Raw genomic sequence first — 121,896 nt, forward strand, 5'->3', positions numbered from 1 at the left:
GATTCCTTCTCCAACTGTAGAGATATAAGCAAACCCTCTTCTCCAAGCAGTAAACCTATCTGGTCCCTTCCATTCACCACTTTCTGGGTCTCTCCACATCACCTGGCGATTATCTAAAGACAGTGGAGCTGCTCGCACTGGACACTGTCCTTTCGGTGGGTTATAAAACCTGTCTGCCGGAGCCAGTGCATCTTTGTCAAAAATTTAAAAATTAATTGTATAGAGAACTAAATTTAGAAATTCTCTATGGTTACCCGTGGCTCCCCCTTTCTTTTGTTTTTGGAGGAGTGTCTTAATATTTCTGTTTCTTCTCTCTACTATTGCCTTTCCTTGAGGATTAAAGGGTATGCCAGTAGTATGTAAAATCTTATACTGTGCACAAAAGTGTGCAAAATATTTAGAGGTATATGCAGGTCCATTGTCTGTTTTTATTGCTTGTGGCACACCCATAATTGCAAATGCTTGTATAAGGAATTCAGTGACCACTCGGCTGTTTCTTTTGATGCTGGTATTGCAAAAGTGAAACCTGAAAAGGTGTCTACCACAACATGGATAAAATATAGCCCACCCAAAGATTTATAATGGGTTACATCCATTTGCCAAATTTAATTAGGTCTCAAACCACAAGGGTTCTTCCCTGGAGGGAGTATAGGAGCATGGAAAGGAAGGCAAGCTGGCATTTACTATGTTCCTAGCTTCCGCTCTTGTTATCCCAAATTGTAAATGTAAAGCTCAAGCAGGCTGATAATATTTAAAATAAGATTCTTGGACTTCCTGAAATAAAGGAGTGTTGGCCAACATGGGGAGAAGGTTATTGTTAGGATCAAAAGACAAAGATCACATTCAGTGCAACAGGAGGTTGAACTTGAGAGTCCTGGAAGTAACTTGTGTGCCAGAAGAGACCGCATCATAGGTGGGACCCTAGCCATATTGAGGTAGTTTCATAATGGGTGACATTTCCTTCTGATTTGCTGTGCATGTGACCTCACTGACCCTATATATCTCTATGAAAGAGGAGGTTTGTCTCTTTAATCCTGGAGTAGTCAAGTGGTTGGAGGCAGGTAGTGAACATGTGGGTCTCTTACAGTCCTGGTGTTCATGTGGGAGTCAACAAGAGGCCAGGGCAGAATGAGCAAGTGAATAAAAGACTTTAAGCTTATATGTGGCTTTTCTTGAATGCTGGTTTTTATACTACAGTTTGTGAAACTGAGGCCAGAGACCTCTGAAGATCTCAGAAGAAGGTAAACTGGGTAAAATTAATTTATGCATTGCAAAACTCAGTAGCCAGAGGATTCCCTGAGGGCCTGGGTAGTGTAAAAAATTCAGAGTAGTACTAGGGAATTCACAAATGAAGTGTCTGCCCAGGCTTAAGCTTTTTTTTTTTTTTTTTTTTTTTTTAAATAGGAGAGTCTGCCTTTGAGTTTCCATCAAAAATAGGACCTGGAAGTTCACTATGAGAGTGGACATGCAAGATTACCTGGATGCTTTCTCACTTGCCCTAAAGTTCCTTAAAGAGCTGATATATATTGGAGGGTACAATTTTATTTGGGCTGTAGCAATTCTTTGTACCACACCTACTGAATAGGCCAAATCAGATATTATATTTACATATCCTGGATAATAAGTAAGAGCTAGACTGATTGCATACAATTCATTCTGCTGAGTGGACTGAAAAGGAATTCTGACTACTCTTTTTATAGTTAAGTCAAGAGAGTATACAGCACAAATGTTATGTTTGCATAGATCTGTAAAGATAGTTGGTCCTTTAAGAGGAACTTTAGAAACTTTTTCTTTAAGAATCTATCACCAATTATGTAATAGTCTGGTTATCTTTAATGGTGACCCATGTGTAAAATTTGGAGCCATGACCAATAAAATTTGTTACTCTGGTATGGTTTCACAGCAAACATTAATTTGTACATTGGTATAAAAGGCATATATCTTGTCAGGTCTTATCCCAGATAATTGTACTGCTCACTTAATGGCCTTAATAAAATCCTAGTTGCTATATAAACTATTTGAAAAAATAGGTATTGAAGGAGTCCTACCAAATTCCTTTTATGACACAGACATGGTACTGATACCTAAACCAGGTAGGTTGAGAACAGAGAAAGAAAATTATAGACCAATCTCCCTAATGAATATTGATGCTAAAATCTTAAATAAAATATTAGCAAAAAAAATTACAGAAAATCATTCCCAGGATAATAGACTATGACCAAGTAGAATTTATACCAGGAATGCAGGCTGGTTCAACATTAGGAAAACTATTAGCATAATTGACTATATCAATAACCAAATTAGCAAAAAACATATGATCATCTCAATAAATGCAGAAAAAGCATTTGATAAAATCCAACATCCATTCCTAATAAAAACACATGAGAGTATAGGAATAAATGGACTTTTACTTAAAATAATCAGGAGCATATATTTAAAACCGTCAGTAAGCATCATATGTAATGGGGATAAAAACTGGAACCATTCCCATAATATCAGGAGTGAAACAAGGTTGCCCACTATCACCATTATCATTCAATATCATATTAGAAATGTTAGCCTCGGCAATAAAGAGTTGAGAAAGAGATTAAAGGAATCAGAGTAGGTAATGAGGAAACCAAATTATCACTCATTGCAGATGATATGATGGTATAGTTAGAGAACCCCAGAGATTCTACTAAAAAGCTATTAGAAATAATTCACAACTTTAGCAAAGTTCCTGGATACAAAATAAATCCACATAAATCCTCAGCATTTTTATACATCACCAATAAAATGCAACAGCAAGAGATACAAAGAGAAATTCCATTCAAAACAAATCTCGAGAGTATAAAATATTTGGGAATCCATCTACCAAAGAAAAGTCAGGAATTATATGAGCAAAATTACAAAACACTTGCCACAAAAATAAAGTCAGATTTAAATAATTGGAAAGACATTCAGTGCTCTTGGATAGGCCGAGCAATATAATAAAGATGATAATACTCCCTAAACGAATCTATTTATTTAGTGCTATACCAATCAGACTCCCAAGAAACCATTTTAATGACCTAGGGCGAAAAAAACAACAAAATTCATATGGAAGAACAAAAGGTAGAGAATTTCAAGGGAATTAATGGGGAAAAAAAAATCAAATGAAGGTGGCCTAGCTGTACCTGATCTAAAACTATATTATAAAGCAGCAGTCACCAAAGCCATTTGGTATTGGCTAAAAAATAGATTAATTGATCAGTGAAATAGGTTAGGTTCACAAGACAAAAATAGTCAATAACTATAGCAATCTAGTGCTTGACAAACCCAAAGATCCCAACTTTTGGGATAAGAATTCATTGTTTGACAAAAACTGCTGGGAAAACTGGAAATTAGTATGACATAAATTAGATATGGACCCACACTTAACACGATATACCAAGATAAGATCAAAATGAGGCCATGATTTATGCATAAAAATGAGATTATAGATAACTTAGAGGAACATAGGATAGTTTAACTCTCAGACTTGTGGAGGAGGAAGGAATTTGTGACCAAAGAAGAACTAGAGATCATTATTGGTCACAAAATAGAAATTTTGATTCTATCAAATTAAAAAGCCTTTTCACAAACAAAACTAATGCAAACAAGATTAGAAGGAAAGCAATAAACTGGAAAACATTTTTACAGTCAAAGGTTCTGATAAAAGCCTCATTTCCAAAATATAGAGAATTGACTCTAATTTATAGGAAATCAAGCCATTCTCCAATTGATAAATGGTCAAAGGATATGAGCAGACATTTTTCAGATGATGAAACTGAAACTATTTCTACTCATATGAAAGGGTGTTCCAAATCACTATTGACCAAAGAAATGCAAATTAAGAAAATTCTAAGATACTACTACACACCTGTCAGATTGGCTAAGATGACAGGAACAAATAATGATGAATGTTGGAGGGGATGTGGGAAAACTGGGACACTGATGCATTGTTGATGGAGTTGTGAATAAATTCAACCATTCTGGAGAGCAATTTGGAACTATGCTCAAAAAGTTATCAAACTGTGCGTACCCTTTGATCCAGCAGTGCTACAACTGGGCTTATATCCTGAAGAGGTACTAAAGAAGGGAAAGGGACCTGTATGCACAAGAATGTTTGTGGCAGCCCTCTTTGTAGTGGCCAGAAACTGGAAACTGAGTGGATGCCCATCAATTGGAGAATGGCAGAATAAATTGTGATATATAAATGTTATGGAATATTATTGTTCTGTAAGAAATGACCAGCAGGATGAGTACAGAGAGGCTTGTAGAGACTTACATCAACTGATGCTGAGTGAAATGAGCAGAACCAGGAGATCATTATACACTTCAACAATGATACTGTATGAGGATGTATTCTGATGTAATTGGATATCTTCAACAAAGAGAAGATCTAATTCAGTTCCAATTGATCAATGACGGACAGAATCAACTATACCCAGAGAAGGAACACTGGGAAATTAGTGTAAACTGTTTGCATTTTTGTTCTCCTTCTCAGGTTATTTTTATCTTCTGAATCCAATTCTTCCTGTGCAACGAGAGAACTATTAGGTTCTGCAAACATATATTGTATCTAGGATATACTATAATATAATTAACGTGTATAAGACTGCTTGCCATCTAGGAGAGGGAGTAGAGGAAGGGAAAGAAAAAGTCGGAACAGAAGTGAGTGCAAGGGATAATATTGTAAAAAATTACCCATGCATATGTAATGCCAATAAAAAGTTATCAAAAAAAAAAAAAAATCCTAGCCACAAGCACTGGGAAAGGAATAAGGCTTTGTTCTGGTTGTGCTGGGAGGTTCACCCACTCTATCACACTGTCTGTCTCCTTGATGAAGGACTGCTGTGGGTGCCTCCTGTGTAGCAAATATTAATATTTCCAAGCATTTTTGAGTGACTCTTTCAACCACATTGGATAAAGCCAGTTCAACTTGTCTCAAAGTCTTGAGCTTCTTTTGTTAGCTGGTGTGGTGAGTTTAAAGCACTGTCTCCCCTTAAAATGTCACATAATGCTTGTAATTGATAGGTAGTCAAGCCTAACACTGGACACATCCATTGGATATCTCCTATCAATTTCTGAAAGTATTTTAGGTATTTAGCTTCTCTATTCTTAACGAAAGCTTTTGTACTGTAAGCACCTTAGGATATATTTCATATCCTAAATATTGAAAAGGAGCATGTCTGTAATGGACCTGGAACTGAGCCCCCTGTGCGGAAGGGAGCCGCCCTAATGTCAGTCATCTCCAGGATGTGGTTCCGGGTTGACTAATAGAGCTACTTGTCAGTAGATGCGTGGAACTATGAGTCGCCTGGCCATATAAGGAGAAAAACGGCTAGGCATTGCTAAAGGAGCTGGCCCCGCCCACAAAGGGAGGAATTGGGGAGGGTCCAAGAAGATTCTGTATAAAAGTAGGGAACAGCAACGGCTCAGGGAGACATTTTGGTGAGTGGACAATAAAGAACAGCTCTGCTACATGTTGGCTCTCTGTTTGCTTATTCCCCGCTCCTGTCTCCGGAGCGGGGCCGGAGACGTCCGAAGGCTGGTGGAAGCTAGAAGCGCACAATAAGAAACTTTTGGTTTCCAGTGAGACTGCAACAAGTGGTGTGGCAAAAACCCCCAACAAAGTAGTATTGTCATTTTTATTGTATTAGCTCGGCCTACCCGTGAGCACTTGATATTTTCTCAATTGATTAGATCTGACTTTATTTATGTAGAAAGTGTTTTGTAATTGTGTTCTTATAGTTCTTGACTTTGCCTTGATGTAGACTCACAAATATTTTATATTACATACAGTTATTTTAAATGGAAGTTCTCTTTGTATCTCTTGTTGTTGGACTTTGTTGGTAACACATAAAAATGCTGATAATTTATATGGATTTATTTTATATCCTGAAACTTTGCTAAAGTTGTGAATTGTTTCTAGTAGTTTTTCAGTTGATTCTCTGGGATTCTGTAAATACACAAATGTGCAAAGAATGATAATTTAATTTCCTCATTAAACATTGAACATCAGCTCTGCTTAGTTGATGCTAGAGGCCACACTGCAAGTGGGGTGCCTAGTTGTGGACAAGATGGCATTCCTTAGCGAACAGCACTATAGCTATTGAGGAGTGCCATAGTTACAATGCCCGTCTGCGCCAAGCACCACCAGTGCCTGCCCTTCCTGGACTCTCAGACTGGCGTGGCCCAGTTCCATCTGGATGGAAAAGCATCACTGGGGCCCAGGACTGGCGTCAGGACAATGGTATTCCTACCCTTCCCGGCGCTGGCAGAAAAAACGCCAGGTCTACCTTTTGGAAGACCCCCCTGCTCTCCTTCCCAGCCGCCCAATTGGACACCAAGGAGACGCCAAAGAAGGAAGCAGCACTTGCGCAGGCCAGGAGCAGCTCCAAGCGCCCGGTGCATGCCCACCACCCAAGAAAGCGGGCTGTCCAGGACCCCAAGGCTGAAGATGAGGCTGCGCCTCAGGTTACCAAAGGCCGCCCAAGGAAAAGCCTAAAGCTCCAGCAGGAAGATGAGGACTGGGTGGAAGACCTCGTGGAAGAAAAACCCAAAGCCAAGGCCAACCAAAGCAGGGGCAAAGCCAAGGCTAAAGGCCCGAGAGGTGGCGCCCAGTAAGTGGGAGAAAAATCATCCAAGAAGAGTGTGCTTCTGAAGGGGATGTCAAATAATGAGCCTCCAAGTCAAACTCCAAAATCCCTCTTATGTTTTTACTCTTCCTGATCTAGGCATTTTAATCCAAAGGTGAATTCGAATCCAGAAGGTCCTAATCCAATGTCCTAAAGTTCCTGGGTCAGAGGAGTCACTCAGACATCCCTCTTTTTCTCAGAGACTTGCTAGTAGCTGATAAGGACTTATCTTCTGATTCTTCAGGAGGCTGACAGTGAAGAGTTTTGAGGCTTGGAAGCAGGATCTGACAATGCTGCTTTCTGGGAAACCCTACCTACTTGACCCTAACGAAGGACTTATTTCACTGTTGCATTGGAGTTGAGGTGTATTATTATTATTATTTTTTAAGTTCTTGTATTCTATAGGCTATTACAATAAATAATTTATGTGGGGGATAAAACTTCAGAGCTGCCTTCTTCAGTCATTGACTGATGTTTAAAGATAATGACAGATGTTTAAGGGTGACATTTAATATCATGTCAGCATTACACTGGACCTTCTTCCATTACATGTGGCATTCTATCTCCTATCTCTGGTTTTGAAGTTTACCCCCAGTTCCACTTGTTAGGATCCCTGATGGCATTCCCTCAAAGCTCAGCTCAAACACGTATCTGGCTCATCCTGATCCTGACTTTATATCAATTTTGTATATACTTCTGTATTTTTGTCTCCTTTATAAAAGTAAACTATTTTGGAATACTATTGGCTCCAAAAAATGATGAAAAGAATAGTTTCAGGAAAAAAACTTGGAAGATTGATATCAACTGATGCAAAGTAAAATGAACAGAACTAGAACATTGTACACAATAATAGCAATATTGTAAAGGGAAACATCTGTGGAAAACTTAGTAACTCTGATCAATACAATAATCCACTACAGCTCCAAAGGACAAGGACTCATGATGAAAAATGTGATCTCCTTCCAAATAGAGAATTGAGGAACACAGGGTACAAAATGAAGGTTTCTTTTTTCTTTTAATTTCTTTTTCACATTCCTGAACATGGCTAATGCTAAAAAAAATTTTTTATGTGACTTTGTATGTATAACAAGTATCATATTTCTTGTATTCTTAATGGGTGGGGGAGAGGATGCATAGAGAGAGAGAACTTGGAACTGAAAATAAAAGTAAAATTTTAAAAATTAAATAAAAAAAGAATATAAACTCCTTGGAAAAAAAAATAAACATTAAACATCTTTAGCTAAGTTACCAGAGAACTTTGTTTTATTATGAAAAATTTTTTTTTTACTTACAATCAAATCAAATACAGATTTAAATTTCTAGTGTAATACTTCAATATCAAGGCACACTTTTTTTTTTTTTTTTTTTTTTTTTTTTTTGCTTAGGCAATTGGGGTTAAGTGACTTGCCCAGGGTCACACAGTTAGGATATAAGTGTTAAGTGTCTGAGACTAGATTTGAACTCAGGTCCTCCTGACTTCAGGACTGGTGCTCTATCCACTGTGCCACATAGCTGCACCAATGCACACATATTTCTAAAATCTTATTCCCAAATGTATCATTTGAAAATAATTCTAATCATATACAATTTAAATTTAAACACACAAATTTAGATCACATTTTTGGAAGAAAACTACTCTTCCCCCTTAAAAATTTCACTATCCAATTTTTTTTTCTTTTAATTAAAAAAAAATTCACCATCCTAGATTCCCAAAATCTTTACAAAAGCTCCTATCTCTTGCCCAACATTGTACTCTTCTCTAAACTCATGTGAACTGTTTATGTAGGAAAGGGGCAAAGATTTTATTTCTCTAGAATTCTCAAGCCATGTAGGGATAGACCATACTTTTTTTTTTGTCCCTGGAGAAAAATTTAGGATTCTAGGTATCAGGATGCAGGGACCCATCTAGAGAGAAACTGAGGTTGACTGCAGAGCATAGAGAGAAGGTTTTGGGGAGCCTACCATTCTATGGAGAAGCTTGTTTGGACATATTATTCCCACACACAGTGCCCCTGGCCATTCCCCAGTCCCTTCTAGGGAGAGATGCTTGAAAACTTAATTTAAGAAAAATTCAGGTTAGTTTGAATCAAGATGCTTAATAGGCAAACAGACATAAAACAAAGATATAAGGCAAGCACTTTTAAATCCCAAGTGAGCAGATCTTTTTCTTTGTAATTCAGCTGATGAGAGAAACATAGAAAACAAAACAGGTTCACACACACAAATGCACATTGCTTTTAAATTTTTCTCTTGATCTTTTAATATTTGCTTAAACTCTTTTCAAAAAAGGGCCATGAGGAGATACTGATTCTAAATCAATCAAACTTTCATTCTCAGCCCTTCCTTAGGGTGGAGGCAAGGAAAGGAGTTCCAGAGCCACAGCCAAAAGAGCAGTGGCCAGCTGGGAGTCATAGGGAGGAAGCGGTGTCAATAGGGGGTCCCAAAGAAGGGGCTTCTCTGGCTCCTTTTCCTTCATAAATACAAATTGTTCCACAGTCAGTGGGACCTTTTGTTCCACTGCATATTCACTTTCCTCAATATTAAAAAAATTTAATATTGAATTTACATATAGATCCAATTGCTGAGACACCTTGACCTCAGGAGATCTGTTCTTTGGTTAGAAATTTCCTCCAAATAGATAATAAATAGATTAGAGGAACAGAGGATAATCTACCTCTCAGACTTGTGGAGGAGGAAGGAATTTATGACCAGAGGAGAACTAGAGATCATTATTGATCACAAAATAGAAGATTTTGATTACATCAAACTAAAAAGTTTCTGTACAAATAATACTAATGCAAACAAGATTAGAAGGGAAGTAACAAATTGGGAAAATATTTTTAAAAACAAAGGTTCTGACAAAGGTCTCATTTCCAAAATATATAGAGAACTGACCCAAATTTATAAGAAACCGAACCATTCTCCAATTGATAAATGGTCAAAGGATATGAACAGACAATTCTCAGAGGAAGAAATTGAAACTATATCCACTCACATGAAAGAGTGTTCCAAATCACTACTGATCAGAGAAATGCAAATTAAGACCACTCTGAGATACCACTACACACCTGTCAGATTGGCTAAGATGACAGGAACAAATAATGACAAATGTTGGAGGGGATGTGGGGAAACTGGGACACTAATACATTGCTGGTGGAGTTGTGAAAGAATCCAGCCATTCTGGAGAGCAATCTGGAATTATGCCCAAAAAGTTATCAAACTGTGCATACCCTTTGACCCAGCAGCGCTACTACTGGGATTATATCCCAAAGAAATACTAAAGAGCGGAAAGAGACATATATGTGCCAAAATGTTTGTGGCAGCTCTTTTTGTTGTAGCTAGAAACTGGAAGATGAATGGATGTCCATCGGTTGGAGAATGGTTGGGTAAATTGTGGTATATGAAGGTTATGGAATATTATTGCTCGGTAAGAAATGACCAGCAGGAGGAATATAGAGAGGCCTGGAGAGACTTAAATCAACTGATGCTGAGTGAAATGAGCAGAACCAGAAGATCACTGTACACTTCAACAACAATACGGTATGAGGATGTATTCTGATGGAAGTGGAAATCTTCAACATAAAGAAGATCCAACTCACTTCCAGTTGATCAATGATGGACAGAGGTAGCTGCACCCAGAGAAGAAACACTGGGAGGGGAATGAAAATTGTTAGCACTAATATCTGTCTGCCCAGGTTGCATGTACCTTCGGATTCTAATGTTTATTGTGCAAAAAGAAAGTGATATTCGCACACATGTATTGTACCTAGACTATATTGTAACACATGTAAAATGTATGGTATTGCCTGTCGTCGGGGGGAGGGAATAGAGGGAGGGGGGGTAAATTGGAAAAATGAATACAAGGGATAATATTATAAAATATATATATATATAATAAAAAAAAATAATAAAAAAAAAATAAAAAAAAAAAAAAAAAAAAAAAAAAAAAAAAAAAAAAAAAGAAAAGAAATTTCCTCCAAATGGGGCACCTACCCAAACAAAACAACAGTATTTAATCATTTTCTTTTTGTCCTTTCCTATAAATTTGGTACTTCATACCAATTCTTAAGGCTATTTCCTAAAGGGCTATCTTCTAGGACACAAGATAGGTTTTTAGAATGAAATACCTTAGATTGTTCCTTTCCCTGTTTCATAGTATCTTGTCCCCTTTGATGGAGACGTCACCCAATTTTACCAAAGAGAAATAGGACTACTCTTATGACTGAAACTGCTTAGAGTTTCCCAACCCCAAAAGGGAAATAAGAGCACTTTTATGGACTAAAACCACTTATAGGCTATAACTTAATTCCAGTCACCCAGGCAACTCACCAGTTCTTGCCAAAGGGATAGCACTCTTATAGACTCAGAATGCTCGCGTTCTTTGGCTCACCATTTCTTACCTGGTTTGTGTGCACAACTTACATGACTGATTCCAAACTTTTCTTCCAGGCTTATCTCCCAAGCTGAATTATTTGCTTTCTCTGAATATTTCTTTTTGGGAATTTACCCAATAGGAGCAGGAGTGCCCAAGCTGAGTCCAAGTTCCACTGAAGAACTTTTCAGAGGGCACCTTCCCAAGGATTCAGTATGGGAGAGACCCTCCTTCACAGGAAATATCCAGAACAAGCCCCCAAAACTGTGAGGGACAATGACCCTTATTCTAAATTAAAATCAGAGATGCTCAAGGTAAAAAGCAAAAAAAAGATTTATTACAATTTTGTGAGAAAGGGCAGCTCTCAACAACAGCAGTGTCAGTACAGGCGTGCAAAGTGTATACTGCAGAGCAGATTATATTTTGCCCTAGTGCAAAATTTCCCTATCCCCTTCTGATCTTTTCTCCCATTGACTGGAAGTCTAGGCTTACACGCTAAGACAGGGAAATATATCCAAAGATTGAAAATCTGTCCACAGACTAACTAAAAAACTATCCAGAGACAAAGAATGCTAGTCAATGACACGCTCTTTACCATTTTAGGAAGTTAATGCTGTTTATCTAAGATAAGTGAACACCAACCGCTTTTGGCTATAACACAATTGTTATTGAAAAGTTTCAAGTTATAATTAAGTCGAAGCCACATTCTTATGAGAGATCTTCATTCAGTTTATTCCATTCAATTAGGAACTTAGTCTGCCTTATGGCAGCTGAATTCATTAGGAATTTAACCCACCTTATGGTGTCTTCCCCCTTGTTAAATGTGAGTTCTGCTAAGGAATTTAGCCTGATGAAAAAATAGAGTAGTTGATCAGAGGAATAAGTTAGGTTCACAAGACACAATAGTCAGTGACTATAGCAATCTAGGATTTGATAAATCTAAAAACCCCAGCTCCTGGAATAAGAACTCACTATTTGACAAAAATTGGTAGGAAAATTGGAAAATAGTATGTTAGAAACTAGGCGTTGACCAACACCTAATGCCTTATACCAAGATAAAGTCTAAATGGTTTAATGATTTAGACATAAAGGGTGATACTATAAGCAAATTAGGAGAACAAGTCTACTTCTCAGATATATAGAGAAGGAAGGAATTTTTGGCCAAAAAACTAGAGTGCATTATGAATACAAAATGCATAATTTTGATTATATTAAATTGATGCGTGATATTCCTAGTGGCTGTTAAAATATGGTTGCTTCTGAACAATATTGGTATCCATACATTTCCATATCACCATGATTTCTTCCTCTTTCTGTCTTCTCCTAGAAGTCTGAATTGCAAGATCAAAAGGAATAAAGAAAAATTTTTTTTCAGGGTTTAGCAACATACAAATCACTTCTCTTTTTATTTTATATCATGCCCAGAGGACAAGCAAGACAATCTATATTTTAATATTATCTGTCTGTCCTAGAAACAGTTGGGACAGGATCATTTCTGGGAGTGTCTCATAAAAATTTTTGTCCATTTCTCTTCCTCCTGTGGAAGATTTCATAGGCCCTGGAGTCTCCACAAAGATTTTATTTAAAAAGCAGTGCAGATGAACTGTTTTTTTCTTGATGCATAACATTGCAATCCTCACATGCAGTTGCATCCCAATCATTGCATGCAATGAAACCTGAAAAAAAAAAAAAAGTGTATATTTAATGAGAAAATTTTTTACACCACATTTCTTGATTGATTGATTGATGTGCTGAATTTGAGAAGCCTACAGAAGCTGACATACTAAAGAAGGTGCTGGCTCTTCTAAATGTTGATTTCTTCCCAGAGTCTTTTTCTCCCTTCAGAGATCTCTCCTGGAAGCATATAAATGTCAACTATTACTAAGATTGGAAAAGTAGATTGGAGCAAGAGTGTACTATGACCCACAGAGTCACAAAAAGTCAAACACAACTTTTGTTCAACAAAAATAAAGCCAGAGAAAGACAATTTATAATTTATAATCAAATCTGTGCAACTTAAGGAGAAGAGAAAGCAATTGGTGTAACTAATCCAGGGTTAGAGTATTTTAAGCCATGGTCATTGATAGTACAAGGATTCAAGAGCAGAAAATAGTACAGAATTTAACTGATTCACCAAGAAGGGGTCAACATATGGAAGGGAGGAGAGTGTAATCAGTACAGGGGCAGTAACCTAAGAAAGCACTGAGGGATGGAGGAATTGGAAGTCATGTTATTCTTGTTCGGTCATTTTTTAAGTTGTATTCAACCCGTGAGGCCATTTGGGGTTCTCTTGGCAAACATAATTTGTCATTTCCTTCCCCGGTTTATTTTACAGATGAGCAAAATGAGGCAAATAGGGTTTAGTGACTTTCCCTGTGTCACACAGCTAGTTCAGTGTTGAGTTTGAACTCAGTAAAATAAGTCTTCTTGACTCCAGGCCCAGCACTTTATCCAAAAAGCATGGTTAAGTATCATGAGGAAAGATGATAAAAGAATATGGTCAAATAAATGAATCTCAGAATTCATGAATATTGAAGTAGAATATGGAAGTAGAATATGCATTCCACCTCATTTTGATAGCAAGACCAAGTTTATGACCATCTCTGAGAAGTTTAAATGAAATGGGAACTGAGAGCATTAAGGAACTGAAAAATTACAGTATTTGAGAGAACAAAAACATAAATGTTGAACTCCCTTCCTATGAGGGCAGAATTTAGGCTGGAGAGAAAGACTGTGATCCAAGTATTGAATTCATCAAGAAAGAAGAATGCTCTGAGGGATCAGAAGTGCTGGAGGGAGAAGGAGAATGTTTAAGAGGCAATGGGAAGAAAGGAGTATATATATTTATATATATATATAATTTATATTTATATACATAAATATAATTTATATATAATTTTATATATAGTATATATTATAAATAAATAATTTATAAATTATATAATTTGTATATAATTTATAAATATATTTAATATATTATATATACTTTATATATTATAATTTATAAATAACCAAATATAGTTTATAAATTATGAAGTTGTGAATAAATTTATAAATAAGTAAATATTAATGTTGGGCCAGCTAGATGGCCCAATAATAGAGAATAAAATAATAATTAAAAAAATAATAATAGAGAATAAAATGGCAAACCACCCCAGTATCTTTGCCAAGAAAACTTCAAATGGGTTCACGGAGTCAGATATGACTGAAAAATAAAAATAAAATATAGAGCATGTATGCTCAAAAAAAATGTTAGTGGAATATGTAATTTTAAAAGTTTGAAGATCCTTGTTCTATGGAGTCAGGCCAGTAACAGCCAAAATGGAAACGCTAGAAGACTTTTTTTTCATATTGCCTGTGTGTCATCACTTAACAATTTCCTTGGTGTCTGTTTCTAGACATAAGCTGAAACCCTATCTTTCTAACCTAGTTTCATAAAGTGCTTGGAGTTGAATCTTAAGGTGGGTTAGACAATTGAGATGGGCAGGAATGTGTTTTTAGATGCAGACTAATGGAAAGAAAAAGTCTGGGTGTTTCCACTTAGCAAAGCCCTAGGAAGTGACTATATTTGAGATGACATCTGATGACTCAAGTGACATCCTAATCACCAGATGTTAACTCTCAATCAAACACACCCTGAACACACCTCTTTGTCACTTCAAGGGTGACTCAGTCCTGGCTAGAAACTATAATTAATTGTTTACAGGGCTCTTCTGCTTCACCTTTTATCTTAAATATGTTAGGTTTCTATCAGTTCAATTTATTTAAGAAAAGTATGATGTGGCAAAAGTTCTACAGACCCTGGTATAAGATGGTGGCCTGTCTTCCCAGGTGCTTAATATGTAAGCACTTAAAAAGAAACCTAAATAATTCTGTGGGGTTCAGTGAATTAGAACTTTATGGAATTCACAATCATTCAAAACATATGGATTGCCTGTCCTCTAAGTCCCAATTAAAATTCTGCTTTCTACAGAAAGCTTTCCCCAAATCCCTCTTAATTCCAGGGTCTTAGCTCTTTTAATTATTTCCTATTTCTCCTATAAATTGCTTGTTTTATATAGTCTTGTCTGCATTTTGTCTCTTCCACTAGACTGTAAGCTTCTTGAGGGAAGGGACAAGGATTATCTTTTTTTTGTTGTTTTTTTTTTTTTTTTTTTTTTTTTTTTTTTGGTCTTTTTTGTATCCCCAGAACTTAGCATTGTGACTAATAAGCAGTAGGTACTTTATAAATGTTTATTTATTGATTGTTAACATATTCAAATATAAGAACTATTTTAACAAACTGGTCTCTCTGTGCCTTTATAAGTTGCCCCCACTCTTCTCAGATTGGAAGAGGCTGATACATTCATCAGAGCTACTGGAAACATTGGCTGTTTTTCTTCTACATATCAATTGCTCTAGTTGATTGATTATAGCAATTATCAAAATCATTCTAACAGGACTATTCTCCTCTTTTATATTTATGCTTGGCTACAAACCCTGCTTTGTACATGTCCTTTTAAAATCCAATTTTATCAAAGAGGTCAGGACAGCAACATTGATTTCTTTGCCTCCCATTTTTTTCCTCCTCAATGAAATACATTGAGAAATGGTTATTAGAATTTCATTTTTTTAAAAATCTCCTATGTTTCTTGATCTTTTTAGAGACTCAAATTATGAGGTTATCTCAAATCATGAAATGGTATTGATGGGGTGAATAAGATCCCAACAAAAAGTTCTCAGGTTCCTAGTAGCTAGGTAATTCAAAGGGAGAAGCATTAATAGGAGAGGGCCTGAATTACTGTATACCATCAAGAGATCAAACTACTCCATCAGAGAGGGGCATTAACAGGATTATCTTGTCCTTAGGTGGGCCTTTGTTGAATTCCTTGTCAAATTTCTTGCATTGACAAAATTATCATGACCCCAGTTACTGTATCCAATCAGAGGGCGAGGTTATAGATGTCAACCTGCAAGGTTATTTTTCTCCAATAAAAGAATCTGTTGGTACCCCACTTCTTTGCTAACTCATTTTAGGAACTTAGCCCACTTACCTCTGAGTTCATTAGGAACTACCTGCCTTGTGGCAGCAAGTTTACTTTAGGAATTTTTCCTGCCTCTTGGCATCTTTCTCCTTGTTTTGGCTAATTAATCAGAAATTTAACCTGCCTTAAGGCATCTTCTGGCTTCTTAGTGGTGAGTTCCACTAAGGAACTTAGCCTGAGCCTTTCTCACTGTGAATCACTAATTCTCTTTTGGAACCTAGCCCACCAGTCAATGGCATAATCCCCCACTTCTTCACCAAATTCCCTTTTGGAATTTAGCCCACTGCTAATAGCATAATAAAATTTTTTATTCTTGATGTGGAGATGGTCTAAGCTTACAAATTCTTTTGAGACATCTTGTGACCCTGGCCCCAAACCCCAATTTATTTTGGGAGTTTAAGCCCTGCACTTCATCATTAGTGTCTCATGACTTAAGACTATAGAAAAGTCTGAGGTAAGGTGAGGGGATCTGAACCCAAGTTTCTGATTCTGTCTCCTATGCCATGTTTCCATTTTGGCCACACTGATTCTTATTCCCCAAGAGGAACAATTTCCAAACAATAGAGTTACCAATATGGCAAGCCCAGTCTGACTCACCCTATCCCTCCATAGTGTCATGAGAAATTATGATGAAAATGCCAATTACTCTCTGGGTTAATCTCTGACTATCTGTGTGTTTATATAAATTATTTATATGCAGTCTATCTTTAATCACTTCTAGCACTGTAAGTTAGATGCCAAGTTGAAGAAGTATACTTTTTTTTTTTTTTTTTTTTTTTTGAGAAGTATACTTTTTGACCTAGCATGGACAGGATTCCTACAATCTAAAATCTTTGACATTGATACTAAGAAGTAAAATGGAATACCTGGAAGTCCAGGTATTTTAGTTTGGGCTTTGTCACTAATTTACCAAAGAACCTTGGGAAAAATACTTATCCTTTCTAGACTTCAGTGTCCACCAGAATTCAACCAGATGCTCTCTAATGACTTTTCCAACTCTAACATTCTAGGAGACTCTGAAATAAGTCAACAGTAAGCATTTATCACACACCTACTCTGTGCTAGACAGTGTCCTAAGCACTAAGGATACAGAAAAAGACAAAAAACAGTTCCCGCTGTCAAGAAGCTCATAGTCTAATGGGGAAACAATCTAATGGGAGACAACTATATACAAAATCTATGAGCCTGTGTGTGTGTATGTGTATACATATGCTATATGTGTATTTAATTGCAAACAAATATAGACAAACTATATGTATATATGTGTAGTTGTTTGGAGTTTAGTCATGTGGCATATATACATTTATGTATGTATGTTTATATGAGTGTATATATATATATGTGTGTGTGTGTGTGTGTGTGTGTGTGTGTGTGTGTGTGTGTGTACATAATATGAAGAAAATCAATAGAAAGGTCCAGTATTGAGGGGGATCATGAAAGGTTTCTTCTAGAAGATGGCATTTTAGCTGGGACTGGAAGGAAGTAAAAATAGAGATGAGGAGGGAGAGTTCAAGGCATGGGAAACAGCCAAACTTGGTAGGTGGCGTGTTGTGTTTTAGGATAAGCAAGATATTTCTGGGTCACAGAGAATACAGGAGTGAATAAGGTGCAAAAAGAATGGAAAGGTGGGAAAGGAAACAGGTTACAAAGAGCTCCAAATGCCAAACACAGAATTTTATATTTTATTCTGGAGGTGTTAGACCGAAGGAAAACATGGTCCTAAACTGGTGATTACTCATAAATCCCAAGAGCTTTCTGATGCTGTGGGTGATGGTATCCAAGATGAAGCTAAATAGATCTATCAACATCACCAAAGAAACTAAGCTGCACCTCGGGGAGGGTAATGGGGCAAGAAAGAAGGAAAAGAATAAGGGGCATATGCAAGGGTGGCAGAAGACTAGCAAGATGGCCTCCTGTTTCATGGGTCCCTTATTTTTGATTTAATATCAGATAGTTGTTAATACTGGATTCTGTCTTCATGCTCTATAGCTTATCAACAGAAGTCCTCAGGAGTCAATGATACAACAGTCACTGTGGTCACCTCCCTTTCCTTATTATCATCTTATTTTTTTAAAGACAGGAAATTATTATTAAATATTGACTTTAAACAGATAGTCATTAAAATGATAAAGATTAGTAGTTAACTCTTCGAGCTGGGACAAGGATTGGCCCATTCCACAGGCCTGGGATTTTCATAAAAAGAGTTAATCCTTTAGCATTGAAGACTGATTTTTAAAATAATATCTTATTTTTCAAAATACATGCAAAGATAGTTTCCAACATTCACCCTTGTGTTTCACATTTTTCCCTCCCTCTCCATCTTCTCCCTTCCTACAAGTAATCTAATATAGATTAAACATATGTAATTCTACTAAACATATTTGTACATTTATCATGCTGCACAAGAAAAATCAAAGACTTATTTTTTCTCTATGGGTAATATACTATATTCAAGGTTTGTGGCAAAGATACTAGTTTGCCATTTCTCTCTCCTGCTCATTTTACAGATGAGAAAACTGAGGCAAATAAGGTTAAGTGATTTGCCCAGGGTCACACAAACAGTAAGTGCCTGAGTTCAGATTTGAACTAAAAAGATAAGTCTTTATTCCAGGCCTAGTACCCTTGACACTGAACTATTTGGCTTCCTCCAGTGAGCTACCTAGTTCTTTTGTCACTACCATTGCCAAGAGGATGACATTTGGAGATATTCATTCAATACTTAGACATCTAAGTGGCACAGTGGATAGAACACTAGGCCTGGAGTCAGAAAACACTGGGTTTAAATCTGTGTCACCCTTAAATCTGTGTCACTTCACTTCTGTTTGCCTTAGTTTCCTCATCTGTAAAATGGGAACAATAGCAGCACCTACCTGATTGTGATGATCAAATGAGATAATATTTGTAAAGTTCAGTCATATAATCTCTGTATCTCAGTTTCCCTCAACTGTAAAATGAGCATCATAATAGCTCCCCTCCCCCAGAGTTGTTATGAGAATCAAATAAGATGTTCCTAAAAGCACTACTTAGCACAGTGCTTGACACATAGAGAATGCTATAAAAGTAAAATATTATAAATATTTACAAATCACCTACTCTATTCAAGATGCTTTAGAAGAGACCCACAGTATCTGCCCTTAAGTTGCTCCTAAGATTGTAACAAAGAACTAAAATATAAGACAGCCTATGGTTATTGTTCTGAGAGGTACAAAGTACCTCAAGGTTTCAAAGGGAGGAAATTCCATTCTTCCAGGACAGTTTGGATTGCCTTATAATAATTCTTATTCTTTCTTAAATTTTATACTTTCCAAAGATCTTTCACACCCCCATTTAATATTCATTCAAAACAATCCTGTAGAGAAGTAGAGAGCTGTTTATATTATTCTCCTGGCTCTGTTTTTTTTTTTTTTTTTTGCATCAGTTCATGTAAATACCCCCATGTTTATCTGAATTTTCCTTTTTTTTTTTTTTTTTTTTTTACTATTTCTTATTCCTTAAAATATTCCATAACAATCATATCTTATAATTTTATGAAAATAAAAGTTAAAAACAGATAAACAGCTGAGCTTAGATGAAATACAATGACAAAACTTGGCTCCAAAATAAGATGGTTAAACAAAAACACATCTCAGTAGACAGAGGGAAGACTATGGTGCAGGATGTTGTATACACTGTTGGATATGATTGTTGCACTTAGTTTTGCTTAATTGTTTTTCTTTGTTAGAAGGGTAGATGATATAAGAGATTACCAAAAAAAAATCCCTTAATAAAACCTCTTTCAAAGAGAGGATAGTATAGATGTGGCTATTCTTAATGTATTGATAAAATCTTCCCCAAGATCACAAAGCAAGTTAGTGACTTAAATGGAATTAGAAGCTACAAAGACAGGGCAATTAGGTGGTATAATGGATAGAGCACAATCCTGGCATCAGGAGGATCTGAGTTCAAGTGCAGTGTGACCCTGGGCAATTTAACCCTAATAATAATAATAAGAAGAAGAAGAAGAAGAAGGAGAAAGAAAGAAGAAAGAAGAAGAAGAGTAAAGAAGGAAGACGTAGAAGAAGAAAGAAGGAAGAAGAAAAAGAAGATAGAAGAAGAAAGAAAGAAGGAAGAAGAAAGAAAGAAGGAAGAAGAAAGAAAGAAGGAAGAAGAAAAAGAAGATGGAAGAAGAAAGAAAGAAGGAAGAAGAAAGAAGGAAGGAAGAAGAAAAAGAAGAGGAAAGAAGGAAGAAGAAAAAAAGGCACTATTGTTCTGGTAAACTGGTAAATGTTTAACAATCAATTTTCTGAAAAGAGGATATACTTTTCAGTTGAATCTATATAATTAACATTTTTTTCCATCATTTCCTTACATATAGATAATCAACAAAACAGTAAATCAAATCTTGATTTGTAGTGTCTGCAGATTTCTGAGGTGCAAATGTTCACATTAAAAATATTACAATGGGTTCTCTCTGATTAAAAAAAAAAGGCTTCCTAGCAACTCTTCATTTAACCTTCCTCCCTCACTTTCTCTACCTTCTAGCCAGGCCATAAAAGGCTAATGCCAAGGGCTCTATCTCTTTCTCTCAGATCTGTCTTACTCTGCTGGGTAACTTGAAGAAAGGAATTCATCTCTAAAAGGAAACCCATGAACTAACCCTAACTCCAGGGATCATGTGAATCTAATGAAGGACATCTGTGAGATCAAGAAAGACGATACCAAAAGATGATATATCATTCTGAGTATCCTACATTGCTAGCTAGAAAGGGATTGAGTCAGATGGAGCAGTCCTAAAAATGTCCTTTTAAAAATTATTTTTAATACACATTGCTTTATGAATCATATTGGGGGAGAAAAATCAGAACAAAAGGGAAAAATCATGGGAGTGAAAAAAATAGAAAAAAAAAGGTGAATATATATGTATTGATTTACATTTAATCCCCATAGTTCTTTTTCTGGATGCAGATAGCATTTTCCAAAGTCTATTGGGAAAAAAAATTTTCATTCACCAGGAAATAGAGGAGTTAATTGTTTAGCGAATACCATATCTTAGATATTGCATTTCACAGCTGACTGTGATAATGTATGTGATAGATAAGAGGGACTAGCATGGAGTATAAATAGGAATCAGGATATAATGCCAGAGTAACTTTCTCCACCACCATCACTTCCCAACTCCAGACATCACAACCCCAGGGCTGAGTACAACATGAAGGTCACAGTGTGTATGCTCATCTTGTCTCTGATTGCTATCACTGGTGCATGGGGTAAGCTGGGACCAAATTAGGACAGTATCTTGTGCTGTTTGTTGAATTTAACTGGGATCTGGCAGGCTGAAATCTTTTTTTAAAAAAGAATGGGATGAAGGAACAAGGGCAGAAACAAGGATTGGAATAAGCAAGAGAGTCCATTTTAGCACTCTTCCTCTACTTTAAACCCCCTCATGATATATAAAGATCAGACTATCAGGAAGGAAAATATTATCCTAATTTTACTGTTGAGGCAAACAGGTTAAAGATTTGCCCAGGATTAGTGGCTGATTTGAATTTATATATTCCTGACTCTAGGCGTGGCACTCTATCAACTGCACCACCTGGTTGACAACTAGTTACCTTCTACCCCAAGCAGCAAAAGCATTCTAAGTGAATAAGACTGACTTCTAGGATTCAGATTTTTAGCATAGGAAAAAGACTTTAGAAATTACCTTGTTCAAACTGTTTGGATATGTATACATATCTTGTATTTAATTTATACTTTAACATATTTAATATGTATTGGTCAACCTGCCATCTGGGGGGGAGGGGAGGAGGGGAAAAAATGGATCAAAAGGTTTGGAAATTGTTAAGGCTGTAAAATTACCCATGCATATATCTGGTAAATAAAAACTATAATTAATTAAAAAAAAAAAAAAGAAAAGAAATTACCTTGTTCAACCCCTGTCTTAAGCATGAATTCTCTCTAAACCAGTTTTAACAAGATCATGTAGTCTTTCCTCCCCATCTCTACTTTGTGAGGCAACTCATTACATTTTTAGATATTTCAAACTGCTCAGAAGTTCTCCTTTAAAATAAGCCAAATCTGCCCTCTATAAATCCTGGATAGAGTTGAGTTATAATTGTAGCAAAGTGTTCTTGCATTTTTAGGTTAAATAGTTTGATTAAGACATTGTTTAAAAAAAAAAAGAATATAGAATAAGTTTTACATGAGTCTTTCCAACAATGAAATGATTCAGGCCAGTTCCAATGATCTTGTGATGAAGAGAGCCATCTACACCCAGAGAGAGACAGGGCTGTGGGACCACAACATAGCATTCTCACTATTTCTGATGATGCTTGCATTTTGTTTTATTATTCATTTTCTTTCCTTTTTAATCTGATTTTTCTTGTGCAGCAAGATAATTGTATAAAATGTTCACACATATTAGATTTAACACATATTTTAACATGTATAACATATATTGGATTATTTGCCATCTAGGGAAGGGATTGAGGGAAAGGAGGAGAAAGTCTGAACACAAGACTATGCAAGTTTCAATGTTGAAAAATTATCCGTACATATATTTTGAAAATAAAAAAGCTTTAAAAATAAGAAAATAAAAGAATAAGTTTTGGAAAATGGAGAGGATGGAAAATGTATGAAATAAAGAATAAAGGATAAAGATGATTACATGGGAAGGAGAGCTCACAATTCCTCATTATCCCATTTTGTGTTCTCTGATGCCAGATACACTTCTAGTAAAGAGAAAAGTAGTTTTGAAGGTACAAAAATATAGATAAGGCCTGCATCCACTACAAGGAACATTATTATTACCAGGCACAAAAATAATTGAGATAAGGGATGAGAGTGAGAAAGGATGAGGAAGAAGAGAACATAACCCAATCACAGGTACAACTGTATCAGCCTAAGGTAAAAACTGACTCTTATGTCCATGGGAGCTGGCAAGAATGTAAGCCCCATAATGATATGGGAATAAGATCCTGGGACATGATAATGTTAATGCTGTTTGTCTTCCATTCTCAAAGAGGGCCGTGATGACACAATATGCAAGTGAACTGGATTTAAGTGGGGAAGGAAACTGCCTCAGTTTCCCCTCCAGAGCCATCTGGATCCAGTGGCCAGACATAGATCAGGATGACTGGAGATGGCCCTGGATGCAATGGGAGAGTTTGGTCTATTTGACTGAAGCCCCACTCATTCAGTGATTAAGGCAGGTATCAGGAGCTGGTGGCAGACCACGGAGGAGGTATGAGTAATCACAGGAAGGAAGTTATAAGCTCTGAAGTATATGCACCTTGAGACAAAGACCTAGTTGCCTGAGCTTATGGCTTTGAACCCCATATAGTAAGTAGATACCAAATGAGCCCAGCTAATAGCATGGGGCAATTAGGTGGTGCAGTGGATAGAGCAGCAGGCTTGGAGACAAGATTTGAATTCAAATTCACCTTCAGACCCTAGTAGTGTGACCTTGAGTAAATCACAACCTCTATTTGCCTCTGTTTCTCATCTACAAAATGGGAATATGAAAAATCTCTTCTGTCAAGGTCCCAAACACTCTAAGGTCCTGGGAACCAAACAGACCCAGAAGCTTCTTCTTCTCCTCCTTTTAAAAATAATAATAGCTCTTTATTTTTTTATTTTTTTTCTGAGGCTGGGGTTAAGTGACTTGCCCAGGTCATACAACTAGGAAGTGTTAAGTGTCTGAGACCAGATTTGAACTGGGGACCTCCTGAATTCAAGGCTGGTGCTCTATCCACTGAGCCACCTAGCTGCCCCTTGTATTTTTCAAAATACATGCAAAGAAGTTTTCAACATTCACTTTGGCAAAACCTTGTGTTCCAAAATTTTCTCTCCTCTGCCCAAGAAAGCAAGTATAATATAAGTTTAACATGTTCGGTTCTTCTAAACATATTTCCATATTTGTTATGCTGCATGAGAAAAATCAGATCAAAGAGAGAAAAAATCCAAACAACATGAGAAAGGAAAAAAATGCAAGGAAATAACAATAAGAAAAAAGGTGAAAACATTATGCTTTGGTCTATACTCAATTTCCACAGTTCTCTCTTTGGATGCGGATGGCTCTTTCTATCACAAGTCTATTGGAATTGCTTTGAATCACCTCATTGGTAAGAAGAGCCAAGCCCATCACAATTGATCATCACATAATCTTGTGGCTGTGTACAATGCAGAAGCTTCTTGCAGTGGGACATACCAGCACAGAATCCAGGTTCTTCACTCTAAATTAGACCCTGGGCTATATTGTGGGTGAGGTAGAGTCCTGTTGACATATAGTAGGGTTCATTCCTTATTTTTTTCAATTCAGTTTACAGAATCCCCACTGTGAAAAATGTCCATGACAGATTTTAGTATCAACTGGAAAATTGGCTCTTAGGACTAAATTAAGTTTTTGAAGTTTACACAGAGTATGTTGACACTTTACAAAGGGTAACAATAAAAATCTTGTGAATCATCTTGCTTATCTGATTTTGTCTGAATTAACTTTACCTCATTGCAGGAGAGCCAGTGAAGGCAAGAGAATTTGTTTTTCAGAAAATGGTAAGAAGGATGAATCTGTATTTCTCTTCTAATTCAATCAACAATCCAAATATTAATAAATATTTATTAAGACCCCTTTCAAAGACTATGCCTGCAGAGCACAAACTCCAGTGAGTCCTACAAAGTGAGGCAGTTTTTGTGAAGAGGCTTGATCTGTTAAATTCTGAATTTGTTTTCTATTTATTAAAACATAATGGCACCTTATTAGTCTCTTAGTGGCTAAGATTTATATTTGTTGTTGTTCAGTTGTGTCCAATTCTTTGTGACCTTTAAGGTAAGGTCTTCCACAGGTCTCAGTTTGACTGAGTTCACATCCATTTGGTGATTAAGGCGGGGTAGCAATTGCATCCAGGGCCATCTCCAGATGTCCTGATCTATATCTTGTCACTGGACACAGGTGGCTCTGGAGGGGAAGCTGAGGCAGGTGACCTTGCCCAGTCTCCCTCACTTAGATCCAACTCACTTGCATGTCATCCTATTGCCTTCGTGGTCTTCTTCAAGAACAAACAACAGGGACCATATTGTCTGTGGGATTTTCTTGGCAAAAATGCTGGGGCAGTTTGTCGTTTCCTTCTCCTAGATTAAGGCAAAAAAGAGTGTAAGTGGCTTGCCCAATATCACACCAATAATAAGAATCTGAGGATGAATTTGAACTCTGATCTTCTGTACTCCAGGCCCAAGGCTTTACCTCTTGAGCCACATAGCTGACTGGTTATAAGAATATTCCCTCCCCAATTAGACTGTGAGCTCCTTCAGAGCTGGGATTGTTCTATTGTAATTTAATTTATTGTTTATTATTAATTAATTCTTCCTTTGTATCTTAGAACCTAGCAAAATGCTTGTCATATGTGCCAATATATATGCCTTTAATAAATGACTTATCTGTTTTTTAGAAATTCAGCTTACCTAAGTCCAAAGAGTCTCATCCAAAAAAATGGATAATTCTTTTTTAAAATCAAAACAACTCATGAAACTGTCTCCTAAGGCATAAAGGAATTACAATTTATAATGTGGGTGATAGCCATAAAGATGAATCAAAAACCTTTGAGGTTAAAGTAATGGGACCATTTAATCTTGGACTAGCTTTTCATACTTGGGCTCTATTTTATTGAAATGTTTATATCTGTAAGGTCCAGTCAACTGCTACTGCTGATTTGGCAGGAATAGGCAAGAAGAATTAAAATTTTAATATAAAATTGAGATAGAACATATCTGAGGATCTGATTCTACCTTGAGAGGTTATGTTCTGCTGGACCTGTGGTCAGAAGGAGTTGAGATCAAATCTGATCCCAGACATTGCGACCTATGTGACCTATGAAAGACACTTAACCCCAATTTCCCAAAAATAATAATAAATATTCTTAAAATAGAGAATGTTCACAATTTATGGGTTTGCCCTCCTCTTAAGCATCCCAGAGAATATGGGTGGCAAAGTCTTTTCCTGAAATCTAATCAAGAAGTTTTTCCCGCAAAGCTCCTTCCAAAGAGAACATGCCAGTGGGAATAATGACCTTCTCTTTCTGAGTTACATATACATCTCTCCTCAGCCAATCTGTGAACACATGGGGGAAATCCCAGTGTGCCCCAACTTGTATCAACCTGTCTGTGGAACCGATGAGAAGACCTATGACAATGAATGCCAATTATGTATTGCAAGAATGTAAGTTCATTTTCTAATTTTACATTTAACTGAGCCTTTTGGTACTGCTACATAATCCATATCAGTGGAATCAAATTCAAATAATAATGACAGTCATTAAGCTATTATAAGTATTACTCCTGACTTCATATTAGCTTAGATAAGCACATATGTCCTATTGTATTTAATTTCATTGCTTATTGCTTATTTTATATTATCATGTTATTAATTTATTATAAATTTACATTATTTTATATGATAAAATATTATGTTGTATTATTAATTATTTTATTTCCCAATTCCATTTTAATCTAGTTTTAGTCCCACTCAGAAGAGCTGTTCAGGCTGTGTGATATGACACCATTGTCATACCCTGGCTAGCCTAAGAAATTATCTTCTTTTATCCACATTTCACCTATTCCTTTAAGGGGACAGAGGGCTAAATCCCATTCTGTTCAAAATACTAATCTTTTATTTTCTGTAGTTCTTTGGCCTATAGCTGTTACTTCTGAGGCTTGTAAATGGATTGCTACATACATTAAAGGGAACAACTCGGTATAAAGGGTGCCTAGATCAGCAACCTAGCTGAATCTGAAAAACTCAGCACTAAAATGTAGACAAAGGACAATTTTTTTTGGGGGGGGGGAGGAACATTAATTCATGTGGTCATATGGAGCATGGAAGTTTGGAATCTAAAACAGAACATCATGGATCACAGAATTAAAAAAGGCTGGAACCTAAAAATAAAATACAATGTCCTAAGAAGGAATTTGAGGAGCAGATAAGTGGCTCAGTGGATAGAGCACTGTCCCTGGAATCAGAAGGACCTGACTTCAACTAGCCTTCCTTCACTTATTAGCTGTGATTTGGGCAAATCACCTCAAAGAAGGAGGAATGCAATATAATAGAATCTGATCCAAGCCCAGAATCTCACATTAATGTGATGTTCATCCTCAGATAAAGTTTTCCACTTGTTTACCTGTTTCCTCTTTATAGAAAGAGATATTTGGATTACTGTATATGCTTTCTAAGATCCCTTTCTAAGATCCCTTAAGGAAGCACAGACTCCAGTCAGGGGAGGGGGCCTCTAGTTCATGTCCTATCTCCAACTCCTACCAACTATGTGACTTAAGGAAAATCTTTAACTTCCCCTAGGCCTGTTTCTTCATCTTTAAATCAAGAAGTTGAACTTTTATTGTTCAGTCATTTTTCAGTCCTATATAACTCCTTGTGATCCCATGTGGGGTTTTCTTGGCAAAGATACTAGAGTGGTTTGCCATTTCCTTCTCCAGTCCATTTTACAGATGAGGAAACTGAGGCAAACAGGGTTAAGTGTCATACAGCTAATAAGTGTCTAAGGCTGAATTTTAACTCAAGAAAATGAGACTTCCTGACTTCAGGCCTGGCACATTATCCACAGAACTACCTAAGAGAGATTGGACTAGATGATCTAAAATATTCCTTCCAAATATAAATCTAATTTATTTTCTTCCATTATACTTAATGCTGATTCTAATATTAACAACAACAACAAACAAATAAAACCCAAGTATTTGGGAGGAAAGTTGACCACAAGAGAAGTTTAAGTTCTTTTTTCTCTCCTCTTCAGCCTCTTCCTTTCGCCTCTATCTTCCCAATAGACTAATAATCTTTTTCAATAGAATATAATGATAGCTTCCCAAAATATAGTAAATTTTAAAAGAAGGAAATTAATCAAGCCTTACAAGAAGTACAGCCAGGTATTTGACAATTACCTTAACAAGAGATAGTCACTCCCCCCAAAAAGCACTACATTATGCAAAATTACAGAATAAAAACTACAAAATTCATGAGGAAAATGAAATTAGGGCATAATGCTCAAAAACTGCAGCAATCTATAAAAAATAAATAGGAATCTAATTAAAACAGCAGCAGCACAGTTTTTTATATGCTAAGTGATTAAGATATATATAAATACTATAATAAATAGTGACTAGAACTCTTTTTGTTTGTTTTGGAGGGCATTTCTGCTTAAACTCAAGGTCTTTAGCTGAGTTTTCTTTTCCTGAGATCTGAGTATTTCTTTTTCTTTATTGCTCATTTTTTTTGCTCTCTCCTCATTGATGGCAGTTTCCCAGAGGACTGGATCTCGAAGTATCTCAACCTCCTCACATACTAGGCAATTCTCCCAATTTTTGATCTCTGCTCTAAATGACTTTGGGGTGGGGCGGGGAACAGAACTGGTCCCAAATGAAAGCTGGGTTCTTTCCCTCTGGCCTACTGGAGTGCCACACAACTACACATATGTGTCTCATCCCTTTTTCTTTCTGCTACTTCATTCTCTGACTGAACTCTGCAACCATGTTACCATGGTTAAAAAAATACTCTTCATCACCTGGTATCTAGCCTCTCCAAGTTTAAATAGCCTGGTTCCTAGATCATTCATTGCCAAATCTGTACTCCAAGCTTTTACAGCTTCATAGGATATATCCACTGGCATAGTCTTCCTGAATCCAACCAAGTTCATCAAGGCAACATTGAATAAAGCTATGATTAAAAAAAAAAAATCTTGAATATTGAAGGATCCTCTCAATAATTTAATCAAAGGGAATGACCAGAAGGAAAAAGAAGCTAATGAAAAAACTCAAGGAGGGGCAGCTAGTGGTGCAATGATACCTGAGTTCAAATCTGACCTCAGACACTTAACACTTCCTAGCTATGTGACCCTGGGCAAGTCACTTAACCCCAACTGTCTCAGAGGGGGGAAAAAAAGCTCAAGTAATTACCCAAGATCACATAGTTAGTGAATGGTAGAAGCAAGATTTGAATTCTGGTTTTCCTGACTCACACTGGAGCATTTTTATCCATTTTGCCATGTAGCCTTTAGGAAGATCTAATACTTAAAAATAGACGTATTAAAAATTTAAGTGTAGATAAATTGCAAGGTACAGTGGAAAAAACAGTGGATTTGAAGTAAAAGGACCTGAATGCAAATTCCCAACCCTGCCCCCTTGTGACTGTGAGCAAGTCACTTCTCTGAATCTAAATGTTCTTATGTAAAAAATGGGGCTGAGGACTGGGGTACCTACAGAATTTTTCATATTTTTCTTTAAGCTCTATAGCTATGATTCTATGATATAGTAGTCATGGTGATGAGAAAATAGAAATCCATTTATAATTTGTAATTAATTTATTTTTCTTCTTTAATTGTAGGAAAACTAAACAGGATATCCAGATTATAAAGGATGGAGTATGCTAAAGAAGAAACACTCAATAGAAGATTAGATGTGCTTTTTCTAATTGTTTCAGAAATATGGTCCCTTCTCCCTATCCACACTATATACATTCTATATAGAGTGCAATAAAATTAATATGCAGAATTAATGAGTATTGTCATTGAAACCATCAAAGGAACTTTATGAAAGTCAGAGGCTATCATCAATAGGTCACTACTTGCATTTCAGTATAGAGAATACACTAAGTATTTCTTCATCAAGGGAAAGCATTTGAAGGAAAATTGGTTCTGGGAAAGAAAGAGGGAGTAGGGAAGAAAAGGGAGATAGAATTCTCTTTTCTTGTTTCTTTCTTTTTTTTTTTTTGCTTTTTTCTTCCTTTCCTTGCTGACTTTTTGTCTCTGTCTCTCTCTTCTGGATCTCCCTATTTTGACAGATTAGAATATAGCAGCTATACCATGAGCCAGATCCCACTACTAATCACTACAAAAGATCAAAACTCCTGGATTCAATTGATCCACCAGCTTCAGTCTCCCCACTAGCAACAATTATAGGAAAGCAACATCACAACTGGCTCCCTGGCTCCCTTCTTTCCACTAGAAAGATAGCAAAATAAAAAGCCCATCTAACTTTTAAATCATAAAACTCTAAAATCTTAAGTGCATATTTAATTCATCTCTCATTCTACATATGGGAAAAGGAGTGTGGGAAAAGTTAAATGATTTGATTACAATCACCAGCAAGCTGCAAGTCAATAAAGACTTGACCCAAAGGCAACTGACTTTTAGGATTGTGGTCTTCCTTTCTCAATTTTCTATATAAAGACACTTCATTTCCTAGTTTTATTTTTGCACTGGCTGTCCATCATACCTGGAATGACATGTCTCCTCTCCTTTCCTCCATATCTTCTTTTCTCTGGCTTCTTTCCAGACTCAGTACATATCTCAACCTTTGGCTAGAGGCCTTTCTGGATCTTCATATTATCTTCCATCCACTCTGTCTATATACCGTATCCAACCATTTATCCTATTGAGAACAAAGTCTGTTTTTGCTTTTCTTTTTAGTTGTTTAGTGAGAATAAGTTTTAACACCTAGTAAGATATTAAGAATGTTGCCAATTTATTATAAAAGATAATGTAGTGAGAATAAGTTTTACTACCTTAAGAAAACAATTTGATTCCATTTTGGCTTAAGCCGCTATTTTGTATCCAAATTGTTTTGAGTAAGTTGTTTTTCTACAAGTTGTCCTTTAATAATATGATAGGAACTTTGTGCATTATGATGAGAAGTAATATCAGTATATTCTCAAATAGCTCATAAATATACATGGATTCTGAAAAGATAGATGAAAAAATTATAAGTAACTTTAAAAGTAATTTAAAAGTAATTACATTTTTATTTAGTTAAATGTTTCCCAATTACATTAAAAATTTTTTTTAACATTTGTTTAATCTCTCTCTCCCTTCTCCTACACCCCTCCCCCCCCTTGAGAAGAAAAGCAATATATCATTTTATCAGTAATTTTAAAGTAAACTAAAAATCATATTTTGTGGTAAACAACTTTGGAATAGTCATACAAATACATAAACATACCAGGATCCCATCTGCCTCACTAGCACTGGTTCTTGTCTTTCCTGTACTTGAGTCTTGGATAAGGCCATTTTGGCTTGAGGACAGTGCAGAGATTACATAGATTTGCTGGACCACTAGAGAAGATATATGGCCTCTAGCTAGGCAGAGAGGGAAGACTGGTATGAAAGAAGGCAATTAGAAGTCAATCAGGTAGTTTTTAGAGAAATATATTTGTACACTTTGATGAATAAAGTTTGGTTGCATTCACTGAAAAGTATTAGTTAGCAACACTGGCACATGGTAAACCATTTAGCAAATGCTTTTTAATTGATTTGATAGGGGATCTTACATGATAGTTACCTGGCTATCCATAGTTAGTAACTCTTATGTTATTTAACTCCTTCCTCTTCCCTTTGCATAACACTGTGGATTCAGGCCTATGGCCATTAGTTCCCCTCAACGAGGATGATCAGGAACCCTGGTCCCGGCCTTTGGGAAACTAGTCTGTCTGCAGAGACTTCAATGGCCTAAGTGCTAAGTGGGCTAAGGGTTCTTAGGGATTCTGTAAGCTTGAAGGAAACAGAATTACCACACAGATTTTGAATTTGGTGGTATAGTTTTTTTTTTTTCTAGCATTTTTAAAATGTTTTAGTTATTGGCCTACATGGTTATGTGATAGAGATCCATAATTAAAGCCAGTTGCCATCGGGTGGGGCTCAGCCCAGAGAATGGGATACAATTGCCCTTGACACAAGCTTTTAATAAAGCACTGTGGGATTAACAACCTAGGTTCAGTCTACCGACACTACATAGGAGCCCGTATCAGTATCACTTCACTCACTTCTCCAACTACAAGTTCTACAAAATCTGCCCTTCTGTTTGAAAAAAAAAAAAATCTTTAAAAAACCCAGTTTAAAAACTTGAGTTCTGTTTCTAGTTGCTGAATGAGCTGAGTCAAATTTACTTTCATTTTTCTTATGATGACAATATGGTTTTCCTAGGCTATCAATAAAAACAAGTGTCAGTTCAGTCAATAAATATTTATTAAGTGATTGGTTCTGTGCTAAGTCCTAAGGATACAAGCTGCCTTCAAAGAACTCAATTTAGGGAAGTTATCAAACTTTTCAAAAAAGGGAAGAGAATAGTTTTTAACATCAATCAAGAGGAGATTATTGATGAGATGACTAGTGAATATCTAGAAAGAGAAATATCTAGCATACTTAATAAATGTGTCTAAAGATTATTGATTTACTGATTTGTGATTACCAAAAGTCAACATGACTTCATCAAGAATGTGTTAAGCTGACCTTATACACTTGAAAAGGTTGCTAAACTAGTAAGCAGATAAGGATAATCTGTAGATAGAATTTTCCTAATTTCAAAGAATAATTTGATAAAGTTTATCATATAATTCTTGTAGAAAAGTTAGAGAAATAGGGGTTCAATCTCCAAAGTTGGGTTCATGTACATTATGGTGTATAAGAAAGGAAACATGAAAAATTCTAATTGTATTTTTATCTCAAAAAATCTAAACCTTATTAAAACTTAATATATAGATTGACACAAGAACCCTAACTTAATCTTCAGGTCAGATGATCCTATATCATATGTAGTATTTGAAAAATGTAAAGTCTTACATTTGGGTACAAAAAAAATCAATTTCACAAGCACAAGATGGAGGAGACATGGTTTGAAGCAGTTGGTTTGAAATAGATATGGGAATTTTAATGACTGCGCAATATGTCAGCAGTGTGATGTAGCAGACAAAAAGGCTACTGTGACCTTGGGTTGCATTAAGGAAAGTATACTATACTAGTATATAGCATATATACTAGTATATATATATATGTGTGTGTGTGTGTGTGTGTGTGTGTGTGTGTGTGTGTATACAGAGAGAGAGAGAGTATATATAGTATACACTATAATCAGTTAATAAGCATTTGTTAAGCCTTGTTAGTTGCCAAGCACTATACTAAGTTCTACAGTTACCAAGAAAGGCAAAGGATAGTTTCTGCTTACAAGGAACTCAGTCTAGTGGGAAAATAAAATACAAATAGCTATGTACAACGATATATATGTGTGTGTGTGTATATACATATACAGGACAAATTGTAGTTAATCTGAAAGGGAAGGAACTAACATTAAGGGGGTTTGGAAAAGGCTTTTTGTTGAAGATGGAGTTTTAGATGAGACTTGAAGTTAAGAAAGATTGAAATAAAGAAAGAGAGAGTGTAAAGGGACAGTTAGTGAAAATCCATGAAGCCAGGAAATGGAAATGTCTTTGTTCAAGGAATAGAGGCTAGTATTACTGGGTTGCAGATTTTATGGAGGGGAGTAAAATATGGGAAAAATGGAAAGGTAAGAGACAAGTTATGAAGGGTGTTAAATGCCATACAGATAATTGTATATTTGATCATGTAGGTGACTGGGATCTGCTGGTCAGACCTGCACTTTAGGAAGATTGATTTACAACTGAATGGAGAGTGAAACTGAAGTGGGGGGAGACTTGAGATAGTAATATCAATCAGAAAACTGTTGCAATAATCTAGATATGATCTGAATGCAATGGCCTATACCATCAACATGGTGCAGAATGGAAAGATGATGGTGTTCTTGACAATAATGAGAAAATCAGAAAGCGAATTTAGGGGAAAGATAATAACTTGTTTTGCACATGTTGAGTGTAACATGTCTACAGCACATATAATTTAAGATAAACTATAGGTAGTTGGAGATGTGAGACAGCAGAAAGGTTAGGGATAGACAAGACAACTTGAGGATCATCCACATAGATAATTGAATTCATGTGAACTGATAAGATCACCAGGTACAATTCTACAAAGAGATAGAGAAAAGGGCCCAGCACAAGGTCTTGAAAAACACTTATGTTTAATGAGCAAGAACTATTTGAAAATCCAGCAAAATTGATTAGCCAGACAGGAGAAAAAATCAGGGGAGATCAATGTTATGAAAACCTAGAGAAAGGAATACCAAAGAGAAGAGAGTAATCAACAGTGTTAAAGGTGGGTGGAGAGGTCAAGGAAGAGGAATGAGAAAAGGCCATTGAATTTGGAAATTAAGAACTCATTGAAAACTTTGGCCAAGGCAGTCTCAATTAAATAATGAGGTTGAGAGCCAGACTGCAGAATTAAGAAGAGTTAAAAGGAAAAGAAATGGAGGCATTAGTTGTAGGCAGCCTTCTATTTAGCCACAAAAGGAAGAGGAGATATAGGATAATAGCTGGTAGGGATGGATGAAAACAGGGGAGGACTTTTTGAAGATTGGGGGAAACATGGACCTGTTATTAAGCAGTATAGAAGCAGTCAATAGTCAAGACTGAAAATTACTGAGAGAGAAGGGATGAGTGATAGAGCAATCTTCAGGAAAAGAGAGGCAATGGTTCCACTTATACATGTATTTGCTTTGGGTCACCCTTTCATGTGACATGGAGTAAAAGGGAAGATAGTGTCAGAAAGCATTTGGGTAATGTGAAATATATGAGAATTTAAGAGAGCATTCTCAAAAAAAAGAAAAAAAGAAAAAAAAAAAGAGCATTCTCATCAGATCGCCTCTTTCTCCCCCCACCCCCAATATATTTAATTTTTCCAAATATGTGTAAAGATAGTTTTCAATATTCTTTTCTAAAAAAAAAATAGCTTTTTAATTTCAAAATATATGCACAGTTTTTAAGATTCACTCCTGCAAAACCCTGTTCCAAATTTTTTTCTCCCTCCTTCCTCCCACCCTCTCTCTTAGATAGCAAACAATCCAATACATGTTAAACATGTGCAGTTCTACACATATTTCCACATTTATCAGGCTGCACAAGAAAAATCAGATTATGGGACAGCTAAGTAGCACAGTGGATAGAGCACCAGCCCTAAAGTCAGGAGGACCTGAGTTCTAACTGGTCTCAGACACTTAACATTTCCTAGCTGTGTTAACCTGGGCAAGTCACTTAAACCCCAAATGCCTCAGGAAAAAAAAAATCAGATCAAAAAGGAACAAAAATAAGAAAGAAAACAAAAAGCAAGCAAACAAACAACAACAACAAAAGGTGAAAATACTATGCTATGTTCCACATTCAGTCACCATATTGCTCTCCACCCAAAGGTGGAGATGGCTCTCTGCATCACAAGTCTTTTAGAATTGGCCTGAATCACCTCACAAAGAGCCATGTCCATCAAAATTGATCATCACATAATCTTTCAACATTCATTTTTATATAAGAGGAAATTTTATATCTCTAAAGGCTTCCTTGAATAAAAGAGAGAAAGAGAAGATCAATGAACTGGGCTTACAATTTAAAAAGCTAGAAAAAGAGCAAATTAAAAGCCCCCAATCAAATACTAAACTTGAAATTCTAAAATTAAAAGGAGAAATGAATAAAATTGAAAGTAAAAAACTATTGAATTAATAAATAAAACTAAGAATTGGTTTTATGAAAAAAACAACAAAATAGATAAACCCTTAGTAAATCTGATTTTAAAAAAGGAAAGAAGAAAATCAAATTGTTAGTCTTAAAAATGAAAAGGGAGAATTTTCCACCAATGAAGAGGAAATTAGAGCAATAATTAGGAGTTACTTTGTCCAAATTTATGCCAATAAATTTGATAACCTAAGTGAAATTGATGACTACCTTCAAAAATATAGGCTGCCCAAATTAAGATAGGAAGAAATAAATTGCTTAAATAGTCCCATTTCAGAAAAACAAACAAAACAAGCTATTAAGCAACTCTCTAAGAAAAAATCCCCAGAACCAGATGGATTTACATGTGAATTCTACCAAACATTTAAAGAACAATTAACTCCAATGTTATATAAACTATTTGAAAAAAATAGGGAATGACTTCTACCAAATTCTTTTTATGACATAGACATGGTACTGATACCTAAACCAGGTAGGTTGAAAACAGAGAAATAAAATTATAGACCAATCTCCCTAATGAATATTGATGCTAAAATCTTAAATAAAATATTAGCAAAAAGACTACAGAAAATCATCCCCAGGATAATACACTATGACCAAGTAGGATTTATACCAGGAATGCAGAGCTGGTTTAATATTAGGAAAACTATTAGCATAATTGACTATATCAATAACCAAGTTAACAAAAACCATATGATCATCTCAATAGATGCAGAAAAAGCATTTGATAAAATCCAACATCCATTCCTATTAAAAACACTTGAGAGTATAGGAATGGGCTTTTCCTTAAAATAGTCAGTAGCATCTATTTAAAACCAACAGTAAGCATCATATGTAATGGGGATAAACTGGAACCATTCCAAATAAGATCAGGAGTAAAACAAGGTTGCCTACTATCACCATTATTATTCAATATTGTATTAGAAACGCTAGTCTTGGTAATAAGCATTGAGAAAGAGATTAAAGGAATCAGAGTAGGTAATGAGGAAAGCAAATTATCACTCATTGCAGATGATATGATGGTATACTTAAAGAAACTTAGAGATTCTACTAAAAAGCTATTAGAAATAATCTATACCTTTAGCAAAGTTAGAGGATACAAAATAAACCCACATAAATCATCAGCATTTTTATATATCACTAACAAAATCCAACAGTTAGAGTTACAAAGAGAAATTCCATTTAAAATAATTGCCGATAGTATAAAATATTTGGGAATCTATCTGCCAAGGGAAAGTCAGGAACTGTATGAGCAAAACTACAAAACACTTTCCACACAAATAAAGTCAGATCTAACCTAATGGAAAAATATTAAGTGCTCTTGGATAGGTCGAGCAAATATAATAAAGATGACAATACTACCTAAGCTAATCTATTTATTTAGTGCTATACCAATCAGACTCCCAAAAAACTATTTTAATGATGTAGAAAAAATAACAACAAAATTCATATGGAAAAACAAAAGGTCAAGACAAGTGGTCCTCAAACTTTTTAAATAGGGGGCCAATTCAATGTCCCTCAGACTGTTGCAGCGCCTCACACTCTGGCTCCGCCGCCTCAGCCCAGTGCCGAAAATGTGAGTTGCTAACTTGAGTTTAGGTCAAATGTCACTTTGAGTCTGATTTTGCCATAGGTGGGCCGCATAAACTTCCTCAGCGGGCTGCATCTGGCCCACGGACTGCAATTTGAGGACCCCTGGTCAAGACTTTCAAGGAAACTAATGAAAAAAAAATCAAATGAAGGTGGCCTAACTGTGCCTGATCTAAAACTATATTATAAAGCAGCAGTCACCAAAACTATTTGGTATTGTCTAAGAAATAGACTAGTTGAACCTGTCAGATTGGCTAGAATGACAGGGAAAGGTAATGCAGAATGTTGAAGGGGATGTGGAAAAACAGGGACACTGATACATTGTTGGTGGAATTGTGAATACATCCAGCCATTCTGGAGAGCAATTTGGAACTATGTTCAAAAAGTTATCAAACTGTGCATACCCTTTGACCAGGGCAGTGTTACTACTGGGCTTATATCCCAAAGAGATCTTAAAGAAGGGAAAGGAACCTGTATGTGCCAAAATGTTTGTGGCAACCCTCTTTGTAGTGGCCAGAAACTGGAAACTAAGTGGATGTCCATCAATTGGAGAATGGCTGAATAAATTGTGATATATGAATATTATGGAATATTATTGTTCTGTAAGAAATGACCAACAGGGTGATTTCAGAAAGACCTAGAGAGACTTATATGAACTGATGCTGAATGAAATGAGCAGGACCAGGAAATCGTTGTATACTTCAACAACAATACTATATGATGATCAATTCTGATGGATGTGGCCATTTTCAACAATGAGATGAACCAAATCACTTCTAATAGAGCAGTAATGAACTGAACCAGCTACACCTAGGGAAAGAACTATAGGAAATGAGTATGAACCACTATATAGAATTTCCACTCCATCTATTATTGTTTGTTTGCATTTTTGTTTTCCTTCTCAGGTTATTTTTACCTTATGTCTAAGCCCAATTTTTCTTGTACAGCAAAATAACTGTATGGATATGTATCCATATGTTGTATTTAACATATGCTTTAACATATTTAGCATGTATGGGTCTACTTGCCATCTAGGGGAGGGAATGGGGGGGAAGGAGAGGAAAAGTTGGAACAGAAGGTTTTGCAAAGGTAAATGCTGAAAAATTACCTATGCATTTATCTTGTAAATAAAAAGTTATAATAAGAAAAAAAGAAAAAAAACATTCATTTTTATAAGTCTTTTGTGTTCCAAAATTTTCTCCCTCTTTTCCTTACCTCCCTTCTCTCCAAGATAGCAAGTAATATGATATAGGTTAATTATGTTCAATCCTTTTAAACGTATTTTCATATTTTGTCTTGTTGGGCAAGAAAAATCAGACCAAAAGGGAAAAAACTATGAGAAAGAAAAAAACAAAGTGAAAATAGTATGCTTTGATCCACACTCAGTTTCTATAGTTCTATCTCTGAATATGGATGGCCTTAGTTTTTTTCAATAAAATATGAGTCTAAAAAATGAGTAAAAAAATTACTGAGGGGCTGAGAGGATGGGGAAAAGAAGAATCACAGGAGATTTGAAGAGGGATGAAAAGATTTGGAAAAGCCATTGTGGAAAATGAGATAATGAATCATTTATAGAAGTGTAAAAGAATTGCTTTGCCAAAATAAGCTTATATATATAAAATTGTAGTGGATCTGTTTGCACTTTTTGATTTTCCTTTGGTTTGGTTCAGTGGCATGTATAGCAAAGAAGGTGGATAGTGACAGTAATCCAAAACTAAAGCTTGGCAGTATAAGACTGGTTATATGATAAAGCAATAGATTCAAGAGAAAACCTTGATGTAAAATTGAATTCACTCACTAAGATAAGGAAAAGGATATAACTGCTCAAGTATTTGTTAGTGATATATAAAAATGCTGATGATTTATGTGGATTTATTTTGTATCCTCTAACTTTGGTTTCACAGCACAAAAAATGAAGAGTAGAAACTTCAGTATCAAATTTATACAGTAACATATTAAAAGCAAACAACCCTGAAAGACTTAACAACTGATTAATGCAATGACAATCATAATTCCAGAGTATTCCTGATGAAACATATGCTGTCATACTCTCTACCTCCTGACAGAGAGGGGCAACTCAGGATGTAGTTGTACAAAATAAAATGTTAATTGAAAAACATTTTTATCAAAAGCAAAACAGTCTCCAATACTAGGGGACCCTCCCATTCTCCCTATTTCTTCAAAGATAACTAACACAAATTAGTAATCACATCTGTAAATTATTTCCATTCATCTAGGTCTGGTGACTTGAACTAAGGGAAGGCAGTTAGGTATTCTTTCACAATCTCAATTTTCATGAGTTCCATTTCTCTGGTTAACCATTTAACCATTTTTGTTATGCCCTTTCCAGGTGCATGATTATTCTCCTTGGCAGTGTTAAACAAAAGTAAAATATTTCATTAGTTTTATTCTTTTCATTTCCCAATATCATAATATAACTCTTTCCCCGCTCTTCCAGACTTTCTATTCCCTTTATTTTTTGCTGAGGCAATTGGGGTGACTTGCCTAGGGTCACACAGTTAGGAACTATTAAGTGTCTAAGGTCAGATTTGAACTCAGGTCCTCCTGACTTCAGGGGTGGTGCTCTATCCACTGCACCACTTAGCTGCCCCTCCTTTATTTTTTAAAATAAATTTTTTTCAGTAACATTTTAACTTGGTCTATCCCTTAAAAAAAAAAAAAAAATTTTCCCTCCTGGCCATCATATAACTAAAAAAAATCCTTTTGTTGTCTTTAGCATTTTTTTTTTTTTTTTTTGCAAGATAGAACCTCCAAAAGATGTCCTTTGGGTATTTAAAGATATGAAGCTTGAATGGAAAGCTAAATTTGGAGTTAGGGGTTTTGAGAGCTATTAATATAGAGATGATGACTAAATAGGATAAATTCATCCAAGGAAGCCAATTTGAAAAGCTTCAGAATTCTGATCAATGTAGGGATCAATCATGATGTCAGAAGAATGAAGAAAGAAGCCTCTCGCCAACTCCTTTTAATCCTTGTGCTTTCCTTTTTTTTTTTTTTTTTTTTTTTAATTCTTATTTATCCCAAGTATCTTATTTGTACATATTTGTTTGGTTGTTGTCTTCCCCAATAAACTGTGAGCTCCTTGAAGGCAGGGGCTGTCACTTTTTCTTTTTCTTTTTTTTTGTAACCACAACACTTGGCACAGGACAGGTACTTAATAAATGCTTATATATCTTATATAAGTTATTGCCAGTAGCCTTGACTTTTGTCTCACCACTGAACTATGACTATGGAGGAGAGACTGAGATTAATGACTTTCTAAACTCTGCCTCACTTAAATCCAATTCATTCCTAAGTCAAAACAACACTTTCATGATGTCTTTGGTCCTTCTCTCTGAGAACAAAGGACAAACAAACAACAAAAATCAGCTAACAGTCAGAAGTGATGGCGTAGAGCTGCAGAATGAGATGTACTTTTTCAAACAAGACCAAAATGTTGATTTATTTTGCTTATCTATATTTATTTGTTTCAAGGAAAGTCTAGTGAGGGCTTGAGGAAGAGAAGAAAGTTAGTAGAAAGTAACAGGGATGCAAAAAAGAAAACAAAACAGCATCAACAAAACAGAAAAATTCAAAGAAGAAAAAAAGAGTTCAGAAGGAGGCACAAATAGGACAATTTTGTTACTATTAAATTTAGAATATACACACAAATGTGTGTGTGTATATATATATATATATTATATATGAAATTATATAATATCTATTTTTTAAAAATATTCAGGGTCTTATATACAATTTTCTTTTTTTGTTGACCTTTAAATTTTTTTTTTTGATGTTTGCTAACTTAAAAACAACAAAAATTTTTTTTATAGAATATGGAAGAAAGAAGGAAGCAAGAACTAAACCTTATTTAAAGTATTAATTGATTTTCCTGGTCTTCCTCTCAGGCTATAGGTTACAGAAACCCGTTTCCTCACTTATTCCCTATTTGGTTCTTACAGACTCTATGTAGAACAAATTAAGGTGTATTTTAACATAGCTTGATCACTGTGACTAAACTGTGGAATCAGCTCAAAAAAACTGATTAATCTAGTTTAAAAAAAAAAATCAACAAAGTCTTCTGATGCACAACTTTTCTCCACCCACCCACTCCCCACCCTATACTCCAGCTCTCCCTCTACTTTTTCCCCAGTTCAGTTTCTCTTAAAACTCTATTGTTTGATGTGGAGATTAGAATCAATATGTACCACCAACAAAAAAATCAAGCAAATAATTTGAGGTGCTATACAACTTGCACATCTAGTAGAGAAGGTGAAAGTAGGCATATTTTCAATTGGGGCCCTGTCTTCAATATAAAAAGCCTTATCTACACTAGCATATCAAATGTGGTTGCTGCTAAATCAAATTTCTTGAAATGTAAGTTTTTCTTCTTTCCTAATTACCAACTTAATATTATATTCACAAATCTGGCTACAGCAATCTTCCATGCTCCAGAACACACACACACACACACACACACACACACACACACACACACACACACACACACACACACACACACACCCCTTGGTAGCTAGGCAACATTGACTTAAGGCAAAGGGGAGACAATTTCCAAATAAGTGAAACTCAAAACTGTATTAATTCCTCAGGCTGCTATTATTCATTAAAAATGGACTCACACTAGAATAATATACAATGATTATTGTTTTATTTTAAAATAAGAAAAACTTCCAGATCTGTTTGTTTGGCCTGTTGTTTGAACTTGTATTTTAATAATAATAATAATATAATAATGAGAAGTGAAGAAAACATATATCACAAAAGATAGATTGAAACAAAATAGATGTCCTTGAAGAAAGTACATGTTGCTTGCTTCTGAGACTTTTATGTTTCTTAGTACCGGTCCAATTTTTCTTTTTTTGGCTTATAACACTGTATTCTCCAATCTCTCCCAAAATCCATTGGGGATCAGCTTCTGTTTAGCTATTGGCTCCTATAATTCATTTGTCCACTCTCCAGAGCCATGTGGAATGACAATTCCTAATGTTTTATCAGTGGTGTACATAGGACACCAACACAGTCCACAGAAAAAATGTTAAAAGGGAGTCAGCTTGCAAGTTCAATCTACACAGCAGCAAAAACTTGGTTTGACTTGTTAGCCCCACTCATGTGATTTTTATAATGATCTGTTTTGCAGTTATCTGAGTGGGGGTATTGGAGTTGAGTGCTAATATGACACAGTCAATACTTCCCCTTTTAAGTATAAGGCTAATCAGAGACAAAGCAAAGCTTCCACTGATCCCACAAAGGACACACACAGTCACCTCTGATTTATATTCAATTTGGGGAAAAAAAACGTTTTCTCATCATCCTGCAATATTGTTGCCCTCTAGAGACTTGAAAAGAAATAACTATGTAGAATAAAATAACTGATGGGCTCAGGACATAGAAAACAATTCAGGACTTAGGGAGAATGAGTTTGAAGAATAAATTTGACATTTAGAAAACAACTCTCTATGGGCAACAGTAAAACCAGGCATGATCTAAAAATAAAGGTAGGCATGTGTTACAAAATAGAGTAAACTTTTCTTCGTGTTCAGAGCAATCATACCCTCTAATTTACACAGAACTCTCATTCAGCCAGGGTCAGATTTTTTGATTGCAGCTTATCCGTTTCTTGTCCAATATTTCTTTCAACAGTGTCACACTGAGCTAGGAAGGCCTGTAAAAACAAAAAGACAAGGCAAAGTGAAATTAAATCAAGTCAGTCTATGTTTAGTACCAACTACTGCAAGCTGAGATCTCTGATAGGCACTATCGTAGTCAGAGAAATAACAAGAAATGAGCCTCACCCTCATGTATACATCCTTGTTGGAAGCCATAGTTACTATACATTAACAATATACTGATTAGTTAATGTAAAATGGCACAGAATTAAGTGGGTCATTGTGTAGTATGGACTCTTAAATAGCACAAGGAGTTTTAAGAAAGATCAACAATGGAGAGAAGAGAAGCCATTTCAGTTAGAGAAACAAAACCAAGTCTTGTCATGGAAATACGAATTAAAATAGTAACAAAAACTCACAGAAGGCAGCTAGGAAGAGTCAGTCAAGAAGCATTTATTAGATGCTTATTACACATTAGATTTCATGCTAAGCCCTGGGAACACACCTCAAAAAAGGCAAAAAAAACCAATCCTTGCCCTCAAGCAGCTCACATTCTAAAAGGAAAGACAATTGGAAAGACGTCCTTGTAAAGGTGGTGTAAAGATGTACATAAGATGTAATATGGTCTCAGAAGGAAGGGACCAACAGTGGATGGAAGCGGGAGAAGATTGGGTAGAAGAGGAATAGGATTTCATCCAAGAGAGTATCAGTATTGAGGCAATACACCAAAACCTATGGGACTGCACCTAAAGCAATACTTAGGGAAATCTCTATTTATAAGGAGTTTAAGTTCTCATTTTCTCTCTGTCTCTATCCCTTCTCTCTCTCCTATATCTATTTCTCAACACACACACACACACACACACACACACACACACACACACACACACACACATATAGTACATATATTTATATATGACATATAAATATATTTACTATTTATTTATAAACAAGTATGTAGATATATAGACACAACCACACACATTTTAATGTTATATCCATGTTACACATATTAATATATGTGTGTAACATATACATATAGAGTAATGTATATACAGGAGAAGTATAAGGAGAAGAAATAAAACTAGTACTTGTCAGGACTGTCGTCATGGGGCCTGTTCAGGTATGGACTGGACTAGATGGCTTTGAGATCCCTTCCAACTCTGAGGTTCTATTCTTGAAAGGACAAAGAAAAATAGAGAAGGGAAACCTTAGACCGGTAGACAGCGTACACGTTGGGCCCTGCTGTTCTCTCTGCCTGGCCTCATTTAGTGTCCACTACTAGCCATGAGCCTTCAAACAGTGCCTGGTCTTGCTGTTACAAGAGAAGCCAGTCTGAGACCACGGTGCACAGAAAACACTCTTAGGAGAAAGAATGAATGTGGCCCCATACAAGCAGCGAAGCTCTGGGGAGACAGAATGAATCATCTAACAGTAGGCTCTTCAACAACCTATTTTCTTGCTGACCTACATCCTCGATTCTCTGTTCCTGAGTGGCCTGCAGCACACATCAGGTGGACACTTCTAGTACCTTTTGAATTCAGTTGTAATTAGTTTCCCGCTTCCATTTCCACCCTTTGAACCCTGGTGCTCCAAAGATATCTTGGCTAGTTTGGCCTGGTCCTTTAGCTGATGCTTCCTTGGGCCCCCTTTGGAAGCCTGCCCCTTTGTCCTCGGACTCCTTTGTCCTTTTTGGCACATGGGGGCCCACCCTATTTTCTCATCAATTAAATTTACCTTGAAGACTGTGCCAAAGTCTTGTCTTCTATGAAGCTAATCCCCTCCCAGAGTAGATGAGAGCTCCTATTTCTCAACCCCCCCTCACCACACTGTCTACATTTCAGGCACTGACTTCTCCTAATGAGACAATAGATGAAGGTTTGTAATTTTTTTTTTCCATCATAGCTTCTCTGCAAAGAATTTTGTATCTGGAGGATATGTTAATGAAAGAAGCTCCATAAATCAGTCTGAATTAATAAATGTCTGGATTTTGAGTCAGAGGATGTGGATTCAAATGTCAGCTCTGCTGCTTGTGGGAGACTGAGCAAGTTTTCCCATCTCTAAAATGACAAAGACAGATTAGCACTCCTATAAGGTTCCTCCTCTAAATACATCCATGACTTGTAAAACAGTCACAATAAGTGTGAATCAATGAAAATGTCTCATCTTTTGGGATTGCAGTCAAATTCTCAATTAACTAATTATAAAGGGTAGTAACCAAAAAATAGGATATTTTTCATAGGTTCAGGAAAGTTTTCCTTCCTAATAGAAGGATATTAGCTAAGAAAGCTAAAAATAGTTAAGAAAGAAAGAAATAAGCTCTAAGGAATTGGATTTCCCTTCAGCTTCTATTCTTCCCTACATAATTAACAAATCCAAGCACAGGAAAGTTATTGGCAGGTGTTTTCTAACATTTGCCCTGTGGCTAATCTTGAACAAAAGTCTTACTGAATTGTCATCTATCAAGCATACAGAAAATGCCAACAAAATCTGTCATCTTCTCCACAACTTACCTGAACCTTTTTCACCAATCCCTTTCTTTTCAGTCTACAGTCTCTGAAAGCTTCTGGAAGAGTCTGCAGAAATATAAACTGATATATGAATAATGCTCAACAAAATCACCACAAGAAATAATAGTGCGTGTGAAAACAATCACTATGGGTGTTGAGGTCATGTGGTACAGTGGAAAAAGCATTGGCTCTCAAGTCAGAAGTCTCTAGATTAATTAAGACAACTCTGAGATACCACTACACACCTCTCAGATTGGCTAAGATGACAGGAAAAGATGACGAATGCTGAAGGGGATTTGGGAAAATTGGGACACTGATACATTGTTGGTGGAGTTGTGAACAGATCCAACTATTCTGGAGAACAATTTGGAACTATGCTCAAAAAGTTATCAGACTGTGCATACCCTTGGACCCAGCAGTGTTACTAGGTGGGCTTATATCCCAAAGAGATCTTAAAGGACGGAAAAGAGCCCACATGTGCAAAAATGTTTGTGGCAGCCCTTTTTATAGTGGCTAGAAACTGGAAACCGAGTGGATGCCCATCAGTTAGAGAATGGCTGAATAAGTTATGGTATATGAATGATATGGAATACTATTGTTCTGTAAGAAATGACTATCAGGATGATTTCAGAGGCCTGAAGAGACAAATAAACTGATGCTGAGTGAAATGAGCAGAACCAGGAGATCATTATACACAGCAACAACAAAACTTTACAATGATCAATTCTGATGGACGTGGCTCTCTTCAACAATGAGATGAACCAAATCAGCTCCAACTGTTCAGTGATGAAGAGAGCCATTTACACCCAGAGAAAGGCCTGTGAGAACTGAGTGTGGACCACAATATAGCATTCTCACTCTTTCTGTTGTTTGCTTGCATTTTGTTTTCTTAGGATTTTTTTCCTTCTTGATCTGATTTTCCTTGTGCAGCAAGATAACTGTATAAATATGTACATGTATATTGGATTTAACGTATATTTTAACATAATTAACATGTATTGGACTACCTGCCATCAAAGGGATGGGGTGGGGAGAAGGAGGAGATAATTTGGAACAGAAGGCTTTGCAAGGGTCAATGTTGAAAAATTACCCATGCATATGTTTTGTAAATAAAAAGCTTTAATAATTAAAAAAAGAAATCTCTGGATCCATTTTGGATGATGTTGGCAAGTCCTTTTATTTTCCTCAACCTCAGTTTTCTCATTATAAAATGAGGGGAAGTTGTAATAGTTGCTCTATATACTCTCTAAGGTTTCTTCTAATTCTGTACCTGGGATCTTATGATTCTATTTTTAACAAACCTAGTTTATGTTAATGTTAAAGAGTTTGTCACTTTATGAAGTGACAATTCTCTTTAAAAATGCAAACTGCAACTATTTACAGTCTCTAAAAGTTGCCTATGTCCATACATATTACACACCATTTACTTAGCTACTCCAGCCCTCATGATAAATCCCTTTCCTTGTTTTTCCTATACTGCATAGGCAAACACTGTTAATACATGATCCATTCTTCAACTGTTTTGTTTAGCTATCTACACTGTAAGCTCAATAAGGGCACTCTACCTTAAAACTATTTTAGGTTATTAGACAATGATTCTCTGGATTTCCAAGTTACCACTGTGACCTGCTTGACAGAACAGACTGTTACTGGTCAAAGGTATGAGAAAAGAGTGAAAAATGATCCAACAGTCCCAGTAGTAGAGCAGGAGTAGTACCGAAGGTGTGAGCCAGAGTCCCATGTATAACATGTTGCTACATTGTCACACAAAAAGTTGACTCAGGATGTAGCTCATTTTCCTAAGTCAATCAGTTGCTCCAACTGACATTTCCTTTTAATATCCTATGGATTTCTTGGCTCCTGACTGCTCAAAGTCCTATTACATTTTCTTATTTTCTTGGTCCTGTGTCTTTTTGATTCTTGACTGGTTAGCTGGATTCAATATACTGTCGTACTCTTTTTGTCAAAGAATCAGAAGCATTTTTGTTTAGAAAGGGCAGCGAGGCGGTTCAGTAAATAGAGAACTAGCCCTAAGAAGAGGAGAAAAATAATTAGGAGGAAGAAGAAGGAAGAAGAGGAGGAAAAATGAAGAAGAGGAAGAAGAGGAGGAAGAAAAAGGAGAAAGAGGAGGAAAAGAGGGAGGGGATCATGAGGAGCACATGAGGACGACGACATGGACATGAGGAAGAGGAGGAGGAGAACATGAGGAGGAGGAGGAGGAGAAAGAGAAAGAAAAGAGAGAAGAGGAGAGGAGGAAAGAAACAGGAGGCGAGAAAGAAGAAGAGGAAGAGAAAGGGGGGAAAAGAAAGAAGAAGGGCTCCAAGTATTTCTTTGGCTTGGGTCATTCCCATATCTGGTCTCTTAATGTTCTGCTTTCAGCCTTATCTTAAATCTACCAAGCCCTGTACCTATTATTGCCTCCATACCCTGGCACTCATCATCTTAATATGGTTAAGCAGAAAAGATAATGTCTTCTCTTTATCCCTTATTGTGAGATGAAGAGAAATTGTGGAGAAATGAGGCTGTGAAAATAAAAATTTGACCAGTGGTTGGATATGTATGGTGGAAAGGAAAAAGTCAAGATTAAGGCTGAGGCTCTAAACTTAGGTGACATCAAGGACAACAGTGAACTCAACAGAAATAGATAAATTTGGAGGAAGGGACAAATTTAGCCCCAAAAATGGAGTTCTATTTGGGACATGTTAAGTGTGAGATGTCCATAAGGCAGATGGAACTCTGGTTAGGAGAAATTCATACTGAATATAAAGATGTGGGAGTCACCTACAAAAAGATGATAGTTGAACTGGTAAGAAGTATGATAGAACACTAAGGGGGTATACAGAAAGGAAAGGAAAAGAACAGAAAGGACGGAATAGAAGAGAATATGGAGGAATACTCAGACTTGTGGAGAAAGAATTAGGTGATAAAACAGCAGAAAGCATGGTAGTAGTACAGGAAAAAAAAATCCGTTTTTTTCCTCTGACCTACTTTTTCTCTTGTCCAACAAGTTGTCTATTCTCCAGCTGTACAATATTCTTCTATCTGACCTCCCCTTCCCTGGAATCCTCTGTATCCAGAATCTTCTATTCCAGGCTAGAAATTTGCAATTGTCTAGCTAAATTGTTGTCAACTTCAACTGTGACTCCAGGAGTGGGAAATGGATCAGGCCCCCTATCATTATAGCTGCCTGCCCAATCCACAACTCTCTTCCCTCTCAAAAAAATGAGCCTTTCTTTGTAACAAAAATAAGTATTGTCAAGCAAAACAAAGTTACACATTAGTTGTATCTGAAAATGTATGTGTCATTTTGCAGCTACAATCCACAATATCTCTTCTAAGAGGTGAGAATAATGTTTCATATCAAAGGTTTTCTGGGAACTGTTTTGAGAATTCTGAATATTATTTCCTCTTACAGTACCATAGTTATTGAATGAATTCTTCTCTTGATTTTGCTCCTTTCACTCTGAATCAGTCCATAAACATCATCTTAAGTCACTATGTCTGACCCTTTCATCATTTCTTACAGTGCAATAATATTCAATAATACTTTGTTCAGTCATTCCCTAATATTTTCGAGTTTTCTTTTCTTTTTTTTGTGTGCTTACAACAGAAAATATCTCTACAGCCATTCCCTACTGTGTTTCTATTTTTTTGTTATAATAAAAAGAACTATTTAAATCTTTTTGTACATGTTGGTCTTTTTCTCTCTTTTTCTGATCCCTTTGGAATATACATCTACATATATATATATAGTAATGAGGTTACTGGATCAAAGAATATGCACCCTTTAACGAATTTTGGAGATTAGTTTGAAATTGCTTTCCAGAATGGCTGAATCAATTCAAAATTCCATCAGTCATGCATTAGGCCTTCCTTGGCTTCTCCAACAATTGTCATTTTCCATTTGTCTAATTCTCATCAATCTAATAGGTGAGATAGAACCTCAAAAATGTTTTAATATGCATTTCTCTTATTAGAGATTTGGAATATTTTTTCAATTCATGACTCAGAGTTTTCATTTCTTCTTTTGAAAATTGTCTGCAGTGATTCAAGGCAATTCCAATAGACTTGGGATGGAAAATGCCATCTGCATACAGAGAGAGAACTATGGAGACTGAATATGGATAAAAACCTAGTATTTTCACCTTTTTCTTTTGTTTTATTCTTGTGGTTTTTTCCCCCTTTTGGCCTGATTTTTTCTTGCACAAAATGATAAATATAGAAATGTTTAAGAGAACTGTACGTATTTAATCACTATTAGATTGCTTCTTGTCTTGGGGAGGGGGAAGGTAAAAGTGGGAGGAAACAAGATTTGGAACACTAAGTCTTTAAAAAGTGAATGTTGAAAACTACATGAATTTTAGGGGCGGCTAGGTGGCACAGTGGATAGAGCACCAGCCTTGAATTCAGGAGGACCCGAGTTCAAATCTGGTCTCAGACACTTAATGCTTCCTAGCTGTGTGACCCTGGGCAAGTCACTTAACCCCAGCCTCAAAAAAAAAAAAAAAAAAAAGAAAACTACATGAATTTGGAAAAATAAAATACTATTGGACCAAAAAGAAAATTATCTATTCAAAACCTTTGACCATTTATCATTGGGGAATTGATTTTTGTTACATATTTATATCAATTCTCTATATATCTTAATAGAAGACTTCTATTAGAGAAATTTGTTACAAAGATTTTTCTTGCCAGCCCACTATTTTCATCCTAATTCTAACTACCATTGATAACTGTTTCTACAAAACCTTTTCAATTTTATGTAACAACATTGCCTATTTTATCCCTGCCCCTTGAATTAAATTTTTTTCTCCTCTGTGTAGCTCTGAAATGTCCTTTTCTTCTCTAGTTTGCTTATGATATGGCCTTTTACATTTAGGTCCTCAAATAATATCCTCAGATAGATATACTATTATACAGCAAATTGTCTCTTTTCCCTGCATTTATATATCAAACTAATTCTTTATGGTTGATTCCTTTCTTCATCCTGTTCACATCTCTGGGCTGTATACTCACCTTCCTAACCCACGTCCTGTGCCAGCTCTCTTTCATTCCCACTGCTTTGGTATTACATTTGTTTTTCATCAACACCTCCCAATTACCTTGAGTTCTGATCTCTGTACACCAAAACTATTAATGCAAGATATACTATGACCATGGCTGGTTCTAGATCTTGGGCCATTTTGGCTGGCCATTTATTATCTATATTCCACTGCTGTATGGCAGAATGATAGAATGGACATTAGAGATAACCATTTCACTTTATAGTTGAGAAAACCCAGGGTGGGAAATAGGGGATGAAAAGAAAGGAACCCTCCTTAGATGACTCTCTTAAGGGTCACATGGCTAATTAATGGTAGAGCCAAAAATCTGAGTCTTCTGGATTCTAGAACTTCAGGTAGCTTTTTACTCTTCTACTATTCCTTTCCAGACCACAGAAATAATTGCTGGTCTAGGGAGATCTCTTGATACCAAACTTACTATCTTCAGAACTCAGTCCCTTTCCTTAAAGCCTTGACAAATGCTGGCAGGACTAATATGTTTTAGTTGTTTAATTTTGCAGATAACTGCATTTAAACAGAAAAACTTTTATTTATAAAATATATTATTGTTGTGATTCATTATTAAATATTAATATTAGTGCTGATGCTCATAAGAACCTACATTTCTATAGTACTAAAAGATTTATAAAGCACTTTTCTAAGAATAACTCCATTAGGTAATATGGCAGGTTATCATTGTTCTGGAAACTGAGGCACAAATTACGTTATTGGTGAATGCTGAAGCTCTAACTTGAAGATTCTTGGGCTCCCTGCCCAATACTCTTATTTTCTTGTGATGGGAATGTAGCTTTAGAGATGGACAGAACTTTGGAGCCGATCTCATCCAATCTCACGTAGTAGAACAAGAAACAGATTCAGAAAGGTGGTTCCACCCAAGGTCACACAGCAGTTACTAGTACAACTAAAATGGCTGGAGAAAAGACCCAGGTTAGAATGGAGACAGAAAGATCAAGCAATGAGTAAATCAAGAACTGACTCAATTGTTTCTGCATCTTTTCTTTTGTTCCACTCTTGCATCTGATCATGTTTGGAAGCATGTTAGGTATTGAGATCATTTCAGCAAAGAAGTTCAGAAATTTGGCTAGACAGAAAACTACCTTAACCCTATTATGCTAAATTTAAAATTACATAATTTGAAGAGGCAAGCATGAATTAGTTTTACCAAACCTGTAGCTACAAACTTAAGTATTTAGGCTGGAGTAGGTAAGGTTCTGAGTCAAAGGTTTCAAGTGTGTGGTCCCCCAAGTCAATCCCAAACTAAATTAAAATGTAACTGAGAGATATTTAATAACATAAAGAAAGGCACAATAAAATATATATTATATTTGAAAAGAAAGTTGATATGCAATCCTCAGGGATCTTTATGTATAGAACAGTGCTCCTGCCCCATTTCTATTTGAATTGAACACCATTGGCCCTGGTGATGACAGCTATTGCCAACATTATAAGTATTACAGGTCAGCTCTAATGTTATTTTTAAAAAAAAGTTTTATTGATGAATTTTGTTTTTATAAAGAAGAATCCCTCATTCCCTAATTGATGTGGTCAAAGGATATGAACAGACAATTTTCAGATGAAGAAATTAAAGCTATTTCAAGTCATATGAAAATAAATGCTCTAAAAAATTACTGATTAGAGAAATGCAAATTAAGAAAACTCTGATAGCATACCTCTCAGATTGGCTAAAATGACAGGAAAAGATAATGATGAATGTTGGAGGGAATGTGGGAAAACTGGGACACTAATACATTGTTGGTAGAGTTGTGAACAGATCCAGTCATTCTGAAAAGCAATTTAGAATCATGTCCCAAAGGGCTATCAAACTGTATAGCCTTTGATCCAGCAGTGTCTCCACTGGGCCTATATCCCAAAAGGAAGGAAAGGTACCCACATGTGCAAAAATGTTTGTAGCAACCCCTTTTTGTAGTGACAAGGAACTGGAAACTGAATGGATGCCTATCAACTGGAGAATGATTGAATACATTATTGTATATGAAGGTAATGGAATATTATTTTTCTATAAGAAATAATCAGTAAATTGATTTCAGAAAAGCTCAGAAAGACTTATAGGAACTGATGCTGAGTGAAGTTAGCAGAACCAAAAAAAATTGTACATAGTAACAATATTAGGTGATGATCAACCATGATGGACTTAGCTCTTTTCAACAACGAGGTGATTCAAGGCAATTCCAAAAGTGTCGGGATGGAAAGAGCCCTCTGCATCCAGAGAGAGAACTATGGATCCACTGAATGTGGATCAAAACATAGTATTTTCACCTTTCTTTTGTTGTTGTTTGTTTTTTCTTTTGTTTTTTCTTTCTTGAGTTTCTTCTCTTTTGATCTGATTTTTCTTGCACAACAAGACAAGTATGGAAATATGTTTAAAAGAATAGTACATATTTAACTTAAATCAGATTGCTTGCTGTTCGGGGAAAGGAAGAAGGAAGGGAGGGAGGGAGAAAAATTTGGAACACAAGGTTTTACAAAAATGAATTATGAAAACTATCTTTACATGTATTTGGGAAAAAAATACTATTTAAAAAAAAAAGGTTCCTCCCCACTTTGAAATGTTGTGATTTCATTGCTTCTTAGAAAATCCATCTCATGGAGGTTGGAGAAAGCAAGAGAGAGAGTGGAACTAAAAATCATTTTCATTCCTCAGTGATTGTTTTTTTCTTAAGTTTTACAGTGAAGCATTAAAGAATCACAAATTCAGATACAGAAAGGCCCTTAGAAATTCCAACCATCTTATTTTAAAGAGAAAGAAATGATTTAAATTCCTCCTTCATTTGCTGCCTTTGTACTTGCTGGACAGACCCTCTCAAATGCCCTATTTTATTGATGCCAATTTATATACAAAAAAACACTGGCAATTCTTATATTCAGAGAGCTTGTTTCTCCAGGGATGTACTCTTCCCTGATAATTGATATTGTAGATACTCTTGTAGTTCTTAGATTTTTTTAAAATCCAGAATCATTCAAAGATTAAAAGCAAATGAGGATGGACACATGCTCACAATATTTGATTATAGTACCTAATATAATGAGATAATTTTTTAGTTTCTAAGCTCTCATAAAGTCAAGAAAGGAAGTAATTTGTTAGAGAAAATAAAAAATCTGGGCAGCTAACTGGTATAATGGATAGATCACTAGTCGTGAAGTCAGGAGGACCTGAGTTGAAATCTGGCCTCAGACATTTAACACGTCCTAGCTGTTTGACCTTGGGCAAGTCACTTAACTTCAACTGCCTCCCAAAAAAGGAAAAAAAAAAATCTAAGATCATAGATTTAGACCTGAAAGGGAACTAAAAATCCATCCAGTCTAAACCCTTCATTTTAGTTGGAGAAGTAGATTTGCCCATGCTCATACAGGTACTAAGTGGTAAAGTTCAGGTTTAGATTCATGATTTCTGATACCAAATCTAACAGCAATCAAATGGCTCAGTGGTTGGAGAGCTGGGTCTGAAGCCAAGACTACCTGTGTTCAAATCTAATCTCTGGGAAGTCATTTAAGTAAGTTTGCTTTAAACTACTGGAGAATGAAATGAGATAATACTCCAGTATTTTTGCCAAGAAAACCCCATGGCCAATAGTAGTGTGCCATGCGGTCATGAAGAATTATTGTACATTGTTCCAACCACCATGTATGACTTCAAACCTAGCATTTTTCCAACTATTCTAATCTGTATTTCATAGTGGGAAGAAAAAAAGAACTTTGTAAGACCTGTCACAGACATGCCCTTGGAGAAATAGGCTTCTTCCAAAGATGGAAAAAAAATCATAAAGTGATTTGTAAACCTTCCAGTGCCATATATATATATATATATATATATATATATATATATATATATATATAATCAAGCATAAATAATATGATTATTATTATTTCTGGCAGCTGGTAACAGTAAATAGTTATTTCAATAGACATCAGCTGGTGACTGGACCCCCAAGGAGTCAGGGAGTGAGATCAAAATATAGAATAGCCATTATCTGACTTCAAAACTGAGCTGAGACTCTCAGCAGGAAACTAGATCAAATAATGGTACTTTATAAGTACATGGAAAATGCCTTGAAATATCAGTGAAGAATCAGCTCTAAAAGCCATCACCATAGCTGACCTTCCCAGGATAAGCACCTCCAGATCAATGAGGAAGTCCACTTTTTCTAATGACAGAAAGGATACCTACCGTTGGGTATCCAGGTGAAACGCTTTCTGTCACTTTGGGACATATGCAGCAACGGAAGAAAAGTTGGACAGGAGGGAGATGAGGACTGCAAGTCCTGCTCAGCAAGAGGGGCCTGGCAGATATTGTAAGTCTATAAAGGCAGAGAAGGGATCAAGGTATGGGAACCTGAACCATGGGGCAGAAGCCTTTCAGGCATTCTGGTAGTTGGTGACCAGGAGGTGGTAAAGGCAAGATTATAACTAATAAGTTATAATCTTATTTTCCAATGGGATAAGTGGTTGATAGGACTACAGTCATGGTCAAGTGCAGACTCATTTCTGAAAGCTCTTAATTTTGAATATAATTTTTGAGGGGCCCTAAATAACAAACAAATCCCCCAAGCCCTTCTCTAGCCCTTTAATTTGACATTCCCTCTTGTCTGCAAATGTTTGCAATTGCTTAAGCAGTAAATGTAGTTTCAGGTCTGCACAATAACTTAGTAACTGTTTGAGCTTTCTCCTTCATAGCAACAATCAAGGGTGGGGGATACAGACCTGGGACAGGGAGTGAGGGACAGGAGGATTGAAATGAGGTGGGGCAGCATAAATTCCTTGAGGCTTGCTATTAATCCCTGGAGACATTCATTTGGGGTTTATAGTGCTATGTCCAGGGAATGGACAAAACAGAAAAAAAAAAAAAAAAAAAAAGAATTTGAGAGCTATAAGAGACACGTTAGCTCCTTCAAATAAATAATAAAAAGATAAGAGAGAGGGTGGGGTGGGGGAAAGGGGAAGGTGGCCTCCTTTGTATTGTTTGTGTCTAGACACAACTCATATTTTTTTCTCCTATAAGCCTAGAAAAAATCAAAAAACATCTCATTTATGTTGTCTCATACATAAAATACAGTCATTATCAAAGTATTACTGGAAAATACAAGTCAAAAAATATGTCTCTAAGAATATTTACTCTGCTTATATAACTACTCACTAATGAATCAATCTGTTCCAAGATCTTCATAAACTGCTCAACAGTTCCTTTTACTCTCTTGTCAAGTTTGTTGAGAGCTTCAGCTCGCAAGTCCTTGGCTAGAAAACCCTGCGTGAAGAAATATATTATTCCTAGGGATTTGCATGACTGTTTTAAATATACAACAGCTGGACAAGTCACTAGGCCAAGAGAAAGGCGATAACACCAGGCTTGATGAGAGTCAGAGAAGCTAAAACTGTGTCATCAGCAACCCTACATCTGACCCCAGGGCCTCTTCACACCAGGACCCACAAAGCAAATCAGTGAAACCAGTAGAACCAGCCCCAAGGCACTGCAGACTGAGAAATGGTCATGATTCTTTGCATCTCAGAATCCTTCAACTTCCCGGGAGGACTAGGATGTCTCCAGGATGGAACATCCAAGAAGGACAGAGGTTGACATTTGATTTGTCAAGGTGACTCTGAGATCTCTATGATGACACTGACCCAATGGATAGACAAGAGTGCTAGACCCGAAGTCAGAAAGACCCAGGAATCAAATCCTGCCTCTGTTACTAGCTATGTAGAAGCTTTGAGTTTCAGTTTTCATAGTCATATAAAGGAAACAGTAATAACTATAGCATCTACCTCACTGGATAGTTTTAAGAATCAAAAGAGATCATGTATATTAAGCACTTTGTAAGTTCTTATAATAATAGGTATTAAAATTCATATTTATTTCATGACATATTGGACTGACACTATCACCAAGTGAGTAAATCAGTCAAATCTGATTTGCTCATAGAAATGTTATTGTCCAGGCCTGTTCTCCATCCACCATACTTTCTCTACTAAGTTAGTTAGGTGGTTGCAAGGGCTTTTTGGAGTCAAAAAGACCTGAGTTTGAATCCTATCTCAAACACCTATTAGCTATGTGACCCTGGGCAAGTACCTTAACCACTCTCAGTCTCAGTTTATTCATCTGTAAAAAATGGGAATAAGAATCAAATGAGATAACATGTAAAGTTCTTTACAAACCTTAAAATGTTATAGAAATGACAGTAGTTATTATTACTTGAACCAACATCTCCACCTTCTCACAGGTAATATGGATTTCACCTCTAGGACCCTTGGCTCTAAGAGATCTTTTTCTGGATCTATCCCTCCCCCTGACACACAATTCCTTCCCCTTCCTACCATCGCCCTGCCCCTGTCTTTTTTCTCTTTATGTGTGGTCTTCCTCCATTAAAATGCAACCTTCTTGGTTATAAGAATATCTTACTCCTTGATGGCTGTATCACCAGATCTTAGCACAGTGACTGGCATACAATAAGGGATTGATATGTGCTTTTTTTCTGTTTAACCTATCTATTTATCTATCACTGTTCAATTTTTTAGAAATTATCATACTAGTTCAATGTAGTAGAAAGTGCATTGAAGCAATTCCCCGAAATGATTTCTAATCTTGCTTCCCCAACTGCCTTTCAGATATTTCAAACTGGATGGCTAATAGACATCTTAAACTCAGTATGTCCAAAACAGAACTCATTTTTCCCACTAAACCATTCCTCTCCCTCCCTCCTTTCCAGTTTCCTTATACCTTACTCCCTTGGCAGGTCCTATTCCATATCTTGTAACACTGGCCTCCTGGCTATTTTATACAAACATGGCAGTCCATCTCTCAGCTCCCGCCATCTTCTCTGGCTGTCCCCCATGTCTGGAATGCCATCCTTCCTCAAATTCTGCCTCCTAGCTTCCTTGACCACCTTAAAACTCAACTAAAATCCCAACTTCTACAGTGTATCTTTCCCAATTCCCCTTACTTCTAGTGCCTTCCAAGATTAATTATTTCTTCTTAATTCTGTACATAGCTTGTTTGTATATATTTGTTTATATGTTCTCTCCATTGGATTGTAAACTCTTTGAGGACAAGGACCTTCTTTTGCCTCCTTTTGTATCCCCGGTACTTGGCACAGTGTCTGGTACAAAACAGGTGCTTAGATGGAGTTTATAAATGCAAAAATTGAGACCTATAGAGGTTAAGTTACTCAATGCTTATGTTCAAGCAAACAGATACAGGATATAAATCTAGATCCTCTAATATTAAATTCATCCTCCCTTCCTTGTATCATTCTAGACTAATTGGGAGGTGTTTTAGCTGAAGAGGAGAGAATTTAGAGTAACCATCATAGTTATTTATAAATATATAAAGGCTTATCTAATGGTAAGGAGATTAGACTTATTACAGGTGATCTGAGAAGGTAGAGCTAGGGCAAATGCATCCAAAATGTAGGGAATAACATTTTTTCCCCAATATAAGGAAGAATTTCCTGAGAACTATAAGCTTCAAAGACCCTCCAACGGAGATGATCCTATTCTGTGAATTAGTGTGTTGTTTGAAAATGAAGTGAGCTCCCTATTACTGCATGTACTTAAGCAAAGGTGAAAAGACAACCTGTCTAAAATGCTGAAATGGAAGCCCCTACAAAGAGAAAATGTTTGTTACCTCCTTTCCAGTTTAAGAGCCTCTGAACTCTAGGTGGCGCCAAAGACCGCCAGACTTCTCCTTCCCCACCAAGGACACACAGGAGTACAATTATCCCTTCCACATAGCAGGGAGTTAGGAGTACCGGGCCTCGGTGATCTGGAAAATCTGCCTATAACTTTTGGGTCCTCCCTTTATAATAGAAGAAATGTGTATTTTTATGGTATTAAATGATAAAAGGTTATATTATACGCTGTTATACATATATTTTGTACATTTCTGAGTTTCTGAACTTTTTCTTTGTGGTCTGCTGACCTTCCCACGTCATCTCTGGGTACCACTAAACTCCTCAAAATTTCCTCCCCTATTTTTATGCTGATTCGTGATTTATTGAAATTATGATGAGGAAAATCATAATGTGGAAGGGGTAGTTGTAAGCTCAAGGACACTTTGATCTCATCTATGAGTGCTGACTTCCAAAGCAGCAACCCTACCATGTTGTTTCTGTCTGCCTCATTGTCTATTGGTCTCTTGTAATTTTTAAATTTCATTTAGTCTATTTTTGGATAATACTTCTCACAACTGGTATATCTTAAAACTGAACTCTCCATTGTAACAATAAAGGACAGTTAAGTAAAAATAACTTTCTCCACTCCAGTGGATTAAGGCAGAATTTAAGTGATTTGCCCAGAGTCAAACAGCTAGGGAGTGTTAGAGGCTGAATTTGAATTAACATTTTCCTGACTCCAGGTCCAGTACTCTATATACTAAGTCACCTAGCCTGCCTCCTAATCTAACATCATATTATCATTTAAATAACTACCCCAACTCTAATTACCTTTCTCTTGATCTTGTTTCCTCCTCTTCTTAAAGCCTTCCTCAAAAAATATCTGACAGATTTTCACAAAATCCCAGAATTTCAAAGTTGGAAAGAAACTCAAAGGACTTCCAGCACAACCTATATGTCTTATTGCTGTTATTATTTCCTAAAGCATCCTATTTCCCTTTTAGGCAGATCTAACTGTTCAAAGTATTGAAGTTTAAAAAAAAAAAAAAAGCTAATTATTCTTCTTATATTGAGCCTAAATCTGCTTATTCAACAACTGTCTCATGCTTAATTCTGAGTTAAGCAAAAAAAAAAAAAACAACCAAAAACCAAAAACAAAAAAAAAACCAATTCATTTAAGCATAATAAAACCAACAAAAATAAAAAGTCAGAATGGAGCTTCAGGCTTCCATGGAATTTGAGGTCACCACTGAATATACAAGGAATGTTAGCCCTATTATCAAAGGGATGATGGAAACCAATGTCCCTGAAGTCAAGTCATGGTAGAACAGAGGGGGAAGACAGAGGCACTACACTATCATGAATCTGAAAATCTTGGTCAAAGTCCCAGTTTTGATGTTTAAAAGCTTCATGATTATGACTAAATCATTTAACTTTCCTAATTTTTAATTTTCTCATATTTAAAATGGAGATGATAATACCTGCTCCAGAGGATTCCCTGGGAAACTCAAATGAGAAGCCATCTATATGGCTCAAGGCCTTTCCCTATTTGCTCTCTGCTCTTTCCCTGCCACTCAGACCCTCAGGCTGCTTCATGGCTCACAGAACTTGGCTAAGATGGGAATTCTCAGCTCTAGTCCACATTTTACCATCTGCCCTGCTACTGCCCCCCAAGGTCCTCCAGACCTTAGCATGTACTCCACCCAACTGTGCCTTCCAGACAACCAGTATTTTCAAATGACCTCCTGATGATTTAAGGATCCCTGGACCTTGGCATCCATCCTAAATTTTTTTTTTTTATGTGTTGTTTCCCTGTTAGAATGTGAGCTCTTCAAGAGCAGGGACTCCAGTTTGTATACTTAGAACTTAAAGCAGAGCTTGGCACAGGGTAAGCCCTTAACAAGTACATTTTCATTCATTCATTGTGAATGCACACTGTGGTAGATTTTGTTTCCTCAGTCATTTCAACTTTCCCACATCACAATATACGCATACAGTCACCCAGAGTTTAAGTAAAAGTGCTTTGAAACCTTAAAGTCTTCTTCCTCCTTGATTCTATTAAGAATAAGTTTAGCATTTCTTCCCCCAATTTCAATTAAAAGAATTGAATCAAAAGTTCAAAACAAATGAATTATTTGAATTACCAATAAATGCAGTGACTTAATATCAACCTAATCCAATCCAGAATTTATTAAGCACCTAACTAGGTGTGTCAGGTGACTAGGTCACTTAAAAAACTAAATGAAAATAAAAAACCATTCCAGGCCCCAAAGACCTTCCATTTTCCTCAGAGGGATACATAGGAGGACATGAAAACAGATCAATATGTGCATTGTAGTTTGAGGAGGTGGGAGAGAGAATGCTAACACCACTGAAGAGATCAGGAAAGACTTCTGGAAGAAGATGGCCCATGAGCTGAGATGTGAAAGAAGCTAGGCCCTCTAAGAGGCGAAGGGTGGAGAAGCAGCGCATTCCCAGGCTTTGGGAAAGCCAATGCAAAGGCTTGTACACCGAGTTTGGGAAACACAGTGTGTGGTAGGAGATATGGGGAAGAAAAAGAGAGAATGAGTAGTGACGGTTCCAGATGAGGAAGAGTTTGAAATGGCAAAATGAGATTTTATCTTAGAGGAAACAGAAAGTCATTGAAGATTCCAAAGCACAAGAGTAACAAGGCCGGCTCTGTGCTTTAAGTGGATTTTGGCAATGATGTCAAGAATTGTTAAAGAAGGAAGAGCATTGGGATTTGGGATGGCGACAGTAAAGAGTCAATGAGTCTCTGACCTGAGGTGAAGTGGGGGAATAATGCTACATGATACTAGAGGAGGAGCATCAGTAAGATCTGGCCACTGAGGGGTTATCGGGGGAAGGAGGAGAGCCAAAATGAGTCGGAGGCTTCAAATCCAGTGACTGGAAGGATGAGAGTATCCTCAATAGAGAGAGGGGCATAGGAAGAATGATGGGTTTGGAATGAAGATAATGAGTTCTGTTCTGGACTCATCGAGTCTGAAAGTCCTACGAGACATCTATTTTAAAATGTCCAATTGATAGTTGATGAGACAGGACTGCATTTAGAATAAGTAACTAGGACTGGATTTCTAACTCTGAGAGCTGTCTGTAGGGTAAGAACTGAAATACTGATGGAAGCATGGAATGGAAATGAGATGCTCATTGATAAGTATAAGAGGAAATGATAGGGTACATTTTATCATCCTGAGATTGCCTCTCTGAAAGGTATCGATCAGGACATGGGCAAGAAAAAATGGGGATTTAAAGGTTTAATCCAAGAAGTTCCATAAGATCTAGTACTTGGTTCTAGAACCATAAAAGTCTACCTTTAGGGCTCCTCCTTCTTCTGAAGGTAAAGGAAAAACTCTACTGAAGTCCCCACAGATAATACTTTATCTATAATTGCTCAGGTCTGAGCAATTCTGCAAATTGACTCCCCTGCTCGAATTTTTCATCATTCTGAAATTAGTGTCCCTCCATTCAAGATTCCTGCCCTTACAAAGTACTACACCTCAATACCCTGAGAAATGACCTCTACCAGAATCCTCTGCCAGCCACAATGTTTAAGTCTTTCAGTGATCAACACTCCCATACTGTATGTCATCCAAAAATGAAATGCTCCTCAACTCCAATAATATTCAAAATGTGAGGGTATGCTTTGTCCAGAAAAGAACCCCATGTTTGTAGGTTAAAAACTAGCTAAACTCCATTAATAAACAATCAGAAACAAAAACACTATCATTTAACATAATAAGAAACATCAGTATGGAAATACCAAATTTGGAATCAAAAGACTTGGGTTCAAGTTCCACCTTCCTTTATTTTCTGTCTGTATATCTTTGAGCAAACCAATTTTATCCATCCTCAATGTCTTTGTCTTGAGAATGGGGACAACAAACACTGTACTGCCTTGTGGAATTAATGTGAAGAAATGATATGACATTATATGAAGTCCTAAAACCTTATGTAAATATGAGTTATTACTACCTGTTTCCTTACTTGGATCCCAAGACAGAGATATAAAGAATCTAAAAATGCTAGAAGGTAAAATACAGAAGCTGAAGCTTAAAACACTTTGGTCACATAATGAGAAGACAGAATTCATTGGAAGAGACCCTGATGTTGGGAAAGAATGAAGGTAAAAGGAATAGGGGATGGCAGAGGATGAGATGCGTGTCATGGAAACAATGAACATGAACTTGGACAGACCTTGAGAGAATAGAGAACAACAGGAAGACCTGGTCTACTATGGTCCAAAAGGTCATGAAGAGTAGAACACAACTGGATGACTGAACAACACAAAAGCTAGACAAATCAGAATAAAAACCAAAACAACTTTCACCTACTGAAATTCTTTAATCATTCAGTTTCAATAATTGTAGACTTTAGGCACCCAAACAATGGATAATTTGATCACACAGAATTCTGTGAGAGCTTTGCTAAATCTGACTGACTGTTTCATGAAGCATTTTATCTAAAACATGTCAAATAGGCTGCTATTAATTTCTGAAACATAGCTCAAACAATATTAAGAAGTGACCAATACAATCCAAACATGAGAGGGATTCTCTCTCTCTCTTTCCCCCTCCCTTCTCCATCTCTCTCTGCCCCCATCTCTTATTTTCTCTCTTTCCTTTCCCTCTCTTCTCCTCTCTCCCTTCCTCACTCTCTCCTCCTCCTTCCCTCCCTTCCTTTCTCTTCTACTTTCCTCTCTCTCTCTCTCTTTCTCCCCATCCCCCTTCTCTTTGCCTTATTCTCCTTTTCTCCTTCCCTCTTCTCACTCCCTCCCTTCTCCATCTCTTCTCCCCCCTCTTATTCTCTCTCTCTCTCTCTCTCTCTCTCTCTCTCTCTCTCTCTCTCTCTCTCTCTCTCTCTCTCTCTCTCTCTCCCCTTCCCTCTTTCTCTCTCACTCTCTCTGTCTCTCTATCTGTCTCAGCTTGCCTCTCTCTCTCTCACTTGCTCTCTTTCTCTCTGTCTCTATTTGAGTTCCTATTTGAACTCCTAACAATAATAATAATTTGGCAACATAAGAACTAGTTACATCAATAAATCAAAGACCTATGATGTAGGAATTCTTTCCCTGACACAGATGGCAATCCTGCCTGTAAGTCTTAGAGGACCTGCCTGAGGCTGAGAGATTAATTGACTTGCCCAAAATCACCCAGCTAGCAAGCATCTAGAGTTAGGCATTTCAACACAGGTCCTTCCAATTCTAAGTCTAACCCTCTAACTACTCTGCCCTGCCAACTCTTTTTAAAACACAAAAGTGTATGTGTGTATATAAATTTATATTTATATGTGTATTTATATACACATATGCCCAATATATGTATATGCATACATATATACACATTTTCTCCAGTTTCTCCTGTATACATTTTTTTGTACATAATTGTTTTCATGCTGTCTCCCCCATTAGACTGAAAGCCTCTTAAGAGCAGGAACTTTTTGCATATATCCCCAGTGCTTGGTACAGTGCCTAGCACATAATAGGTTCTTACTATATGCTTATTGAATGATATGTGAAAACAGACAGATGCAGGCACAACATAACTTTTTGATTATAGATAGATAATCTATAGATGTAAAGAACTAAATCTAGTTTTGAGAGGTATATGGATAAAGATCTATAATTCAATAAAGTGCAATCCATAGATCTATCTATCTATAAAATGTCAAGTTATAGCTCCAAAGAACAATGATGAGACACACGTAGGTAAGAATAGGCTGCATTATATGACTAATGAAGAATGTATTTTTATATATATATTTAAAGAGGTGATTAGCTGGCAAATGTTCTAAGAAAATCTGTAGTATAGATGTTGAAAAGTATCTTTGCAATTTTTCTTGCCAATAATAGGAAACTTCAATAAATAAGATATATCCTGTGTGTCAAATGCATACACAACACTTGCCTAAAATGAAACTGGCCTTTGTATTTCACATATCATATTCATACCACAAAACACAAATGAATTTTGATTGCAAAAATACAAAGACAAGAAACTTATACTAAAAGTTTAATGAAAAATAAAGAGATTTACCTTCTGAATACCAAGGAGTTCTTCATTAACACCTACGAGTTGGTCAGCAATCTTTTCCACTGATTTCTCCAAGTCTCTTAATTTCTTTAATTCAGCCTCTTCCTCAGGACTGTTCTGAAAAATATTTAAAGAGAAATAAAGTAATTGTCAAGGACTGCATACTTCATTGGAGGGATAATTCCAAGTGAGCCTGATCTAAACCACTAAGCTTCTAGAGGGAGGAGCCTCCTTTCTGTAGCCACTTTGGAAAAAATAAGTGTGATTAATGAAAAAGGTAACATTTGGAATTCTATGTGTATTGATTTAGAGAGGAGGTCAAGAAAACATAGGGAAAATGGTTGAACCTTTCTAGGACAAAAACCGGAGCAAATCTCCAACAGGTATCCCATGCCTTAATCAGAGTAGCCTTCAGAAAATGAAGTTGTTTGTCAATAGAGAGCTGCTACTGTCACAAAGAGACAATCTGTGGACAAATGGATTTGAGCATGTAATCATTCCTTCCAAAAACATTCATCAACTATTTCTATGTGAATAGCACTGGAAAAGATAGAGAGGTGAAGTGAAACAAAGTGCTAACCCTCAAAGGATTCAGTTCCATAAGAGAATAACACAGAGGTAAAAAACAAACTTGAATATGAGAAGTGCTTGGGGAGAGTACAAAACTACATGAAATCAAATGAGGAAGAGATCACTTCTAGCTGAGTGATCACAGAAGACTTGTGATTTGTTAAATGGGTAGGATTGTCAATACATACAGATACCAGTGGCTGGAATGCTAGAAAAGAAGAACGAGTAAGGGAGAATACTCCATAAATATTTTTTTTTAATCAAGCACTGGAGAATTCTAACATTTCTAAACAGATAGATATCAAATCCCCCTACTCTGCTTCTCCGTCTTTACCCAATAGGAGATCTTCCTCTCTTCTCCAGGAAATCTGCAATGAGATATCATCCCACAATCACTATTCTTAGATAAAGCAGGTTTCTTTGTCCTTCCCAATATGCATCATTACACCTTGTATCTAAAATTGTCATAGATGTTTATCTTTGACTGTCCCATACTTAGTAGCCAAAGCCTTCTCTACTTTGCTTCTGTTTTGTGACTTCATCTATGTGAGCAAACGCCCAGTGTGAAAATTTCCTCCATCTACACAGACTTCAAACTTCTATTTAGAACTTGGAGAGTCTTAGAGAGTTGCTTTGAGACACTGAAAAGTTACATGATTTGGCCACAATCACACAGATAGGAAGTATGTTCAGGGGGAGGACTTAAACCCCTGGATGGGGGATGGGGCCTTCCTACCTTCTAGACCCTATCCACCATGCTTTCTTATTTGTAAAGTTTTTCAAATTCATTCCAGACCAAGGTAAATTTCACAACTAGACTATTATAACCTCCATATTGCTACTATCTAGCATCTTCTAGGACACCTAGATGGCACCGTGGATAGAGCACTGGACTTGGAATCAGGAAGACATGTCTACCTGTATAATCCTAGACAAATCACTTAATCCTGTTTGCCTTAGTTTCCTCATCTGTAAAATGAGCTAGAGAAGGAAATAGCCAAACCCTCCAGTATCTCTGCCAAGAAAACCCCAATGGGGTCACAAAGAGTCGGACATGACTGACATGATCCAACAACAACAATAAAGCATCCCTCCCTACTCAAAGATATTCTATATGCTAGAACTAAAATAATTTTCCATTCCCAACACTGTGATCATGGCATAATGCTCAAATATCAGTAGCGGCTTTTTCACAGGCCTCTTAAAAAGATCTGCATGTCAGTCTGTATTCACCTCTACCTCTACCAAAGAGACAAAAAGAGACAGAGAATACTATGCTCAAAGAAATGAGTCTTCTGGATTTGAATCCCAATTCTGACATTTATTTATTGTATCATTTAGGTTAATTCACTAAAGCACTATGAGCTTCAGTTTTCTCATCTGTAAAATTATAGTAATTGGATATATTAATCCATTTGTGATCTTATGAACCTAGGTATTCTCACCAATGATACAGTTACAAACACATTCAAGTATTTTCAACTTGTGTGATTCTTGATCATGTCTTGCACAGGGGGTGCACCTAACCTACTGGAAGCCTTCCTCCAGATCTACTGAAATATCAAAAAAAAAAAAATTACAGTGGCCATTTTTAACTACTTGATCAGACCACCTTTTTTTTTTTTGAAGAAATGCATCTTTAAGCTGCCTTTTATGCTTATTCTGTTGTCCTTTTCCAGCTACTGTATTTTTTCCATGAATCACACCCATAGAGTATAATTAAAAGGATAATAAATTTTAAAAGATGGGGATTTGTTTTGAAGGAGAAACTCAGCGGTCATTAAAGGCAATAAGGTCAGGACCTGGGATTTAATTATAACATACTGACTCCTGGACCATTAAAAGCACTGAACCTCAAAAATAATTAAATAATTCAGTCCACCAATTCTTGACAGTTTCATTGACTATCTGCATTTCATACTAATGGATCAGTTTTGAGTCTGTCTCAGACAGCCCAACTGAATGGACTATCCAACTATATATTTAGTGTCTTGGACAACTGTTCCAACTTATTTAATTTTTCCTGAGGGATGGGTAAGCCTGTACTCTCCAAAGTGATCATGGATCTCATTTTATAATGGTGATGTTTCTGGACTTGATGCAATCAGAACAATGTAATTTATTAACAAGATAAAAAAATACTTGTAAGCATCTATCTAATGGGGCTGTAATGAGGGAAATCACTTTACAACCCTTAATGAACATGTTAGTTTGGTGCAAAAAGCCTTGGACTCTTGTTCTATCAACATTATACTGGATACTTAATCAGTTAAATCTCAAAGTAAGATTTTAGCCTAAACTCCACATAGAGTACATATGAACAACTCAAATAATATCTAGAAAATTTTTATAAAGAAATTTTTATAAGTGGATTAAGCCAATCTGTCAATCACCATACCCTGGTTAAAAAAAAAATTCTACTCCACAAAATTACTCTAACTTGACAACTTTATTAAGTAAGAACATCTTATCTGAATCATCCAAACAATGAAAGGCATTAAATCAATATAATCCCTGTAAGTGTTCTATAAAAGCTAATTTAAAATCTAGAGAGTTCCAGCAAAGCCCCTAAGAGAGAACCAATTGTTGGGAGCTGAGGAGGAGACAGAGAGAGAAGAATAATGGTTCCTTCCCTTCCATCCTGACCAGAGAATAACCTTGTAAATTTTGGAGGATTGGAAGATTTGGACTTCTCATCAGAATCCTAGCAGCGTCCCTGGAATGGCAGTGTCTTCAGTGGAAGCTTAGAACAAACTAGACATACTAAGGAGAGACAGGTTTAGGGGTCTACAAGGAGACCAGTAAGATGCTATATCATACCCAAGAAGATCACATGAAGAACTTCAGCAAGAGGATTTCCAGGAACTAAGACGAATTATCCCCTTTGCCACATGTGAGCCCCATTTTCTTCTGTTCTCTATATGCACTGGTGGGGAAATGTAGCACAAATGGGGAGAAACTATCTTTTGCTAAAAATTAATTAAATTTGGCTGACAGATATCACTATTAATCATAGGGAGAAATACACTACTAGAAGCTAATGAATTATAGAACTTTTAAAAAATTACAACAGAAACACCTACAACCCTTCAGAGCTATCCCTAGCCTCTAGGGCCTAGAAGCCAAGGGGAGAAGTAGAAACTGCCCTTTGGGGATCCAGGCTGCCCAAACAAGAGGCCCTTTCATAAATGGTTCCTTAAGCATGGGGTTTTGCAGGACTGAATACTGAGAGTTATCTATGCATATGTTTCGAAGATGAAAGGCTTTAATAAAGGGAAAAGAAAAAAATAGTTTCTTATAGATAACATGTATATTTGGAGAAGCTTTTGGAGAAATCATTTCAATGTAGGAGACATTCACAGTGATAAGAGATTTACCTTTCAAACAAAAATATATAAGCAAGGGCAGCTAGGTGGAGCAGTGGATAACTAGCCAGCCCTGAAGTCAGGAGGACCTGAGTTCAAATTTAACCTCAAACTTTAATATTTCCTTGCTGCATGACCCTGGGAGAGTCATTTAATCCCAACTGCCTCAGCAAACAACAACAACAACAACAACAATATATAAACAAAGTTTAGTTATTCAATCATAAAAGACTCTTAAGAAATGCAGACCTACCTTCTTCCCAATCAACATCACTCTGCAACCATTTTTCACTCCAAGTGCTGACAATGGCTGTTCCATTTCTTTTAGACTCTTTCCTGAAAGGGAAAGAAAACTATTCCTTTGGCAAATACAATTTAAAAACATATTTTAGTAGTTATATAAATGTTCAGGAAGAAAAACTTTCAGATGAAAGCAGAATGATAGTCCTAGAACTAAAAGTCAGAGTCATAGGATCTTAAGACTGAATGGAAAATTATAGAGCACAGTTACCATAGATATTAATAAATAGCTGCTGAGTGTGTGGGGAGGGAGCCAATGAATTTGAGTCAAATTCATAAAGAAACCTAACTACATGGAGTTGTGGGAGAATCCTAGTTCCCCTAGACAGCAAGCAATCCAATAAAGGTTGAACATATGTAATTCCTCTAAGCATTTCCATATTCATCATGCTGTGCAAAAAAAGAAAAAGAAATAAAAAAGATCAAAAGGGGGGGAAACCATGAGGAAAAAAAAAGCAAACAAACAACAACAAAAAGAGAAAAATACTATGCCTTTGATCCATAGTCAGTCTCCATAGTTCTCTCTCTGAATGCAGATGTTCTTTCCATCTCAAGTTTATTAGAATTGCCTTGAATCTCCTCATTGTTGAAAAGAGGAGCAAGTACGTTGTCAGTCTATCTCACTCATCAAGGTTTGGGTCCCAATCCTGTTCCTCACCAATTACCTGTGTAACTTTCTAGTCCCCTTCTTACCTTTCCAGTCCTCTTACACCTTATTCCCTTCCTGCCATGTACTCTTCCATCCAATGATACTGTAACTCCCGGCTGTTCTCCAAAAAAGTAACTCCAACTCTCAGCTCCTGGCATTTTCTCTGGCTTTCCCCCAAGCCTGGAATGTTTTCTCTTCTCCTCTCAGCCTATTGGCTTTCCCTGGCTTCTTTTAAGGACCAGCTGAAATCCCATTTTCTACAGGAGACCTTTCCTCAACTACTTAATCCTAAGGCCTTCTCTCCATTAATTATTTCCTATTTAATCTGCATTTAGCTTGTTTGTACAAATGTCCTTGTTGTCTTCCCCATTAGATTATAAGTTTTTTGAGAGCAAGATATGTCTTTTGTCTCTTTTTGTATCCCCAGTGATTTGGCACAGTTCCTAGGCCAAACCAAGTATTTGACCAATGCAGACTGACTCTTATCTTGGACAAGTCAGTTCCTATCTGAAGATCTGTTTCTTTATCTGTAAAATAAAGGGGTTGGACTAGATTTCAATGGACTTATCTAGTTCTAAATCTATAATTAGGTGAATATGCTTATTCTACAGTTGGGCTTACTTTCCACCTCTCAGACAAAAACACTCAAGAATGAGAAATTTACAGGCTTTATCATAGAAGACAGCTCTTTATAAATACCCAATTTATATAATGCTTAAAGTTTGAAAAACATCTTACATACATGATCTCATTTGATTCCCATACCAAACCTTTGAGGTGAGTAACTGATCTCCATTTCACAGATAAGGAAACAGAAGCTGAGAATGTTAAAGTGGCTTCCCCCCAGTTATGCTAATATTTTCCTGAGGCAGGAGGATCTGAATCTTGATCTTCCAGACTCCAAGACCAATACCTGATTAGTTATGTTGTGCTACTTTTTAAAGGCTTTATTAAAAGCCAGAGATAGTTTCTTACAGTTCCTTATCTTGGAACTACCAAAAGCTGCCATTCTTCAATGACTCCAATGACAATAAAATATAGACTCTACTTGATTCCACCTTAATCAGGCCCACAAAAGCCTTGAAATGCAAGGACTAATCAATGTGGCTATAAATTATTGAGCAATAACCTCTAATTTCCTAATTGGCTACCTTCAAAACCTAGGAACTCAATGTCATTGATATCAGCATGTCCTCTCAGTCTTCCAACTTATGAATGGAATGTTCCAGGGATTCCTGAACAAATGGATTCATCTTTTTATCCAGATAACATTCTAATTTATTTCTATAGCCCCCAGAAATACACCTCACGCACATCCAGTCTGTTAACCCAGCCACAGAAAAAACTTGTCTTTCCGGTGATATCCCAAACTCTTTGAAGACCCAATTTCACTTAATATAATTCTCTTCATTTGAAAAATAGCAGTAGTATGGGCCTCCCAAATAGAACGTTGGAGACAGACAGGAAAACCTGAGTTTAAATCCTTCCTCCAACACATACCTGCTACAGACCTCAGAACAAGTTATCTCTCGGTGCCCCAAGGTAACTCTCTAAGTCTATAAATTACAAATCAGTTGGTGAACTTTGTGAATGAAGGGAATTTCCTTACTGAGGAGTTCTTCTCATCACTCTGCACATAAGCTAGGATCAAAACAAAAACTTAAAAGTATACCCCTTCCTTCAATACACCACCTTACCAACCTCAGAAGGGGATATTCTCTCCAATTGCCTATTAATGTATGGGGAATTCCTCCTGGAAACATGAATATTCAGGTCTCCAAGTTATGTCACAATTCATGAAATCATAGAATGTCAGCAATGTAAGGGCCTCTAAGATCATTTAGGGCAATCCCCTCCATCTGATGACAAATGAACTGAAACCAGGTGAGATAAAGTGACAAAGATAGAATTAAAACTCAGCTCTTTGGCCTACTGTTCTTTCTGTAACTGCCATACCATGGGTCCAAAACCATTCCTCCCTGTGCCTGTCCATCATGGTGTTTATTCTGATTTAATTGGCATTGAATGGCATTCATGGCCACCAACCTGTTAATTCCCAGTGTCATATTTCTGAAATAATTAGCCTTTTTTATTCCTTTAATTGGTCTGAGATAGTAAAAGTGACTGATAGCACAAATCTCATCCATTTTTTTCTTTATAGCCTTTCTTATTTAAGAAATTTGTCATGTAGAAAGGCCATTAGCAAAAATGGACATAAGGACCAAAAGAAGGTTTATTTCAAAGGATTAACTAATCTTCAATTTTTAGAGAATATAGTAAACCTAATCTTGTAGATAGTTCTAAGCAAATATAAAACAGACTTTCAGAGGCTTTGATTCAAGTAACTAGGGGGAGCAGGGTAATGGGACTAGGATAGAGAGCTGTACTGTCTGATCTGTGGTTTGCATAGTTAAGAGTAGCTACTAAATCATGGGATTATAGAATTTTCAAGTTTGAAAGATACTTTTTCTAGTCCAAACCCTTCATTTTACAGATGGGGAAAAAAGCCCAAAGAAATGACATGACTCATCCTTATTTGTTCTGATATAGAGCAGCTGCATTGGAAGAGGGAAGGGCAGTTAAGCGGCTCAGTGGATACTGGGCCTGGAGTCAGGAAGATTCATCTTCCTGCATTCAAATCCACCATTGGACAGGTACTATCTGGGTAACCCTGGGCAAGTCACTTAACCCTGTTTGCCTCGGTTTCTTCATCTGTAAAATGAGCTGGAAAAAGAAATGGCAAACCCCCCAGTATCTCTGCCAAGAAAACCCCAAATGGGGTTATGAAGAGTTGGGTACAACTGAAATGACTCAACAACAAATGGGGAGGAAAGTCCTCAGAAGAAATCAGGACCCATGAAATTATAAGATCGGTCAATTATGTGTGTATTGGTGCATATAAAATATGCAACATATATGATATTTAACACTGATATATACATACCTCTATATGTTTAATATATACACATACACACATCAACATACAGCATAATACATATATATATGTAGATTCATGAATATGTTGCCATAATACTAGATGTAATACACATACTTCTAGATAAATGTGTTATATATTCATATACATAAATATATATATATACACACACACATATATAGGCATGGAATCATATTTGCTGAAGTAGGCAGTTAATAAAATCAAGAAATACATTAATTCCTAGTTCCAAATTCAGAACTGAACAACAATATGTTAGGATCTTTCTGAAGACATATCTATTAGTAAAATGCCATAGCTATCTACAAAAAGGCAGATGAGTCCTACGTAAGAAAGAATAAATTTCTTCCCCAGCTTAGATCTGCCTTTCCATGAATGGGAAACCTGCTCAAATGTGAGCAACTTCTCATCTCTTGCTCAGCAGTTTTATTTTGTTAAGACAAAACAGCTTAAAGGTGGGCTTTATGAGAGGAGTTTATAAAAAGTTTTTAAAGTTTTTATAAAAGAAAGCCAAATACCACCCCACCCCCACAACATTTTCAAAGGATCATTCTAAGAATCTGGTGCATTGGAGAAAAAGGAAGGCTGGCCAATACTTACTATCTCTATTATCTCCTCATGGCTTTTTTCACCTCTAATTTACTTCTGTCTTTATCACTCAAGTAAAATTTTTATCAGTCATCAGTGACCTCTTGTCTTCAAGATTCAATGTCTTTTTCTCAAGCTTTATCCTTGATTTCTCTGTAACATTTGACAGTAATGAGTCTATCTTTTTCTAAATTCTTTTCCCTCCCTTCCAAAGTGACAGGTAGGTCTTCATGTGGATATCTAGGCACTCAAACTTAAACTCAGCTAAATTTAAACTCTACTCAAAATATTCAACTACTCTGACAGACCTATGATCTCATCAATGTGAGTACTGGCTTCAACAATGCAGAACATTACCTATTCATACCGGCTCAGATGTCCAAGTCTCTCCCATAACTGCCACAACCACAAGAGCCCCACAGGGCTCTTTCCTATGTCCTCTGCTATTCTCCCTGATGAAGTTCCTAATAGTGACCCTTCCATAATTCTTATACAATCCTTTAGGAATTGAAAAAGGTATAAGAAGGGGCCTTTGTATTCTCCCAAAAAAGATGCCAGAAGATGTATAGATCAAAGCCCTAGATGTCCTATTTGAGGTCCTGAAGCCCTACAGATTTGGGATCTCAAAGTTTCCCTGTAGTTGCATGAATGATACTTTTATACAAAATATTAAACCTTATTAGAAAGCAATTTCTATTGCAGAGATCTCTCCGTGTGTATTAGATAGAGTCATACTGTGACTCAAGAGAGATGCCAATAATCATGAGGATATTATACCAGAGTCCATCCTTTCCCCTTGTGATTGATGTGGTGCTGCATGATACGTCACCAAAATTGTCTGAGAAGCAGGAGGTTGTTGGTACCTTCGGGGAGACCTTATGAGCCAGGGTTTGGTTATTTAAGTCTTCAGATTCCTTAGAATTTGAAGAAATACTTCCTCAAATCTTAGTTTACCTTATAACAATCAGGGAGATACTAAATTTTGGGAAATGAAAATCCCCAGGAGCAAAGGTCAACTGCAAAAGCTTGAGATGGGCCCAGATCTTGCTCAGCCCTAAAGTCTTTGTCTTGTTAATAGTCATCATTTAATTGTATTGGGAAGTTTACTGAATTGGGAGAAAGATCTTTCAAGCTTAGGAAATAATTTGTAATACATATTTGACTATATGATCTTAACAGATTAAAGGGGAATGGCTTTTTTTGGGAATCCTTAAAGTTTCTTGTGTACCAATAATATCTTAACAGCTTTTTAACCTGGATAATGGAGCATCTTGCTCCTAAAAAACCAGTTATCTACAGTCAGCTATTAGAAATATCAGGGTAAAAAAGTAAGATCTTGGTTCCATATATAGGTTGTAACACTTGCTGGAATTAATGCGGAGGTGTTCTAAATGAAATCTAAATCTAATACACACACACTAGTATGGGGTTGAGGAAACTCTCAGCAGGCTGATTTACCTGAGTACTTTTACTGTAACTCTGAATGACATACTAAATTAATCCCAAGAAGCAAGAAAAAATATTGAATAAGTGATTCATGCAGAATGGTAAGTTAATTTTTCCAATTCCCTGTGAAAGGAACAGTCCTGATTGTTGTAGATTATAAGTACACTTTTGAGACTGCAAAGACATAACTGTACTGTATTTGTTATTCTAGATCTAAACTTAACTCAGGCTTTAAAAAGGATTGTAAGAAACTAGGCCCAATATAATTATGCACTTCTGGGAAGGCTCTAGAAACTCCTGAGTAAAAACAGAAAGGCTTCAGATAAAGAAACATGAGAAACTCCCAAAGAGAGAGAATGAAATGAAGGTAGATTATTAGGCAGCTTCAGTGATAATAAAATGTTACTTTCATCACATTATGCCCATGCCAAAAAACACAACAAAAACTTCAATGGTTGCTGACATGATAAAATTTAGATGTTTTTGTTTCATTCAAATCCCTCTACAATCAGATTTCTATGTATCTTTCCAGAATCATAAAAAAAAAAACCCCACCAGATTTAGAAGGTCAACTTGTTCAATCCTTAGTTTGAATCTCTTTCATAGTATTCATACTATTCCCTAAGAAAGTCCAGTGTCTGCTTGAACACGTACAGTAAGAAGGAACTCACTTCCTAATGAGGCAAGCCAATTTATTTTCACACAGCTCCAATATCTGACAAGGTCTACTGTATATTCTCTGCCAAAATCTGCTTCCCTATAATATCTATTCAATGGCCCTATGTTTTCCTTTTTTAATCATATACTTAATGGTCCTTCTATTGAATGGTCTACAATAAAGTCTTCTAAAAATATCATTTCAGTCCTAGGCATTAAATTTAGCACTAACATTTGTAATTCATATCTAATATTCTTTGCAAAATTTATATCGATATTAACAATCCTAGTTTAAGAATTGGAAAAAAGAAAAAAAGTGACACACAACTTAAGTCTATACTTTTAAAACTAGTACTTAAACTTGAATTTTAGGATTCTTTGAAAATATTAAAAGAAAAATATCTACCTTTATATATTAATTTCTGAAAAGCAAGTGGAACTCCAGTAACTTGTTCAGTAAGAAGAGCCATGTCTTGAAGGGTAGGTTCACTGTTTCCTTGCTGTGCTACAACTTGAATGTTATGCTTTTCATTGTCTGAAAAGAAAGAATAATTGTCTGAAGCTAGAAAATAGTAATTCTTTAATGACAAAGTTCTACACATCAACAGAAATTAAGCAAGTATTTCCAATTTTAAGAAATGTTATTTAAGTACTTACCAATGGCTGAAAACTTTGATGGGTAACAATAGGGGTGAAAAAATTAAGGGAAAGCTCCTCTCAAGGAATTTATTAGAATCATAGAATCTCAATTTCAAAAGGTTGCAGAAATTTAATTAATCTCCTGTTTAATTCAGTAATCTATTTTATAATATCTCCAACTGGAGCCTTTCCTGCTATTGGATAAGTTTAAATCTTAAGAAAGTATTATCCAATGTTGAACTCAAATCTACTTCATTTTCATTATAATTTCTACTGATTCTAGCTTTTCCCTCCAAAATTACACAAAATGAATCTAATTTTCCTTCCAAGTGCTACCCTTTTGAAATATTTGAAGACAGTAATTCCTAAGTCTTCTCTATTTACTTTTTTTGGTGCCATACTCATGTTAACTCACTTGAGTACAAAGTTCACTAAAACTCCTAGATCTTTTATAAACTAATTTCTTGGTATATATTCTCAGCTTGCATTTGTAAATTGATTTTTTAAGGTCACAAATGCAAGATCTTTAATTTGTCCTTATTAAATCTGGCCTTATTAGATTCAACTCAACACTGTTAAGATCTTTTTGGATCCTGATTGTGATCTAATATGTTAGCTATCTCATCTAGCCTCATGTCATATGCAACTTTGATAATACAGCCTGCAATCAATACCTTTATTCAAGTTGTTGATTAAAATGCTAAAGAACAGTACACAGATTCCTGAAGGATCCAGTGGTTGACATGTAACCTTGAGGATTAGACTTTATGTATTCAGCCATCTGCTGCTCATTCATTTTAGTTACATCTGAATCTTCATGACCTAGTTGGAGTTTCTTGGAAAAGATACTGGTGGTGGAGTGATTTCCCTCTCCAGCACATCTTACAGATAGGGAAACTGAGACAGAGCTTAAATAACTCACTCAGAGTCACTCAACTAAGGTCTGAGGCTTTAGAGAGCCAGAAGTGAGTGCAAAAACAAGAGTTCGTTTCAGATTTTACTTGAGACCAACTCTCTTTCAGGGTTACCTCAGACTTTTGGCTCATCATTCTTTCCAATAAACAATTGTAGAGACCCAGCTGTTCAAAACTTGATAGAGAATGCCTGCAACTGGAACGAAAGCATTCTGGGCTACTCAATAAATCAAAGACATACCTGGTGAACTTAGCCAGGAAAAGGCATTCCACTAGACAATAGATCAAAGATACTTTGAGTAAAATTTAGGACAGGAAAGAATCAAAGACATACCTGGGATAAATACCCTGGTGCAATAATTTCTGCTCTGTAGTGCTTACAATTCTATGAATAGGCTTTGATTGTTAAGGCAGATATAGGAATAGCAAAGTGTGGGTCGTGTCTTGACTCTGAAAAGCTAGTGACAACAGACTGAAAGTATAAAGCACTGGCTCTCAGATTAATCGGCTTGAAGACATCACAGCATGTCTAATGCCTGGTCCTCAGTTTTTCATTCACATTCTTAGCCTCTTGCTACAGCTGGACCTCGACACGAGTCATAAAAATTCAGGAAGATCCTCACTCCAGTCCTGGACTCTTATCTACTGTACCTCCAAGCTTCCCTTTAATTCAGCCATCTAAGCAGTACTAAATTTACCCAGCAGGCCTATCTCTCTTTATCTTTTCCAGAAGGAGAATATAAAAAAAATCTGATAAATGCTTTGCTATTATCATAGCAAATATCTGCAGCATTGCCCTGACATAGGAAACCTGACTTTTCATTTTCTTAAAATGTTTTTATGGATATCTTCTGTTTTTCATATCATCATAACTATCCCAAGTGTTCTTTCCCCTACTCCTACCAGAAAAATCATCCTATTTTAAGAATAATACTTTTTGGAGAAAAAAAAAAATCAGCAAAGAAATCCAAAAACATGTTGTGTAACAAATCTTGATCTTCCTCACCCATAGAGGGAGGAGAGTATCTCTTCTTTTTATTTGAATCTTGCTTGATTTTCATGTTTTGTTACATTACTTTTGATATTTTGTACGTGGCTGTTCTTTTCATTTACATGTAGTCATTATGTATATTCTTTTCTTGGTTCTGCTTACTTCACTAAGCATCAATTCATGTAGATCTTTCCATGCTTCTCTATTTTCACTATACACATCATTTCTTACAACACAGTAATATTCCATTATAATTCACATATCACAATTTGTTTTATTCCCCAATGGATGTACATCTACTTTGTTTCCAATTCTTAGCTGTCATAAAAAGTATTACCATAAATATTATGGATTTCTTCTTATCAATAGTTCCTTTGGGGTATAAACCCAGTAATTCAATCTTTCATTCAAAGCGTATGGACATTTTAGTCACTTTATTTACATAATTTCAAAATCCTTTCCAAAATAGTTATAATATTTCACACTCTTAGTATGCCTTTCATCCCACAATGCCTTCAACATTGAGCATTGTCATTTTTTGGTCTTTTATTTTTGTCAATTTAAAAGGTGAAATTTCAAGGTTATTTTGATTTGTATTTCTCTTATTATTAGTGATTTGAAGCATTCTTTCATGTGATTGTGAATGCTTTGCATTTCTTCTTTTGAGAATTTAAGAATATTTTTTAACAATTTACCTACTGGAAAATGACTATTAGTTTTATATCTAATATGTTTTGATTACAGGCATACTTTAGAAACACTATGAGTCTGATTCCACATTCCTGCAACAAAATGAATTTTTCAATAAAGTAAATCACAGGAATTTTTTGGTTTCCTGGCACATAGAAAATGTTTATACTAAACTGTCTCTATTAAGTATGCAACAGTATTGTGTCTAAAAATAATATACATACCTTAATTTAAAAATTATTTATTGATAAAAAATACTATCATCTGAGCTGGCTTTAGCAAGTCATAATCTTTTTGCTGGTGGAGGATCTTGCCTTGATGTTGATAGCTACTGATTTGATTAATCAGGGAGGCTGGGAAGACTATAGCAATTTTTAAAACTAAAACACCAAACGCTTGACTCTTCCGTTCATAAAAGATTTCTCTGTAGCATTTGATAGCATTTTACCCATAACAGAACTTCTTTCAAAATTGGAATCAATCCTCTCAAATTTTGCTGTTTTATCAACCAAGCTTATATAATATTCTTCAATATTGTTGTATCTCCAGGAATAAAGAAGTCCAAGGAGAGAGAGAGAGAGGGGGGGGGGGAAGGAACAGCTGGTCAGTGGAGCAATCAGAATATATACAACATTTATCAATTAAGTTTGTTGTCCTTTATGGATATGGTTCATGATGCTCCAAAACAATTGCAATAGTAACAAAGATCACTGATCACAGATCATTGCAATGGATATAACATTAATGAAAAAGTTTGAAACACTGTAAGTATTACTAAATGTCTCACATTATGAGGCATAATGTGTGCATATGCTGTTAGAAAAATAGCACTAATAAACATGCTTGATGCAGCACAATAAAACTATGCCTTCATTCTTTTTATTTCATTTGGTTTTGCAATAGTTTCACTTTGCTCATTTGTTATTTTATTGATTTGATTTTCTGTTCTCTGCTTTTTAATCAGATTTAACTAAAGGTTTTTCCATTTTACTCTTTTCAAAAAATTAGATTTTGTTTTATTTATTCTATTTTTCCAACTTACTTATTTCTCCTCTAATTTTTAATATCTCTTTTTGGCTTATTTTATTTGTTGACTTACTATTTTTAAAATGCATTTTCAATTCATTAATCTTCTCTTTTTCTATTTTGCTAATATTTATAAGGATATATTTGCCTTGAAAAATTAACTGCATCCCAGAAATTGTAGTACATTGTTTTATCATTATAATTTTCTTTTACGTAGCTATTGTTTCCATGATTTGTTCTTTGGCCTACTTGCTATTTAAGATTTCATCATTACTTCTCCATTTGATTCTGTAGCTTTTGCTTTTGGCTTCTGAACCAGTTTCTATTTTTTTCATGTCATGGTATATAAATGACATATTAATTACCTCTGCTTTTTTTTATATTTGTTGGCAATACCTCTATGGCCTAATACATGATCAATTTTTGTAAAAGTTCCATGTGATGGTGAGAAATGTGTATTCTTCTGCAGACCCATTTAGAAGATGCCATAAATCTTTAAGCTCTACTTTCTAGAGCAATTTCTTCAGCTCTGTAGTTCTTATGTTTATCTTTCTGTTGTGCCAGTGATTCAGTAATGTCTGACTCTTCATGAACCCTGTGAATCATACTGGGCTTTTCTTAGCAAAGCTAAATCTGCTTTTTCTTTCTCCAGGAGATTAAAGTAGATAGAAGTTAAGTGACTTGACTGAGGTCACACAGCTAGTGTCTAAGGCTGGATTTAAATGCAGGTCACCCTGACTTCAGGTTATTTACTCTCCTAGCAGCCTCCATCTTTCTCTTAGACTTGAGAGAAGGATATTGAAATCTTATATCTTACTCTTTGAATCTTTGATCCAGTGACTGGCCTTCTGGATGTTCCCTGAGCAAGATACTTCTCTCTTGCCTCTGGCATCCTCTCTGGCTGTCCCCCATACCTGAAACACTGTTCTCTGCTATATCTACTGAACTCCTTGGCTTCCTTTAAGTCTCAATTAAAATCTCATCATCTACTAGAAGACTTCCCCAACTCCTCCTAATTCTAATGATTTCCCTCTGTTATTTCTTATTTCTCCTGGACATAGTTGGCTTTGTGTGTATATATGTATATGTGTGTTATTTACCGATATGTCTATATGTAAACATACACACATGCATGTTTGCATGTTATTTCCCTTTTTAGAATGCAAACGCCTTAAGATGAGAGATTCTTTTATTCTCTTTTGCCTCTTTTTGTAACCCCAGTGCTTAGCATAATGCTTGGCACATAGTACAGGCTTAATAAATCTTTATGACTGATTACTGATAGATCTTCTTTTGTTCAAGGTCTTTGAGTTTTCTTCTTCCTGAGATTTTCGGTATTTTCAATCTTTTTTCCCCCTACTCACTTTCTAGCTCTGTCCCATGGGGGTTTCTTTTGGACCTCCCAGGTTCCACAGTTCATCAATCCAGGTCTTTACCTCGGATAACTTTTGGGTCAGGGTTAGGGGGGACTGACTCTGACTCTGCTGCGCACTTTTCCCTTATACTTAGTAGAGTTTTAAATACTCTTCTCTACCCCAACCCCCACAACATACATCCTGGTCCTGGTGACCTGTTTTGCTCCTTCTATTTTTCAATTCTTCATTCCAATAGCAGCAGTTCAGAGCTCTGCCATGCTGGTATTTTTGTTCCTAAAGGGCTGCGCAGCTAACCAATTAACTGTGGAGTAAATTTCCACAGCATCATTCTTGAAGAGAACTATGACATCAGGGAGGTGACGCCATGACATGCAAGCGAATTGGATTTAAGTGAGGGAGGGCTGGGCAGAGTCACCTGTCTCACTTTCCCTCCAGGACCACCTGGCAACAGTGGCCAATTACATAGATCAAGAGGACTGAAGAGTCATTGGAAACTGGAAGAGGGAACCCAGATGTAGGAATGGGTGTTGTACAACTGTTTGGTCAAGTATACATATATTGTATTTAATTTATACTCTAGCATATTTGACATGTATTGGTCAACCTGCCATCTGGGACGGGGGGAAGGGGAGGAAAATTGGAACAAGGGGTTTGGCAATTGTCAATGTTGTAAAATTACCCATGCATATATTTGGTAAATAAAACTATTAAATTAAAAAAAAAAAAAAAAAGGAAGGGTTTTGTACATCCAGTCCTTGGATCCAAAGGTGTAGGCCAGGGGTTCTCAAACTATGGCCCTGGGCCCACTGAGGACATTTATGTGGCCCCCCAGGTTATGGCAAATGGGCTGAAGGGGGAGATAGAGTGTGAGTTTTTGTTTTTACTACAGTCCGGCCCTCCCACAGTCTGAGGGGCAGTGAACTGGCCCCCATTTAAAAAGTTTGAGGACCACTGGTGTAGACTGCTAATAGCCCGGGAGGCTAGGGAGAAGGGTACTGAGGTCAGGATAAGTTGAGTGTTAGTTCATGGGTTTGGGGGACTTGTTTTTTTAAACCTTTTTTGGGTTCTGGCTGGACAGAAAGACATGACTTTGGTACATAATTTCTATTTCTGGTTGGAGAGGTCACAGTGATCGGCGAAAATATTTAACTTTCTATTTTGTTGTCCAAAAGTCCCCCACGATAGCTCTCTATAATTGTTACTTCTGCACATACAGGAGAAGGATAGATATACCACCCTTTCCCTAACAAGTTCTAAAATTCTGGCATGAATCAAATTCTGACGTGAATTTGCCAACTTTTCTTTTTCTTTCTGAAAATTTGCCCTTGTGCATAATAGTATTTCTTGCCCCAATTTATGATCAAAACTTAGTTCTTCGGACTCCCAATCCAAGTTTGCCTTTTAAAAAGTGAAGACTTCTTTCAGAGCATCCTTTTTGGGGGGAGCGAAGGGGGATTGGCCGATTCCACCGTCGGGTTTGATTACCAGGGATCTGGCAGGGTGAGACCTGGCTGCTTTGGGGCATAATCACGACAGTTAAACCTAACTTTTTAGAAAGTGTGACTCATCATCCACTCTAAAAGAGGAGGCTGCCGGGTTAGGAATTTAAACCCTCTCCATATCCTTCCAGAAACCAGGGCAGTGATCCTCAAATAACAAGTAAGGGATGTATGTTTAAATAGAATTACTGTGTCGATAGGAAGCTGCTCATTCACAGAATCGGATATCTCAAGAGATAGTTGGAAGAGATTTATGGACCATTTGACTATCCTCTTATCCCTCCCAAACCACCAGAACTGAGACAAAAGTCCCTGAAGGGAGACGGAGGGGAAAAAAGGAAAGGGGGGGGAAAAATATAGGAACGAAAAAGAAAAAGAAAAAAAAACTTAAAACGTATAAGTGGTACTCGGCACATGGTGGGAGCTAAATCAGTGCTTGAAGACTGCCTGACTTACTGGTAAATAACAAGGCAGCGAGTCTGCTCCTGGGGGTCGGCCCCCAGTCCCCACGATAACAGGAATTTCAATGAGACCCTCCTCCCCCAGGGAGTAAAAGCCCACAGTCAGGGATCAGCCCTGCTCCCCGACCCCGGCCACTTACTGTAGGTGACAGTGACGGTCACTGAGGGCCCTGACATTTCTGCTGAGACCACTCCCTCCGACTCCCCGAATCCCAGGCTTGACGATCATCCACCGGCCCCCCAGGGTCTGCCCCCTCCCCACGCTGCAGGTAAGAGACCCGACCTGCCAGGCGCCCAAACCTGTCCACACTGCTGAGCATGCTCAATACAACTGTAGGAAAAGCCACGGACTCGAGGGCAAAGTCCACCTTCCGCAGTTTAGTAGCAGCCGGAGATGGTCCAGGCTGGCTGGCTGGGACCGGAGTGCCAGAAGGGGAGGGATGGAGGGAGGAACCACAACCATCGCTAATTTTCTCTGTACTTTTCCAACTTTTTTCTTTTTTCTTTTTCTTTTTTTTTTTGCATATGTTCACTAGGCCTGAAATACCCTTATCTTTATCCCACCCCCTCCCCTTTTCTATCTCCTGATCAAAATCCTCGCCATTCTTGGAGTCCCAATTCAACTGTCATCTCTTAGGTATTCTTTGAACATTAGTTTCTTCTCCTGTCCACCGAATGGTTTTCCTGGTCTCCTTTAAAAGTCCATCTTTCTCAGTCCCCTTTAATGCTAATTTTCTTGCCTCCGACTCGCTTGGGATATATTTTTTTCCCATATAGCTGTTTCCTTGTTGCTAATCCATTCAGATGACCGGATTCATGAGAGCAGGGACTGGTTTTTCTTGTCACAGGAGGTGTGACTTACCTCACTTCTCTGGGCCTCAGTTTCCCGATTTAATTCAATAATGGTAATTCAATTTAATAAATTACTGAGCTCATCAGGCACTGTGTCAGGTATTGTGTATATATAGGTATAGAATTTTTAAAAATTCTATAAATTTTTATATAAAATTTATATAAAATTCTACAATTTTTATATAAAATCATATATATATATATATATTTATATAAATTTTAAAAAAAATTACAACCCATGTTTTCAAAGAGCTTATATGGAAGTGAGGAATAACAGGTACATTACAAATATCTTCAAATTATTTTTTTAGAGTGGGCCTTCTCTTTCTGGTCTTAATTTTTTTCATTTGTAAAATACAAGAAGTGGGACAAGAGGGCAAACATCTAAAATTCCTTTTTGCTTTCAACATCCCATGTTCTAACAGGAAACTTTTTATACCTGTCTAGGAAATTTAACTAGGAATTTTGAGATTTCATTTTATTTTAAGATTTTGAATTCCAAATTCTCTCTGCCATCCATTAAAAAGGGAAATAAAATACCCACCATATAAGGGAAATGATGCAAAATACATTGTTATGTTAATTATGTTGCTCTCCCCTCCCCAGCCCCGACATGTTCACTCTCCAGAATGTATCATTTTTCTCTGGAAGCGGACAGCATTTTCATTTTGAAGCTTTTGGAACTGTCTTCAATTGATCAGAGGGACTAAAAGCAAGGATTTGTAACCTAGGATCCAGAAAAAAAAATTGGGGTAACTAATATAATTGCTCTGTATTTATTTCATACATTTAAAAACATTATTCTGAGAAGTCTATAGGTTTCACCAAACTGCTAAAGGTGTTAAGACAAAGAGGTTAAAAAAAAAAAAAAAAAAAAAGACAAACTCCAGTCTCACGCGACGACTTCTGCCCAAAATTCTCTGAGCCCGAGACCAGGTTGAAGGCTTCCTCTCTTCCAAGTTAACTTACTCTCTTTAGCATCTTCAGGACTAGAGACGCCCAGATTTTGAGTAGCCTCGAAAACCCGGACTAGAGAATCTTCCAGCTCCTGGATCGGCTCGGGCACTCATACTGAGCCTGCGTAGTCGGCACCCCGACGGGGCGGAAGCCCGAAGGAGGCGGGCACAGGGAGGCCGGAGTGCGGTGGGTGGAGGAAGTGTGGTAGTTTCGCTTCCGGTTTTGCTAGGAATTCTCTGTTTCCCCCAGCTTAGACCACCGGTAGCCGGAAAAAATGAACCGATTCTTCGGCAAAGCGAAGCCCAAGGCGCCGCCACCCAGCCTGACTGACTGCATCGGCACGGTAAGTTACCGCTGCCCCTGGCAGAGTGGGACCCCCGATCCCCGCTGTCTTGTTTCACCTCCAGGGCCCCGGCCCGGCCCCCTCCCGGGATTCCGGGGTCCATCTGCTGGAGAAGTCTGGAGGTCGGACAGCGCTGGGGACGGGAGGGGCAGGTCTGCACCCCTTTCCCCGCCCCCCACTTAGCACCCGGAAGCGAATCTGCCCCAGAGTCGGGGAAAGGGGGTGGGGTACGACAGGTTGGAAGAAAGAAGCCAGAGCTTTTACCTCGTAGTGGTGGGGACCAGAAATAATGAGAGGGAGGGGACGAGGGGGGCCCCGTGGGCAGTTGGTTGGAGATGCCATCCTGTGCCCTCTCCTCCCAGAACTCGGTGGGAGAGTTTTTCGAGGTGCCCACCAGCTCCTTCAGGAGCAGAACCCCGACTTCGTTCTTCCAGAATCTTCCTGTAGAAGAACCTAGTGACAGTAATCGCTGATGATAATACACATTTTTGTGTATGAAGACTTGCCAACTGATTAATGCACGTTTTCTTATTGAACGGAGGACCCTGAGAGGAACTCTTGTTACAGTAAAGGAAAACTGAGACAGACAAGGTTCTTGCCACAAGAGTCACAGTGAATTATCTGGTGGGACTTAGGCCCAGGTCTTGACATCCAGGCTAGCCTGCCGCCCTTGTCTTACTGACTCCCTGCTGCTGGGCTGTGAGGTTCTCGAGAGCTAGAACTGTTTTCTTTTTTTTTATTCATTTTTCCAAATTATCCCCTCCTCCCTCCACTCCCTCCCCCCATGGCAGGTAATCCCATACATTTTACATGTGTTACAATATAACCTAGATACAATATATGTGGGTAATCCAATTTTCTTGTTGCACATTAATTATTAGCTTCCGAAGGTATAAGTAACCTGGGTAGATAGACAGTAGTGCTAACAATTTACATTCACTTCCCAGTGTTCCTTCTCTGGGTGTAGTTATTTCTGTCCATCATTGATCAACTGGAAGTGAGTTGGATCTTCTTTATGTTGAAGATATCCACTTCCATCAGAATACATCCTCATACAGTATTGTTGTTGAAGTGTATAGTGATCTTCTGGTTCTTCTCATTTCACTCAGCATCAGTTGATGTTAAGTCTCTCCAAGCCTCTCTGTATTCCTCCTGCCGGTCATTTCTTACAGAGCAATAATATTCCATAACCTTCATATACCACAATTTACCCAACCATTCTCCAATTGATGGACATCCATTCAACTTCCAGTTTCTAGCTACAACAAAAAGAGCTGCCACAAACATTTTGGCACATACAGGTCCCTTTCCACTCTTTAGTATTTCCTTGGGATATAATCCCAATAACAGCAATGCTGGGTCAAAGGGTATGCACAGTTTGACAACTTTTTGGGCATAAGAACTGTGTTTTCTTCATTGAATCTCAGGTCTAAGTCAGAGCCGTCTAGCAGGAACGGGGCCACCGCACGGCCAATTCCAATGTAGTGAGGACGTGTGTAACAAAATAGGCAAAAGTACAATGGAAACAAATTATAAAATAACAGCAGAAATAAAATGAAACTGGAGGCAGACGAGAGGTTCCATGACTTGTCCCAAGAGTCACCTGGTGGAGTGGCTAAGGCTGGATTTATATTGTCCTTGCTGATCCTAAGTCCAGAGCTGGCCGTCACTGTAGGAGTTCTTTACATAGAGCCCATAGATTTCCCCTTCAGTAAATATTACTAGTTACTAAGCACTTCTTAAATGCCTACTATGTAAGCGATGGGAATAAAATATATATATATATATATCACAGTTAATGGCCTATCCAACGTTGGTTATAGTGGAAAAGTTTGAGAAATCCCAAGGTATTGCAAGCTAGGTAAGAAATGAAAAGACTGAAATAACACTTCAGATGGAGGTTTGCAGTACAGAGCTCCAGTCTCCAGTCAGAGAGGCAGAAGGTAGTGGGGAGGTTTACCAAGGCCGGTGGGATTCCACCTTTTAGACTTCAGGGGATCAGTGAAGGTGGATGGGTGTTGGGGTAAGGAAGAACATCTTTATTTTCACTAACTTCAATTATGATTCTTAAACTTTTTTGTTTGTTTGGTTTTTGAGGGTTTTTTTTTCCTTTAAAATTTTTTTTTCAATAGTATTTTGTTTTTCTAAATAGATGTAAAGATTTTTCTTCTCTCTCCTTCTGTACCTCCCCTTCCCAAGATATCAAGCACTCTAATATAGGTTAAATATATACAGTTCTTTTAAATGTATTTTCGTATTTGTCATGTTGTACAAGAAAAATCAATCCAAAAGGAAAAAACAAGCAAACAAAAAGAAAATGAAGACATCATGCTTTGATCCACGTTCAGTCTCCATAGTTCTTTCTCTGGATATGGATGGCATTTTCCATCCCCAATATCATTGAATCACCAGTTTCTTGAATAGAGCCCAGTCCAGCACAGATGATCATCCCATAATCTTGTTACTGTGTTAAACAAATTATTCTAAGAAAGAGTCCCTAGTTTTCATCAAAATTGTCAAAAATTTTATAAAGAGTGTGTCATGGCATACTAAAAAGATTCAGAACCTTTGCTCTTAATTCTTCTGGATAAGATCTAGATTTCATCCCTTTTGATAAAGGAAGAAAATTATGCTGAGAGAGTGGATGTGGCTTTTATTGAATGGTAATGCCAAATATAAATGCAGGTACTCTGGCTTCAGATCTAAGGCTAATCCTATGGAAAATATGATGACAATTGTTTTGTTGTTTTTGTACAAAGCACTAATTTCTTCAGTGTAGGGAACACTCAACCAATGCAGATTAGCAATTATTTCTGTTTGAGTTTGACCCCACTGGACTTTTATAATACTGTTCATACACTTTAAAAACTTGTGACCCCATCAGGCTGGATGGATATTACCTTCAGCAAGTCTCAGTCTATTTATATCTTCTCATCCTGTGTCCTATGTCCAGGTCTTTAAATATTTCCTCCATTGGGGGGACTGAGTGTTTATTAAGCTCTTTATAAATGATTATTTAAATGGGAAGGGTTAGTTATTATTGTATTCTGGACAAAACATATATTATCTCTAATCAATAATAATACAGTTTTAACAAGGCTTTTGCAAGGGTGAATATTGAAAACTATCTTTGCATTTATCTTATTTTGAAAAATAAGTATTAAAAAGAAAAACCTGAAAAAGTTTAAAAAAATGTAAAAGCCAGAGAACATGGAGGTTCAGAACAAGATTTCAGATTATTCCAATTTATTAATATCAAACTACTCATATTTTGTAATGATTGTTTAATTTTATAAACATTAAATTTCTAATATCTGCGAAAAAACTAATAAAGTGAAATATTGGGCAAAAAAATATAGTTATACATAGTATTATATTATTTTTGTTTTATCATAGGTTCATAAAATTTAGCAGTATAAGGGATCTCAGAGTTCATCCACTGTGTTTGACATATGAGGAAACTTAGGTTTTGAGAGACCTGAATAGATAATTAGTAATAAAGTTACAACAACAAAAATTTGTACTCAAGATCCTTGATTCCAAATTTATCTCTTCCTATTATATCTCACTACCTTCACAATAAACCTGTAAAGTATATAGAGGAGAGAGTTTTATTACTATTATTTGCTTCCTATAAGTAAGAAAACTGAATCTTAAAAAGATGAAATGATTAAACTAGTTACCTAATCAGAAATATCACCATCAGCCCTGGAACTCAGATTTTCTGACTCTTGGCTATCATCTTTTACAATACAGTATATTACCATTCATCCTAATGAGATGTAATAATTGTACCAGTGTTCATTGAGAACTACTACTCTCTGATGCCTTTCTGTAATTTGGAAGTTATTCTGGGTTCTTGAAAATGACTATGTCAGATGTTATGTTTTGTCACTATCTACCAAGTTGGAAAGGTTTTAGCTATGGGCTTGATACCAGACTGAATGTGTTATGCCAGTATGCGCCTAAGCTCATGGCCACCATGAGGTGATATTTTTTTAGCCACTTCAGTTCACAAAAACTGTCCACTAAACTTTAAAGGGTTTTACTGAACGGCAGACTAAAAATTATTTAATAGAACAATAAAGAACCGTAGACTTCCTTGAGAGTCCTCCTGTGGAGATCAGGGAAGTAAAACTCCCATTGTACTCTGATCTGGTCAAACCACATTCTTGGGAGCATATTCAGTTATGAATGCCTCATTTAGGAGAGATATTGATAACCTGAAGGGTATCTGAAGTAGGATGATCAAGGTGATAAAGACCATTCCATATAAAGATTGTTTGAAAAAGAGAAAAGTTAGGGCAATGATAATTGTCTACAGTATTTAAAGAGTTTCCATGTGGAAGAAAGATTTGCAATTGTTCTTCTTGCCCCCTGACTAGAAATAGGAACCCAGCCATAGGACAAAGAGACATAATTAGTCTTGATATTTAGAAAATCTTCCTCATTATTAGTGCAATCCAAAAGTAGAGTGGGCTACCCTAAATGGTTGCCCTCAATGATCATCTTCAAGCAAAGGCAAAAAGACTGCTTATTGGAGATGCTATTGATGGGATTCTTTTCTATATATGGGCTAAAGATCTCTTTCCTCATATTAAGATTTTCTGTTTCACTTATCCACTTAGTGGATGAAAGAGCCAATCAAATAAAATCTTTGAATCTTTGAAATATTGATTGAGAATATTTTATTTGCATGACCTCTCTATAAAATTAGTTGATGACAGTTGTAGTCCTTGAATGCCCTAGTTCAAGTGTAGGGGTATAGCATCAAGGCAATAAAGTGGTAGCTTCATAATTTAAACAAATTATCTGTGGTTCCCTAAATAGGAGAAGGGCATTGAAATGGGAAGCAAAAAGCCTAGATATCAGTAACAGTTTTGCTTCTTACACAATGTGGCCTCAAACAAGTCACTTAACTTATAAAATGGGCATAATAAGACTGGAACTGCCTTTCACATTGAGTTGTTATGTGGTTAAATGAGATAATATATATGAAAGCCTAAGAACTATACCAATATAAGATGATATTATTTACCACTCCTCACTAAATGTACATGTTTTCTCGTCCTTTTTTCCTTTTTCTTCCCTCTTCTCTCCTACCTATGTGTGCCTGCATTACATAATTATATATTAAATTGAAATAACTATTCTTTTTTTTTTTTCCTTCTAAAGGTTGATAGCAGGGCAGAATCAATTGACAAGAAGATTTCTAGACTTGATTCAGAACTAGTAAAGTATAAAGATCAAATAAAAAAGATGAGAGAAGGACCTGCAAAGGTAAGATGGAATGTACCTCAGAAGTTTCTTTATTATAGAAATTTTTAAACACCAAAGTGACTTAAATACCTTGTTTGGGAGGAAGAGAGAGGCCAGAGCATTGCAATAGGTGATATTAAAAATTACAATAGAAATACTATAAGGAGGACACAATTGAGTTAAATTCAGCATTTATTGAATGCCTATTATTGTGCAGGGCATTTTAGAGGCATTTAGCCTTGAATAAGATTTGATATATTCTGTGAAGGAGCTTGCAACCTAATAGTGGAGAAGTTAAGGGAACACAAATATAATAGTAAAGTTCAAAGATAAATGAGCAGTATAAAGGTGATGTTCCCTCAAGGTTCTTTTCTTAGGCTTTCTTCTCTCCACACTCAATAACCTCATCAGCTTATTTAACTGTCATCTCTCTGCGGATAACTCCTAGATCCAGCCCCACTGAATTCTTTGATCCTATTCCTTTTAGCCCTCATCTCAAAAAGTTCCAACTCAAATACCACATATTCCTTCCACTTTGCTCTCTGGAATGCCTGTTCCATAGGCAACAAACTTCTATTTATCTCAAATCTGTTCCTTTTCCACTCCTTCCATCTTCTGTTGTTTGTCTTTCATTAATATGAAAGCTTAATATGAGGAGCTGATGCCATGTCATACAAATGAATTAGATTTGAGTAAGGAAGGGCTGTGCAAGGTCACCTGCCTCATTTTTCCCTCAGAGCCACCTGGGTAGATCAGGATAACCGGAGATGACCCTGAATGCAATGGGAGACCTCAGCATTTTTAAAGCTAAAGTCTTCACAGGTCTGAATTTGACTGAGGCCCCATTCATTCCATTTAAGGCTGGGTTGCAATTGAGACAAAGAATCTCTTTTACCTATCTTTCCCCCCCCCCAAAAAAAAAAAAATCTAAGTAAATAAATAAATCTGGGAGGTAAAGACATTCATGATTTCTGGCCAAAGCTGGAATGACTGCTGTTTACATTCTATCTGAGTCGGTCGGTACCAAACAATGATTAAATGAGGGTTGGCTTAGGACCTATTGGTGGCCAATTAGAATCAGATTGGTTTTGGTTTAAGGCCTGGCCCTTAAGAAAGAAATCTAACCAGTAAACCCCAAGATACTTTGGGAGGGTTCAGAGGTACAAAAAAGGGGGGGGGAAAGTGCTTTTAAAGAGTATTGAAAACTGGCTCCATACAAATGATACAGCCTTCCTTGGTCACCCTTTCTAGAACTGGCTGAACCTTCACCTCTTGGCTCACTTGTCAAAGCACAGGAGCTGAAATACTCTTTGCTTCCAGATTCTTATCATTGCTACTTTCTTTCCTTTCCCCATTGCTCAGTAATTTCTCTCTTTTTTGAGGAGAAAGAAGAAATATGCTATTCATATCTTACTACCCAATCAAAATAAAAGCTGTTAACCTACAGACTTTCAGGTCACTCCTTTTTCTTTCCTCTCCAATTTTTTCCTTCATAGTAGGAGATTTCAACATACATATTAACTCTTCCCTCAAAGACCCTAACTGTTCAATTCCTTAACTTGCTCACTTCCCAGGAGCTGTCCTCCTCCCCCCAGCCATATACAAAGATAATCATACCTTTGAGATTTCTATTATCTACAAATTTATCACCTCCATTTTCATGAATTCTGAAATCCTTTTATTTGACCACAATCTATTGATTCTTTCAGCTCTCCCAACTGAACCCTACTTTTCTTTAACATTGTGATCTCAATCTCTTGACCCTTCAGTTCTCTCCCAGGCCATCTTCTCCACACTATCAATCAATCGCTACCTACTGGCTTTATTGACTTCCTTTAAATTCCTTATTTTCTATAGAAAGCTTTTCCCAACCTCGCTTTAATTCTAGTGCCTCCCCCCCACCCTTTTAATTATTGCCTATTTATCCCACATATAATTTGTTTGTGTATATTTATTTACTTGTTGTTCTCTCCTTTAGACTGTGAGCTCCTTGAAGGCAGGGACTATCTTTTGCCTCTTTTTGTATCCCCATGCTTATAGTATCTGGCACGTAATAAGTATTTAATAAAAATTTATTAATTGAAATCTCAACATGTCTAAAAATGAATTCATTACCTTTGCCCCTCAACCCTCCCTTCTACCAAACTTCTTTTTTTCTATTAAAGATGCTACCATCTTTCTGCTTTCCTGGCTTTACAACCTCCATTTATCCTTGATGCCTTACCCTTCTTTATCCCACATATCAATAGTCAATAAACATTAAGCATCTGCTATATGCCAGGCATTGTGCTAAGCATTGGGGATACAAATTTAAAAAAAAAAAAAAAAAAAAAAAAAAAGGAAAGGTAATCCCAATCCTCAAGAAATTTAAAATCTAATTGGGGAAGAGCACATATAAAAAGAAGGGAGAAGGGAGGAGAAGATAGCAGCTTGGGGCATAATAAAGGCCCAGAGTAGTGTAGCCAAGTCAATAATAAAATATCAGAGCTGAAGTTTCTCCTTAAATGAAGATTTGAAGTTCCTGGCTCCATCCTCCAGTCAGAGAAGCAGATGGTTGTAATGAGATGGAATACTAAGGTTGGTGAGATCTTGTAGGATGATGAGGTTATCCCAATTGTGGATCGCCTGATAGAAAAGTCAGAGAAGTTTTAAAGGACTAAAGCCAGATGAGAAATGAAGAGAAATAAATAATAACCTAATGAACTGTTAGAACAATGTTTAGGGTTTAATGGGATCAACTTGTAATTTTGATTAGGAAGGTCCAGACACCATGCTGTGGGGATATTAAAAAACGAAACAATTGCTGTTTATAACAAGCTTACATTCTATTGGGGAAGACAATAAATGCATATATATGTATATAGTGAATAAAGATAAAAAAGATGAATTTGGTTTGGGGTCATGGGATCCAAGGACATTTAGAGATAAATTCCAGTGATAGATCTGGGCTAGAATCATAGCTTTCAAACTCTGCAGCTTAAGAAATGATAGTTGAAGCCATGAATGGTCTAATTTCAAGTATAAAGAGAGGCTATAAGGACATAGTTTGGTGCAGCCCCAGGTTTATTGTGGCAAAAGAGCTAGGGTCACCACATTTCTGCTAACAGGATGGGAATATGTTAAATGAGTAAAATTGGGGGGGAGTGTACCATTTAGGTGGGTAAATTTTCACCTTTAATTAAAGTATAATTTTCTTTTTGCTTTCAGAATATGGTAAAACAGAAAGCCTTAAGAGTGTTAAAACAGAAGCGAATGTAAGTATTGCCATAATCTCCCTAAGTCAAACTAATATTTTACTTTTTATGTTTTAGCTAACATTTTGTGAGCATTCTAAATTTATTAAATATTTACGTATACATTTATATGAGGCTAGTCACTTTGTTATCTTGCTCAATTTTCTTGTAAAACAAGAGGTTTGGACTAGATGATCTTCTAACTCTAAATTTTATGTTTCTATGACTTGGTTGTTTTATTTCCCTGCAAAATTGTAAAGTGCAGAAAGTTTAGTATCTCTATAATATTTGCCATTGTCTATATTGTACAAATCTTTACAAGGATTTTCTGCATACCAGCTGCATAGAATAGATATAAAATCCCCATATCTTCCTTATTTTCAGTAATGTCAGCATTTTTATATAGTTAATTTTTAATTATAGTTTGAATAGATAATGCAGTTTATAAAAAAAAATTGTCCTTATCTTCATGACATTGAACCTCTTTTGTGAGAAGTAAACTACAAAATCAGTATTGCTCATTGTTAGCTAATTTCATATAAAAATTTCAAGAATAGAATTGATACAGAGAGTTAAAATAAAGATTGGGGATTATATAATGCAGCTTTTATTTTTTCCTATGCTGTCCTTGTTTATCTTTAACATAAAGAGTAAAAAAAAAAAATAAGAAGTGTGTTTAGCTGATTGAATTGAAGTATTTGATAGTTTGAAGTTGAAGCGTTTTGTTCACAACTTATATAAAGGTTGCATTCCAAAAGTTCATGTGTAAGTTAATTGATTGAAACTAATTAACTGTGGCAGTGAAGTGCCACAGTGGATAGAGCACAAGACAATCTCTGTTTGCTTCAGTTTCCTCATCTGTAAAATAGAGATTATTGTTGTAAGAAACAAATAGATAATTTTAAAGTGCCTGACACATGATAAACATTACATAGATGTTATTAGTTTATTATTAGAGTGAGGATTGATGGATTTGGGTAGGGTATTTTAGTAGTTGGTTGTGGATTTCAAATACTTTCTAGGAAGGGCCAGTACTCCATAGATGACAGAAGTAGGGAATAAGAAAGAGCTTAAAGGAGTTAATCCCACTGGATATAAGAAGGGTGAAGTGGGGACTTGAGCAAGGCAATTAAGTGGGCTAGCAGCAGTTTTTGAGGGCATCATTTTCCTTGGTCTACAGCAGTTCCAGAAGTAGAAGCAAAGTTTCCTTAAGATCCAAGGCAGGAGCAGAGAGGGATAAGATTGACTTCTGTGATTCAGATTGAAGCTATGCAGATTATGAATTTGATGAATTGGATCATTTGATATATCTGACAGACTAGATCCTTTGACATTTGTCGAAATTAGACAAAGCAAACTTCGCCAAATCTTGGTGAATAACCAGACAACTTGATGATTTCTGTTTCCAGCTTTGAAGATAGCTGCTTTCAGCAGCATCCATTGTGATTTTTTTTTCTCTGTATCTCAATATTCACCCATGTTTAACATTCTCCCGTGAATGTGAATAGGTATGAACAACAACGGGACAATCTTTCACAACAGTCTTTTAATATGGAACAAGCAAATTATACTATCCAGTCATTGAAAGACACCAAAACAACGGTAATAAATAAAAATCATGTTTTTTTTAAGTTTTAAAATCTATCAAAACCATCACATGTACTTAAAATTTTTTATTTTTCTAGGTGGATGCTATGAAATTAGGTGTAAAAGAAATGAAGAAAGCATACAAGCAAGTCAAAATTGACCAAATTGAGGTGAGGTTATATTGTTTTCTGTCAGAACATTGCAAACTAATGTTAAATATTTATATTTTTAACAAATTACTAAAATCAGATTTTATATCAAAAAGGATGGGGAAATTATGTTAACTCAAGTTGCTCTCAACCTTTTTCAATTATTTTCCTTATCTTTGCCTGTAGGTTCCTTCACTATAGGACTGCTTATTAGTTATTGGTACCTTTCCTGTGTGTTTGATAGATCTCTTTTTCTAGCTTTCTCTCTATAATTTTCTTTACACAATCCTTTTCATGTTCTTAGTCTTTCCAAAACCAATCTATTGTCTATTGCTTCATGTGTTAGGGAATCCAATGATCCCCACAAGTTTTTGAAGTCCCACAACATAGCTCCGCCCTCTGGAGAAGTCATTCATTCTGAAACCCACCTTCTGTGGAAGTCTTGAATAGTCTCACCTTGCCATGTCCTGTGAAAAAATCTCATTCATATCCCTGAGGCTAAATTTTCCCTATAAAATTTTATTTATGAGCCATCCCATGCCTGCTGCCTTCCTTTGGGTCAGTCTATCATGGCACTCTGCTTTGTGGGGTCTTTCTTCCCCTTCCCTTTCCCCATGCATGTGGTATCTTCCCTAATTCCACTATGCTTCTCAAACCCACTTCTCCTACTTATAGCTAACTTAACTCTTTTAGGGTGCTAAGTTCCTTTCAGGATTTAGCTTGCCAGTTAAGGACATGCCCCAACCTCTTGGGGTACTTCCTTTCTACTGAAGAATTGTGAGTTCCATTGAGGAACTTGTCTTTTATATGCTCTCCCATTCTATTTCGTATTTACCATTCCTGGTGTCTGTTGTATCCCTTCATTTGTTTATAACTTCTTCCCTAAATAAAACTACCTTTTGCCAAAGAGAATGGCCACTGTGAATTCTTCTCATGACCAAATCCCAACTTTTGGTACTTAGCCTCATCTGGTGGCTGTATCACCCACATCACTTTGATGTTAACAAGCATCATTGGAACTGGATAAATTAAAACAGAAAATAAGAAAGGAGTTTATGGGGTACTCTGAAAAAGTTTAAAGGTTGTGTGCCATTCTTTTGGGGATAGCTACTTCAGCAATTCTTAGTCTCTTGGGCAGGTTAAGAACAGATCTTAATGCAATAGTTCTTACATGTATGGTATTCTTTGCTTAAATCTAAGTTCAAGGACAGGTATAGTTAGGCTGTATTATATGATCTTAGAGGAAATTTATTTTGCTTATTTCTCGACTTCAATGTTAAGAGTACTATCAGCTTCTGTATACACATACAGATCACCAAATTAGGGGTGATTCATTTTCTCTCAAGATTCATCACTATACCTTTCCTGGACTTGTTTATATTTATCCATCCAATTTTCTTAACCTCAGACTGTGATAGTTTTCAAGGAATCTATGAATTTGTTCTTTTAGTTTTAATAACTAAATACAGTAAGTTTCCTTTGTAATCTTATGTATTTTACTTTTTGCATTTCAAAAAATTATTTTGATATGGGGTCTCTAGCACAAAAAAGATTAAGAAGTCTGACCTAACAAGAGTCTCACTTTGTCTTTTATTAGTGCCATCCAGTAGAGCTTCATGCTTCTCCTTTGTCCTATAAAACAGGATTAATTTCCTAATGCTTTCTCTAGCTGTGTGTGACTTTTTAGATTATTCACATCCTGCTTTCATCCATTAACATAGATAATCAAGGGTTGCCAGTAAAGAAGTTTACTTAATTTATATGTTTAATCTACATCTGTTCTCTATGTAAGGCTTGAAGAGGACACTTAAGTTTAAATGAAAAAATTACTATATTTACCCACTCAATCCCATTTTAAGTAGCTCTTTGTTACTAAAAACAGGGGGAATTAAGTGAATAAAGCTCTCTGCTGCTATTGTTTGTGACATTTTGGCATTGTTAACAACTCTCTTTAAGTGTTTTCCTTTTTACTTTCTACCAACATTTTTTCTGGGGCCTTGTTTCTCCCCGTTTTCCCATTAAATATTCTCTTTCTTGACCATTTAACTTCTCTGAACAAACTTTTAGAATAACTCCTGTTTTTGCTAACATCCAAAGAACCCACTGGTAGAAGAAAGACTTGATCATTTCCTCAAAATTGAAGGTAGGAAAGTACAGGAAAAAAAAGTAATATTTGAGTTAATGCTTTTTTAAAAAATTCACTTAGGATATACAAGACCAATTGGAAGATATGATGGAAGATGCAAATGAAATCCAAGAGGCACTAAGCAGGAGTTATGGAACTCCTGAAATTGATGAAGATGATTTAGAGGCAGGTGAGTAACAGAACTATGGTCCTTTACATACAATTCTTGGAGCTGCCAATTTTCCATTAACAAAAAAGGCAAACATTATGAGATAATTTAAGGGAAAGAGAATATAAAACAGTAATGTCAGGAATTTATCGCTTCCATTTAGCAGCTTTCTCATTAGCTGAAACTCAAGAAGAATAATTAAGGAGGCAAATGTCTCTGAGAACCTTCAGAGCACCTTTTTCATGCACCTTTCATGGTTAGTTTTTTCCTGCCTTTTCTGGAAAACACATTTTCTTTTTGCTGTCTCTTTTTGTTTGTTCAGTTCCCTTTTCTTTAGAATCAGTAAAACAGAAAGAAAAAAAAGAAATATTATGGAAAAAGGCCAGGATGACCAGCCTCAGTCAAAGGGATCCCTCTATTGGACAGATGGGAAAAACTGAAATTCTAGCCCTTTTGAATTCTATTATTTTGTGACTATTTTTCCTTTTCATTTCTTTGGATTCCCTTACCATCTACTTCCCACCTCATTCTTTCTTCTAACTTATTTTCCATAATTTTTTTTCACCCTTTCTTTATTCAAAACATGGGAAGTATGGACTCACGGAAGGAATGAATGCTATATCTGAAGGAAGGAAAGACCTGGATGTGCATCTCAATTCTAACATTCACTATGTGATCTTGGGCAAATCATTTTATCTAAGCTTCAGTTTCTTCACCATAAAACTATAAAATGGGGTGATAATAATACTTATGTTAACTGTTTCACAAGATTATATGAAGAAAATATTTTACAAAATTCAAAGCATCATACAAATATAATTTATAATCATAGTTACTGTTACTTTTTTTTCAAATGATGATTTTACATTTTCTTCATTCTCCTGAACCCTCCACCAGTTTCATGATCCCTTTTGCTGTCTCAGTTCATTTTGTTACCAGTAAACATGAAAATGTGAATTCTATTTAATCATATTTCAGTATTCAACCTTTTTAATTCTCTAAAACACAAATGAAGGAGAAGGTATTAAATCAATACATTTAGAATTTTACAGTTTTGAAAACAATTAGCAGAATTTGGTGCTGAAGACAAGAGATAATGCAAAGCTGAAATTACAGTAGGAGTTTATTCTCTTTTCTCTCTATATATAATATACCCATGTATATCTATAAATATAGCACCTTTTTTTCTGAACAAATAAAAAATTGTGATACGGGAGCCACCTCCTCTAACTCAGACCTGTAGAATGGATCTCTTGATGTGAGAGGATGATGATGATTCAAGGAGACTGAGGCAGTTGCATTCTGTAACCTCGCTCCTCTTCCCTCTTGCCTTCAATTTATTTCATTCCCAATCCACAAGGAACATCTGTGTTAGTAAAAGCTGCTTTGCAACTCCTTCAGGTGTTACAATTCACAGCTATGGAGGCTGTCTGAGAATTGACCTGCCCCTTCACTTAGGCATGGTCCTTAACAAAAAATAATCACCATAAAGGAAAAAAGACACTTTACTGATTGTTTTTTTCTCCTTTGGATTCAAATCTAAATCCAGTTCTAAAGAATAACAGTTGGCATGATGCCACATATATAATAGAAACAATGTTCAATGGACTACCTTCTTTTGGAAACCTTGTTTCCAAAGACTGTGTGTAATAAGTACCTTGAGGTGAATGACAATTTAATGGATGATAACAATCAACCTAGTACATGCATAAGTATTTGTTGTATTAAATTCACTTAAATACTTACTGTTTCTTAGCTTAATAGAGTTAAAGACCAAAAGGGGACTTTTAAATTCATCTAATTTGAAATTCATTTTATAGAAAAGGAAAGGTTATAGTCAGCACAGTGGTGTGCAAATTAGCTTGAACAATATAAAATATATTGATATACAATAAACCATATAATTTTAATTCTTAAAAACCCTTTCAAATGAAATTTAGCCTCCTTTTGCTGTAATTCCTTGTTTTACTTGATTTGGCATTAAATTCATAATATTTACATATTCATTAATTCTTTATCAATTTTAGCAGTTTTATAAACATATTGCATATTAAATTTCCCTTTGACAAACAAATCCATTTTTCAAAGTCTGACTTTGGTTTGAAGCCCAATGTTTTTTGTTTGTTTGCTTTTGAGGGGAATTTAACTTAATTAACCTTTTGTTTTAGATATAGTACCACATGATTGGTATAAACCAAAACTTTCTGACTTTATTCTTTTACGTTTTAGTGCTTCTTGCTTCTTTAACTTTTGTGCCTCCTGGAACATCTTAATACAAAAGGCCTTCTTAGCCACACTTTTGCTGTGTGGGCCCATAATAGAGAGGGGGAAAGGTATACTCGATTCCCAGTTTTTTACACATTTTCTCAAACACCTCTAAGTTGGTCTGCTGAAGTTTCTTCAGGAGCTTCTTTCTGTCATTTGTGGTAAGCAGGAATCACTTGTGAGCCTTGTCCTTGTGATGCTTCTGTCTGTATTCTTGATAGTTATCTTGACTCTCAATCTTATAACTCGGATGTGTTATGTTCTGGGTTTACTGTGATCTTGTTTAACAGCAACTGTCTTTTATCTTCATTTTCTCCTTCTGGTTGGCCATTTCCAGAGACAACAGTCATTTTATAATATCATCAACCTGGGATTCCTGGGAAATTTTGATAATCTTTCAGCAGTATGGAAAAAGGCAGGTCATTCATCTGGCTGGACTGGGTGACTGGTATCTTATCTGCTGCATAGGCTCAGGCTGCCTGCAGGAAGAGGCCATTTCCTGAGGGTTGAAAGAGTGCATGGAGGCTCTTCAGCAGACAGGCCAAGGCTGGGGCCTGAGCTCGGCCCTACAGAACTACCCTTTGTGCCATGCTCAGCATCTCGACCCCTGTCACTCCTGTTGTTGCTCTGTGGCCTAGCTTGGAGCCTCACTCCAGCCATTGCCAAGTGCCGTAGCCTTTATGTTTTCAAATTGATTTAAATGAGATAATTTTTTTAAGGTATTGAACTAAGTTTATCTCCATCTCTCAGTTACATTTCTTAACTTTTCCTGATGTGTAACATGCTTCAAGGCTGTTTAGCAGTATTTGGTCTCCCTTTGTGAATTTCTGTAACTCTTGGAGTTGTTTCCCAGTGCATCATCAACATATTATTTTCTCAGTAGAAATAAGATTTCTAAGTCCCATTGGAAATTTTTGTGGGAGTTGAAGATGAAAGTTGGATTTATATTTTAAAAGTTCCTTAAACAGCTGCTCAGATCTCATAGTTTTACCTGAACTTCTTTCCCACAACAGTTTTACTGTAGTCTTGAATTAAAAAGAATTTTAAAATTATCCTTTTTTTCCTTTCCTCTTCAAGATTTTGCTTTTTGTATTGTTTTGCTTACAACAAGTGTTTTTTTCTTCATAGAAGTGATTAGCACTTTTTTTTTCCAAACTGGTCACCTTACTCTTCTTCCAACTTCAAGAAGCTTATGCCGTACTTTAGAATTCCAGTTTTTAACCATTTTTGCATTTGGAGCTTTTTTGCAACATGATGAAGCTTATAAACTCAGAAAAGTGTTTTTAAATTCATAAAATAAGGAAACAAAATATATTAAAATAATTTTAATCAGATTTTAAAATAAAAATAATTTTTTAAATGAGATAATAGGCCTCAAATTAAGAAATTCTGCTATAGAGAAATTATCCTTTTAACTTCTAGACCTTCAGAAAGGCCTTACTAAGGTTTTCTAAGGATTAATTAGACTTTTCAGCAACTTTTTTATTAGGTTTTGACATTGTTTTTGTTTCTGATCACTTTCTTTGTATTTCAATGGTACTGTTTTCATCATAGGTTTGATCTTTGAAATATTTGACTTAATGTTGAAGCTATTTAAAGCTGCTGTAGAATCCTGCTACAGTATTGGCTAAAAGTTGGAATGTGCTCTTTAAATACTACAACTTTTATATGTTTCCTTAGCATGGTATTCATTCTTAAAGACTAGAATTTAAAAAACAACAAAAGACTAATGAAACACACGTGTATGGTACAAAATCCAACATTTGACTAAGAGCTAATTTTTTTTAAAATTTTATAATTATAACATTTTTTTTTGACAGTACATATGCATAGGTAATTTTTTTTTTTTAACAACATTATCCCTTGTACTCCTTTCTGTTCCGAGTTTTTCCTCTCCTTCCCTCCATCCCCTCCCCTAGATGGCAGGCATTCCATTCCCATACATATTAAATATCTTATAGTATATCCTAGGTACAATATATATGTGCAGAACCAAATTTTGTTGTTGTTGTTGCAAAGGAACAATTGTATTCGGAAGGTAAAAATAATCTGGGAAGAAAAACCAAAAGAAAAAAAAAAATGCTCACAGTTTACACTCATTTCCCAGTATTCCTTTTCTGGGTGTAGCTGATTCTATCCATCATTGATCAATTGGAATTGCATTAGCTCTTCTCTATGCTGAAGATATCCACTTCCATCAGAATACATCCTCATACAGTATCATTGTTGTAGTGTATAATGATCTCCTAGTTCTGCTTGTTTCACTCAGCATCAGTTGATGTAAGTCTCTCTCCAAGCCTCTCTGTATTCCTCTTGTTGGTCATTTCTCACAGAACAATAATATTCCATAACATTCATATACCATAATTTATCCAACTATTCTCTAATTGATGGACATCCTATATTCATTTTCCAGTTTCTGGCCACTACAAAAAGGGCTGCCACAAACATTTTGGCACATACAGGTCCCTTTCCCTTCTTTAGTATTTCCTTGGGATATAAGCCCAGTAGTAGCACTGCTGGGTCAAAGGGTATGCACAGTTTGATAACTTTTGGGGCATAATTCCAGATTGCTCTCCAGAATGGTTGCATTCTTTCACAACTCCACCAACAATGCATCAGTGTCCCAGTTTTCCCACAACCCTTCCAACATTCATCATTATTTGTTCCTGTCATCTTAGCCAATCTGACAGGTGTGTAGTGGTATCTCAGAGTTGACTAAGAGCAAATTAAGGTGGAGAAACCAGCTTAATGCAGTTTAAATTGGTTCAGCTATTAGAAGTGAGCCTCATGTCAATAGAAGCACACATATATGATCTTTGTCATCATAAAATGAAACTATCACCATTATTGCTTATTTCAAGCAATTCACACAGTACAGTAAGTGGCAGAGGTACATATTTAAATTAAAGTCCTGATTTTAAATTCCCAAGGTACTCATTATAAAAGATTACTAACTACTAGGGGGGAGGGGAAAATATACATGAAAAATAACCACAAGTGTAAAGATAGCATCACTGACAATAATGACATTAGTTGAAACAATACTACAATGATTATTACTTAGTTCCATAAGAAATGTTATAAACATGAAGTGCTTTCTTTAGATCAGTGATGTCAAACTCATACAGAAATGGAGGCTATTAAATCGTTTATAACAATCCTCTTGGGCTGTATATTAACAATTTTGAAACATAAAGTTATGTTTTACTGTATTTTTATTTTGTTAAATATTTTCCAGTTACATTTTAATTAATTAATATAGTACAGGCTGTATATTTGACAGTTTTGCTCAAGACTGTCCCACTCATCTCCTACCTTTGTACTGTGGTCCCTGGCTGGAAAAGTGAGCAATATCCAATATGGAACACTTTTTTCAGGTTCTCTTTACTCAGGCAAAGAACAGGAAGGATTTGTATTATAATTGTATTATAAATGCATCAGTTTGGAGTTTAGTCATAATATATGTAACATTGTGATTGGGCATACTATGTAACCTTCATGTCTTCAGTTTCCTCATTTGTAAAATGATTGGATTGAATTAGATGAATTCTGAGGTACTGCCAGCTGTAAAACTTAGGATCAACATGAATTATACTTTAATAGACTTAGAGCTGAAAGCAACCTCAGTTTGTCTAAGATAGTGGTTCTGAAACTTTTTGATCTCAAGACTCCCTTTATATTCTTAAAAATTATTAAAGAACTTCTTCTCCCCTCACCCCCAAGAGCTTTTGTTCATGTGAATTATATCCTGTGGTATTTACTGATTCAAAATGAAAACATCTTAGTATTATTATTAGGTTGGGTTTTTTTGGTGAGACAGTGGTGTCAAGTGACTTGCCCAAGATCACATAGCTAGGAAGTGTTAAGTGTCTGAAATTAGATTTGAACTCAGGTTCTCCAAGGCAGGTGCTCTATCCACTGTATCATCTAGCTGCCTCACCTTAGTATTATTATGAAAATAGTGTTGACCTCTCACACCTTCTTATAAATATCTCTTGTGCAGATCCTTCCCACTCTCCAGCATGGAGATCTCCACACTCCAATGATCCTACATCACTAATATTTACTCAACTCTATTTTTCCTGACATTCCCTCTCTTACACTACTATCTGAGAGGTATGTCCCAGGGGTTCCCACTCCTTGGTGCCATTAAATTTCCATTTTATCGATCTGTTTCACACCTCACACCCCATGATATGGCCCCAGTCTCCAAAGGCAATACTAGATAGTCTGAGTTCTTACCCTTGGTCTATGCATAGAGTTGTTTGCCTGCTACAGAACCTACTGTTTCTAATCTTTCCTGATTTCCTGGATTCATCAGTAGCCTTACCAACACAGTCCTAGGATTTTGGACAGTCTGTGAGCAGGGGATGCTGGAGCCAAGCTACAAGGCCATTGAAATCAATGGGATGTGCCCCCTTGTGCTTCACAGAGGCCACCATCAACTCATAATGTCTGGATCTCTGATAGAGTCCCCATTTGTAAGAAACAAAATATCTTACCAAGAATTCCACTAATTCACTGATGAATGCAGGAAAGACTTATTTTACATTTTCGCAAGAACAGGTGCCTAGGTTATTAGATTCCAAGTCTATCTCCATAGCAATCTGCTGCTGGCCTCTCCATGGTTTTTTAATTTTTCCTCCTAAGAAGATAGGTTCAACAAATTAATTGATGTATATGAGTCAAAGGAATTTCTTATAACTTTCCACACTTTACTTCACACTTGCCAAAATGTCATAATTTTCTTGGCATTGGTTGTCTAATTTCTCAAATATATTTTTCCTAGAAAACTGACTAGTTAATACAGAATTCAATGAGTTTTTTTTTTCCTTATTGTTTTCAGAATTGGATGCACTTGGGGATGAGCTCTTAGCTGATGAAGATAGCTCTTACTTAGATGAGGCAGCATCTGCACCAGCAATTCCTGAAGGTGTTCCTAGTGATGCAAAAAACAAGGTGGGAAGGTTGTTTTTTTATAGGAAAATAAGGTTTTATTCTTGACATTCAGCCATGAGAAAAGTACTTGGGGAATATATAAGCTCAGATTCAAATTAATCCAGTTTTCCTATAGTGAAATATAAATATAGTCTAATAGATAATAGCACATTGATATAGAAGTACTCCTATCCAGTAAACATTGCAGCCCATATTATCATAATGATTACATAAATTTTATAAGTTAACATAAAAGAGATGGCAATGACATTTATTTTTATATTTTTCTCCATCTATTGATAAAATTTATTTTAAAATACAATTGACTTTGCTTATTATTTCCCCACTATTCACTCATTTTTCTTAACTGCAAATCTTTTACATAGTAACATAGATTTAAAGTTGGAAGAAACCTTAGGGTATCATCTACTCCAATTTCCTCATTTTGTAGGTGAGGAAATTGAGAGTTTAAATGATTTTCCCAAGGACATACATGTAATAAGTGGGAGAATCAAATTTGAACCGAGGTTCTTTGTCTCCAAATCAATGCCTTTTCCATTATTCATTATTCTGCTTCTCATTTTATATTAGCCATTTATATTTACTGAATAGTGAAGAAATTCATTTAAGTATAAATGAATTGTCCATTAAAATGCTGTTTGTATGTGAAGTTTTTAATTTCTTACTGTATATTAAAAGGCTTTATTCCATATTGAAAGATTTCAAGGCATCACTCAGGTGGTGAAAATTGAGAAGGGGGTAGAACATAGGAGGAATTGTTTATTTTTTCTGAAGGAAAAGAGCCAAGAGGTCAGAAAGAAAAGTTTTTTGAAAACAGCTCATTCCTCCTCTTTAGATAGGATGAACTGGGGGGAGGGGGGGAACTGGCCCAGCTATGACTTCAAAAGACTTAATTCTTAATGAAGGAGAAGAAGCTCTGTCCTGGCATTTTCCAAAACCTAAAGCTTCCTGTGGTCTGGTATATGGATATCACATGCTTTCTTCCTCCTGACCTTTCCCCTGTTTCAACATTGTATACAAGTTGAATCACTGGAATCTATGCTCATTAATAGAAATAGCAACAATAATATTCTCTACTATAATGTGTCAATGAAGAGAGCTTCAGTTTGAGTCAAGTCACAATAATTCAAGTGACCCAAAATAGAATATGCTTCATTTTCGAGTGGGATGTGTGTGTGTGTACATACACAAAATATACTCATATTAATATATACACATATATTACATTAGGGAAAAAAGACTATATCTTTTCCTGGTTTTTTCTTTTATACTATTATACCCTCTTTTTAAACTATATCCCTCTTTTGTTTTCCTGCTTCCTTCTTTTTTCCTCTTTTCTCTATTCTCTTCTAGCTTTCTCCATTTTTTTCTCTTTTCTCCCTTGGTTCCTTTTTTTCATTTCTTATTTCATTAAAAGCTTTCTCTTTTGTATCCCTCTTTATTAATATTTGGAGATTGTTTTGTTTGATGAACTTTGGAAATAATTTTTTTTCAAATGATTGATTATACATTTTTTGTATATGTGATAAAGAAATCTTTTTTTCCCAACAGGATGGTGTACTGGTGGATGAGTTTGGATTGCCACAGATTCCAGCTACATAGAGCTGTCTTTAACAGTATGTTATGTATAATAAACACAAATTATGGAAAACTGGGAAATATTTTGCCTTTACAAAGTCATCATAATGAATTTGCATATCCTTGTTCCTTTCCGTGAAAAAAAGTTTAGTACACTATTTTTTTTTTTTTCATTTAGAGGACAGTTATTTAATAGGAACTTTCTTTACATAAGATTTTAAAATTCTTCTATCTTACAAAAAAAAAACTTGTAAAATTTTAGTGATCATATAGGACTTCTGCTTTCATTTATTTATATTATATTTCTGAAATAATTAAAACCAAGGATATGTGATTTCTTTAAATTCTTCAATTCCCTGATAGCTTGATAAAAGAAGTGATACATTTATAACACTTACTTCCTTATCAAGATTACTAAACTATTTTGGACCATTGTAATTCTTAAAATAGTTTAAATATATATACTATGTGAAATCTGACACTAATTTAAAATGTCTTTAATTGAGATGTAGGTTCTGTTGTGTCTTCATGTCAGTAAATCATCATTATCTTTAACATTTAAATTGGTTTTCTTTCTATGCTTTTTTGTCTTAAACCTGGATAAAGTTTTAATTCCAAGGTTTCCTCAGTATTACAGTGATTACAATGAGGTGTAATCATTAATGAAATTATATCCTAACACTAAAAGTATATTTATACTTAATAAATATTTTTCAAAAGGATATAATTTAATAACCTTTCCTTCAACCTAAAGACTCCAGTGAAATACAAAATTTGCCAATGGCAATGTGTCATGAACAGTGACAATATGGTAGAAAATGCACTAAGTTGGGTTCTAGAAGATGTAGACCTTAGGTCTGTGTCTTGCCAGTTGATTAGCTGGGTGACTTTGGATTAGTCATTTTATTTATACGGGCCTTTGTCATCTTATTTGTAGCATAGAGTTAATCATAGTTTTCTTGCCTGTCTTACAGGGTTGTTGCAAAGATTAAATGAATTAATATAGAATTGTAGGTTTTAAGCTGGAAGGGATCTTAGAGTTTTTTTAGTCTAACTGCATCATTTTACAGATGAGAAAACTGAGGCCTAGAGCAGTGAAGTGAGTTGCCCAAAGTCTCAGAGGTAATAATAAGCAGGAGAGTTGGAATTCAAATCTGAGTCTTCTAACCACAATCCAGTATTCTTTCCACTGTTCTATGCCACTTCACATTATGTTCAGTAACATATAGACATACTCTTTGTAAAATACTATATAAGCATTATGTTTTTACACATTATAGATGCTCAATAAATATTTGTTGAATAAATATTGCTGGTGCAAATTGCATGTAATGTTTATCATTGAGGTATTGGTTAAAGTTTTTACTATGGACTTCTATCTCATCTTATATATTATATAGTTATATTACCTTAATCTCATTTCTGTTGGTCTTTCCCTGATGCTTAGTAACAGAGACATGGGCAACAAAAAAATGACATTTTAGTTTTCTAGGCCTATATTTTGGAAAAGTAATTATAGTACAACATTAATAACTAGAACACGTGTATAGCAGCTTGCTTATTCTATTTCTTAATTTTTCAAGGTAGGTATTGTGTTCTGAAAACCTTGGATTAGCAGTGACTTTCAGACTGTCCTACATGTAAGTGGAGTTAAACTAAAATAGAAATTAATTGACTTTTAGTTGACTTAAAAAAATCACAAACTAACATTATATTGTGTTGTATTTATATATATATATATATATATATATATATATATAGTCTTTTTTTTTTTTTTTTTTTTTTTTTTTTTTTTTTTTTTTTTTAAATCGGGGCAGCTAGTTGGTGCAGTGGATAGAGCACTGGCCCTGAAGTCAGGAAAACCTGAGTTCAAATCTGGCCTCAAACATGTAATACTTCCTAGCTCTGTGACCCTGGACACGTCACTTAATCCCAGTTGCCTCAGCCAAAAAAAAAAATTATTTTAATCTCAGTTGAATCTAGCAGCAAATTTGACACTTCTGCTACACATAACCCAAAGAAGCCTTAGAATTAAATTCAAAATAGTTATTAAGTTTTTACTTATTATGTGCAATTTACTGTCTTAGGTGATTGAAGGTATACAAACAAGAATGAAACTCCATATTTTTAGGTCATTTATATTAATAGGGGGAAGAGGCAAGTATATAAATAATTATAACAATAAAAGGTCAAATACAATATACCATAAGGTGAGGTACAAATAAAATCTTAAGGACCTTCAAAGGGAAAGAGCCTACCTAGTTAGAGAATGGGTCAGGAAAGACTTCATGAAGGAGATGGCACTTGGCACAAAATAGCAGACACAGCAAAGAACAGCTCCATCAATATAGAGGCCCAATAATTCATTGAAGACTATCAAGAGAAAGGTCAGTAATAATACTTACAGTCTAAGCTACCTACCCAAAAAGAATACATTTATAAATGAGTAATAAGGCAAACTAATGCCCTCAATGCAAAAAGTTAATTCCACTTCATAGTTATTCCCAAAAGAGGGGAATATATCAATTACTTAAAAGAAATTGTGGGCCTTTTTATCAAAAGGAAAGTACCAAGAAAAAATATCAGTAATTACAAAGTTCTGTGCCTACTTTGCCATCTTTGTAAAGTCTTTATAAATTTGTATTCATATGACATCATCTTTGAAGCGAAATTGAAAATAAGCAAATTTTTGCATACAATGTTCTATAACAGACTATATCTTTATAGTCACAACTGACTGAAAAATAGAAGATAAAGTCCACTGCTTCTTGATGACTTTTTAAAAAAGTATTTGATTTACAGAGCCAATGTTAAGGCTTTCCCCCAACAAAGTGTCTCTCATTAATATAAAAAAAGAAATAAAAATTTCTTGAAACATTTTGACCTTTTAATTAAGTCAAGTGACATTAAATGGAGATGTATGTTTACCAGAGATGTTTGTAACTGTCATAGAAGCTATTCAGCACAAAATCCAAACAGAAAAGGATTCCTTGTGTAAATGATTAAATAGTTTTCTAAATGCTCCTTTTCACAAAATATCAGCACATCCTGAAACAGACTTCTTTTACCATTAATTGCCTTGCTTAGTTCTACCCACACTCTGGATGGCATCCTATCACTCCCCTCTCCCCTTCACCTTCTTTTTCTGTATTGTTTTCCATTAGATTGTAAGCTTCTTGAGAGCAGATTCTTTCTTTTTTGTAGGTGCTTTATAAATGTTTATTGACTACTATGGCTCATAAGCTCTCAGTCTAACTAGTCACATAAAAGAAATCTAATAATGAAGAATTGAACAAGCAATAAACATTTAATAAGCACTTATGAATATGCCAAGTGCTAAGCTATGTACTGAGGTTACAGAGACAAAAATAAAATAGTCTGCTGTCAAGAAATTTACACTCTGTTGGGAGAGACAGTGTATACACATATAAATATATACAAGTTATATTTTTTTATAAATCAGGAAAGGTCTCAGGTAAGAGACCTCCATCTGAACTGAGCTTTGAAGGAAACTAAGAATTCTAAAAAATGAAGGTGAGGAAAGAATGCATTCCAGGCTTGAGGAGCAGTCTGGAAAAGTACAAAGAAGAAGGATCAATGTCTCATTTGGGGAGATCAGTAGTCCTATGACTAGACAGAAGATGGCATGGAGAATAATGGATAATAATGACTAAAAAGAAATTTTAAGCCAGGTTATGAAGAGGAGGATTTCTAGTATCAAACAGAAAAGTTTATATTAAAGCCTAGAGATAATTGGGGGAAGCAAGGGAGCAAGGGAGAGATAAAGTCAGACCTTTGCCTTGGGAATATAACTTTCATAGCTATGTGGAGGATGGATTGGAGACGAGAGAGACCTGAGGCATAAAGAATAATAAGAAGGCTATTGCAATTGTCTAGTTGAGAGATGATGAGGACCTGAACTAGGGTGGTAGCCATGGGAATAGAGAATAGGGTTGGGAAAGATGTTGGGGAGGTGAAATCAAGAGATTGCATGGAAGCAATGAGGGGAACAGCCTGTGCAAAGACTGGGAGGCAGGAGTTAGATAAAAGGCATTTATTAAGCTCTTACTTTGTAACAAATACTGTGCCAGGTACTCAGAACACAAGATGTCAAAAGAATTCCTGGCCTCAAAGAGTTTTTAGTCTAAAGGAAAGACAACATGAAAGATGGTTTGGACAAGCCGTTAAATAAATGACTTGCAATGAAAAATTTCCATCAGAATGTCAGAATATAACTGGCACTTGTGACTCATGGAATTATAACAATGAAAGGGTATGCCTCATTCAGAAGCTACAAATTGGGTAAAAGGATTATTGGGAACATTCTACTGTACTACTGTATTGTATGCAAAAATAGATTATAGTTATATATCTGTCTACCTATAGATATCTATATTTGTATATATCCATTGTTTTAAGGAGATAGATAAATACCTGGGAGAGGAAAGGTATGAGTATTTCTCTTTCTCTCTGTGCTAATAAATTCTTGATTTGTGATGAAGACAAGTTCTTAAGGTTCTTCCATGTTCTTAAGGTGGAAGTGATAAGAACTATTGCTCTGAATCCAATTCTGACTAATATGAAGCAATCAGTAGCCAAAGAAATAATGAGACTCTTAAGAAGAGCATAAGAGTTCTTGGTAGAAAAGGAGAGGAAAAGCTAGACCTAGTTGAAGGATGAAAGATTTCAAAGGATCCTAGACTACCATGGGCTAAGGTTCTACAGGAGAAGATAGCTTAGGAGAATTGAGATACTCTTTAAATATCAGAATTTTGGTGACATAAACACAAACAATTCTAATGAAAAAAAGGGGGACCTTGTCAAAAAAGAAACACAGGGAACTTAACAACTTTTTTTTTTCCTCAGTAGTATTTCATTTCTTCAAATACATGCAGATAGTTTTCAAAATTCATTTCTGCAAGATCCTGTGTTCCAAATTTTCTTTTAATCCTCACCCCCCACACACAACAAGACAAGCAATCTCCTACAGGCTAAACATATACAATCCTTCCAAACTTGTCCCAACACTTGTCATATCATGCAAGAAAAATCAGACCAAAAAGGGAAAAAACACAAGAAAAAGCAAACAAACAATAAAGGTGAAAATACCATGCCTTGATCCACATTCAGTCCTCTTAATTATTTCTGACTGTGGCACCTTCCATCCCAAGTCTACTGGAATTTCAACTAACGGTTTTTAAAGGAAATACCAAAGAGATAGAAACAAGGACAGGTAAATGTCCCATAAAAATAATGCCAAGGTCATATATAAAGCAGCCAGAAAAAAAAGATAGTTAAATGAAAATTAATGTATGGGTCCTGTAAGAATAATATAAGAAACACTAAACCCCAAAATTAGGTGAGGTTTAGAATAAGAGCAAGAAAAAACCTTAAATATAATAGGGTCTAAGAGAAGATCATAAAGGAGAAAGAATCACTGATTGTGAAGAAAGTAAAACTACTTAACTTTTTTTTTTTTAAAAACCAAGAATGATCTTCATATTGGAAGTACAAAACAAAAAGAATTACAGGGACTTGAAATCTAAGAAAAATAAAATGCTAAGAAAGAATCTATTTGTAGGCAGCTAGATGGCTTATGGATAGAGTACTGGCACTGAAATTGGGAGAACAGAAGTTCAAATCTGACTAAAGACATTTAACACTTAGCAGTTGTGACCCTGGGCAAGTTACTTAACTTCAATTGCTTCACTAGAAAGACATATTTTAGAAAGTATCTACTTTCAAGTAATTGCCAGACAAAATATCTTTCAAAAACTAGCAAATTCTAAAAAAGTAAGGACAGGCAAATGTCCCATCTTTTTGTAAGGAGAAAAAAAGTTGGATGCTTTTAAATTTAACTTAATTCATAGCCAAAAAATCTCATTTATTCCCATAATTTATAAACACTGAGGAAAGTGGTATTCTATAGAACCAAAAATAGGTTTATCAATACAATATCAGATTGATAATTGTGGTCTTTTTTTATTACTAGGATTACAAACGAGTTATTTAGGCTAAGTAGTGGCAAATGCCCATAAAACATGTAAGCAAAGACAGAGTGGCACTTTTCCACTAATCTGACCTACGTTAACTATGTTAATAGTTAATGCTTACTATTTCTAATTGTGACCAATTGTGGTAGTCTCTTGAATCACATTTCTTCTTCTTTAGGGAAGTCAACCCAAGCCTTCTTCCAGATTTTAATCCCAATAAAGAAACTTCTCCTACCTAAGTCTTATTTAAGCTTGGTATAATCAGTGATCCCCCAAAAAACTTCACCACATGTCCCTCTCACATTTGACACTGATTATTCTCCACCAACCTCATTTTTAAGATATATAACTTCACTGCTTGAACTTCAACACTTAGTGTTTTCTCCCTGACACATCTTCTTTTCCCTTATGCTAGGTAACTTTTTTCCTTTGGGAGATGAACTTCTGTTTAATTGCCATGTAGTGTATGTGTGTGTGTGTGTGTGTGTGTGTGTGTGTGTGTGTGTATGTGTGTGTGTGTGTATTTTGCTTTCTTGTTGCACCACAGAATAATAAAGTATTCTTGGTTGTATCAGCTGAACATCCATTTCCCGTAAATTCCTGGAACTAAGTGAAAGATAAAGGTATAAGGATAAGATTCCATAGGCCTCGGCCCTCAACTTCCCTCCACGTCCATAGGATAATTATAGTACAGTGAACTATTATGTTTTGCAGCTGCTGAATAGCCCTGGAAACAAATCTAGTTTAAAGAACACTGTCCTGGGTGGATTCCGGCCAATTCCACCAAAGACCTGTTATCTGTATACTGGAACTAACCACTGCAGGAATAAAGCATCACTCTTGATAGACTCTAGCAGGACTGGCTTCCCTTCTGGATTCACTCAAGAAAGTGAAGTTAATATTGCTGGCATTTAGCCACCTTTGTTCCCTGGGCTAGATCAGTACCCAAACTGGAATCTCACCCATAAAGAGAACACTCTGCATGGGACCCTCCCAGTCAGGACTTGCAGGACTGTGATCTAGGATTCTCCAGCCTGAGGTCTACAATGTTGGTGCTTCCTCAAATCGGTGATACATTCTTGTGTCTTCCTCTAGTCTATCTCTTTGTATTGTACTAGTTATTTAAGTGCTTTTGTTGTAAGAACTGCACTGTTCAGTCTTGTTTTCCTTTTTTATAATTCATTGTTATTAAACATTTACATATAATCTGGAATCTCAGGTCTTATGGGAGCAAACCATTCTGTAGGAGCAAATCACAAATCTTAACCTGAGACAAGGTCTTTGCTTTAACCCAAAAGATTGAAGCCAAATAAAGCACAGGGCAATTTTTTTCTCTCTATTGAGTGACAGAGCAGGGAGGAGATGCCATAAATATAGTGTACTTGGAATTCATCAAGGCATAATGACAATCTTGTAGTAAGTAATCTTGGTAGACAAGATAGAGAAATCAAAGCTAGATAATGGCATAGTTAAGTGAATTTAGAACTGGTTAAGTGACCAAATCCAAAGGGTGGTTGAAATTAACCTGTAAAGAAAGAACTTAATACACTATCACAAGTACTTTGTCACTGACCCTATTTTATTTGGAAATTTTTTTTTATCATTGACTTGAATAAAGAGATAGGTGTTATGATTACCATATCTATTTATTTTTAATTAATTTTTACAAAAATTTTATGCATAAGTAATTTTCTAGCATTGAAAATTGCAAAGCCTTTTGTTTCAACTTTTCCCCTCCTTCCCCTTATCCTTCCCCCAGATGATAGGTTGACCAATACATTAAAAATGTTTAAGTATAAGTTAAATACAATATATGTATCCATATCCAAACAGTTATTTTGCTGTACAAAAGGAATTGGATTTTGAAACAGTATACAATTAGCCTGTGAAGGAAATGTAGGCAGACAAAAATATGGGAATTGGGAATTCTATGTAGTGGTTCATCATCAACTCCCAGAGTTCTTTTGCTGGGTGTAGCTGGTTCAGTTCATTACTGCTCCATTGGAACTGATTAGGTTCATCTCGTTGAAAATGGCCACATCAATCAGAATTGATCATCATATAGTATTGTTGTTGAAGTATACAACGATCTCCTGGTCCTGCTCATTTCACTCAGCATCAGTTCATGTAAGTCTAGGCAGGCCTTTCTGAAATCATCCTGTAGGTCATTTCTTACAGAATAATAATATTCCATAATATTCATATACCACAATTTATTCAGCCATTCTCCAATTGATGAACATTCATTCAGTTTCTAGTTTCTGGCCATTACAAAAAGAGTTGCCACAAACATTTTTGCACATATGGGTCCCTTTTCCTTCTTTAAAATCTCTTTGAGATATAAGCCCAGTAGTAATGCTGCTGGATCAAAGGGAATGCACAGTCTGATAATTCTTTGAGCATAGTTCTAAATTGCTCTCCAGAATGGCTGGATGTATTCACAATTCCACCAACAATGTATCAGTGTCCCAATTTTCCCATATTCCCTCCAACATTCTGCATTATCTTTCCCTGTCATTCTAGCCAATCTGACAGGTGTGTAGTGATTACCAAATTTATTGATGACATAAAGTAGAATAAATAACATTGAGTAACTAATACATTGGACAAAAGAATTATGGTCCAGAAGGACCCTACTGACTAAAATCCTAGGCTGAATCTAAAATGCCATTTTATATGGATAAATATAAATTTGTATACTTTGGTTCAAAAATTAATCTCACAACTACAAGATAGGACTGGTGTGGCTAGATAACATCTTGCTCATTTAAAAAGATCCAAGAGGTTTTAGTTAAATTACAAGCTCAATATGAGTCAACAATATGACATGGAATCCAAAAGTCATGTAATCCCAAAATGCATGAATGGAAATAAAGTATCCACAACAAGCAACCTATATGCTTAAAATAATAAAATAAAATAGCACTATTTTAAGTGTTGGATAATAAACTCAAGTATTCAAATATGTCTATAATCTCATTGATTCGGAAATTTCTCCTAACAATACAATTTGCATCCCTCTGTGTCTATCATTGCTGCATGATTCTGTCTTACATTCTCCCATAAAATTGCTACAGAGGCCTCACCCAATATGCCAAAGATCTTCTATTCTTCAGAGTACCAGTGAAATACTCACTCTGGCTGTCAACTTGTCATCCCTCACCATGTGATTAAGACATATTCTCTTCCTAGCATAAATTTCCCTGATATTTCTTAGTCTTACTCAGAAGTTCCTCATTGGTAATATGTTATAATCTTCTTACATCAAGTACTTCTTTCTTATTCTCTGTATGATATTTAATTCAAGAATTAATGAATCATGAAAGCATGTGCTTTTCTTATTCTTTAAAAAAAGAATTCACACTTACTTGTTTAAAGTACACAAAAATCTCACATGAAGTCTTTTTAAAGCACCAGGCCTTTATCTCTTCCCTCTGTCCCTCATTATGGTCCAGATGGCAAATCTGAGTGAAGCTTGAATATTCTGGTGAAAACATTAATGGTGTTATTTATGAATACTTTTTATAACATTTTACCACTTGTGGGTTTTATGCCTGGGCGATGGGAAACAGCTTCTTTAATGGAAACTTGGAAAATAATAAAAATGTCTTTATGAATAGCTTTGCTCTGTCAGTAAAAGTTGAAGAGGCTGACAGAATTTTAAAAACAATGACACATTTGCATATGCCTAAAGTTTTCTGAGTTCTTGGCACTTGGTCAGAATCTTCTCAATGTATAAATAATTCCATGTGTCACCACCATACAGTAATACTGGTAGAATGTTAGTGAAAAAAGGATGCAGTAAAATTGCATGACTTTTAAGTATCTAGGTCTGTTTCCATGGGAAGCTTGGTATCATTAAAGGAATTTTGCAATATTCATAAGATAATCTAGAGATCTCTCTTCCTATTCAACTTTAGGCTTAAGTCATTGTCCATTTATCTGTATTGCATGTTTCAAATATACCGACTGATAGACAAACTTCATAAATTGTCCACAGATTTTCCTGTCATAACTAGACCACAGATATTTTTCCATCTACTTGAGGTCTCCTATGTAGATGGTTATTTTTTTGAGTGTTTCTCACCTAGGAGGCTCTGCAACATTTCAGGGCTGCTTTTAACCTGCATAATATCCACAAATAGAGGTATGGGGAGGACATTACAAAATAACCCTCTTCAACTTATATTCTGTACTATATCCTCTCTAAAAAAGTGGCAAGCTTGATTGAAAAGTATTTCCTTATTATATACCTTGCCTCATGTTTATGTTATTACCAGAAAGGATTATTTCTAATCATGTGTCTTTCAAGGAATTTTGAATGATATTGACATATGACTGACACATTTTGTTGGAAAAGTATTTAAAGGCAATATTTTGTTAAATATTTTATCATAGTCAACAAAAAATTAAGTACAATGAGATTATATATTCTCTATCTTTCAGTTTATTGTGAATCACTTGAGATATGAAGTAAAAAAAGCAAGGTAACTTATGCCACAGTTTTCTTTGATTGTTCTACCTTAGTTTCCCTAATTGTTCTACTTCAATTTCCCTGAATTGTTCTGCCTCAGTCCCCCTGGTTGCAACACACACATCCCCTCCTGACCTTTAGGATTGATATAACTTAGGGCTGGCTACTCTAAGGTTATAAACTGTAAATGTTTAATCCCAGATAAGGAGAAGACCTTCTACCTTAGACATCATGACTCCAGACCTTCCCAATTTATCAGAATGACCAGTGTTCTTCTTTATCACTAAAACTCTATAAAGAATCTCTGGAATCTCATATTTAATACTGGATACTTGGAGATGAGAGTCTGAGCTAGTCAATTAATTAAGCTCTTCAATAAATAAAATATTATAAATCTATCTTGCCTCAGTTTCTCCCGCATTACAGTAACAGGTGTTTATTAAATGTTTACTATTTGCCAGGTATTGTGCTTAGTGTTGGGGATATAAACACAAGCCAAAAAAAGAGACAGTTCTGCCCTCAAAAAGGTTAAATTCTAATGGGGGAAGATAACATACAAAAGGGAGCTGAATACAAAAGGAAGAAGGGGTGGGATGGGGGTGAGGGTGGAAAAATACCTACATAGGAACTTAGGATCAAAGAGTTATGAGTAGAACTTTGGAGGGGAAATGAAGAAAAGCTGCCTGGATCTCTCCCTGAAATAAAGGCCCAAAAGGAAATCACTGTTAGAAGTAACCAGCTTGTTAAAGAAGATCATAGGCACTTAGGAAAATTCCAGCATGATATGACATCTGAGGCAAAGTTTGGAGTGTCAGAAGAGGAGATACTATGAGAACTAGCCTAGGCCCCTCCACAAAATGGAAGCCCCAGAAGGAACTCACCAATGGAAGAAGAGAAGTACCATGGTGATATGGCAGCAATGAGAGAAAAGAACTATGAGAAGTAAAATTGTGAGGTTTTGTTTCCACAGTTGAAAAGTTTCAGAGTCTTACAACTTCACTCTCTGTTGCCATGGTAGAAAAGAATATGATATAAATTTTAGGATTAGTACATCCTGACTGAGGAGAATTTTAAAATGTCTTAAAAGAAGTCAACAGAAGTAGCTAAAAGTGCTGGTTGAGTGCAAATGATCTGGGTTTATGCCCTGCAAGCAAAATTTTTAATAGAGCATGTTTAATAAGCCTCATGTATATTAACTTCTCCCTAAAGGAGACATCCACCATTTTTGAATATATGATGATATGGCAAAGGTAGGGGGGACCATGGAAACATATCAAAGAGTATAGAGGGAGTGTCATGAAATACTAGATTTTGGAAAAAATCTTCAATGAAAATTCTGAGGAAGGAGATAAGGAGGCAGGGTAAGATTATGGAATATAACTGTAGGTTCTGGTTTCTGTAAACTGAGTGTGTGCTGAAAAGTTTTTCAAGGCTGAAGGGTGCCCTCAGAGAGCTTATATTCCAAAGAGAAAGATAATATGTCATATATATATATATATATATATATATATATACACACACACACACACATACACACACACGGTATATACATGTGTGTGTACACACATAAATGTATATGTGATATGAATAATTTTGGAGGGAAGACACTAGCAGTTGGAGATATCAGTAATAAGTTAGTAAGATACCTCTTTCAGGAGATGTCCTGAAATTAAAGAAACTAAGAATTCTGATTAGAAAAAGTGAAGATAGAAATGCATTTGGACTTAGGGAACCTAGGTTCTAAGTGGGAATCTACTACCAAGTACCAATTGTGACTCTGAGAAAGTTACTTAACCTTTCTGGGCTTCATTTTCCTTATTTTGAAAAGTGCAGGGCCACATAAATCATCCACATTTCTATATATTATCAACAAAGTCCAACAAGAAAAAATAAAAAGAGAAATTCTATTTAGAATTGCTTCAGACAATAGGAAATACTTAGGAATCTTCCTGCTGGTCAAACCAGGAACTATATGAACCCAGATATAAAATACTTTTCACGCAAATAGATATAAACAATAGACATATTTCAAGGGTAAACCAAACCAATGTAATAAAGATGACAATTCTACCTACATTTATTTATTCTGGTACCACACTACCAAAAATTATTTTGTATGTTTAGAAAAAAATAATAAAATTAATCTGGAAAAACAAAACAAGAATATCAAGGGAATTTAGTGGATTCCCTGGTACTGGCTAAGAAAAAAAGTAATGAATCAGTGGAATAGATTAGGTACACAAGACATAGTAAATGACCATAGTAATCTAGTGTTTGATAAACTCAAGGATGCCAGCTTCTGAGAGAAGAACACACTATTTGACAAAAACTTCTGGGAAAACTGGAAAAAAAGTATGGCAGAAACTAAATGTAGAGCAATCACTTATACCATATACCAAGATAAGTTCAAAATGAGTGCAGGATTACACATAAAGGATGATATCCTAAGCAAATTAAGAGAAGCAAGGAATAAGTTACCTGTCAGATCTATGGTGAAAGGAAGAATTTATGACAGACGAGCTAGAGAGCATTATAAGACATAAAATGGATAATCTTAATTATATTAACTTTAAAAGATTTTGTACAAACAAAACAATGCAACCCAAAGAGATTTGGGGAAAGAAAGGAAAAGGACCTATTTGTACAAAAATATAGCAATTCTTGGGGCAGCTAGGTGGTGTAGTGGCTAGAGTGCCAGCCCTGGAGTCAGGAGGACCTAAGTTCCAATCTGGTCTCAGACACTTAACACTTTCTAGCTGTGTGACCCTGGCCAAGTCACTTAACCCCAATTGCCTCAGCAAAAAAAAAAAATCAACAATAAAAATATAGCAACTTTTTTTGTGGTGGTAACTAGAAAATTGAGAGGATATTCACCAATTGGAGAATGGCTAAATAAGTTGATGTGCAATTATAATGGAATACTATTGTGTTATAAGAAGAAACAGGCAGATGGGTTTCAGAAAAATCTGGAAAGACTTATACGAACTGATGCAAAATAGAGAACACAGTAAAAACAACAATGTGCAATGATAAACTATGACTTCATATTTTCAGCAATGCAGGGATTCAACAAAATTTCAAAGGACTTGTAATGAAAAATACTATTCACATACAGAGAAACAACAATCTAGATGCTGATTGAAGCATAATTTTTTCACAAATATTTTTCTTTTGGTCTGCTGCTTGCTTCCACAACAGGACTAATTCAGAAATATGTTTTACATCTTCTTCTTCTTCTTTTTGTTTGTCTTTTGCTCTTGAAGAAGACCATGGAATCAGGGAGATGATGCCATGACATACAAGTCAATTGGATTTAAGTGGGGGAGGGCTGTGCAAGGTCATCTGCTTCACTTTCCTCTCCAGAGTCATCTGGGTCCAGTGGCCAGATATAGATCAAGACCATTAGAGATGGCTCTGGATGCAATGAGAGAACCCGGCCTTTTTAAGCTAAAGTCTTCACCAGGTCTCAGTTTGACTGAGGCCACACCCTTCAATTATTAAGGAAATTTGAAATTTAAATTTTTTTTTAATGAATCTCAAATTTTGCTTTTACATGTAATTGAAAAAAAACTTTAAAAAGAAATCAAAGCTAACTATAGTCATATAAAATTATCTATATTGCTACTGATTAGAGAAATGCAAATTAAGACAATTCTGAGATGCTTCACAGCTATCATATTCACTAATATGACAAAAAAAAAAGTTGACTATGATTGAAGAAATGTGGAAAAACAGACATTAATACATTGTTGGTAGAGTTGTAAACTGATCCAACCATTCGGGAGAGTGATTTGGAACTGTACAAAGGGTTATAAAACTGCATACCTTTTGAGTTGGCAATATTATTACTAAATCTATATTCCAAAGAGACCAAAAATAAAAGGGGGTAAAGGACTTAAATCTACAAAAATAGTTATAGTGGCTTTTTTTTTTTAAGTGGCAAACTGGAAATTGAGAGGATATTCATCAACTCAGGACTGGCTAAGTTGTACTTTATGATTGTGATAGAATACTATTGTGCTATAAAAAAATGATAAGCAGGGAGGTTTTAGAAAAACCTGGGAAGACTTATGTGAACTGATACAAATGAAGTAAACAGAACCAGAACACTGTACATAGTAACAACAATACTATAAGGAAGATCAACTGTGAATGAGCTAGTTAGCTATTCTGATCAATATAATAATCCATGACAATTCTGAAGAATTCATGATGAAAAATGCAATCTATCTTCAGAGAAAGATCTAATGGTATATGAATGTAGATTGAAGTATGTTTTTCACTTTATTTTTCTTGTTTTTTTTAAAACATGATTAAAATGTGTTTTGCATGATTTTATAGGTGTTACTATCACAATTCTTTGCTTTGTAGACAAGAAAATTAGGTTTAGTATACATTATAAAACTGAATCATGACATTATATGTCATAACTTGATGTTTTATGTTTTTATCTCAAGTTTGGTAATATCCATGACAAAACTTCACCAAATATCACTACTATTTTTATTTATTTATTTATTTTATTATAGTTTTTATTTACCAGATATATGCATGGGTAATTTTACAGCATTGGCAATTGCCAAACCTTTTGTTCTAATTTTTCCCCTCCTCCATCCCCCCCATGGCAGGTTGACCAATACATGTTAAATATGTTAAAGTATAAATTACATACAATATGTACGTATACATGTCCAAACAGTTGTTTTGCTGTACAAAAAGAATCGGACTTTGAAATATATCACTATTATTCTTTTGGTGATGTTGTTATGGCTGTGACTCATAGTTGAGGATCACTCAAAGGGCAATAGAGAGATATATCATGGGTATAAGTAGGCTCTAATACATTAGAAAGAGAGAATAATGCAAAAATGATAAAGAGGCCATCAGAAAAATAAAAACTCAAAAAAGTGCTTGGACATCTGGCAAGAGGGAAGAATAAAATATGAATAGCTTGTGTTCTCCATTGCTATCCTTAAGATACAAGCAGAACTTAATCAAGGCCAGCGTAGAATGAATAGATCTGTTGTGGCAACAACATTATTGTAGTGTTGAGAGTTCAAGGGAGATCCCCAAAATATTGGGATTCTGGACCTGCATCACAAGGTGTCACAAAAACAATTGCAGGCTTGGGCATATCTACAAATCATGGGACAAAATTTATTACAATTGTAATACCAATTAAAGCAGGCTAAGCTCCAAAAGAAATTAGCAAAGAACCAGGAGTGAGAAGATACATTTATAGGGAAAAGTTAAAGAAACCAGGTGCTTCATGTAAGTGATAAATTAATTTTATGACTTAGAGGTAGAGCTGAAGAATGGTCTGGTTCTGACTTTGTGTACAGGTGCAGTACCCATAATTCTCTAGGCAGAGCTGGAGGGTGGGTGGGGGAGAAGAGGACTTTTCAGAGGTATGTTTTTAGGTTTGAAACACTAGGTCAAGTGGCGGGCACCCAATTTTGTTCTGTGCCTGTATCAACTTTAAGCACCTTATTATTATTGCTCTTTAGTCTCAGAAAATTTTTTTTTTATTACTGACCAACAGGTTGTTATCTGACAGGTAGCAATATTTGTGGCCTTAGAATCCTGGTCATATAGAGTAAACTAAAGCAGGATATATTGCCTAAGGGAAGAAATACATTATTTCTAACTACATCATTCCCAAGGCCTTAGGATTATTGCTCCCTAGAAGCTGCATCATATCACTAGGGCATAAACAAGTGTTGCATGGGCTTGGGTGATCTATTATATGCATTATTGGAAGGGATACCTACCTTAACAAGATGATCCACCAAGATATTGGAAGACATTAAACACTTAGAACAAAATGTTACATCAATGGGGTAAAAAACGCTCAAGATGTACCAAGGCATATAGTAGTATATAATTTGGCACTTAAATTTTCTTTAATTGGCCTCTGTATTTAATTCAACAAACACTCGGCTCTAC

General features: G+C 35.9%; 4 protein-coding genes and 1 pseudogene across 9 annotated transcripts in view; 3 read left to right on the forward strand and 2 right to left on the reverse strand.

The window, feature by feature from the left end:
* The window catches only part of LOC141550710 (putative E3 ubiquitin-protein ligase TRIML1), a 32,839-nt gene extending 26,209 nt beyond the window's left edge, over positions 1-6,630 (forward strand). Inside the window, exon 2 of the mRNA XM_074281651.1 lies at positions 6,098-6,630. Within this exon, the coding sequence (XP_074137752.1) occupies positions 6,098-6,630 (533 nt within the window). The remainder of the gene's footprint in view (positions 1-6,097) is intronic.
* Positions 6,631-21,183: 14,553 nt separating this feature from the next.
* SPINK4 (serine peptidase inhibitor Kazal type 4) lies at positions 21,184-29,561 on the forward strand. Its single transcript, XM_074281633.1, has 4 exons — positions 21,184-21,283; positions 24,529-24,569; positions 26,117-26,229; positions 29,401-29,561. Exons 1-4 carry the CDS (start codon positions 21,226-21,228, stop codon positions 29,444-29,446), a joined length of 258 nt encoding a protein of 85 aa, XP_074137734.1. The 5' UTR covers positions 21,184-21,225; the 3' UTR covers positions 29,447-29,561.
* Positions 29,562-41,658: 12,097 nt separating this feature from the next.
* Positions 41,659-82,339, reverse strand: BAG1 (BAG cochaperone 1). Of its 5 annotated transcripts, XR_012484667.1 has the most exons (9): positions 82,145-82,282; positions 74,815-74,943; positions 68,069-68,151; positions 63,884-63,997; positions 55,364-55,471; positions 54,398-54,527; positions 45,152-45,214; positions 43,730-43,814; positions 42,447-42,694 (listed from the first exon to the last, which is right to left on the reverse strand). XR_012484667.1 is itself a non-coding variant. In XM_074281629.1 (8 exons), the coding sequence occupies exons 1-7, from the start codon at positions 82,179-82,181 to the stop codon at positions 45,186-45,188; spliced, it is 630 nt and encodes a 209-aa protein (XP_074137730.1). In that variant the 5' UTR covers positions 82,182-82,282; the 3' UTR covers positions 41,659-42,694; positions 45,152-45,185. The 5 variants fall into 5 exon arrangements, 4 of the variants coding, with proteins under 4 accessions (XP_074137730.1, XP_074137731.1, XP_074137733.1 ...); XM_074281629.1 differs by lacking the exon at positions 43,730-43,814 and having other exon boundaries at positions 41,659-42,694; XM_074281631.1 differs by lacking the exon at positions 54,398-54,527 and having other exon boundaries at positions 42,549-42,694.
* Positions 82,045-106,790, forward strand: CHMP5 (charged multivesicular body protein 5). Of its 2 annotated transcripts, XM_074281627.1 has the most exons (10): positions 82,214-82,273; positions 83,463-83,608; positions 84,063-84,156; positions 89,332-89,436; positions 92,623-92,669; positions 94,157-94,250; positions 94,334-94,405; positions 96,591-96,699; positions 103,793-103,905; positions 105,457-106,790. In XM_074281627.1, the coding sequence occupies exons 3-10, from the start codon at positions 84,088-84,090 to the stop codon at positions 105,505-105,507; spliced, it is 660 nt and encodes a 219-aa protein (XP_074137728.1). In that variant the 5' UTR covers positions 82,214-82,273; positions 83,463-83,608; positions 84,063-84,087; the 3' UTR covers positions 105,508-106,790. The 2 variants fall into 2 exon arrangements, with proteins under 2 accessions (XP_074137729.1, XP_074137728.1); XM_074281628.1 differs by lacking the exon at positions 83,463-83,608 and having other exon boundaries at positions 82,045-82,273.
* On the reverse strand, positions 98,830-99,542 carry LOC141552241 (small ribosomal subunit protein uS15m-like; annotated as a pseudogene).
* Positions 106,791-121,896: the final 15,106 nt, after the last annotated feature.

The sequence above is a fragment of the Sminthopsis crassicaudata genome, chromosome 1 (genome assembly GCF_048593235.1).
Source record: "Sminthopsis crassicaudata isolate SCR6 chromosome 1, ASM4859323v1, whole genome shotgun sequence".
Classification (NCBI taxonomy): Eukaryota; Metazoa; Chordata; class Mammalia; order Dasyuromorphia; family Dasyuridae; genus Sminthopsis; species Sminthopsis crassicaudata.

Excerpts from the sequence above, each read along its gene's own strand:
- SPINK4 (XM_074281633.1), top strand. The coding sequence starts at position 21,226 with ATGAAGGTCACAGTGTGTATGCTCATCTTGTCTCTGATTGCTATCACT. Across the intron at positions 24,570-26,116 it reads AATTTGTTTTTCAGAAAATG|CCAATCTGTGAACACATGGG; the intron begins GTAAGAAGGATG and ends ATCTCTCCTCAG. Across the intron at positions 26,230-29,400 it reads CAATTATGTATTGCAAGAAT|GAAAACTAAACAGGATATCC; the intron begins GTAAGTTCATTT and ends CTTTAATTGTAG.
- BAG1 (XM_074281629.1), bottom strand. The coding sequence starts at position 82,181 with ATGTCAGGGCCCTCAGTGACCGTCACTGTCACCTACA. Across the intron at positions 55,472-63,883 it reads AACTCCTTGGTATTCAGAAG|GGTTTTCTAGCCAAGGACTT; the intron begins GTAAATCTCTTT and ends TTCTTCACGCAG. Across the intron at positions 45,215-54,397 it reads TTTCACCTGGATACCCAACG|ACTCTTCCAGAAGCTTTCAG; the intron begins GTAGGTATCCTT and ends ATATTTCTGCAG.
- CHMP5 (XM_074281628.1), top strand. The coding sequence starts at position 84,088 with ATGAACCGATTCTTCGGCAAAGCGAAGCCCAAGGCGCCGCCACCCAGC. Across the intron at positions 84,157-89,331 it reads TGACTGACTGCATCGGCACG|GTTGATAGCAGGGCAGAATC; the intron begins GTAAGTTACCGC and ends TTCCTTCTAAAG. Across the intron at positions 92,670-94,156 it reads GTGTTAAAACAGAAGCGAAT|GTATGAACAACAACGGGACA; the intron begins GTAAGTATTGCC and ends GAATGTGAATAG.